Genomic DNA, 119156 nt, shown 5'->3' on the forward strand with positions numbered 1-119156 from the left:
GCCAGAGATGATGAACAGAAGCAAGAGGGGAACTGCATTCAGAATTTGCATTCAGTTGCATCTTAAAGTAAATCTCACTGAAGAGATTTTAAAAAAAATATAGCAGAAGATGAAACAAGCAGAAGAGTTTCATGATCCATTCAGTTCAGTTTTATTTGTATAGCACCTGTCACAACATTGTCTTCTCTTGGGAGTTTACATTTCATTGAAGTATAGAGGGAGAAAATTCCAACAATCCCAAAAATCCTACATGAAATCAAAATGCTTTCTTTTACAACGAAGGAAACCTCTGGCTTTTAGCAGAGGTGGAGGCCATTTGCATCAATCAGTTGTGATTTGGGACGAGCAAGAGAGAAAGAATTGGACTGAGCAATATAAAACAAGGGGACTTTAGACGCTAAGATCATCATACTTTGGCAAACTTGATTTAGGTAGAGAGTACAGAGCACAAACCTTTAACAAGAGTTTGAGATCCTGAAGGAAAGTGCAGAGAGAGACTACAGACTGTAGGAGAGACGATAACAAGCTCACTGACGTGCAGTGGCAGCATATGAATAAAAGGGAAGTGAATGTGTGATCACGTGTTTGAGTTTCATAGATTAAAGGCAGAAATCACAGGGGCAACAGGAGGATGTTGGAAAAACTGATACATTATGTGGAAGCAGCTTTCTGAGGTATTTTTTAGCCTTCATAACATGGTACTTTTGCCCTTGCTTGTGGTGGAGAACACCCAAAAAAAAAATCTTAGCTCCTTCATTCATAATTTTTCCATTAGCAAGAGATTATTCAGAAGTGAGTGCACTCAGCTGTCAGGGAGGTCTCTTCTAACTCGCATCACTTCCATGTTAAAGCGTTAATTAATATAATTAATGCATTCATTATTCAAAGTGTGTTGGTTATGTGAGGGTCATAAGCCCATGACCTTAGAGCAGCAAGAACGAAGGTAAAGGGAAAGTGAGAAAAGACAAATTCAGGCTTATTTTAAGACTTTTACTGAAGAAATAGTGTCTTTGAATGTCTGTAATTGAGAGATCAAGAAAGTGCCGTGATTCTCATTGAACTGAGGCTAACCTAAGTGGATACATCAGCGAAACATGAGGGTTTTCTCAAGCAAGGGCTTCACTTCTGAATCTCACAAAGGATTTAGGAAGCAGCTCCACAGCCAGAACCCCCCCCCCCCCCCGCCCCGAGTCTTTGACCTCCTACAATCTCTCAGCCGCTGCCCACTCACAGACACTCGGTGGCTGGTTTTGTTTGGATGCGTGGTCAAGCCCCAAGCTCCTTCTGCTGTAACTAAACAACCAAATTAACATTCAAAACACACACACACACACACACACACAAACACACGCACAGAAATGATCGCATCGCATTGATTAGTGAACATATCTGAATGTTGAAATTACAAGCTATGAATGACTCAGCAGTGACGTATTGTGATGCACTGAAAGTGCTTATATTGACTGTTGCAGTATGATATTATATCATAATAATATTATTGCATTTTGCTTCATTTTTGTTACAGTAGCCAAAATTTACAAGTCAGACCTTAAATGATTTCTTTTGCTGTCAGGAATCAGTCACATGAAATGGGTGCATATAAGTCAGGGGTCACCTGACAAAAGATTTAAACCTTTCCAATATGACAGTTTATCAAGCACACAACATAATGTTCTGTTTTGTCAATAAAATGCTTTTTGCTCTGGAGCCCTCATTTTAATGTTTTCACATCCATCGATTGGTTTGACTGAAATTGATTTTTATGCAGAACCTCCTCGATTTCATGATGGAAAGCCTTCATGCAAAATACATCTCAATTCAAATATGGGTTTTTTTTTCATAGTTTCTATTTTTTTCACCATCCTTTTGCATGGAATTTTTAAATGCATAAATTCACAATAGGTTGTACAATCTGAAATTCTTGTTTTAAGTTCTATAAAATCAGTTTATTTGGGATGATCAGGCCATTATATACAAAAATATCATAGTGTTGAAAGTCTTTCTGTCAAATTATTGAAACTTCCGATCTTAATGAAACTACATTTAGATTTTTTAAGTCAAACTGTTGTAACATTTGTATATTGTAAATGAACTCTTAATAGATATATAAAAATGTTAGTAAATAAATGCAACCAACAGAGGCTATGCCTTTTTTTAACTGTCTGTGAATCCCAGCAGGCAAAAACAATGATACATTTAATGAAACGTAAAGAGACACAGAAGCAGAAACTGTTGTGAGACAAAGCTTAAGTGAGTATGGATGGATAAACTGTGAGTTGACAGTAAACCGTTTAACTATACACATCTTTAAGTTGTTATATTTATCTGAGAAAACCCATTTTTTTTCAAGTTGAGAACAAACCAACTTGAATGAGGAGTCAGATTTAATTTGCTGAGGTTAATCTCATGGCATTCAGCATACTTATAAAGTTTGGCACTACAAGATGACTATTAATTGCATTAGTCTTAAACAAGTCATAGGTCAATTATTCCTTCTTTACACGCCGCTGAGCATCTTCAGATGTCCTGAAAGACAGTTCTTTTCACACTTGAGCAGCTGCGTGTGGTGGGGCGATCCTCTCATGCTATAAAAGCTGGCAGCTCCCATGCAGCGCAGTTATTCCCTCGCCTCAGCTTCAGGAAAAGGCTCCTCCGGAGACGCACTCCTCCTCCAGCATGTCCGCGGCTCTGCGCGCTCAGCTCTTCCTCTTCCTCATCTCCCTCTCGTCGCGGACGGGGCTCAGTCGGTACATTGAGGTACGGTCCAGTTTTCACAGTTCAAAACAAGCAGAGTGGAATTATTGCTCAGGTTATACGTGTGATTTGAGAAGTTTGTTTTTGTTTGTTTGTTTCTGCCGTGTTTTTTCTCAGGACAATGATGCTTCAGATGGATTATATTCTTTGCTCAGTTTGGCCCAGAAAAGAGAGTCAGAGGATTTCATTTTCCGTCGACCTCTCAGTAAGAGTGACTCTTTGATGATGGATTCATTCACAGTTGTTCTTGCAGTCAACCTGTCGCTGATGATTAGTTCAAAACAAGTAACTGGGCAGTGCTCCCTGTGCACCACTACCCATGCAGAGCATGACAAATCCATCCATGCACACTCACTCCCCCTGACATTTGCACACCTTGAGCTTGAAATTCAAAGAACAACTGAAATTCATGATGCTTTCAGTAGAATTAAACTATTTTGAGAATGTTTTCTATACACTTTTAATGAAACCAACTTGTGTCTCTGTGTGTGAAGGTATTTGGATGACATGTGATGTTGCTTTATATCAGTAAATTTGTAGTGTATGCCTTTATCTTCACACAATGACATTTTTAAAGTATTATTCAATCATTACTAAGACCATTTGTGAAAAAATGTGAAATATTTCTTGTACATGTTCATGTGTAGTGTAGGTCAAAGATGTTTTTTTTATTAGTTAACTGGTTCCTTCCTGCCCTTATTTGAGAGGAAAGCAGTTAGTAGAGACAAAGCCAGTGTCTTAAGCAGGACAAAACAAATTAGAAGTCGCTGTAAATCAAAGTTGTAACTAGTTGCATTATTTGCCTTGTTGGTGAACATTAAGAAACAAACATTATTACTCACAGTCTGGACCAACACTCACACTGCACCAACACAGAAAAGGACATCTCAGAAACAAATTACAATGCTGACTTCATTTCAAATTAAAATTATTTCATGTAACTAGCATGAGAAGGGTTATATTATTTATTGTTGAAGGATCCCATCCGTCGTTCGGGGGCTTTGAGGGGCTCGTCTGCTCATACTTTGGAGAACTCCAACTAAAGATTTAACAATAATTCATTATGTTTTTAAAGCAATTTTTGGAAACTTTTACATACACATTTAAGTTGTGTGACGGTGCTTGGATGTGATCATGTGCCTGTATTTACAGAGCTGATGATGTACCGTAAATAGTATGACTGGTGAAAACATAAAAGTCTTGAATAAAGTCAGGGTGGAGCAGATATTGTCAGGGTCAGATCGATACCCAGGAAACGACGACAGATCTGCATGACGTCTTCTGAATGGATGAATATGTGATTGTTAGGATGCTTGGACATGCTGGCCATGGACGGCCATTTCACCTTCGTGGCTTCTCGGCCTCAGCTGGCTTGTGCGGCTTTCGTCATCGCCGAGCCGGACGAAGTCATCCGTCTGGAGCTGTCTGACGTCAACATCGACTGCGGCGCCGGAGACTTCATCAAGGTTGGCTCTCTCGCCTCCCCAAACACACGAGAACGCCCGTTCATCTCCAGCCCCCACTGGAAGTGCAGCACAGGAAGTTCAGGGCTTTGCCGTTTCATCCTCCCCAGTTTGATTAAAACGATGCCAAACAAGGTTAAGACGGCGTTTAAGGACCAAAAACCGCTCTAGATCCTCTCTGCATTGGTCACATCACCCACAGCAAGTGTGGGAAGAGGAGGCTTTAGTTCTGAAGCCAAGCCTGCCAGGATCATGTGGGCTAAAGTGTATGAAGGCATGGCAGAGGGGGAGACTGGGGAAGTTCTTTTTTTTTTTTTTTCCCTGCTCGTGGTTACAGGTCAGGTCAAACGAGAAACAACCACAGTGTGACCTGCACACACGAAGGGATTTCAACAAGAAAGTAAGACTGAATACAACGCAACAGCAGAGCTCATTATTTTCAATACAAATTTATTTAAATGTGACTCTATGATTATTTATAGAATAAAAATCATGTTGGATTATGTTTGTAATTAAACATGATTCACCACACAGCAGTGTAGGGGCTGCTGAATAATCACACTGGAATAAAACCATTAGACAGGACAGCTGAGGTTAAACAGTGCGGTCGTTCACTAAGTGTATCTGAACAGGCAAACAGAAATTAAACTCATTAGAATTATTCACATTGTCTGTGTCCCTCCTGTAGATGTTTGACGGCTGGGTTCTGAAGGGAGAGAAGTTCCCCAGCATTCAGGATCACCCTCTCCCCGTTCACCAGCGCTACACGGACTACTGCTCGTCCGCGGCGCCGGCCGTCTCCAGCCGGTCCTCTCAGAACGTGGCCATGATCTTCTTCAGCGTTCACAGCCCCGACAGTGGCTTCAGCATCACCGTCAGAAAACTTCACAACCCTTTCCGTGAGTCAAATAACTTCTAAGGTCGAAAAGCACAATCTAAAACCGCATAGAAGATCCAGAATCTGAACAGCTAAAGGGAGAATGATAGCAAAATGCAGGTTACATCTAAGCCAGATTCCTGCTGGTTTAGATGCACTGGACTGAGATCTGCCCTCGTGCTGCTCGGTGGTGTGCATGCAAGTGTGTCCTAGACGTTTGTGCTCGGTCAAGCATTAATCAGGGCCGAGAGCGACATGGAGAGATTGAATGAGAGGGATGCACCTGTTTTCCAGCTGCTTGACAAACACGGTGTTAACACTGTGTCAAGAAACATAACAATCACGTCTGGAAACACGCCGCTGAGAGACAATGAGAGGGGGCCGCCACGGAGAACGGGAGGCTGAAGGGATTATGGGGAAGTAAACAGCATAAATCTCTGGCCAGTGTGTGAGGTTTTACTTATATATCCACCATTAACAGCTGCTGTCCTCGATACTGACATTTTATTCTCATCTGGTCATGGTCTTACTTTTCTCTGCTGTGATGGGAAAACTGGACATTTTCAAAACGGAACAAATGCTGGGTCTGCTTAACCAGAGGTTTCACCCAATCTTAATAGGTTGTGACAGTCTGTATAGAGCAGTGTGACAGACAGGCCTCTAGAAACTCCTCAACTGTGACGCTTTGTCTCACTTTCAGTCCAACTTCATGTCCGTATGTATTTCATATTATCACATAACACTGTTAACACCCAGCAGCACTGACTGTCAATAGCTAAGACAATTAGTTAGGTAAATATCTGCAATCATCATCAGAGTTACAAATATGGTTTTGAACAGAAGCTCATTTTAAGATCTAAATAAATCCCACATATAGCTATGACAGTAATAATAAATTCACCTTTATGTTTCACCCCCTGCTGAAGCCCTCTTGTGCCCACCCCAATTCTTCATCCTACCAAACTGTTTATTGTAACTCTTCCTTTCTGTGATGATCGTCCCATTTCCTGGTTCACAGAAGTGTTTATGAGCGAACACGTCTGCAGAAGTGAAGCATTCCCTCTCCTGATGGCGCCTTTCTCGCCTGTCGTGTCGACATCAATACTAATTATTTGTTGGTCTTTTTTTAACAAAGGTGAAATTGTATTTTCATGCTCGGTTCTAATTGTGTCTCCGTCAAGCCTGATTATATCAAATTTGTGTCCTGAGGCGTCAGTGATGAGTTTCTCAGGTGAACTGGGGACGGGTTTGAAACGTCTCCCCTCTTCTCTCTTCGTGTCTTCGTGTTTGTGTGAAAAGCCTGCAACATCATGTCCCAGAGTCCGGAGGGGAGCTTCACCATGGTGATACCACATCAGCACAGGAACTGCAGCTTCTCAATCATCTACCCCGTGGAGATCCGCCTGACAGAGCTCAGCCTGGGGCAGGCCAAAAGCAACACGATCAGCCCAAAGGTAAATAATATGTAGAGACAGACACAGCGAGACGGACACGTTGACACAGAAACAAGCAAACAAGTCCGAGCAGCACAGTAGGTTGGCTTCCTTCAGTGAAGTTTGTGCTGTCAGAGCTTTTTTTTCTGACGGACAAATGGAGGAAAAAGTTGTTTCTTGAGGATTACCAGCTGACCTCTGCAGCGCCACTAACTTTAATGCAACAAGACAGTGTTTTAAAAAGATGTCTCCTTTACTGCTCAGCAAAGCTTTCTGCACATTTTAAATGCTGTATTTCTTCTTTTAAGACATTTTAGTAAACATATCTCAGATTTGACTTTAAATGTATTCTGACCCTTTCTGTGGTGTGACAAAATGAGGATGCAGATTTGGTATTGATATAAACACACTTTAATGTCTCATTTTAGATATTCCCATGAAAGTCTGCAATTTTGGTGAACGTAACGTGCTAAATGTGACCTTTTGTTCTTCTTTAAGATTAGCCTTTTTTTTCTGTATTCTTGAAAATGAAGTACCAGGATATAGAGTGTTAGTTAAGTTCCATAAAAACACTGAAATGAGCAGATCAGTCCAAATATGAGAAAACTGAACTCCAATTAAATATCTGCAAGGTATCTTTCCTGTAATCCATAGAGATGATTTAATGTTAAAATGACAACCTGTGGTTTTGGCAAGCGGCAGCTGTCTCCATTTATATTCCTCCAAAGTAAGCTCACCAAGTTCTGGCTCCAGCTATAAATTTATTTTTAATGTAGTGTCATAAAGGGTCTGCCAGTAGCCTTATATAAGTCTTGGCATGACAGTAAACAAGTGTGAATTATACGACGTCAGACTGAACCTTTCACCACATAGCTTCAGTCCAGCTGTTTTAACGCACAAACCTGATCTTGTTTTTCCCAGACGGAGGGGTGGTCCGGCTGTTCGGGTTCGGGTGACTATGTGGGGCTGCTGGGAGGGAACAGTTTGGACACTTCTAAGATGTTCCCCGTGGCCGACCTCTGTTTCTCCATCAGTGGGCTCGGTGAGTTCAGCCTCCATTCGCCTCACCGCCACTGTCAATCTGTTGGAAATCTGACCCACACACTGAGCATTGTACTTTAAAATGCAATCCCTAAACACCATGATAAGCCATGTGACTCATGTTCTTTGTTTTCTGTTTATCTGATTTTCTTTATTATGATACCAAAACGTTGAAGTGATGCTCTGCATGTTCTGCAGGAAGCTGCTGCAGTGCAGAAATTAGGATTGCAGCCTTATGGCAACAGTCTGTTGCAAATTTAAGAGACTTCACCTAGTAAAATTAGAATATTTTAAATCATATAGAAGGAGAGGGTTATTTCATCCATGCCATTGTGAGACAACACAGAGCTGGATGGAAAGCAAGTATGTGCTTGAAGTGTTTTGGAATAAAGCGTCTGTTTTTCTCTCTGGCTTTCCTTGTGGCCTTTCAGCCCAGATGAAGATTGGTTGTGATAACTCGGTGGTGAGGCTGGTGTCCAGTGGGAACTATGTCAACCGCGTTTCCTTCCAGTATCGACTACTGGAGAACAACGAGCTTCCCAAAACCCAGGAGAACAGCCTGGATAACAACATCTGCACTGTAGAATGAAACATCACAGACACACCCACATACACACACATACACACACACTTTTCTCTGTAAATAATGTTTCATATAACAAATGCCATCAGTCAGTATTTTGTCTTGTGTTTGCCAAATACTTTATTCAGTGACCTAATTATTTTAGCTCTGATCAAAGTATTTTTATTACTTTCGTTTAAATGTCAGACTTACGGATGGTAGTTAATTTAAATGTTTTGTTTTTGTTGTCTGACAGGACAATCTGTGATACACTGTATTCCTTGGCAGGAACATTGGTTTCTTTAGTGTCTGTTCATTGGAGTTATTCTTTTACAGCCCATGCTGCCTCTTCTCTTTATGTTGCCTTGATTATTTGAAAATAAATATGACTTGCATGATAAAACACGTTTAATGAGCAGCTTTTGTGAGTCACTTTGCTTTCTGAGGTTTGCAATATTTTTTTTAATAGATAGATAGATAGATAGATAGATAGATAGATAGATAGATAGATAGATAGGGCAAAGCCTGTTTTTTTAGGTTAGTTGCAAGGTCACTTTGGTTCAAATTGTGAACTTTTAATAAATTGCAGTGATATATGATACTAATTTTATAAATACATTAATAAATATGTATAAATGAATAAATACAATGTATTTATTCATTATAAAAATGCAGCCCTGACATTAGATTATAATGGTTTATGAATAATTAGCATTGACAAGTTCAAAACCTTTATTTATGATAAAATATCAAAAATAAAAGTAACTGAAGCAACCGTTAAATGTACATTGAAATACATGGAGTTTGCAAATACTAACATGTCAACAAAATCTATTAATTCAGTTGATATAATAAACTAAGCATTCTCAACCTTGCTATATTAGCATGCTGATGCCCTCACTTCCATTTTTGCTACTCTTAGAGGGAATATTCTGCACTATGGTAAAATGACAAATTGAAATTCAACCGTCAAGTTGGTTTTAGTTCCAAAGATGTATTAATTCCTCCACGATGCCCTAATACTGTTAATATTCATGCACAAACACATGCACATCTTACAACAGGAATTTAATCTAAATTTAGATTAAATCCTTGCAGTGTGGTGAGAATACGTCATTGATAAATCCTGCTATCATACATGGGTGCAAAAGTACATCTGAAACATATACTGTATGTATGTATCCTCCACAGTGTGCTTGGCAATCAGAATTAAGCAGAGTGACTCATGCTGTTCTAATTTAATCCAATCAGTTCCAAGGACAAACTCTGATAAGAAAAAAAAAAAAAACACACATAGTGGTTGATCAACACTCACAAAAATGTGAGATCCCAGATTTGTTTGAGATCCACCTCCACGGCTAACTGTTTAACCCTAATCTCTCACACACTGTACAGCTGTGGGTCCTCAGTTTGAATGAATGTGCAGCTCCTAATGGGATTATCCCACAAGCCTCAGTGCTCTTATTCCCTGCGACATCCCCCTGACTGGCTCGCTTTTGATATTCTCCCTACGTGGAATTAATCCTAAACCTGCTCGCCCGTGATGATTCAATTAGGCAGCGGATGTCTTTTTTCGCTCGATGTGTTGCAATTTTCAGTCTTCATTAGAACAAACACTTCAGATGCCACGGAAAGAAAGTGACTCTGGTTCTCTGTTTCTTGCACTTGGCACCGCAGTCTTTAATACTCAGAAATGTATTTATAGTGGCCTCTGATGGTGGACTGGAAATGAGTTTGTCACTTGTTGGGGCCAATAGAGGTCATGAGTCCTTACAGATCATGCATGATCCCCTACAGAAGGAGACACAGACCTATCACAATGAGGAAAATATGCTTATTCAAGGCATTAGTCACACTAGGCTGGACTGCGATTTCATTGCAGAAGTAAATGCTTCTACTACTCCACATCCCCATTTTGCCCTTTGCTATTTATTATTTAAGAGTTGTTCTCTATCATATGGTTGGTGAGTATTTTTTAAAGCATAAATTCTCACAATAAAGAATAAGGAATTAAAGTGTGCCCTTCAATTCATAACGTTATGAAACTTATTTTCCAATCTGTATTTTACACACACACACACTCACACTTATTTATAACAAACATTAGAATTAATTTCACTTATACTACTAACACCAGGAAATATACCAAAGCAAAACTTTCCAAACAAATGTGTTTTGAATGTGTCAGTTGCTTTTGAAGCTGCTTCACTAATTAAAATTTAAAAAAAAAAATCTGTCCAGAATCAGTAAGGACTTTTTAAACCCCATCAAAATGAAAATTTTAAGACTGAAATATGTAGTTCTTGGAGAGCAGCAGCTTTTTATTGCATCAGTGTGACTTGTGGAATATAATTTCAAATGTGTGTGGTTCCATATTTCCAGACGATTCCGAGACTTGAAGTTTCAATGAGGTTAAAATTGGAGAGTAAAAATTCTCATGTTTTCATAAAGCGTTTACACACAGCCGCAGGAGGAGGTATAATCTGAAACTGTAAGGAGGAGAAGGTCAAATTCCAGTTGTGTTGTTCAGCTTGGTAATTTACAAACCACGTGAAGAGTGACTGAACAAACACAAGTGTGATTACATGCAGTGACTGTTTAATAGCCTGATCTGAATGCAGATCGTATTGGTGATGTGCTCGGTGATTACCTGACCTTTACTTACAGGAGTCCACATTTAGTGTGTTCCTGAAAATTCACTTCATTTTCTAAACTGTCCCTGAAATATATCAGCCACAGCAGATTTTGCTCTAACCGCTGGCTGTATTTGTATGTTAAAAGCTTGAAGTTGTTGCCTGCAAGTTTTAAAGTCTTATTTCATCCTGTTTTGTTGTTGCCATTTGTACTTTCTCATATATGTTACTTTACATTATAATACATCAGCAAAAAATGAATTAAGTGTTTTATTATTTTGTGGTTGGTCAAAACGTTCAGAATGGAGTCTCAAACCTGTCGCCTCCCAGCTACATGCAGCTCCCATCTCCACACTGGGCTGTCTCTGAGCCATTTCCACAACTAATGATTTGTACAAACATGAAAAATGTGTGTTTGTGTGTGGTCTTCCAAATATAACCTGCCTAATTTTGACTTTCAGTCCTGGGTATTTTCTCCCCTCTGCTGCCCTCTCCTGTGAAGTCTTTGAAAGTACATATATGATGACAATAAAATGATTTTTGGTAGTGCTAAACACGGAAAATGTAATCTGTATTACTTTGAAGGGTGAACCATTTATTTTGTTACAACAGTCAATATTTGTACACGAATCTTATATAAAATTGAACATATGTACAAGTATTAATAGATTTTATAAGGAGACAAAATGACAAACCTGCAGATTTTAAATTTTGTCCGAGCTTCATACTTTTCAAAGGCCTGTGCAACGTCACAGTTTTTTTTTCTATATTTCCCCTGATCATTTATTCACTCAAAATAACCACATCAAATGTTTTATGTTATAAAATCCATATTAAATTGATGTGAACTCTAAGGTTCAAATAAAGAAGGTAAAGATGGAATGAGGAGCCAGAGACTCCAGTGTCTGTCTGTCTGTAAACCCTCCAAATAAACAAACTGTCTACCCCTGCTCAGAAAGTCAAATTTTAATGATCATACCCAAGCCTAATTCAAACTGTAATAATTGGATCATTAATGCTCTACTAACACACACACAGTCACACACACACACAGTTTCTGAGCTCTTTAGCGTAGCTCACTAATAGCATTAATCAGTATACGTCATTAATCCGCCGCCAGAAAAGGAAGAGCGTCACAGAAATGCTCTCTCAGCAGCAGGATTTATCAGGACTATTCACCCAAATAATTAAAACTCTAATTCCTCTCAGCAGTATATCCTTTTATGTATAATGTACAATCCCTCCCCTTAAGCATGTAAATAGTATGAAAAAGGAATATGTGGTACAGCGCCGCCGTTTCATCACTCTGTGTAAAAAGAAGCATCATTCCTCTCAAATGCGTTGGTGTGAAAGGACAAAGTAAATGAAGGCATTTGGAATGGCGTGCAAGCATCCTATAATCACACACTGCTGCTCTGGAGTAAATATCATTTACAATCATATGTAACATCACAAACACTTCTGACACAAACACAACTCAGTTTGTTATATGGGTTTATTGTGTTCAGAATTCATGTTACAGGTCATGAATTTGTCGTGTATGTAAGTTAGTAAGGTGACACATGCTGTGCATACGCCATGGATATATTGTAAGACCAAAGGTTTAAGAACCAGTGGTTGGATGGCCTGCTCTACTCCACGATACGAGAGGACGTTCACTTCCTGAACTGTGGGATGGGAGAGGGGATCTTGATGTCCTGCCCTTTCTCCAGCCTTTTCTCGCACTCAATGAGATAGTTGACGCCATCGATCACGAGCTGCACCAGCTCGACCTGAAGGCGCATCATAGCAAGAACAACGTTGTCAAACCTCCCATCAAATGAAAAATATATTATGACAGTTTTGTTCTAATGGATGAAGTTCAGTTTTCTCTTCATCTGTGATAAAAGAAATGACCCAGAACATCTCTTGATTTAAATGCCTGATGGCTGCTAATGCATCATTCATTAAATCAAAACACGTGTTTGCTGACACTCGATAAGGGTTCAAACTGAAAGGACACAACATGACTGCATTCATGAAAATGTCAGTCAAATGTAGACAATACCCTTTCATGTACAATGGATTCACTGTAAATTCAGAAAACACTGAGCTCTCTGTTTCACAGGGACTTTGAGATGGTTTTAGCCCAATTGAAGTCATTGGTTCACCATTAGGTGTCACTGCTGCTCATGACTTTGTTTATTCAGTCAGGAACTGAATGTAAATACATAGAAGTCCCCCCGCTTTGCTCTGTCCTGTGAGATTATACTTCTAGACTGAACTGAAGCCATGGCCAAAACTCCTTTGGCAAGAGTAAAGAAATCCCTCAATAGTTCTGACCTTACACATTTATGACCTTTCATAGCATTTGACTGCAAGCACCTGATGGTACACAGCCTGTGAGGAAGCTGTGCATGAAAGGCTCAGCTCTGAAAACAGCAGTCTTTTAACCTCGACTGGCACATCCCTGCCTGGATTACAGATTAAAGAGCAGCAGGGGGTACAGTTATTCACAGCCCACACCTGCTGTGGTGCGGAAGTCTGCCTTCCTCTATCTGACTCTGTCTCTCTTTGCCTGCTGTTCATTTGGACTCTTTTATTTGCTTCAGCTGTTGTGTTCATTCTTTCTAAGCTTACCTCTGACTTGCCCAGACGATCGAGGTTAGAGATGTCGACGGTGTCTCCAGAGGCCGCCGTGTCGACACCACCTGTGCCTCTCTTCTGTAGTCTCAGGTTATCAAGGATTTTTTTGAAACGAGGGTCCTAGACCACACACACACACACACAAAAATCTTACTTTCACCCAAGAAGATACCAATGAATGATGTGTATGTGTGTATGTGTGCGTGCTGCGTTACCCTGCTGAGGAGGGGCAGGCGGATATGCACCCCGGCCCTGAGCCCGGTGCCCAGGTTGGAGGGGCAGGTGAGGATGTAACCCAGACGCTCGTTCCACATGAACTCCCATCCTCTCTCCTGAATGAGCTGCTCCACCTGCAAGTTACGAGAAAGACCACTTGCTGTTTTTGTTTTGACTTCTGAATTATTATCTGTTGTTTGTGAATGATATTAATTGTAGTATATATACTGTTTTTACATCCTTGATTAAAAATATTCCTTATGGTAGTTTTTTTTGTGCTAAAGGATGAAAAACAGACTTACACACCTGTTTGAGACCTTTGCAGAACCTTTCAAACACTCTCTTCATGTTCCCTCCTTTCTCCATGGAGATGATTCTTGTGTGGTCCTCCTCATTGATCCAGATCAAGAAGTTCTTCTCATTGTTGTGCCTGTCAGCAAAGCAGAATTAAACCCAAGTTTCAATTCCTGTGAGAGTCTATGTTCAGTGACGATGATCTGTCAATCTGTGTGCTCTTTAAAGATGTCTGATATTAAGTGGTGATGCCAGATAATTTCTAACTGATTCATTTTATTTCCCCAAACATCAAATGAGACTTTTATAGGTGAGCAGCTCTCTTGTTTGTAATTCCATTATTGTATCATTAAACCACAAATTCAACAGCATCACTACAAATTCAGGGAAATCGTGAATGCAAATCAACTTCTGCATTTAAAACAGATATTTCTTGACAACGTGACATAAAGACTACCCCATCCACTGCAGCCTCCCCCTGGATCTTACCAGATGCCACGAGCATCAGGCCAGTCTCTGGCCATCCCGGCTGCAGTGAGCAGAGGTGACACTGGTTTATCAAACAGGAAATGCTCCTGGTTGACCGGTGAAGGGACGCAGGCATGGCAGCACGTCAGATGTCAAAGGGAATCAGAATTAGAAACAGTGATGCCTTTTAAAGTGTGTGCAAGACTGCATGATCATTGACTAACATCAATCAGCTGCTGCTGCTCTCGGTCAGTCATCTCTCCCAGGCTGTAGTAGCGACCGCTCAGCTCTCCCTTCAGTCCAGAGAGCGCCGTCACGACCACACGCTCCACCTCACGGCGCTCCGAGCGCGTGCAGGCCGGAGGGAGGCTCAGGCCGCGGATGCTGCGTCCGGTACGGACGCGAGATGACAGGACGTAGCGCTCATCAAACATCCCAGAGGTGACCTGAGGAGAAGCAAAGATCAGGAGTGGATGCAGGAATCAGTGCCTGGTCACAGGCTGTGTGAAAACGTCTGAAGCGAGGCCTGGGAGCTGGGAGTAACCTTGGAAGAATCCAGGTCAGTTGGATGCCTCATGTTGCGAGGGTCATAGCCATTGTGTCTGTCCTTGATCACAGGATTGAAGAGCTCAGCAAACACCTGATGGGGAAAAAAGATTTTTTTTTTGGCTGAATCAAAGCACCTGTTGCAAAAAGGACGTCTTACCTCGTAGCTCTCCTCATCTCCAGCTACCATTCCGACAGTCTTAATGAAGGGGTGGCCGGGGTTGTCCACTCCCGTCTGGATGCACTGGTCAATGGTCCAGTTGTTGGGTGTTTCCTTGTCCCTCAGGCGTGCATACATGCCTGGAGTGAGCGCCGCCGACATGCAGTTGTTGTGCTTCCTCAGGTCAGGGAAATCAGCGCTGGGCAAATTTGGAAAAAGAAAAGTGATGTTTGCATCTGTAACCTTTTGGTTATTTAATTTTCATCATTTAAAAACAGAAAAACAGCACAGGGATTCAAACAAAGCAGGAACAAATGATCAATTCTGCATCTGCAGGAGTAAATTTTGCATGCATCGCATCCATTCACTAGAAAGATCATTTAATGGCTGTACATGCTCTCATACACGTGTACCTGGGTGGATACATCCTCCTTCGCTCAGCAGCAGCAGCAGAGTTGTCACTCAGGAGGTATCCAGATGCCAGAGTGCCAGCTCCCACAGCCATCATCACTGCCGTGTTACGGCCAGACATCATGCGAGTGAAGGAGTTTGCCATGGTTACGCAGTCTGTGTTTTACCTGATAAAATGAAGAAAGAACAAAGAAAGAAAAGAAACGTGATTCCGGAAACTTTTGACTTAATCAGTGATGGACTTTACATATCCATGTTTCAGTCAGTGACAGCATAAGTCCTATTTTGAAGAGTTATAGCAGATTTTACTTCAGTGTTTTCATCCATACTGATCATGACAAATGTTGATTCTAGCGTGAACGTGGTGTTGTAAATGTCAGGCCATGTTTTTATGTTTATTTGTGTCAGTTTCTTCCACAATGAGCTTCTGTTTTAACCCAGCGTGAACTTTACCCACATCCTGCCTAAAGGTCATAGGAGGAATTCAGAGGAAGCTGATAATTGGCAATCAGACTGTTAAACCAGACAGGGTACCGGCGCACAACAGAGCGGAGAGATAACAGACTGCATCCTGCAGCTGTGCCTGCAAATCATTGTGTATTTCTCTGCAGAGGTTCATCAGCATGCAAACTGATTTACATGATGCGCTTTGTTTTTATTTCAAAGGAAGAATTAAACCTGAAGATGCTTGTGATGTATTTTGACCTCTTCTGGCTGTTAACCAAATGATTGGAGGCTTGAGCCCACCCAGGAACAGGGGCGTAGGTGCACTGGTGACTTAGATGTTTGTAGCCCTGCAACGGCCGCACCATGGCAGCGACTTTCTCCCAGTGTGTGAAGTCGAGGTTCACTATGAAAAAGATGCTTGAATACAGAATTCTTTCCTTCTGCCATACAGTTTTAAACATGAGAAACAAGAGTACTCTTGGCTGATCTGTGCCGATCCCTCCTGAGAGGCATATGCTCAGAGTTACAAAAGTTTAATTCTACATTAACACACATCTTCAGTGGTACACATACGTTGCTACTAATTGCATTAAGCTATCAAATGCTTAAGTAACAGATACGCCTGCAGTCTGTGTGATGAGATTATACTTGAAGCAGAAGGCAGCCTTCTCATTGGTCAGATTGCAAACACCAGCACAGGTGATCAGATGAGGAATATCAAATAATGAAATTTAGACCTGCAAAACACTTTTTTTTAAACAGTGCTTCATACTAATTCTAGTAAGAGTGAGACTGGATGCTGCAAAATCTGTATCTGCTCCAGCCTACAGATACAAGTCTGTTTTTAACCCCCTCCCTCCTCTCTCTCACACACCCACACAAGCGCAAATGCTCACACACATGCACACAAGCGTACACTCAGTGCTGATAGTAGCAGTTGGTGAAGTTAAGCCGAAGCGCCAGCTTAGTGTTGGCATCAGTCTCGTACAACACATGATGCTTTCTGACATCCTGAGGTGGTCAGCTGAGCTTACACAAGATGGGCCGGAAGACAAACAGATACAGTGCGTGGGCGGGTGCTGAGGAGGGGTCAAAGAGTCAGATAAATAATGGAAAGCACCAGAGAGAGGAATGGGATGAGAAAATTGAGCCGTTTTGGTGGGAGACGTTAGATTCTCACCAGTAGGACAAATTGTAGTGGAAGGATCATTCTAAGGTCAGGGAACGGAGCTAAACGGTGACAGGACTCTAAACAGATTCCCATCAGACATGATAAGATTAAATAAAGAGGGGGAATGTAAAGAGAGGAGGTGCCTGTACTTTTTAATCCCTCTTTAGATGTGGAGAAGTGCTTTACATTACAGTTAACCGGAACAGTTTTTGATGGATGGATATTTCCTGTGAATGACAGCCGTTGTTTTGGCTGCTTTGCACATCAGGATTTGAATATTTATCTCAGCAAAAACAAAAACCTCAGCAAGTTCATTGAAACACTGCAGCATCTGATGCAAGACCGCTGGCTGTCGGACAAACTTTTCTTCTGATTATTTGTTAGTCTGAGCTTTCAGAATGATAACCTTCATGAGCATTATGTGGAAACTTCCCCTACAAACGTTGCCCTTTTTTTAAAAAAAAGGAAGAAGAGGCCTCACTTTGAAACACAAAGCCGAATCTGGAACAATTGAAAGAACTCATACTGACATCTCAACAGCCACTGAAACTCACCCAGAGAGGCCTGTCTCTTCAAACAGGAAGGACTCACAGCTGAAAAAGGAAGAGAGGTCAGAGGGAGAGTCCACGACTCACCGAGGATAGCCGAGGTGGAAGCAGTGAGGTTCCCGCAGTTATGTCCTGAAAGGCTCGCGCCGCAAAGTGAGAGCAGACCAAAGAGGTGGGATGGGATCAGAGACAGGGCCTGTGGCTCAGGATTAGCCTCTCAATGGGCATCAGACAGAAAATCCTCTTTCTTCTGTCACTCATCTTGTCTGCCTCCCTCTTGTTCACCTGGACAGTTCCTGAACTGTCAACCTCCTATGTATACAAACTTTTCTTTTTCTGTAGACTCACCAACAGTTCATATGATGTTCTTTACAGAAAAGGCCCGCATTAATAATCAGTGCAGCTCATATGACTCACGACAATCTGACTCTGTTTCTTTCAATCGTATTTGATCAATTTCACTATATCTATAGATTATTTGCATGAAATGAGATGATCTTCCAAACATCAATTCAAATAAATTACATCTATCTAAAATGTAGATTGTATTTTTCACTGTAAATGTAACCAAAGTAGAATTAACCAGTAAAGTGAACTTGTCTTTCTTGTCATCTTTCTGCTTTGCCCGTCCTTCTGTTGGTTTGTGGTATCCTCTGTAAATGTTTCTTTAGGAAGCTATTTGAATTTCCTAAAAAAAAAAACAAAAAAAAAAAAACAATAAAATCTGTCAACTTTTGACAAGAAAATAATGAAGATGAAGATAATTATAGTTTAAATAATTGAAGAGCTTGACTGGAGAATGCTAACTTTTTTGTAATATTTTGTCTCTCTGCTCTTTTGGCTCTCTGTGACGATCGCTGAGGTGTTCTGCTCACTTTTCTTTTCTCTTTTCTTCCTGCCTTCTGCCAGATGAAATATCCGGTTTAATACTCCGATCTGACATAAAGAGCAGGATGTATCTGTTCTGCCATCTTGCTCCCTGTTCGATATATTTCTCTCACCTATGAACACATTAAATCTGGGATCAAGTTGAGGAGATTTTTGAGTTCTTCTGTATGTATGATCATATTTGTTTGTCTTAATTATTCTAATTTGTGTGGTCTCCCCACATTTGTCAGAGCTTGGAGTCAGTCTTTAAAAAGACATTAAGCTGCAGGTGTGATCTCTTCTAAATACTGTGTTCAATCATATTGTGGCTGAAACCTGAAAAACTCTGTTAACTTGTCAGTTTCCAAGTTTGTGGCATATAATCAGCATATTATTTCAATTCAGCTTGACAGGAAATGTGGGTCAGTCTATAATAATTACAACAGTTTCCATCTTTGATATCACAGATGTGTCAGAGGGCTAATATTTCCATTTTTGTTCAGCATATTATATTCTATGTTCACTTTCTGTTTTATGGATGCGTTCTTTCCCTGCAGTGGCGCTGATTCTTTTTAAATTCACGATGTGGCTTTCTTTGACTGGAAAGTCAATATTAATCCTGTTGTCATCACGTCAAAGCTGCCAACCATCTGTCCATCGTTGACGTGCTCTGTGGCGGTTGATCTCATATAAAATTGAAGCCCGAGCTGGATTGTTTCAAGCTACAGCTGCCTCCCCTCCCTCGTTTATCTGCAGTGAAATCTGACAGCAGTTCAAGATCCTGACGTAACATTTGGCACATCTCCTTGACAACATTTCATCACTTGCCAAACACTTGCTCAGCATGTTTGAGATTCACACTGGGCCATTTTTCTTTTTCACTCTCTCACTGCGGCTCCATCTATTTCTCTGCCTTTTCACCACTGTTATGTTTTTTCCTGAAACAAATGCAAATACCTGTCAGTCCTTTTCATCACAGTTATTAAAGCAAATGCTTCCATTTAAATGTTAGGTAATCATTATTCAGCAATATATCATAAGCCAAAGTTACTAATATAACTAATAACTCTGATCATTTCTATTTTCCGAGGGTCAAAATCTGGGATTGTGGAGGGTCAAGGGTTAAGAGTCGCTTGAAGCTGATCCCAAAATTCAGTCGAGTAAATACACACACTTAAGGCATGTTGAGTTTATTTCCCCTGCACAAACAAGTGAAAAATGTAAACAAATAAATAAACACACAAACAAACAAACAAACAAACAAAATTAGGATTACAATACAAATATACAGCAACCTGTATTTCCAAAGCTGTTTGTTAATCAGACTCCTGAATTACAGATGCAGTGCAAAAGATGAGGTTTCCCAAAAAAAAAACAAAAACAAAAAAAAACAGCAAAGTCTGAAAACATTTCCTCCAATCAATGCAGTACAAGGTTATTGTTTTCTGAGGAAAGTTTCAACACTGCTACTTCATAACAACAGGCAGTTTCACAGATAACATAGCCCGGGACTATGCTCGACTTTGTGAGGTACACTAAGAGACAAACGTGCCAGATTTCATGGAAAAAAAATATAGTTTTTATACCTTTTTTTTTTTTTCCCCAACAGCTACAGAGACGATATTAATATAGAGAAGCGGAGGAAGAAGGTAGAGGGAGCGTCCAGTCAGACATGCACAACATGCAGCTGTTGTGTGCATGCAGGACAACTACAGTCATCATATCATCAATACGGAGAATTATTCAAATGCTACATTTTTTTTGTTTTTAGCCTTTACAAGGCATCGCTCTCTCTTTTTTTTTTTCTCTCTTTATAATAAAAGTAAACAGAGTTTGTTCTTTACAAGAGTCTGGGATGCAAAAATCAAAAGTTAGAGGGACCAAAAAGAAAACAACTACAACAGCAATAAATCAATATTCACAGCATAACAATTCAAACTATTTCTTCATCCAACATATGATATGTGTTAAGTCACTATGTACAAAATGAACACAAATACAGTAACTGATGAAATAAATAGCGTGGTAAATAACGATCATACTGTCAAGTCAAGCAAAGCTACATCTCAGGGAGAGCGACAGCGGATCCAGCCTCCGCTGCAGGCAGGTCCTGGTTCCGCTCAGGAACCGGACTGCACATGTTAGTTCAGCTGACAGCTTACAAAAGCCAAAGAAAGTCTAAATGCACACAAGCGCTGCAAAAGCTTTGGGTTAGAGGAGGTCGTAACAATGTTTAAACAGTAGAGGGAGATATCTGCCTACGATTCCATGCTGCAATGACTATTCTACAGATCGAATTTGTGGGGTGGAAAAAGTCATCATAATGTAATCAGTTTATAAAGGAAATCTCTTTTTTTTAAGTGATATTTTAAAAGTTTAATGCTTGCAAATTGTCAATTGTGGGGAAATTGACCTACACTAGTGGAAGGCACTGATCAATTGTTTAAAAAAATTGTATCATTCATGTGTTCTTCAAGGGAAAAAAATGGAATTCACCAAAGGACATCAAATTTTGTTTCTTTTTAGTTCCTTTCAACATTAGATCTGAAGGCTTAAAGGCTTTTTGCCATAACCAGCCCACTGAGGATGCATAGTGGCTTAGAGAGTCACCCTGACGAGAGTGAAGCATGCTAAGCAGAGGGTCAGGGGTCAGGTTGAAGGCCATTTAGACAGTTACATCCCAAGCTGAAAATCATGCAAGTTTAACGCAGCGACCATTGTAACAAGAAGCGTTTTGTGTTCTTGCTCCAAGACGTGGCACAGAAATGCACAGGCGACGGGACACAGACGGACCGCACGGAGACACAAGCTCAGACATGTCTCTCTCACACTCTCTGTATATGCTACATCTCTGTATTTCATTCACTTTGCTCCGTGCTCCCGCTCTTTGTTTTGCGCTCTCAGGCTGTCAGGGGAAGCGTGACGTCACGTGCGTCGCATTCGAGATGGAGGAATGTTGAGCACACACAGAGACATGTAGTTTCCCTAAAAACCTTCATGCAATGCAACCGACACGTCTCCTCCTCCTCCTTCAAGAAGACATTGGATCAAAACACCTTGCAAATTCTCGTCCCCGTCAGACGAACTCTCTAACTTCTTGCAAAACTCTCAAGCTTGCTCAGTCGTACTCATCCATAGATCTCTTTTTTCATCCGTCAACTTTTCTTGCTCTTGATTTGATGAGATCATGCAGGCGTCTCGCCCTCGGGCGGGGGTGGTCCGTTTTCAGCAGGCCCGAGTGGGCCGTAAACAGGTGGAACTCAGGCAGGGAGCCTGGGCTCGATCTTCAGCGACAGATCGTAGAGTGTGTCCTCATCCATGATCAGAGTCTTATCCAGGAGGTACTGGGTCACCTGGATCAAAAACACAAATGGGTGAGGGACAGTAGGGTAGGTTCCCAACCTGTAAGCTGCAATCCTTTTTTCATCAAATTATAACTGTTTGGATATAAAGTGGATGTAAAGAAATGTTCTGCTGTGAAAGAAAAACCTTCTATGAACTGCAAAAACATAGATCCAAACTAGTTTGAATATCCAAAGTCAAATACATAAAAACATACTTTCAACAATACTCTAAAACATTGCTTCATTACAGTAATGTGATAATATGTATGAAACTGAGTTCTTCCACACTGGTGGGCAGTGGCTGGTATCCTTATGGCCCATTGTGACGGGAACAACAGAGAACTTCCTGCTGCTGCCGAGTTCTTAGCTGTCAAAATACCACCACAATTATCCCACACAGACTGCTTTGTATTTAGCATTTCTGTAGGAGTGTACAATCCACAGTTTACAATTCACAATAAGTCACAACAGCGGCCCAGCATGCTATTTGTTTACAGTTTTCTAAGTGCTAAAAATGCCACTGTGAGTGCAAAGCAGCTGGACTACACTGTGATTTTTTTTTTATTTCCACCTTGGTGGACTAGAGGACTATACAGTGAGTGTCAATGCTGCCTGAGATTACACCTGAGCGAAGAGTAATTCATTATAAGATTATATATTACAAGAAAAGACTCCTGTGGGGAAAATGGATCATCCTGACCCCAGACTTAATTCCAAAAATATATTCCGCACATAAAGTAGTGTTTTTTGTCATTCTACATTACCTATGGAGTAATGTGTTTGTGAAACTTCTAATAAATAAAAAAAATCAATAAGCAGAGGTACCTTGGCTTGATGCTCTATTCTGTACGGCGTCTGCTGGAACTGTCGGATCTCTCTGATGATGTGGGATATCTAAAGAAAACAAAGAATTTCACCTTATTACGGTCTGTGTGTGTCTCGTTTGTGCTTTTATGCATGCGTTCACCCACCATCCTCATTTTGGAGAAGTTAACCAGACCATCCTCGGTGAAGTTTGGGGTTCCCTCTTCAATAAAGGCCAGATCTGTCAGGTACATTCCCAGGTATGGCACACATGGAGGGTTGCAGCTGAAGTGAAGGTATAAAGGAATATCACTCATAACAAAGTCATTTCGAAGATGATGAAAGAAGCTGTTTGATTTTCTTGTTTTGATCTGAAAAGTAGCGCAAAGCCTCACTTTTTCAGCGTCTCCCTCAGGTTTTTAAACCTCCCCTCGGAGGAGACGGTCTTCTGCAGTTTGTCCATCAGGGCTTTCGTCTGCCAGGGTCACAAATACACTTTCACAACCATCTCAGAAAGGATACGCTTCGAAACACAGAGCAATTTACATCAACTGTGATCAAGTTACTCTCAGCAGGATGATCATAATGAAATGATGAAATGTGATTTTCTCCGTCTAGAACAGAATGGCTTGTTGGTCAGACAGACTGTCTACTGATTGGACGATTATGGCTGAATCAATTTAGTGTTCATGGACATCAAGGAAAGAGTAGATAATAAACATTTAGGGCTAAATGTCTTTCTGCATTGTCTCCTCTCTAATTACTAATGGAATTAAGCCACCAAGAGCAGATTTTTCACTGAATCTTCATGTTTTTATCACTGAAAACTTGCATTGTGTGTTTTAAATGCATATTTCTGATTTTCTGAGAAAGAGGAATGCAGCGTGGGGATGACTCCACCTGTTTGCTGACTTTCGCCCAGGTCTTCTTCAAGCGGTAGATGGCACTGCGGTTGAGTGCGGACGTGATCTCCAGGACGCCGTTGTAGTTGTTCAGACAGCGACAGATATCCGCCACGGCAACCCACTTCTCGATGGAGTTGGCCCTGGAGCCCACGTCGGTGTGGGTCATAATCTGTGATGCCACCAGGTTACTCATCTTCAAAAACAAAACAGAGGATCACTGCAAAACTGCTTCCGATGGGTGTTTTGGGTTAAAAGAAAAAGAGAGGAAATAGAAGCGGTTACATCGTTAAAATGTTGGCTAGTCTTCATGATGTAGGGAGTCCTCTCCGTCTTGTCGACCTTCATCCACCCCTGACCCAGGAACTCTCTTAAAAAAGTCACAAAACATTATAAAACAAATGAGTGTACAGCACAGTACAAGTTACATTAACATCCACAGAAGTCTTGAGGATCATGACTGTAAGCACATGATAACAATTAGCTGCAGTTTAATGTGAAGCACTTTGGTCTTATCAAGCAGTGCTGACTATGACTTTTCTTTGTTTCAGCTCCAAAGTCATGCAGAACGTGTCTAAAGGTGACCGGGTCTTGTTTGGTCTGATGTGATTCACAGTGTGAGGAAATAATGAGCGGACTGACTCATAAGGGATGCTCCTGAAGACGATGTGATCCAGCAGAGTGATCTGCTCAGCCAGCTCCATCGCAGAGAGAGACTCAAAACACTCTGCCTTGGGACAGTCCGCCTGAACACACACATACACACACATACATGGAGTTATAAATATCTAATAAGCTGGCTGTGACGATGATGGTTCATGGCAGCTGATGGTTTCCTTGAAATGTCTGCAGTAACAAATAGATTATGTTCACACGTCTGCCAGGAGGCAGGACACCACTGACTTTTTCTTCTTCTTTTTTTCTACTGTTTGTCTATATCTGTGGTGATTAAGTTATGTTAATTAACCAGTTGTGCTTCTGACTCCCGATCTGAGCTTTCACCTGGTGAGCAGGGCCAACAGCTGTTTTAATGAGGCGAATGTCATAAAACCATCAAATAAATTGCAGTGTGCAAAGCTCCACCTAGTGGCTGGGGTGTCCACAAGGACAAACAATTTTGTTTCATTTGTAATGAACTGAATTTAAGAGGATTTTTCAGGTATCTCTACTTTGAGTGTTTATTTTTCTGATCAAAATTGAACATAAATATCAGTTCTTTCTAATCAAACTGTAGAGTTTGTGATAATGAGAAAAAACATCAGCTGTGGAAGAGTTCCTGCGTTGCATATTAAAAGTCCCGTTGAAAGTTCTTCCACAACTGCACTCTTTCAGATGTGGACAGAATATTTAAAATACAGATGTGAACTAATGCAAGTCCTCCAAATAGTTGACAGCAGGAAAAAAAATTGTTTGGTAAAAGATTTATCCACAGTCGTCTGTCTCTGGTTTCAGGAGTGTAGTGCTGTCACTCTCCTGTGTGTGGCAGGAGACCCGAACCAAAAACAGTTTAAGTCTGCAGTGCTTCAGTGACATTAATAATTGATCTTTACTTCCACTTAATAATGTAGTGAACTCAGTACGTTACTTTTACCACAGTAATGTTTTCACAGGTACCATAATTCAAGAAAGCCACCTCTGGTTTGGATATTTGTGTAACTTTTAATGATAAAGTATGGATAGTCTGGTCTCAATAACCAGTTTAGAAGCTCTCTGTTACACCAGTTACTGCAATGAAATATCACCATGTTTACTCTGATAAACTCACTTTAGCTGCTGCAGTTTCTTCACTCTATTGCTTTGCTTTAGCTCACGAGAAAATAATTGTCAATTAAAATCTAAGCTGCCCAGATAAACTTTTCATTGTCAGTGTCAATTGTTGCTTCTTGATAAAATTAATGATGCCTCTTAAAATTATTTACAGTAACTGGAATATGAGCTTATGTATTCCCAATCAGTGTCATTTCATTTACATTCACATTAAAGGTTGCACAACTCACCCGGATGAGGTTCAGGTCATGCAATCTTTTTTTTTTTTTATTATTTCAAACAATGATCATAGTCACATGTATCCAGTCGATTAAAATGTTTAGATGATGTAGTTTTCCTACCATCTGTAAGATGTCCTCTATCCTCAGCTGGGCGTCGTCCTGCTCATCTTGAGAAAGGCCACTAGGAGACACAATCACACAGCAGAACAGAACGTACTGCAGGTGAACCACAGGCAGCTTCAGCAGTTATTCCGAAATAAATGTAAGCTGAATGGATTGCTAAGATTCGACTTTCAAATGCTAAATCAAAAAGTTTGTTGTTTGAGCGCACATGAGTGTTTTCTGTCACGTTTGCATTGCTACCTCAGTATGTTGGCGGTGGCTTTCCTCTCCTGAGGCAGGAGGTCTGGGTCTCTCAGCACCTCCTCCAAGAGACAGATCACCGACATCTTCAGCTCCCCGTTCATCTCAAAGTCCTGAACAAGAAAAACAAGCAAATCCATCTGTGTTTGCACATGTTGGTGCTATAAGAAAATAAAAAAAACTACTCAGATTGGGGGTCATGTGTCTAAAATTTCATGAACTCATTTATGAAGTAAAAGAGAGTGAAGTAAAAACTACAGAAATAACATTAATAAAAAACAAAGATATGATTTTTGTAAATACGCACTTAAATCACCCACTACTTCAGGCAATGTCCACCACTAGTATATAATTAATGAACAAAAATGAAAAAATTGGAACAAAAAAACATCTTTTTTATTCACTCTTTACTCTCAAAGTAAATCCCAGCAGTAAGAAAACTCTGATCGTTAGTCTTAGTTTTCATCAGTTGATCAGACATGATGCTGAAAAATATTTCTGTAGTTCAGATCAATGATGAAGTGCTGATTTTCAAAGATACTTTCAGTTAAACCCTGAAACCCAGACGGGAAAACACATTTCCACTGCAGCTAGGTATTAAGTTTTCATGCAGATAATTACTTCAAAACAATCACCCTGCAGTTAATTTCATTCCTGAATAATGTAATAATGTAGCTGCCTGATGGTCCCTCTGCTGTTTGGCTGTTTCATTCTCCGTTATCCTCAGTGTAACTCCTGTTCAAAGGTCACTTTTAACAAGCTCCTTCACTTCTTCTCTGGCTTCCAAAAGATGAATGCGAGTGGGTGTCGGTGTGTTAATAAGCCGACTAAAGCTGGCCTGTCATCCCAGCATTTTGTATTATTGAAGAAAATACATGAAACAGATCGATGCAGTTAGACTGGAAGGACCTCTAAGCGAAGAGCCAGGCAATTATCTTGATGTTCAATTCATTAGACACTGGCTCTTTAGCAGAAGAGCGCCCAGGTTGCGCTGACTGCCCAGCTGAATCGCCAACAGCAGACAGTGAGTGTGTGTGTGTGTGTGTGTGTGTGTGTGTGTGTTTGTGGCTTTTTACATGATCAAGTGAGAGCAGTGGAGCACAGAGAGAACACATCAGTCACCTGCTTTAATGAGACCACAGACTGGATCGCCCCTGCACAACAGAGGACCCTACACACAAAAATATGCTCATGCAGCAGAGGAGGGTGCGCACGGACCTGGGAGTGTTTGGACACCCAGTGGCGCAGCACGTTGAGAACTCTGTTAGTCGCAGCTCGGCGGATGATGAACTCTTTGTCGCAGGTTCTTTCAGAGTTGGTAAACACTGGGGGGAAAATCGCAACACAGTAAGAACTAAATAAAAGTTGAGGAAAAAGTGAAAAAATCAAGTTGGAAGTGTTTCTAAAGGGCCAGCACACATCGTAAGGGACTGTGATAAAGTCTAATCAAAGGTTGTTTTTTTTTTTCTTAAGTTATTTACAGGCGTACACAGTGCGTACCTGGTGAGGTACCATGTCCTGCTGCTGCTGTGGCTATAGCGAAGGCTGAGGCGGGAGAGACGGAGCAACGGGAGTTCTCCCCCGACTGGCCTGCAGACGGACAAACAAAACTATCAGCTTCGACAACAACACAGTAGAGTTTGTTTGCGGCTGGTATAATGCAGGGGAGGAAACAAAGGTGAAAAGAAATCAGCCTCCCTTTCATTCTGGCACAGTCAAACACAATGGTCAACAATCAGAATAACGTGGTATGTTATTGCATTTAAAATTGTTTTTCACAACAGCCTCACTTTTGTGATTATTAATCAAGTCTGTTCTTTGATATAATGTTTCCCAAAGCAGATTTTGCTTTGTATTGTACAGAGACAGGGTATTAAGTGTCTGAGCTGTGATTGGGGGAGTATTGGAGTCACGACCATGGGATAACAATGCAGTTACCTTTCAGAATGAAAACTGAAACATTAACTTGATCAGTGACGCAGTATCAAAAAGTGAAGTGCTTAGAAACATATAAAGAAGCCACAAGCAGAGGACATGATTCTGTGTACATTTCACTGTCCTGGGGGACATGAGAATAATGTTGAAGTGGCAAATATTTTAAAACCAAAAACAAAAATCAATTTCTGTATCTATTGCAAAAAAAAAAAAAAACAGAGAGAGAGATTTTTGTATACTGTATTTTAATCTCTTTGATCTAAAACTGAATGTTTTTAATCATGGTCATATCAAGGACATTATGCTGCTGTACTGGTCCGGTCTGATTCTGCTCCCGGAAACAAAATCAGTGAAAATGACACTCCTAGAGGGTCTGCAACGAATACTGTAGATGACATTTCAAAGCACACATTGAATTTTATTTTGCCAATTTTCAAAAATGCGCATACATATGCATGAACAGTGTGTGTGTGTTTTTTTTGTTTTTTTTTTTTACATCTTATGATCTTTCTCACTGTGAGAAGTACTTGTTGCCTCTGTTGCTGTCCCACATGCAGGCATTTCTATTAAACTGGGCCGACTTCAAAGAAAGCCATCCCAAGAGACTCACAGTCATGCACACACACTTAAAAACCCGTATTTCTAATTTATGTAGTTCATGGTCTTTCTCTGTCGCACTGTTAGATAAAAGGTGTCGGTCTCCAGGGTCAAAGATCTCCGCCTGACTCTGTAAATCTGCAGAGGTTCCTGTCAGTGGAAGCAGCAGTGTGTCGTGCTCATGAATTATAAAAACCGCGGTAACACACTCGGTCTTACCTCCGGGCTGTCTGTAGCGGAGGTGCCGAGGGGTGGAAGGAGAGCGACATGGAGACATATCCCCTGCTTCGCTGCTCTGAGGAGATTCTGGGATGATTTTCTCCAGGGACACAGATTCCAGCACAGCTAAACAGCAGAAGAGGGACAAAAACGGTGGTGATGGTTATGATCACTGTGAAAACAGTAATAACTACTAGACAGGACGCCTCCGTTACAGTCAAGTTCACTATTGTACAACTTCACATAATTTTGTGCAAGAGATCAACATCAAGACATCTCTGCCCTGCACAATTTGTCCTAACAGGGTGATTGATCCACAAAATTCTAAAGAATCCAACTTATTTTACGAGAAAAGACTTAATTTGATTAGAGTTTCGTTCAGATCATATAATTATAAAGAATATCAGGCATGCATTGAAGGCATCTATCTGAATGTTTCTGTCTTTTAGGTTTGTCCTTTCATCAAATTACTTCTATTTTGTTCCCAGTAAGATAAATACGGCACCACACTGGCTCTCATTATAGATAGTCTTCAATTAATATGAAAATATATATTGATTGAAGCATTATACAGCATTTATAGCCTTCCATGACACGAAAATCAATTATTTGAAACAAAGTGGTTTTGCTTGCAACACATATAAAGATAGTAATGCTGGTAATTTAGAAGCATTCACATAAACCGTGGAGAGAGAAGTAGGAAGAAGGCGAAAGCAGCACACAGCTGTGGTCTGGACGTGTCTGTGCACCAGCTTATTAACTGCAAGAGATACTGAGCGACAGTGTGCAGAAGAGGTGAGAGTGGTTTGAAGGTGCAAGTGCTAATGGGTCTTTGTCTCCATGTGAGTGGTTCGCCGCTTTCAGACGTGAACTCGCAGGCACACACGCACTCGTGCGCTGCATATGCACGTGCACGTTCTAATGAGGGCCTCACTGCATCTCGTCCTCGCTCTGCTGTCTCAGATGCCCTCATGCCACCCCTCTCCAGGCTGAGAGGCATGTTTAACACGGCTATTAGAAGATCTGAGCGCGTTTGGTGGGAAACCGGTTTGGCCGAGTCGGGCACTCCAAGGCGATAATGACGTCCCAGCTCTGCCTGCTCCGCTCTGACAGCAGGTACTTCACACCGTGTCACTGGATTAGTGACCCCCAGCTCATCACAGGTGTTTCAATACCCCAATTAAATCCAACACGTACAAGTTCAGGTGAAGCCCATAGGCCTGAGGAATACATTGTGTGCATTGATAACGTACAGGATGTGAAAAGCTTTTCATCCTGTCAGTCTGTTTCTTAGTTTCTCTGTTTAAAATCGAATGTATTCACAGAAGTATCATCAATATCAAAGTTGCATGTTTTGAAGCTGTATTTGAGCTGAGACGATAACTTACTTCTGCGGATGCTCCGCCGCAGTTTCCCGCCGAAGGGGTCGATCCGGGGCACCTCCTCGCTCTCCGCAGCCGGACCGGGGCTCTGGTCAGGGGACGAGGGAACGGGAGGGACCTGCTCCTGCGGCGACTTGGAGTTGCTGGGCGGCGGGGAAGTGGAGGAGGGTGGCGGTGGAGGGGAGGTGGCGGTCGGAGTCGGGGTCTGGGGCGTCGGGGTCTGGGGGGTGTGGGCGGAGGTGGGGCTGCTGGCCGCCGACTGGGAGGAGTTGTGGTTGGCGGTGGGGTTGGACAGGGGGCTGGTCAGGTCCAGTCCTCCCACCCTGCCGGTGATGGGGGAGTGGAGGGAGAGCTTCCGCGTTCGGACGGGGGAGGAGGTGCGGGACGGGATGGACAGCGGCGGCGGAGAGGAGAACTTGCGGCAGAGGCGAGGAGACTTGTCGTTTATGTGCTCACCACTTCTGTTGTTTTGATTGGTGGCAAAAAATAACTCCAAGGATCTGAAAGGGAGAGACAATATGTCAGCAAAATAACAGGATATTGAAAAAGCAATAAAGGAAGAGTTTAGGGACGAGGAGGGGAAGGAGAAAAGAAACATGTAATTGCAACAGCTCAAAATAAGACCGCGGCGGTCAAAGGTTCTCTAAACGAGCGAGTTTTGTCATAGTTTTCCTGCGATGGAGATAAACGTTTGGTTTAGGGTCAGAATATGTTAAGACTGTGTGTATTCACAATTCATACAGAAGAAAAGAAAAGTGGCTGAGAAGTATAATTTTCCAGAGCAATGGGTGAGCTGGAGGCATTCTGCGATAAATCTAGGGCATTTAGCACTTGTGCTTATCCAGAGTGACTTATAATGAGTGGGCACATCCAAAGCAGTCAGAAGGCATTAGAATAGTGAAATAATTTCCTTTGTGATATGTATACTTTCCAGCACTATGAACCAGAGACAAAACAATATCTCTGAGGTTACCGTGGTAACTGTCAGGCGTAATTACAGAATGGGTACGTCCATAACAGACAAGCAGTACATGGCTTTCCTGGTTATGAACAAGAAGAAACTGTACAAGTTAACATGAACTTAAAGCTGCTTTAATCAAGACGAACCCACAGAGAGTCATTTCTAATCTGATCTTATGGAGGAAAACTAACATTTACCAGATAAAATACTTGATATTGACAGATAATATTGGACTCATATGTATCAAGTGAAGATAACACAACTTTAAATGAACTGGCCTGGCAGACAAAATAGTCATTTTCTACTATTCGCTTGTCTCATTTCTGAACTGGGAGAAAAATCTTCATTAAGGTAAATTTCCTCAAACTAGAAAGTCACAAATTGAAAATTCAGTCTCTGTCCATCTACATAAAACATAAAGAGAACAATGCTACCAATCATGGCTCAATTTCATCGATTAGAATAAAAAAAAAAAAAAGTCAAATTTCATTCCGCATTAGAAATAAAATTTCAGACGCCTTGCTCACAAAGCAGTGATATAAAATCTTTAATAATCAGGGATTGGGTTATCAATTTTGCGGTGACATTAATGACACACATGGAGCCGTATGTCGCTGCAGCGCTACACCAGGGGAGAAGTAATCATGCATAGATAAACAGCTATCATTTATTCACACTATTCAAGAGGAAATGGAAGCATAAATTACATCCCAGACTCAAAAAGGAGGAAGAGAAATGAAAAGATAGAAGAAGGAAAGATCCATAAAAAAGAATTGAAGATAAATCCTGAGGACGTTTGATGCAAAGAGCAGAACCGAATGCAAGCAGCAGAAAATGATTTGGAGAACAGTGTAAAACTGAGGAGAAGTCCAAAAAAAATCGGTATGATTGCAAAGACAACAAGACAGCATTGAGGAAGTGATGCTCCTGCGACAAAACATGCTACAGATCAGCTGCAAGACATTAAAATAATTCAGTATTTTTTTCTTTCCTTTTTGAACATCACCAGTATAAAATGATAAAGATAAAGACTGATTTGGAAAAAAAAAAAAAATCCTCCTGTCAGTCGTTAAAGAGCTACACAAGCAAAGTGAAGAGCACATTCATGCATCAGTTAAATATCAGGCAAGACCAGAGGAGGAGCAGAAGGACAGGCAGGAAGATTAGAAGCTGGAAAAAGAGAGGAGCAGAGAAAAGACGGTTACTTGGACTGATCCATGGCTATCTTCTTGATCTTCAGATTGTAGTCGGGACAGATGGATGAGATGGACAGACGGTCAAATGAGTGGTACCGCGCCCTGTAGTTGGAGGGGATATGAAGAGACAAGGGAGACAGATGATACACACAAAATGATCACATGGAGGGATGAGATGTTCGCACTGAGGCTTGAATGTTTAAATGTGAGATAACAGCGATTAAGGATGGTTTGAAGGGGCGATTAGGGAAACGATGATAAATGAGCCTCCTGAAAGAGGAAAGGTGAGTTTGATGTTATTGATTTTCAACCTCTGAGAGGCTGAACCATGAAAAACCAACAAAACAATAAAGAGTTTTCCTTTCTGTGCACAGTAAAACCTGCTAATTTACCAAAACAAATTCAGAACCAAAACAAAAACTGAAGTTGATCAAAAAAAAAAAAAAATGACTCAATTAATGCATCTAAGAGTTGTTTTACATCAGCTCGCAGCCGAACTTACCTGATTGACTAAAGGCTAAATTAAAATCTTGGTTTGATCCGGCATGTTGGGTGAAGTTTATCCATTCAGACATTTAGACAGATATTGCTAATTTAATTTATTGGAGCTTCGGCCGTCTGACTGATATCTGAAAGCTGAAGAGTCGTGTGAGAGATGACACGAGGCAAAGGACTGCTTTGCAGTTTTACACTATCGCCAGCTTATTGGCAATATAAATAACAGCTACCAAGCTATCACTACACAATAGTGTCCTATTTGTAGAAAACACTGTAGTTTAATTCTTTATTTATTTATTTAACTTTGTCTAAATAGATACGAACAAGCACTGTAAAAAATATTATGCACATGGTTTTCAGAACCACAATATCAGGTCAAGCACAAAGTACCGAAAAGTGAGAAGATTAAATTAAGCATTTTTTTCATTGGAATAATCAAAATATCTACTGTGCCTTCATTCTTTTATGTTTCTCATTTTTTTCTGTCTTGTTATTTAGTTACATGACAGTATTGCATTAATCTGTGTTGGGTTATATTATTGCAGGCATGGACTGAAGATACAGCACAATAAGGAAATGGTCCTTATTTTGGAGCTCAGGAGTTTAGAATATAAACTAAACGATGATCTTGAAAATACTTTAAAAAGTTTATCCTTTAAAGATGTGAAGGATTGCTTGAAATACTCACATGTAAATCTGGATCAAACTATCTGGCCTATCAATAACTGACATGTGCAGCATCTCAAAAAGCTGATGGAATGAAGGAGAGAAACATTTAAAAGAGTTAAAGTGTCAGAAAGGAGTCTCGCCTCAGACTCACACCTTCCACACCTCTGGTCCCTCGTGTGTCTTTTCCCTGCTTCACATACAAACCTGCCCTCAGGCACAGGAAAAGCCGGAGCTTTTCCAGTTGAAAAGGTAAGTCAAGTTATGCTGTGGAAGGAACAAAAACACACAGTTCTGCTCTGGTGCAGCAGCCAGGGACCCCATGAGTGAGTTAGAACTAGAAATACACGACCAGAGAGAGAGAGAGAGAGAGACAGACTCATCTGAACAGTATATTCCTATGACTGCGCCAAAAACTTTGAAAACATGTGTACCGGTGGCCCCAAACATGACCGGTATGTATTTCAGTGAGTACGCGCTTAACCTTGTGGATAGTGGTGGAAGCTGGCTTGTGAGTCCAAAACACAGACCAACATTTCCCAACATCAGTCACCAAACAGATTAAAAAAAAAATGATTTAAAAAGGTGGAAGCAAATAAAACCCAATGTAATACCAGTGAGCATTATCTTCCAAAGTAAAATCAGATGTCTGACTTTTTCTGTGCTGGTGATTGCAGAATGAGTGGCAGGACCTGATCGGTATGGAGGAGAAGGGCTTCTTGTAGATGTCAGCCAGTTTGTCCATGACCACCATCGCTGTGGTGAAGATCCTGTATGTGTGCAGGAAGGTGTTGAGGAAGTCAATGGACAGGAAGCGCAGGTCGGTCAGCCTCTCCAACAGCCGCTCCACGCTGGCGTAGCGGATCTGGGGGACCTTGCAGGAGTTGAGCGTCTTGCTGAAGCAAATGTCAACATCATCTTTATGGAGACGCACATCGGATCTGATGGATATACACGTACACACATACACACACACACACACACACACACACAATCAAGCATGGGTGACTTCTGGACTGCAAAAGTAAGGAAACAAAATTATGAAAGTGGCCAGGCACCAAACTCAGGAGAGAAATTAAGAGAAAATCCACATTTCAAAGAAGAACACTATAAATGCAGGGAAATAGTTCAAGCAGGTATCAGCAAAAGAATATATATATATAAAAAAAGCATAATATAACAATTCAGGATAAATCAAAACAACTATATATCCACCCAGGTGAGCTATTAACTTATGCAATACTAGCATGGCATGAAGAGATGAGGCTTCCTCTTCACACAAACAAGAATACTTACTTAATCATGTAAGGCACAGTGACTTTAGAGTTTTCCTCAAACACACTGGTCATCAGGCCATTACAGCGAATATTGTCTATGCACTACAGAGAGACACAAATTATCAGAGAACATGAGAAACAAGATATGTCTGCAGATCTTCGGAGGGCTTTTTTCTTAAATTACAGTCTAAAGCTGATAATTAACGGGGTTGGAAACATTAAAAAACATCTAGATAAAGTCCTGCTGGCATTCATTTCTTCAGCTGTTATTCTCTCTTTAGATGTAAAAGGGAGCTGCTTGAAAAAGGACTGACATTAAAAAGAAACCCCTTAAAAACTGTCAGTGTGTTATTGTGTCTGACAAAAAAAAAGTAATCCAGTGTGACTTGCTTGTATGGTGTTACTCTGTTTGTGAAGTAGTGAGGCAGTGAGTTGAACTCGGCCCCGGGGAGCCGCGCCACAGTCTGTGTTTACTTATCACTAAGCCTTCTCAATGCCCAGCGGAGACGCGCTCTCACCATTTGGAGGCTCTTGTTATTTTGTGAGCTGTCTGGGTGTGTATTTCCGCCATGTGTGTGTGTTACCTGGCTGATATCACTGGTCCACGCAGCCTTCTCCTGGCGAGATGGCGCCAATAATACCACAGTGAACGAGGGGGAGTCTGAGGGCTCGACTACGAGCTTAAAATCCAGTTGACCAAACACCTGACCACCAGATTTAGCTGCGGAAAAGAAAGGGTGTAGTTCTGTACAATACAGCAGACCACTTGATAATGATTACCACAACAATAACATGCAGTCAATAGCATACACACACACAGATGCACAGAGGGTTAATTAGGGGGTACCTGGTATCGCTTCTCTGTTCACCCTGGAGGCTTATGTGTAAAACCAAAGTGTGCATATGATTGCTGTGCTTATGAGTGTATTATTTCATTGGTTTCTCTCTCTTTTTATGCATAATGCATCTTCATTAAAAGAAAAACAATGTAATGATATGTGTGTAACATTAAAAGATCAAAAAGACCTGACATTTAAAGAGGCGAGCGTCTGCTATTTTAACCACGGTAATTTCTGGACAATTATTGCCCAACCCCCCAATTAACCTATGTGAGAAGTGAAGGACCGAAATGTGGATAAATGAGTCGATAAGAGCTATCTATATCAAATAGTAAACACAGTAAACTTACACTCCTCATCGTTGGCATCCGGTTCTTCTATAAGAGTGCAGTCAATTAGAGACAAAACACCACCTTGCTGGAAAAGACGGTAAAATCATTTGTTGGCATGATGATTTTATTTATTTATTTTTTTTTCCCCCTTGTCCTGTTCGGCAGCTGGGGCGTGCAATATTGTATGATTGTGGCCTTTTACTATCCGAACATATTTTAATGTTAGCAGCATGATGATTTATGAAATTAGTTAATTCAATCTGGCTTCAAAGACTGGGCACATAACTAATATTCTCACCTTAAGAAGGTGCAATTTCCCACCAGAGCTTCGCGTGCAGACAAGGAAGTGCTTGGTGAAGAGAAAGCACTGTCGTTCCCCTTCTTTCTTCAGAGAGAGAGAGCCAAGACGGACCTTACTCAGCTTGCCTCTCTCCACTGACGGCAGCTGGATCAGCGAGCCTGCAGTGACGGAGGGTGACAGTATTATTTTTCCTGCCTTTTCTAATCATTTGCAGTGCTGAAAACATGTATGAAATGTAAAATTACAGAAGATTTCTGTTCTTCTGCATATGTTCACAGAGCAGAGGAGATCATTTAAACAGACAGGCAACATTTTGACTCTTCATTGTGTATTGAAAAAGGTTCAACAGTCATCATTAAGAGATAATCACTCTTTAACCACTGGTTAATTTTGAAGACTGAATTGGAGGAGTTCGTCCAATGATCTGTAATCCAGCACTGTGGTAGGGTGACGGGGTTTTATCAATACCTGTTTCTTTGGGCTAAGGAGCATAAATAACAGCATTTGTGTTATCAGTTCAGACTGTGGCTGTGTGCAGCGTTCAAAGTGATCACCAGCTCACCAGAAGTTCGTTTTCAGTCTGCATGCCAGGCGACATGAACGACTGATATCCGATGAGTGGTGAGGTGGATTAGAGAGTACGTGCAGATATCTGTTAGGATTGTGGTGGTCAGAGCATAAAAGCTGATGAAGACTCACCCTGCCTGACGAAGGTCTGGCTGGTGTCCAGCAGAATGTCACAGCCTTCCACGATCATCCTCTCTATGGCCAAGTTCTTCCGGATGTTTTCTGTGTCGCTCACCTCATCGTGCATCACTCTGTCGGCAAATACACAGACACAGGAGTGAACTCATTACTCAGCATCAGGACCTGGCACAAAATGATGAAAACTGAAGAGCTCCGCACCTGGACAATTCCTCCAGTTTGGATTTGGCAAATTCAAGACTCTTCCGCTCCACGTGCTCGTGGGGCGTGTGGGCCAACAGTTCATGCAGGGTAATGATGTAACGAGGAATCTTGTTGTAGAAAAGAAATAGTCATGTCAAGAGCAAGTAATGAAGAAAGTGATAGCAGGTGATGGTGGGGTTGTGGTGGTGCAGCCCGTCTTCTACCTGGAACATGGGATATGTCAGGAAGGTCTCCAGCATCCTTCCCTCACAGGCGGCGTTGGACTCGTACTGCTTGAGCAGCTTGTCGAAGTCTCTGTTCTGCTTGCAGTTGGCCAAAACTTGCAGGCTGTACTGATGGTTTCGCACAAACTCCTGGTAGATGTTCAGCATTGGAAGCAGGATGTCAAATAGATCAGCTAGAAATGAACATGTAGGGCACGTTAGAGGCAGCAGGGTATCGGCGCAAGATGCATTTTAGTTACAGCTGAAAATTTACTGAGTTAGTAGAAATATTGACACTACAAAACTCATTGCAGGAAAATAACCTGCTGCTATTTTTCTGCTAAAATCAGTTGTCTTTTGTCCTGATACACTCTTGTCTTGGTCATGAAGTGATATCAGCAGTTCACCAACCAGAGAACAGGAGGTGCAAGAGGATTCAGCCAAAATCATGATATTACAAAATAAATGTCGATGACAGGCTCAAATGTGCAAAAACAGCTTTACCTTATTTATTCATGCGCTGCATTTATGTCATGTCTATAGATGTATTACTGTAAGTGCATTGTTATGAGCTTAGCATAAGCTTAACAGCATAACAGTGTCTGAAAGAATTTTGAATATGATCATCATGATGGCTTTCGGCTGAGAAACCTTCAGATTTCATCTAAAAAAAAAAAGGAGTCGCACAAAGACAGCAATATTTAATCACTGGATGCTTTCTCTTTTCCTTAAAAAAAAGGGGGGGGGTTGTAATAAGTAATTTGCTGCCACGTCTTTCAGCAGTCTGTTTCCTAGGTGATGCCTATCTGTTGAGGGGGCTTTTTGTTTTACGAGGTGAAATTGTGGGACGCCTTCTGGTCCGGGTGGTCATTGTCTGTCAAGACAATGAGCACGCCTGTTGCCGACCGCGATAGGGAAATGCGTTGTGTGAATAGGGCAGTAAAACGCCAAGTCTGACGTACGAAATGAGACGAGCCGGATGAGAGTCAGCGCTGCAGACCTGGCCTTGATGTAACCGAGTGGCTGCAGAGAAGCGCCAACACAGCGCACGTCTGTGTGTTTGCTGCGTCGTACGAGGGGCGGTGAAAGGCTTACCCAGCACCAGCGTTGGCCAGTTGGCTATCCTGGCCTTCAAACCCTGGTGGAAGATCTCATGTAGAAACATGATGGTCTCACTGTAGACAACACAGAAACAGCGTGAATACCAACGTTAAAAAAAAAAGTGGGTTGATTGTTCTTTTTTCTGCATGAGCCTCATGCATATTTAACACTCCAGAGATCCATTTAAATGCTCAGATGAACAGATCATGTTAGTGAATCACACGCCAGTACATTTGCATGGATATTCGCACACCTGTTGAGGAAGATGCTGCTGACGTCGTCGTGGCTGATGGGAGGTTTCTTGGAGCTGGCTGCCATCCTGAGCGGTCTGAGAAAACAGTTGACCAGGATGTAGAGCTGGTGGACGTACCTATTGTTATATATACAGGAAATAAAGGAAGAAAGAAACAAAGTTGTATGATTAGATGACAAGAAAACAATATCAGTGTAAGTGCAATTCATGAAAACGAAATTTACATTGCAAAGGAAATCCATATTTATGTAGAAAGGTTCTAAGAAAGCTTCTGGTTAAGTATTTTAAATGTTATTTTCATAGATTCAAAAAGGAAAAAAAAAGATATATCAAGTCTATCTGGTACAAGATTTGCAGGCTTTATATCAAGACATCTAATTCATTTCAAGTTCTCTAATCAGCCCTCATCATTTAATCGTTTTTAAAAGGATTTCTTGAAAGATTATTTGATCTCATCCACCGTTTATACCACTTTGACCAACTTGCAAGAAGATGGGTCTGATGCCCGGCAACATCGAGTAAAAAGTACATCAAAATGAGAATCCCAACTGCTGTTTTTTGCTTGCACACATGATATCTTGATTTAAAAATGTTGATAAAATTTGTGCTTACGGTGAAGCTATTAATGAGCAGATGGAGGAAAGCCTGTAATTAGCTTCACTGACTTCTCACAGACCAGTCAGCGACGTCTTTCTGAATTAACAGTGTTTCTGTAGTGTGTGAGGCTAACCCACCACAGCGTATTTACATACTCTGTCTCTGCTTCCACCATGTTGAAGACAATCTGGTTCCTCTTCCTCATGCTCTCAGCGTGAGGGGAGCAGATGTAGTCCTGAACGATGATCTTCCACTTCCTGCGACACAGCCAGCCTCGCATGAAACTCTGCACCTGTTGAGGGAGGACAGCAGAACGGGATGTGTTGGGAACACACACACGGCAAAGGGACACACACTATAGCACATGCTGTATGCTGTGCATGAATAACTGGTCCATGTACCTTTTTGATCTTTTTGATATCCGGGTCTTCGGTTTCATGGTAGACGTGGTACGGCCGCATTCGCTCCTTAGTTTTGTTCAGAGCTACGATCTTTATAAACAGAAATTCAGAAATAAACAATGTCAGCATAATGTGGGTGAATAAAAGCGAGCAGCACTCTAAAGATAAAGTAGGAGTTGATGGTTTTAAGGTTATCAAAGCATACAAGCCGCAAAATGGCCAATAAAACTCCCTGACTTACTTTAAAAGCACTCAGACGGATCACACACTTGTTTTAAGATTTATTTTTTCAGGCTATCACATCCCCACTGGGAGTACAACTTGTTTCTTTGGCTATTGCGTAAGAGGGTAGCTATTTCACTCTTTTTGTTTTCAGCAATGTGGTGCCTTTTTTACATGAAGAGAAGATAAGAGAGGAGGGAGATGGCGAGTCTCTGCTGATGAATGTAAGCTAATTGATATTCAGATGTGCCTGACTGTGTTTGGTATATCCATGAGCAGCATAAATCTGCCATGTGAGGAAACCATCTGTCCACCGGTGCCGATTTTAGTATCTTTCTGCAGCCATGAATTATGCACAGATCAGCTTTTCAGACATTTGACATTTACTCACATGCAGAAAACAAAAGTCTGCTATAAAGTCCCCATCACTCTCCAGATATAAACACTGAGATTAGGGTGGTCAGCCAGAACATTATTAAGCCTCAGACAGTAAACTTATAAGACTTCTCATGTGACAGTGAGGACAAACTTCAAACACAGCAGGTAAAAGGATTTTCTTGGCAGCACTGCCGTCCCTGCAGAAATAAGCTGGGAAGAGGTTAAGGTCGGTGTTGGTGACATATCACTCTCAGCTTTTTCTTTTTATCACCGTGCCTCTTGAAAACATCAGTGCACCGCGCACGGCGAAACGAACAAAGGATGAAACCAAAGGCAGAAACAACCGCGCACCTTCATCTCCATCCCCCTCTGCACGAGCGCCATCATGCAGCGGAGAACAGACAGTCTGCCAACTGTTGATGGGTGCAGAGGCTAGTTGGTTTAATTATTCATAAACACGGAGCAGCACACACTCACACACACACACACACACACACACACACACACATACACAAACAAACACCAGTATAGTTTAATTAGATGGATCACCAACTATAGGCTGGCTCTCAAAGTCTAATCCTTTTTTCATGAGCAGGCAGATGTTTCCGAACATGAAACGACTTTCCTCAGCGTTCTCATTACAAGCTGGGTTAACCATATCATACCGATGAGATATAATCCCAGAGAGGAGTGGGGGGGGAGGGAAGTACCCACTTGTTGCTGAGAGGGAAAATCACTACCAAGCGCAGTGTACCAGGCTACTCCATTAAACAGGAAATTGTTTCTTCCCAAGGACGAGAATAGCATTCGCACGCATGTTCATAAATAAGAGTGGACTTGTGATGTCTGGAGATGTTAGCAGCTGGTGAGCGTGAGTGAAAAGTGTCCTCAGGGGACAACTGTTGCACAGCATCAACATCAGTATTATAAAAAAGCACCTGCACATCAGGAGCAACTCTGATGCTCCTTCAGGTCAACACCGACACAGACCAGCATCCGCATAAGTTACATTCCAGCAGATGTAAAAATAAATCAAGGGTAACACTTTTTTCTTTGTGTTTTTTTTTTTTGTTTTGTTTTGTTTTTTTTTGTGGTTCAGTATAGCAATGCAATAATAAATAAAACAACACAGGTATAATTTCTTTATAAAGCAATGTGCTTCAGTGCATATATTTTATATATACGTATGTATATAAAGACAATACCTCTACTTAACATTATTGAATTGTCAAAAGACTATTTAATTTCCCGTGGTTGCATGTTTTCATGTGAGAGAGATTTGCGATTAGTCCTGAATCACAGTGTTGTGGAGGCCAGTTGCGTTTTATGGGTGAGGAAAGTGATTTATCGGACAATGCCCTTGTTGCTTTTAATAAGTAAAAAGGTTTAGCAGCTGTTGGTAAGGAGGACGCTGATGAACTGTGGTTATTGAACGGTGGGTTTATCCTCCCACGCTCAGAGGTGACTGAGCATCGTTCACACCCACTCTCCCACTGCCAGGAACACAGCCATGAGCACACACACGCATGCACACGCATGCACACACACACACACACACACACACACACACACACACACACACACACACACACACACACACACACACACACACACACACACACCAGCTAACCTATATATAGGTATGTACATCGTACATATGCTTCACATTGGAATATGTTACATGTGCTGAAGAGTGATCACGTCTCTGTGTGGGAGGGCCTGTGAGTGACTGACTGGTTGGTTTATGGGAAATGTTGCTCTTATTTTTAAGGACTTTCAGTTCTTTCCAAAAGCCTGTGATCTTTGTTGTAGTTTCCTTGACTCAACAACAGCAAGTTAAACATGTCCTGCGCCCTTGTCTTGAATGCTCAGCGCCAGTGTACCCCTTTGTGGTGTTTCTCTCTGTCTTTATGAACTTGAGAAACTACACACAGTCTCCCAGTGAAATATAAGGTAGCTTGAGGAAAACCCATTGAAAAAGAGCAGTACTACACAGAGCTGCTTCAGATCGGGTTTTGGACGTTGGTTGGCAAAGGCTTGTTCGCATTTTCAAAGTTGTTTTTCCTCCAGGTCCTGATCTAACGCTGTGGGTACGCGGACGGTGGGTGTAGATGAAGAGTCCTTTTTAAATGGTACAGGTGAAGGTTATAATACTCAAGACTTCTGTCTGGGCAGATATTGTTTTGTTTGTGATAATAGGAAACAAACTTCAATATTAGTGGTAACAGATTTTCATTCAAAGCAGCCTCAGTATTGACTTTTCCACCTGCCTGAAGGGCTTATGAGATCAGAAATACAATGGAAGAAGAATATTTTATCTCTTTCACAATGCAACCAAGCAAACTCTGCACAGCTGGGATTGTTTTGATGAAATTTAAAGGACTAAATCATCATAGGATTAATCCATTTGATAAAAGAATGGATGTGATCACACCACATGTACCTCTGCTTTGAGCCTCTCGATTTCAGTGTCCTGATCCTCCAGCTGAGTTCGCAGCTGATTGGCCGCCACCTTCTCCGTCTCCACGATCTGCACGAGGTGGATGTACTTCTGCATCAGCACCTCTCGCTCGATGATGATATCCGAGTAGCTGAAAAAATCACAGAAAATTACAGATGGTGAGCAGAGCTCAGCACAGCTTTGATTATAATATTTAACAAGTAAGTATGTACGTTCTATGATAAATGCAGCAGTACATTTGTCTGATTAGCTGAATCTCATGTGTGCCTCAGATGGGAAACAGCAGCAGTAAGAATCTGGGGGTTTAGTCAAAAAAGTCCTTGGTTTGATGGGGGAACTTTTTAAACTTACTGTAAAAAAAAAATTTAAAAAAAAACAACAAACAACCTCAAAGAAGACATTTTTAGTACGTCTACCAATGGGGAAAATGTGCAGATTTGTTGAATAATTAGGGGAAAAACCCAGCTTTGATTCATTTAATAAACTGTTTATTGAATGAACGGTTTATTTCTCTTACAATCAATTTTACACAGCTTAAACTCTGTGCAGTCAGCTAACAAAGAGCTGTAAAGTCATCCTGTTCCCTCAATACTGCCTAATGGTGACCAACTGGTTATTCAGTACGCTGTACAGGAGTCCAAGATTTAGCAAAGCAGTTCCTCAAAGCACTAAATCTCTCTTGTAACATATAAAAGCTTGTCAGGATGTGTCATGATATCAATAGTAACTAACAACATATACAGTACCACAGCTGTCTTCTTTCTATTGTTTATATACCAGTCGGGACCTGCAACACCTCTCAGGATCCTTATTTCCTTGTGATGAAGATCTGTTAAATGGTCACGTCACTGATCTGCCTCGTGATATCAGGTAGTTTTATTAATATGGTCAGAGAGGATTTGAATTCTTCGATTCACCGTTTATATAAGATTTTGTGTATACCTGGCCTGCTGGATGGCTTCCACCCATTCATCGCACTCAGTCTCCTCCTCAGTCCGCAGCTCCAGAGGCTTCTGCCCATCATGACCAAACACGATGAGAAAGTAATGCTGAGGGGTGAGACAAGTAGAGAGAAAAACGGTTTATTCTTGTGCTCCTGTGACCAAACAAGCCTTCAGTGCCTCTCTGCAGTGGTATAAACCGTCTCTTTTTACAGCTTCAGGTGCTTCGGTTGGTCCTTTGAGATACTTACTGGCCACAAATAATCACATACGGCACGGGAAATATTTTCACACTTTTTTTTTCACCCAGAGTTATTCAAGATAGAGTTTCAAGGCGCTCACATGAAGCAGGGAGGAGGACGGTGAATGGCTGGACGCTGTGACAAAGTGCTTTGCTCCCTGAAATAAAAGATCAAGTCTCATCTATGCCTCCATTCTTCTTCACCAACACATTATCATCACTCCAAATGATCCCGCTCTGTCTGGCCCCCTCTCCCATCCTCTGTCTGCCCCTCCTATTATTCTGATGACTTTCTGTGTGTATTTGCTTTTAAAATACTTCCCAACGCTTGTGCACGGACACATGCATGCGAGAGACACACCACCACTGTAGAGCACGCACACACACACACACACACACATATTCACTCGGCATTATGTGAAGTGATGGAGGCTTTTATTCAAATGGTCATGTCCCGGGGCACTGGGTTACCAGAAGAGCTGCTATTCTTAGGCAAAGGAAAATAGAGAAGACTGAGCTCCGCACGGGCTTTCTCTCTTCTCCTCATCCAACTGCCTCTCTCCTCGTCCCTCTCTTTGCACTCCACCTACCATCCCACTCCGCCTCTTCTGCCCTGCTCAACCGGCATCCTCACTTCTCTTGTCAAAAAAACCCACTCCTCCTACTCCTCCACCTCCTCCATCCTCACATCCCTTCATACTTTCATCCCTTTGTGTCTCTCCCAGTAAGGACTCAGTGAACCAAACACAGTCCAGAGAAGAGACGTTTGCCCCGCAGGAGAAATGGATGGGCTTCGGCCCCTGCAGTGGGGATGGGTGAGGGACAGGTTATTGGAACACACACACACACACACACACACACACACACACACACACACACGCAGGCCTTCCTTCATTTCCATCCTCATTCCCTCATTCTCTCATCCCTGCTTTTTATGTATCTGTCATTTCGATTCACTGCCTGGATTTACTTTATTACATCAACAATAATATGTGCTCTAACAGTCTTTGACAGGGATGAAGAGAGAAAGAGACAAAGAGAGAGAGAGAGAGAGTGAGCTGTTACATAATATTCCTTAACCAACTACATATTTCTAAATTGTGTCACCACCTAACAAGATAACATTTCCATGGCAACCTGATATCTGATGCTTTCGCCGTGTTTTTGCGCTTCCATTTTCTGCTTTTCACTGCCGCCTCTATTCATTTAATGCTTTTATTGATCCTTCCTGCAATTTTAGACATGGGGGGAAAAAATAGTACTGAGTAGAAAGTAAACAAAAATTTGCGAATGCAGATCGCAGAGCTTCAGATGGATAATCTCAATCTGTTTTATCTGAACATAAAGGATTTATTTATTCTTATCAAGAATATCTGACATTTACCACTTTTTCAGATAGTTTTACAGTTGTTCAAGTAGTGATTTATCTGAATTCTTTGACCATATGACCATCATTATTCTCACATGAAAAGGATAGAACAGGAGAAAAAGGAGTAAATGCCTCATTTTCTGTACTTTGTTTTCTGACCTTAATCATTTATTTATATGCATTAAGAGTCTTGGAATATGAATGCTGCTTTTGTAGGTGTACGGTCAGCAAAATATCACTTCATCTGTCCATTTTCTAAACAGCTTTGTCAGAGAGATACAACAGCACATTAACTCAAAGACAAACATTCACCCAATATATATGTTTTTGGATTGTGGGAGGAAACAGGAGGAACATATGTACAAGAAGAGCAGGAAAACCACATACACGTCAAGCCTTTCCACATATTGGCGATTTTATAGCTGTGAAGTAAAATGGATGCCTCCAGGATGCTTCACAGCTTATCAAGGTTTCAAGAAGAGTAATCTGTAAAGGCAGCATTGAACTGTAAATGTTCTTAACTGTGACCATAAGCACTGCATTATTGACTGCACAATGTAAACTATTCAACATGTTCATGTTATGAATGTTTCCATCCTTCTTACATGAGACTAACACCATGACCGACATCACATCTCAACAAGAGCTTTACATCCTGCTTAAACCGGGGCGATCCGCTGAACACGCTCTGAGTTAGTTTGCTTACTCATAATGGAATTATTAAGAAGAGCCATGATCGTCCACTGGTACAAGAATGTGTAGTTGGATAAGGAGCTATCAAATATATCAGAGAATTACTGTAAAAAAATAAGTGTTTGTACATTAATATGTTTGCATAAACCCCTCCTGTGTGTTAGTGTACACGTATGCTCAGTGCAATCCTCAGCGCAATCCTTGGTTAATAATTGTGTCCGCAGTGTGTGCACGCTATATGACACAGATTCCAGCTGACTTTGGGTGCAGGTCCATCAAAGAGCAAACAGACATTCACACAAACAGGCAGTTTATCGTCACCTATTAGCTTCTAATGCATGTTTTGGGCTGGAGGAAGACTCTTGAGTAACAACTAAGAAGAGCATGAAACTCCAAAGGCCCCCAAGTGTAAGCCAGACTCGAACCACAGACATTATAAGGTGAGAATGGCTCTCCCATCAGCACAGGTGGTGACTTTATTTTTCATGATTGTAACACAATTAACATGTTGAACTGTAGACGAAAACAATGAATGTCAGTTTCGTTGTTCAAATGGTAAACTTGTTCAAGCACCAATAAACACAATAACAAACTAAAGTATTTAATATTCAGTCCTATATTAATAATGAAATTATTTTAAGATTATACAGTTGTTGTTTTTTTTATTTTTTTTTGCATTAAATTCTTCTAGTTTTTGCCTGTAGCTTAAAATGTCTTAAGGTTGTCACTTTGAATGTTTAAGTGACTAGTTTTACATGTGTTCTTCTATTTGTATACTGCTATTGTATCATTCCTTTTGTGGCATCACTGACCCAATTGCCTTCAGGCAGTCATTAAAGTTTTATCATATTGCATGCTTTACACAAGACTGCTGCATCGCTCTTTAAAAAAGAAGCGCTGGAATGAATTACGCTGTATTACAGTAATACGAGGGGCTCATTAGTTGGAGAGGAATCTCCTGTTGGAGAACTTGGATGCTGTGTTGGAGGTTGTGATCTCATTTCAAGACGAAAACATGTAATAAACGATACTCTGGCTCTCTTTATGTTGCAAGCATGGAGCCTCCAAACTCCAGCTCCATTCAGAACTGCCAGCTAGTCTTCCTTCAAATCGACTCAAACGCAGCCTCCATCCCTCAGGGCGTTCACTGTACTGAAAGAAATTTCATTTAGACAAAATAAAGAGAGAAAGGAAACAAGGAGAGAGCGACTCTTCGCTGTTCTGTCCCGCCGCGTGTCACTAACAACCAATTTACCACTCACCTGAAACTTCAGATCTCAGAAAGGCTCATACAGAATGAGAGTGTGACAGAAGAGTGTGTTATAGCACTGCCGAGAGAGGGAGAGGAAACAATGAAGGGCAGGGGGGGAAAAAAAATCGCTGTTCAGAAGCAGTTTTACACCACTTGAATTAGATTGACTAGACTTCACTGCCCAGACACACACACACACACCCACACCCACACACACACACACACACACACACACACACACACACAAAGGTTGTGGTTCTACAATGAAACAATTTTTTTCTCTTTATTAAAGATTAAAGACCCAGCTATCGCCCAAGCCGGACTTGGTGGAAATAAATTCATTAAGCAAAAGATAGCTGGGGGATCCAGAAATACTCCACTGTTATGAATATTTAAAAGCAGAGATGACAGAACCACTGTTAAGATCCGTTGATGATTAGAGACTGAAATAGCCACTAATGATGCAACACTGCTGTGTGCTTTGGTATTTGCACTGATGAGAGTCCAATTTGTGTCGTAAGGCAGCGGTTTTCAAACAGTGTGCACCACTTGAGAAAACACCGAGCTCTGCCCCATTATGACTGACCTGAACATACAGTAGCGCAGGCTTATCCTATTAGCTGTGAACTTATTACTTTCTTACTTATTGTAAAGATAAATTCCATATGCTTGATATCTTCTCATTTTAAGTGTTGATTATTTTATGTATTTTCAAATAAATATCATTTAAAGAACACCCATGTACAAGGTACGTGGAGGAATGCTCTGCATGGTCTACAAGCATTTTTTTTCTTCGAAAAAGAAGACATCACTGTCCTTGAAATTAGCAAAATTTGGATATTTTCTTCGAGTCTCTGATTGAACAAAAGTGATTTAGTGATTTGTTAATGTTTTGTGTTTGGGTACACGGACTACAAACACCGTATGTAGCCGCAGCTGTGTTTTCAATGATTACGACTGCTTAAGCCTTGAATTTGATGAAAATTGATGGAAATTAAGATATGATGACTGATTGACTATAAAACCAGCCATGAACAATTTACTGGAGTCACAGCACCATGATCCAGAAAAGTGATGTATTTAGGCTGCAGGGAAGGTTGCATTGTGTGTGCTTGTAAGCGAGTACGTGACTGATATCAGTGTTTGTTTTGTGCATTCATTTAATGTAACTTGATGCACCAGATGATTGGTTATGGAGAATATATCTGAAAATTCTTTATTGAAAAAAGTCTTGGAAAAAAAGGCAGTTTTAAAATAAATGTAGCTGTTGATTGGATGACCCTTGCGAGCCTCTATCTCCTGCAATAAACCACCACAGAGTAAACAAAACAACAGAGCTTGTTAGTTATCATGTTTTTGGATATTATCTAAGAAAAAAGTTAATGGATTTCACTCATACAGTGCTTTTCCACCGCTTGAGCCCCAAAAGCACTTTAAAACATTAACCACAGGGGCTACTGGAAGCAGTTTGGGGTTCAGTGTCTTGCTCAAGGACACTTTTACATGTGGAGATGTGGAATTGAACCTGCAGCATTCCAACACTACGCCACTCTACCAATCAAGGCATGTTCAGAAAAGATAGACATGCAATGTCTGAAAACAGAAAATCTTTCCAAAAGGCAGCAGATTCCTCACCGAATGCTGCAGGTTGGAGTGAATCACAGTGAATTATTCAGAAACACATAACTTAAAGCCTTGTGAGAATCCAGCTGTCTTGCAGGTGACTTGAACAACAGGTTGATGTAAAAAAATCACCTCCTGACAAAAGACTGCAAAGAATTCTGCAAGCTTCAGACACTGGGTGTATTATATAGCAACAACTACATGAAAAAAGGAGAATGTATATTAAGCCTTGGAATTGGTGCACTGTGATATTCTCCATCCATCTTTATCGCGATGCCAGGCAAAATACATCCAGCTTGGTTCACATTGACAGCAATGTATCAATAACAGCACAACAAAGGTTCAAATGTTTCACAGTGGAAGTTACACCTGTCAGATGTAACAATTTGCAGCTGTGCATGCACAGAGAGAAGATGTAAACGCCACACAGAAAAGCCACCAGTCCAAAATGTTGGATTACACGTGAAGCTGCTGTCAACACAAAATCCCATTACTGCAAAAAGGCAACAATATAAATTGAATATTGTTGAAAAGGGGAACCTAATGAGTGAATCTGATGAAAGTCAAGAAGCAGCGGGCAGTCTGCTTGCAGTAGACATCAGGCAACTTTCGCATTTGAGACTCGCTTTTTTTCCTCATCTTTCTCCACAGCTTGATATGCACTGATGATCATATGCCGAAAGAGGAAATCGTTTAGTCTTAAATCTATATACCATGCGGCTCCACCTTTGCTCCGCTGCGATGAACCAGTGCTCCCGAGTCCCGCTGGGCGATGATTAGCATTTCAGAGAAGCAACACAGAGGCACGGCACACTTGTGTATGTGAGACAATACTGGAAACCGATACGATCCATAAAGGGAATTTCTTGCTGGTGTGTGGGAGGATGTACACTGTGTTTCTCTGAAAAGATCAGGGACAAAAGGAGAAAATAAATGACAAAAGAGGCCCATTTTGTAATTGTTGATGTCTATTAAAGCTGATCATGTCACACCACCTGTTGGTCACGCACAAGGGAGAACGGAGTGCCTCAAACATAAAAGCATGAGATAATTCTCTTTGTAGATGTAAAACACTCAAACCTGACAAGACTACAGATAGGAAACACCAGGGAATCTGAAGCCAGAAAATATATAAAAGGAAACTGGAAAACTTAAAAAAAAAACTGGCTGTAGTGAGTGAACGACCCAATGAGAGTGATTAAAGAATTGTAATGTAGAAAATCATCACGTTAACGGGTCCGCAGTTCATTCCGTCTTTCCATGTAAAGTCATAAACTATATAATCACCCATCATCAGGGTTGAACCAGCTACAGAGACAATGAAAGCAATTTGTGAGAAGACCCTTTGGAGAGAAGAGGAGGGAGTGGGTTCAGTTTTTCCACCCACCAATCTTCTGGATCAGACTCACAATCTGCCTCTTTCCTCTTTCTCCTCCTCTCATTTCTCAGCGCTCGTCGAGCTCCCACCGGGGCAGTGATGTCTTTTTTTTCCTGTGCTGAATGTAGCTTCTTAAATTGCTTCAAGGGCCAAAGCAAAAAGTAATAAATAAACAAACAAATAAATGACTGACTGCTATTGTCTTGAAAACCTTGCACGCTCAACTATAGCAACGCGTTTTACATTATTTACCGTACAGTAAAGCCTTTCCTTCACACTCACGTGGTGCATATAAAACCTTAAACAATGGATTAATTTTTTATGCTCAGCCAGATGTTAACCAGCGTACTTGCTGCAGTAAATAGTGTCATGATCCCTTAAAGGCGGAGTGCTTCTTTAATTCCTTGTTGATGACAGAAAACTAAAGTTTTAATGTGAAAACATCCTTATCTTCTCTGGCCGACTTGTTGGATCTTTTTTAACTAATGTGAGGTTAAAAAAAAAAAGTTAAATCCACAATAACTCGTGTGAGTCAGAGAGAGGAAAAAAGGCGTAAACAAACATAAATAGGATTATTGGGATATATTTGTGGAGCCTCTCCTGGTTGACCTGAGGTAATATTCCCACACAACAACACAAAATGTTATTTCTATGCACGTTTGAGGCCTGTTTGTCCAGACACGGAGAAACAACCATCTTCACACAACTACAGGGAACAAAACAAAACAAAAAAAAAAAAACGTGTTAAATTTTAATTTCATTTTAATGGTAGGTCTGGGTATCTCAACCTCAACAGCGACCCCCATGAGCCAAAACAAAAACGTACCGTCAATGCATGTGTGTCTCCAGAGAACCCTGAGTGTGGAGTTTGCCAGTTCTCCCTGTGCCTACATGGACTCCCTTAATTTCTAAGTACTTAAAGTACTTTTTTCCTCATAATACAAAGACATGTTTGTTGAGTTAACGTAGGACTTGAAGATGCCTGTGGGTGTAAATGTGTGGGTGATAGTCTCTCTAGACATAGATAGAGAAATATTCCAGCAAAGGATGAAGGCAGATAGGATGTCACGTAACACGATACATGTGAATCTCCTCATGCTCATTTGTCTCATCAGTCTGAATAACATTTCCCGTAAATTTCCATCCATGTAAGTACAAATCTGTAATTTCATAAAGCTTTCCATTTTTTTTATTTCATTCCCAAGCTTTGTCATCGCGAAGCGATACAAAACATTAATCCGACAGCAGCACCAGCTCTTTATGTAACCACTGAATTCAGCTAATGATGTACCAGCTAATGCGACAGTCACTGAATCAACATCCCACATCCTGCTGTTTTCTGCATTGCCCTAAATGCTGATAACTTCCTCCACAGAAGTTTGGATCATACACTATGTGGCTGTGTGACACAACTTGTACAAACACCGACTCGCTGTGTCTGAGTACTAATAACTGCTGCCTCCCTGAGCACTGCGATCAGACCTGGATCAGGGATTACATGTCTGCTTATCTGAGATAAAACCCAAATTAAAAGGATCGCTCCTCTTCTCCACTGTTTACTTTCACTGCTGTACTAATACATTACCTAAGCTGAAAACGTGCATACGGGATATTTTGTATACTTGAATTAAATTGCTACCAGTAGGCTTTTCGCTGCCATCTTCAGCTGCTCTGTCATCTCATTGCCTGGAGGGAAACTCCTGCTGCCTTAATCCAATAGACACTGATTTGGAGAATTTCTTCTCTGAGTCCCACAATGCACCAGCAGAGGAGTCTAAACACTCAATAAAGCTGCTCCAGTGTATACTTGGGAATTGCCTAACCTGATCCTGTAAAAACAAACAGTTCTCATAAGAACAAACACATGAAGCAACTTGACAACTGTATTACCTCATGCTGAGGGCAATAATGTGGCATGTGTGTCTGTTTTCTTTATTCCCTCCCCTCACTCCTCGCCGGTGCCTGCAGCTTGTGATGGGAGGAGCATGTATAATAGATGCAAGAGACAACAAACAACACAGAAGAAGACACAGGTTCGAAGCCTGTGAGAGCCGAGATCTCCCAGGGAGACTCACCGAAGGCTCAGCCTCTGCTCAAGAGAAGAAACGCCACAGAAATATTGGTTCAAACATGAAAATCTAACACCCAAGGGATGTCTGTTTTATGTATTACTCTGATGTACTCCTGTTCCAGCATAGTGAATGACATGTTTTGAAAACAGATTTACCCCTGCCAGATTAATATGATGCAACATGTTCCTGTTTACTATTTTGCAAAAAAAACAAAAAGAAAAAATCCTAGAATTTGGAGGTATATGAATGCTGTGCAGGTGATGAGAACTAATTTCTATATTAAGAGAAACATTTGCTCTCTGGTGAGTACCTTTTCCTCTCTCTCTCTCTGGACCTTCGCAGTGTGTCTAATCTGTAGATATGCACCTCACCCATTGGTGTCTATTTATTAGTTTTGCCTTGCACTGTTATTTTTTTCTCCCTTCATTTTGCCCCAGTTAAAGTGGGAGACCCCCCAAGTAGAGACTATTCCTGGCAGGATTTTAGAGGGTTTTTGAACACATACTTTGTTTTATTGTCAGGTTGACCTGACGATATAAAACAGGCTGAGATTACCTACACTTTAATTTGGCTGAGCAAAGTATAATTAATAAAAGCTGAACTGAGAGGGGAAATGGAAATGAATTGAATTTGCTGATGAGACAGATGCCATGAGGATGCATCAAGTTCCACATTTTTCCATGAGCACATTCTCGGCTCAGCAGTCAGAAATTTATTTGCCTGCTTCTCTGCATTCATTTCAGGAATTTGATTAGCTGTTACTGTATCCAGCTGTTGAGAAGCAGCACATAACTTCCTCTAACTCCGAAGCATTTCTGCAGTTTGGGGACAATAGTCTGTCGAGCACAGCGAGCATAACTAAAACTCTGTTTTGGATTTAATAAAAAACCAAAATGTTTACAAAATATAATCCTTTTTTTTTTGTCTGATCAAACTGTGATCAAGGCAGTTTACTAAACATAAGAGTCAGATTTTAAGATAGATGCCAACTTTAAATTCAGGGATGAACAAGGTCCAAGCTCGCTCCAACAATTGGGAAGAGAAAAGGAAAATGAAAAGCAGATCAGACTCCAGGAATACAGGCATAATTGGTTCCAATTAGACTGAGCACTCGTGAAATCACAAGGCCCTGTGAGGAGCGTTTACAGCCATTGGAGCTTTCTAATGAGAACTAATCACATGAAGACATGCGTACGGACACACACATCAGGAAGTCGGCACTGACACTTCACTGTAAAGTGTCGCCCCACCTCTTCGTGCATCGAGTGTAATGAGGAAGGAAACTTTTGAAAGGTATTTTACCATTCTCTCAAACCACTAATTCTTGAGACAAGATGATGTGCTTCATCCATCTGTGTATAAGGCTTCATCCAATTCAACTATGCAAGGTGCAGCAACGGATCATAGCTGTCTGTGAGTGAAGGCAGACATCAGTTCACCTCAAATTTGTTTTTGGACTGTGTGACGGAATCAGAGAAACCTCCTCGCACACACAGAGACCCGGACTCAAACCAGGGACAGTCTGAGACCATACTGCAAACCGCGGCGTGCCGTCTCGTGATATTATCACTTATTGAAGTCAATTTTTTTTTTTTTTACGTGACAAAAGACGTCTGTAACTGTGTCAATACAAGCATAAGTGATCACAAGCCATCCTTTAGTTTTCTGGGGTTTTCTATTTTAAGTAAAATCATCATCCTGTAAAATGGATATGTAATTTTTTTTTTCTCTTTTTCTCATGTTGTATTTATTATTCGGTAACACTTTACTTGAAGCACCCGGTATAACACATTATAAGTAGTTATAAACACTCATAAAAGATCACAATGCTTTATAATCCACTATACAGCATAGGATTAGGGTTAGGGTTAGGGTTAGGTACCGATGTTATAAAGCATTGTGATCATTTATGAGTGTTTATAACTATAGTTATACAATGCTATAATGTACTTATAATGTGTTATACAGGGGTGCTTCAAGTAAAGTGTGACCTATTATTCTAACATGGATTTTGTTTTGTTTTTTACCTCAGGGTTACGGTGTTGACTTTGTTATACCGAGCTTTTCTTCTTCTCAAACACATTAAAATCTAACTATGTATGTCTATTTACTGTTTGATTGTTACTGGATCTGTTTCTGTGAGAATCAGCAAATAAAAAAAAAAAAAAGGAAAGAAACAACTTTGAACACATACTTTACGTCTATTACTTCTCTGAATTATTGCCCAGTTGGATGATATTCACACTACACAGGCATTAATTGAGTTATTTTTGTCAACAGAAGTTGCCACATGTGGATGATCCTGAAACAGGCCACACAGTGAACTGTGGTCATCTGTTTGATGTGCACAGCCCCTAATGAACCCTGCTCCTGCCCGGGATCAATAACCCACCAGATGCTTGTTGGATCGTTTGACAATTATGCACAGCAACGCCGGCCGCTTATATTGGCTTTTTCCACACACGCAGGCATGTTCTCAGCATCGACGCACATCCACAGTCACTGTGGAAACCATTCAGACGAGTGTGAATGCTCTCAAATTATTTGAAGGGTTTGTGTCTAACGGAGAGTGCGACGCAGGGAGAGGGAGGGAGGCAGCGGCTGTGTGTGATTTGCGTGGCTCCATTGTGGCTCAGTGTGGGGGTGTGATACAGCAGGTTACTGGCAGACACAGCAATGAAAAAAGAGCAACTGATGTTAATATGAAGGTCCTTCTCTCATTACCATGCTTTCCAAAAAAAATAGTGATTGTTTCTGTGGATCTGGACCAAACATAACTTTGTGATGAACAACTTGTTCCTGAACACTTTGGTTATAAACAATTCCTGGGTCATTCATGTTGGGTAATATCTTTAGGTTATTTTTCAGAGCCATTCCCATTTCCTGGGCTCTCTGTGTTTTATTTTAACCCAATGTGTGGGTTTTGAAACTTGGTTAAAATGGGTTAATTTTCTGAAAGTAGGCAAACCCATTAATTGGGTTAGGTAAGCATTCATCCACCAATCAGAGAGCTGGCTCAGATCTATGCATGACTGAATACTTTATCAACTGCTTGCACGTAAAACACAGGGGTAGAGTTTCATAAAAATGGATGCAAGGGTAAAAGGATAAATCCAAGCGCTCTGGCTTGTTTCGGTTGGAGCCCTGTGTAACTTTATTTAGACAATGATGCTAATATCCAATGCACATTCCAATGACACCACTTTCAGATTTCATAACATCCCCTGAATCTCTCGCCACAAAATCACACTAGTTGATTTAATTTTATGTCCATTAATACTGTAGCAGTGGCCGCCATGATGGTTGTGCCGCAGTGCACCATGGGAGTTTAGGATGGGATATTCAAGATTTAAACATTGTTTTTGTGCTTTATGTTGCTAATGCTCTTGATGGATTTTTTTGTTGTGTTGTTGTACTTCAGTTAATCTAAACAGTTTAAACGAACTCCCAATAAATAACTTGCTTACTTAGTACTTACTACTTGACTGTTCTGTTCACTAAAATGTAACCTGCAGTTTTTCAGTCTTTCAAAAGATGATTAATCTAGTATTTAAAAATACTACAGTGCCCTTTCATGAGTGACAATAGTTGTGTAAACTCCAAGTATTATTTCAAGAAATTCAAATATATTCACCCTAATATCATCTTCTGCACTTCGTCAAACATTTTTCTGAATTGTTCCTGACGACCAGTGCGATCAGTGAAATGGAAAAAGTGACAGCAAGCTTCAAACATCCACATTCAGAGTAGCTATGATTTGCAGAAATGAACAATGCCCTTTCTAAATGCTGGAAACTTGGCCGTCGTATTTTAATGAAGCTACATTTGAAGTGAAAAACCTGTGCACCACCTCTGAGCCTGCTTCTGCAGGTTCCTTCTTGTTAAAAGGAAGTTTTTCCTTGCTTGCTCAGAGGGAATTGTTTTTCTCTGCAAAAGTGACTTGAGATGACCGTGAAGGATTTGACATGACAGAATAAAAATTGAAACAGGAAATAAAATGCGTCAACCTCTTAATCTCCACTCTTTCAACCTTAATTCTCCATCATATTGTTTTCATAATTACTCTAATTACAGAAAATATAATTTACCTTCTAAACTAAACAAATGTAAGCAATAACAGCCTTTTCATAAAGCAATAGCCTCTGGATGAATCCTGAGTGATAAAAACAAATATGAATGCCTACGAATGGTCAGAAAACCACTGATTTAAGATGACTATACGAGTATATTGCACTATTGTCCTAACAGCATTTATGGGCACAGATTAATGGCATGAAATGTTTTACCCCCTCTGAAATTCAAAAACATTGATCGGGTGAAGCTGTGATGCCTCATTGACCATCGTTTTATTAGTTCTTATGACACAGTGGTTATAAATTGGAGCAGAAGTCACACTGTGAGGCGTAACCGCTAAATATTTGTCACAATATTGTCTCATACCTCCTGTGTTTGCACAACACTGGCAACTGCAGTTCTTCAAACCCTCTGCACAATATAAGACCAGTGTTTTTAAGCTCTAACAAAAGATATCACCATTTGCTCATGCTTTCCCTGAGACGGCCCAAAGCCATGCAAGCATCTGCCTGCCTGAAAACCACAGAATCAAACTGAACTTTTATAACACCGTGATTAGGACTCGTTCGGTTTACACACGTACGCACTGACTCTCATAAGGCAGACGAAATGTCACCGTTATTTGTCTTATTTCTCCCGTGTGCAGCGTACGGATACGTAGTCGGGCATCACACAGCAACATGCAGGGTTTCAGCTGAGGGCGAATAATAATAATAACCCTAATTAAACATCACAGCTGTAGTATGAGAGTGAGACAGACGGGGAGAGAGAGTGCGACAACAAGTGTGAATGTGCGAAAGGAAAAAAAAAAAGATAAAATAAGACATTGTAATTACCATATTGTGTTACATCAGGGTTTGCGGTAACATCAATGACTATAATAGCATACAATTTTCTTCTCACAAATATAAAAATGCTCTCTACTAATTATCTGTAGTAGCAACTCCATTAGAGGCATGATAACGCCGCGTTACCTGCAGACATATACAGAGAGAATCAGTGAAATAAGGTGTGTGGCATTGAGTATTTACCAGGTACTGATGGTTCTTTTGACCTCTCCTCACCTCTCATATGATTAATAGGGCATGTCCTTAATACTTTTTCAAACTGTAGAAAATCAATGCTCTGCAGTGTATCCCTCCGGATGCTTTTTCACGGGCATGATGCCTGTGCACACATGCACAGAATCCCTGAGGCCACCTGCAAATGTGTGTGATTGCACACAGAAATGATTCTGTTTCTTCTCTGAACAATGTCCTAAAGTTAAAGGTTAAAATAATCCTCTGTCTTACTTGAAAGAATAATTCATTCACTGATTTGTAACTGATTACATATTTGTGATTTGTTCATGTGTGTTTTACTTTTTCTCAATGAAATGCTTGTGTAAACGGTGATTCGAATGTTTCCTAGCAACAAGGTCTACCTAAATGTTGGAGCAACTGAGGTAAACTCCAGATGCACAGTCACAACAGCGGTGCACATATTTCACAGCTTTAAAGTCAAACCCTTTTCAACTCAGCGGGATTCGGCAGTGGATCTGTTATCACAAATCCAAGCTGCCTAAACAGGACTTATTGAACCCAAAGATTTTTGTTGTAAAATCATAACACAGGTCTATAGAGAGCTTCATATCTGTCATGGTTTGAAGCAGGTTCCGGTAAACTTGGTAAATTTACAGTCGGTTGAAGCAAATTTAAACTAGAACTGATCACTGCGTCACAACAGAAACACGTTTGGGTGAAATGCACCTTCACATTGGCGAAACCTCAACCTCACATCCTGTGGCGAGCTGTCTGAGAGGAGGCGTGTCTCACAGTTTAACAGCATGCTATGAAGCAGCTGAATAATCATCTCACCCATGTGCTTACACTGTATAATTGTGATTTGCAAAATAATCAATTTGGCTGAACGTTTTTAAGTATTATGTGATCTGATCGACAAATAGCTTCAGGAAGAGTCAAATTGTGAACTGAAGTCTTTTGAGCATAATAAACATGTTCCGTCACAATTGTGTGAATATGGAATTGCTAATCGTTCTGCACTCAAAGAGTAGAACCTGATAAAAGAATTTTATGAGAGCAACAATATAATCACAACCATATAACTAAACCATGTCATTGCATTGAATAAATTTCATGCTGTCTGCTCCTGGTTTGACTTACATGTGTGAGTTGTTTGGGTGATTTCAACAGGAATGGATCGAGACTGAAAAGTGGGTTCAGTTCAGCCTGGGATGTCTGCTCAATAAGCGATCATGCAGCCTTGAAAACATCAACATGCAGCAGTGCTAATGACAGAGTGACAGCTCAAAGCTTTGCAATGACTCCAAATATGACGCACAGTAGCATCTGAGTCAAAATTACATAGGAACAGGCACAATGTTTTGATGTTTAGCACAGAAATGGCAAGAACCTGTTGCTGCTGTCGCCTCTTCTTGTCTAACACAATATGGTTTGATGTTATGTTATTAACACATTACTGTTATTTTCTTAATGAACAAATGTTTTTTTATATTAATAATCTTCTAATGCAGATTTTATAGCAGCTTATTAGGTCCTCGATGTCAGGTTTTGTACTGATGCTCTGTAAATTTCATATTCCAGTAGAAGCAATTTTAAATGGAGTAAAAGTTTTGTTGCTTTTAATATCAGGAAGGACGATTGCAAAGACGTGACTGATTTTTCTCTTTAACTTGGAAAACCGCTCAGTGTTAGGGAAGCTTTCTCTCCCGCATCCTTGGGGGATGGTCACCTGCTCTGGGAGGATGCACTTGGAGCTTCTGACACTGCAGGGCTGTGAAACAGCAGAGAGGCTGAGCTGCTGCAGTCCCCTCATCATGCTGCCTTTTACGCATGTTTGTTTTTTCTTTGAGCAAAGTCGTCATTTTGAGTGGCAAAAATCAATATGAACTTGAAAGTTTTGATGAAAAAAAGGTGAAGTGAAAGGAAATATGATCATTTCTGAGTATTTTCACAGGCTGTGCGTTTCTATTATGTGAAAATACAGATTTATAGATACCCCTGATGTACCCCTTAAGAATGACTTTTTGGGTGAAATTTCTGCAGCTGAACATGAACAGATCTGGTTGAGAGAGCAGATCTGGAACTTGTCCACGCACAGGAAGGTTTGGTGACTGGAGCTCACCTGTTTCTCCATCGCTTCCTTTCCAGTGGTGGACATCTTGGGCGCCGGGGCGCGCTCGCAGGTGCATCCTTCCAACAGGTAAATCCCAGCAGGTCGCGCGCTCTGCTCGTTCTCGAAGTAGAAGAGTATATTCTGGTAAAGGGCGAAGAACTTCTCGTGCCATCGGCTGTTCTCCGTCGTCTTCTTGCTCAGGTAGCCGCGCTTGGTCCCTTCTTTACGCGCGACGGCCGACAGAAATAACGCGTGCCCTTCGTTGTAACGAACGCTCTTCTGCATTTTTGCCGTGCGGTTTCTGAAGCGAGACAAAAGTGGGACAACCGGGGCTTTTCACCGGGAGCTCATGTTCAACGGGGCTTGCGTGTAAACTTTCCCACCGAGAGACGCGCTCGGCTCAGCGGCGCCAAGGCGCGCGGAAAAGTTGCCGCGCTGATGGAAGCGCATCTGCACAGGAACTCATAGCGAAGGATGTCCAAGTCCGACATGCACTAGAAAAAATCCATGCTGCGCTTCTCTAAACTACTAAAAGAAAAACAAAATAAAGAGGGAAAAGGGGAAGGTGAGAAGCGTGCCGTGCACAGAGGGGAGAACCCTCAAGTGGACAGGCGGTGATAGACGCACAGACCCGATGCGCGGTAATCGGCTTTGACAGTGGTTAACTCTCTCTCTCGCACACACTCATTCCCACTAGGTCTCTCTCTCTCTCTCTCTCTCTCTCTCTCTGCTGATCTTGAGAGTTGGCGGAATTAAAGGCGGAGCGTGAGCAACAGAGATGCAGCCTCATCCAGCTTCAAGTCAATGTTGTGATTTATTTCCGCTTTGTCAATGGGACTGGATGATGAAATTAAAAAGAATGAAAATTTAAATGAAAAAAAAAAAACTGTCATATTTGCTATTTAATTGACTAAAAGTGTGTGTGGACCTTTCTAACTGGCCTTTAACCCCCAAGTTCTCCTGTTTCCTTCCAGTCTACAGATGTGACTTTTAGTTAAATTGGTGTCTCTAAATGAATGAGCATGTATGTGTTTGTTCGTCTACTTTTATTTATTTGCTCACTGGAAGCTCAGATCAGCTGGATAGTTTGGGATCACCTGACAGTGTTTTCACTACAATCCTACATTGAACAAAATTGGTGAAGACAACATCTACGACCAGTTATGACTCAGAGCTAGAATTAGAAACTCCTACTGGAACGAGCTGAAAACATCAGCACTCAGAGGTATGGTACTGCAGGCTCGGCTGCTTCGGTTTTCCTCTTGTGTTCATAATGAGTGTCAAAGCAGATCTGTGGTCATAAAGTCAAGGAGCAACAAATGTGACTGGCTTCATTCTTTTATTTAGGAATCACCACACTTGATTAAGAGCCAACAATTAAAAGTAATACAATTAGATTACTGAACAGATGAAGGTAATAATCACAACCTGAGAATGATCAAGCTCTCTTCACACACATAATTCATGCGCACTTGCAAAACGTACACACACACCAACCAACACTCGGCGCACCGTGATGGGTGTTTGTGGGTGTGGTAATTGTTCTGAGAACATCCATCCACTGGCAGCTGAATTTACGACAGTGTGTGTGTGTGTGTGTGTGTGTGTGTGTGTGTGTGTGTGTGTGTGTGTGTGTGTGTGTGTGTGTGTGTGTGTGTGTGTGTGTTGTGACGGCGTCTCCGACGTCAACAGTTTGACTGCAGCCACGCCTCGAGGGATGATCGATCGGAGACGCTCCAAAGGTCTGAGAGAAGTTTCTTATTCTTCCTAGAAAGATCAACACAGTGAAATTTTAAACACAAGACATTACATAAAAACAGATGATCTCATAAATCTCTGCGATGAAGCTAAACGCGCGACGCCGTGATGCAGTTAAAAGCACAAATTCAAGTCAAATCCCTGTTCTTAACCTCTGAGCAGCGGCTCGGCCCCTCTGTGGGCGGGTATTGTACTGCATACGGCTCCAGCCCAACACAGAAGAAATATTTCATATGTGGAGGATTACACCAGGAAGGTAAGGCTCTGTGGGTTTGGCAGATATTTCATATGATGAGGATTACCTTCGAAAAGGCGAAGCGTTCAATTTCCAATAGGCTGTCTGTTACTGCGCGAGGAGAGGTTACAAATTAATAGAGACGGGCTTATTGGGGGATTTCAGATCACCTATAAGATTGATTGATTGTTTGATTTTCTCCATGTTCTGTTCAGGGTGTACAACATTCACACACCCCTGTAATTCTGTTGTGGACAGAACAGATATCAAGGATGTATGGATAGAAGAGTTATCATCAGGGGGACAGATTTCTAACGAATTCTCAACTTACTCAGGCGCGTTTGTTTCTCTCTGAAGTAAATGTTCAAGATTTTCTCAGGTGACTAAATATGAGCTGCTCAGTTCAACGACATCACCACGGATTCTCCTCAAACACTGGTACGTTGTCTGGTTCACTTGTGCTTGTCCAAGCGTGAGCTGAAGTTTATTTGTGTGTTAAACAAATCCATTCATGACAGTGTGAAAGCGGCGTCTTCGATTTCATCAGATTCTGAGTGAGTGTCTGAGTTTTCAGCTCTGGGGCTCCTGAAGGACCGAGTTCCAAAAACAGAAACGTTATTTTTTTTTTAAAGAGTTATCGGAAGGTTTATCGGCAACAAGTGAAATAAGACGGAACACTCCTGAAAAGTAGGAACTATGAGTGAAAGACGTCTTACATAAATGGGACCAGAAGCTGAAATCACACTGAAGTTTTGCTCTTAATACAGATCAAGCTCCAAAAACACATAATTGTAATGTAACGTAAGAGTCTGACTGAAGTGCCTTGTGAAAAAATGGGAGGATGAGACTTATTCTTTTACTCCATGACTATCACGATGAAGACACTTCCAAGTTTTGTGTTCCTCAGCCACAATATTACAAATCACTGAACCAGCTGGACCGAGATAAAGTCTTCATTATCCTGTTAATTCTGACTCAATTTTCCGTCTATCATTCTGTCACAGATCCCAAATCCAATTCTTCTTGTCAGTGTAAGAATGTATTAGCGGAGGAATCTGTCCTCTGTAGCTTAAAGAGCCTCTCATCTCGCAAATGTATTCTCAGACTGAATTATGCTTCCTATGAACTGTGCTTTGGCGAAGTAAGTGGAATCTCCCCGTTAATTAGCGACCGTGGCGAGGCTGCGCGCATTACCTCCTGGCATTGACCAAGGTCTCCAGCTCCCGTGCTTTGCGGGCGGCAGTGTGCAGGATGGGATCTGGAATATCAGCCAGCCGGGCGACGTTCAGGCCGTAGCTGCGTCCTGCAGCTCCTTCGGTTAGCTGGTAGAGGAAGGTGATGAACTCCGGCTGAACCTCGCCATCTGTTATCGCACACAAAGATATTCATTAAAACATCCACATATATTGCCTGGATTAAAATTCACCTGCCGGGCTACAGTGAACTCTTTCATTTGCTCCAATACGATTGAACGCATACCATCGGCGTCAGCGGGGACGTCAGGCTCACTGAGGAGGAAAGCCATGTGGTAATTAGACACATGTTCAGGGTAGACGCGCTCCAGCTCGCACAGAGGAGGGTAATGGGTCACAAACAGGGTCAGGGCTTTCACCTAAGAAAGGGAAGGAAAGATTTCAGCGTCACCATTCTGGAAAATATCACTTCTCTTAAGTAAGCAATGTGCAGCATGAACAGGTTTGAGTAAACTGATTTACTCGGCTCTGACATAAAGGCCAAAGCTCTTGGGGGGGGGTAAAGCCATGGAGTTTAAGTGAAGTTCTTACTGCACGCTGTTAAACTTCATTCGTGTCAATAAAAGAGCCGTCAAAGTACTGCCGAGGAACATTAGTAATCGCTGAAATATCCAATTTAAATAACTGAAAAGTGAAACCACTGCGTAATCGACGTCCTCAGAGGACTGCTGCAAGCGCTTTCATATTTGATATTGATATTTGATCGCAATCGCAGGGAAAGTTTAAAACCTTTCAAAGAAAAGATGCAACTCGCAGCACTGCGGAGGCACATGAGGCCACCGTGGGAGGTGGCGAGGAGGATCAGCCAGTGAGCAGCACTGCTCCACGCGAGCTACTGCTGGTAGGTGAGGAGGAGGAGGAGGAGGAGGAGGAGGAGGAGGAGGAGGAGGAGGAGCAGATGAAGATGTAAGCACGGGTGTCCGAGGGCTCATTGTCTCATAACCCGGCGATATACAAACTAGTATTTGCAATCCGTACATTAATCAGAATCTATTCTGTTGGGGAGCATGAAACCGAGCTGCAGGAAGAAAATGTGAGCGCTGAGCTCGTTGCCTTTCAGGGACGCCCGTCGCCTCGACAGTCATGAAGGACGCCCCCTGGTAGGCCGAAGCCAGAAAAGTAAGAAACGCACTAATGCCAGTCGAAGTGAACCTCCACCTGCTATGTTTGGTTTTCGCTGACAATAGAACTGCCACCTTCCCACCTACTCACCAGCTTTCCAAGGCGCCTGTGAAAATGATTTCTGATTACGGAGTGAGCAAAATGCAGACAAAAAAAATCCTGAAATCCTGAGTCTGTGTTCAGAGAGCTTTACATCTTAGTTTCTGTTATGACATGAGAATAAAATAACATGAAATAGACACTTTAAAACCACCAATTCTATTAATCAAAACCATGAAATAAACTGATGCACTTTGGGTTGAACACTGACAGTGACTCTGCTGACAGGATTACATTTTGCAAATGAAAAGGTTATTATGTTGATAAGCTATTATTGTCAATGACCAGAAAATTGTTTTCTGCAGGTGAAAGTTGTTTGCTTTATTCACATTCGCAGTGAAGCCGCTCAATGAATTCATACATTTTATTGACATAATTCAGCCAGTTCTTCTTATTAAAGGTGAACCTGATGAAACATATCATTGGAGGTACTTATCCAGATTGATGTGTGATCTGAAAGTCAGTCGTCCTGGAGAGGAAGTTTTGTGAACTATTGACAACAACAAGCTGCAGTCAGACAGCTGAGAGAGCATCTACCACCACGCAGGCAACTCATATCATTGATATTATTAATAACACTGTGTACAGACACACTCTCACTCGTTCACCTCTACTCCTCGTCTTTACATGCACTCTGTGAGACGCCTGTTGAAAATACCATTTAAAATTTTAATGAGTGATAGCTCAGTGCTGAGGTGAGTTTGAAATGGATTACAGTTTGTTTTTGAACAAAACAAAAAAAAAAACCACGACGTTGATTTAATACGATATGGTGATTTGTCTTTTAAGCATGTACTGTTTTAATACATACAGATAAGAAGGCAAAAGACAAATCTGAGAGGAAAAAAGTAACCAAATGGTGGTTATAATAGCAAATGTTGCATTATGTAACAGTGTGTGTTTCCACAACTCAATAAAAAGTTGCGGTTGAAAACAAAGAACAGAGCATCGACATCCACTGTGCCTTGGCCCAATGTTACTCAACCGCCTCTGCACCCTGCAGTGAGCGCAGCCAAAATACAAATCCATGTTTTGCGAGTGTGACTACGGTAGACACAAATATACACGCAACTTTTCCCTCCCTCCGTCACTCGGTTTAGCGCCCTGTTTTCTTTATCTTAAGGGTTTTCTGCAGTTATTCACTCTCATTTTTCTGTCTTTAGCTGTGGGATCAAGCTGCTCTTCAGGCTCTGGGGAGAGATTCCACAAAGTAAAGGCACCTCTCCTCCATCCTGCTACACTGAAATCTCTGTCAGATCTGAGATCCACCCAAAGGCTGCATGATTGAACCCCGGCATTAATGTCGAGACGTGAAAAATCTCAAAAAGTGAGTGGCGCTTCCACTCACTCGCACAGCCTCTCTGTCAGAGTTATGCACGAGCCTTTTACCTCTTGAGGCAGCTCCCTCGATATCGCTGCTGAGAGCTCTTCACTGGAACAAATGCACGTCTTTCTCCCGCTTACTTCCACAACTCAATCATGTAAATGGAGAAGGAAGCGCAAGAAATACTGTGAAAACACTTCCTCCCACATGCAATAAGACATCCTCTGAATGCAATTACATGTGGGAAAGCATTAAAAGTTCCATAAGTGCTCGTCCTGAAAACTATTAGGGCCAATGTCGACGGTCATGATAAGAAATCACATTTGAGCTCTCATTAGAAACGGGGCTTGAATCTTCCAACACCGCAGCAGACAGGTGGCGCAGGCTGCAGGACTCCAGGGCGCCGATCCGGGATTGGCTCGGCGAGCGCTCGCTCTGAGAAAGGTCACGCGTCACTAGTAATACTCTTGCTCTATGGTGATGTGTGGCGTCTCTCCTAAACGCTTCGCGCAAAGACACAGGCCCGAGCCTGCTGAGATCGGCGTACAACACGCTGACAGATAAATGCACAGATTAACGGATGGGACGGTCTGACGACGGCGAGAGGAAACAAGAAATCAAGAGTGGCTGGAGCCTGGGTAATGATCTGATTAGGTGCTAATGGCAGCTCATTATCAGGCCACCTCAGCGTGCACTGAGAGCTCTAATCTGCAGAACAGTGATCTGATGAAATTAGCGCTGGACCACTTAGTCGAGTCATTGATTAGCTGATAATCGAAAGATCAATGGAAGGCGCTTCAATAATTGAGGATTTTTACATATCATTGTCAAGTCCTGGTCCAAATAAAATTCTGGATGCTTATTGTGTCTGGATTTTCTTGGACTGGAAAATAGTAATCAGATCAGATCAGACAGACATGAAGTGTATTTAGACATCCAGCAGGTTCCTCCACAAGCAGCAGTCCTACAGCGAGGATAAATGTGATGCTACTTGAGAAATAAAGAATCCAAGTGGAATGGTAGTCATTTCACGATCACTGTTTGGTGAGAGAAGTCCTCAACAACACGTTTGACATTGTTGCCGAGCAAAAAACGGGGTTCCTTCTCCAAAAAGTCTTAGAACCATTAAAGTGTTGATACGGTTCAAAGGCATCTTATGTTCACCAGCTGGATCCAGATTGAGTTTGCAGTCTGGAGCTCCATATGCGGCGCAAAGCTGGTTTTCTGCCACATCTGCTTGTTAAATGTGCTAAAAACAGTTGGGCGGCATGAGAACAAGTCTAAACAAAGGCACAACAAGAGAGCTCCAGAGACAAAAAAGTGGCAAAACGTAGGGCTGGTCGAGGTTTCTCTGCTGGTCGATGTCGACTGGTGAAGTTTTAGGTTCACTGACTGAAGGAGAGCTGTCGAAAAGTAGCTTGAACTCAGAAAGGAATAACTACAATATCATCACAAACATAAGAAGACAGATTTAAGTAGAGATGCAGGGAACACATTCCAGCCCGAGCGAATATATCAAGCGACAGAGTGACGAAAATATATATAGAAATATCAATCATTGTAGTGAGCTGTATTATGATAACAGGAAAGAGGAGAGCCTGGAGCAGTCCAACACTGAGGAGGCTCTGCCAGATGTGTCCAGCTGGTAGCAAAAAGGTTCAAATACAGAGGACATTTGTGTCAGAGGGCTGAACCTCCACACACGACTCAACCCTTGCCTACGTTCCCATTCTTTAAAAAAAAAAGAAAACATTTCCAAATTGCAAATTGGTTTTTTCCCCTGTATGAACACCACCCTGTAGTCTGGTCAAATTCAGCAGTTAAACTCATCAGGCGTCAAAGATGAAAGGAAACGAATGTGTTTTCTCCGGGGTCCTGTTCCTGATTGTGGAGGAAAGGCTGGAGGTGTCAACACCGTCACGGCAGTCTTTCAGTATTATTCCCCCTTTTTGTCCAATTAAACCCAAAATCCCATTCTAACTCGACACCCTTTGTGTTCTCACTGGAATAACAAGCGGAGGCACTGCCACTGCTCATGTATGAGGGACGTATAACAAGCATGAGTATTATTGAGCTGTGGCTCTTTTTCTTCCGCTGATCAGCTGAAAGTCTCTGAGCCAGGGTCAGGGATGGATGTGGAGGTGATGAACTGCTCTTTATGGATAAAGTTTTTAAAGTGACGGGGAAGCAGGACCCCTCCTAAAACACACACACACACAGAGCTTTGACCACTGCTCTGCCTCCCTGATCTCACACATGCTTTGAAAGTATCAGCTTTTGGTTGATGAGCTGGACTCTTCAATGTTTTTGAAAATAAGCTGCTTTCAATTCAAATATGTGATAACTCTTCATAAACAGCCTGCTTTTCATTGTTGTTTAGTTTGTCATTTTAATTCAACACCGTTGTACTTACAATAAATTCAACTATAAAATGTTTAAGAGCATAGTTTTTCTCATCAATTTTTTATTTTTCCCTGCTATTATTTATTTTAATTTTTGTTTAAATTATTTTATAACACAACTGTGCTGAAAAAAGAGGTTTTAATCAGCACTCTTCCCAAATTACAAACTTTATTAAATACTTATGGAAATATTTCAGGTTACGAGATGAATTGACAAGAGTGTGATCATTAGATTGAAAAAATTTGAAAACAAAATTGTTCTCCATTACAGTTTATTTTCAGAGGAAAGGAGGTGTTGATGCTCATCATAGACAAGACTATCAGAACTTGATTTTTCTTTCATTTCTTTTAAAATGGCACAATTCTTGATGCAATCAAAATGTGGATTTTTTTAGACAACTAAGAAAGACTGTTTTCCTATTATAACTTTTTAAGTTTAATTTTTCTCCAACTTTTATTAAAATAAAATAGATGGAAAGAGAAGGAAAACAAAAATGTAATCAATTTCAGCCCAATAAATTCACTGTTGACGTATCACTGAAATTAAGTCTTCAATAACATGTCAAATATGATTTTAGTGGATTATACTGAAAATTTGGAATTATTAATCTTACAAAGAATTTACTGCTTTACTTGTTTGATGCCACTTGAATGGAATCCACTGATTTGAAAAAAGTGATTTTAAGGGGGAACAGCAGCCGCTATAATCACCATATTTTTGAACGTTGTTTGGGAAAAAAAAAAAAATCAAATCGACTGAAAACAGTAGCTGCCTTTCAACACAGCACCATAATGATGTCACTGCATTATTTTTCTACTCAGTCCAATGTTAAATATACTTTGATTCTCATTTAATTGAGTTTCTTTGAAAAGCATTTGATATCCGGCTCCTGAAGCAGTGGCTCTGGTGGTGGTGTTTGGTTTTGCGGCTTCTTTTCATGATCCATTAAAATGTGATTCATCTCCATCGCAAGATGTGTTTTTTTTTTTCTACACCTGAAAGATTTTCCAGACATGAGAAGAGGTGTACGTATTTATTATTTTGCATCCAAAAAGACAAAGTGAACAACATGTTATATAAGAGAAGCATTTTGCCCGTTTATTATTCTAACCTCCTTCAAAGGGGACCTGACCGACTATGATTAGAACTGCCATTAAGACACAAACTAACAGGAAGCTTCAGACTAAATTTGCTCAATCAAACTTGCAACAAATGGAAATTTGGATGAAGGAATGCAGCCAGAGACTGAGCTGAGACAGAAACAGCCTGGCGCTCATGTGTATTAGTGCGCTGCAGTGCAGGCGGAGAGCGGTGCAGCAGAGCTGTGAAGCACATGTGGGTCTTTGTAGGAGCTTTGTGCATCAGCATGAGCACATCAGACCATTTACGCCCACATGGAGCGATGCACTGTACTGAAAATCTACCCATTAGTGTGCAGCCAAAAGTGAGCTTTTTTTGTGAGTTCGAGTGCTCCCGATGAGTCTCGGTGCAGAACTGGGCCTGACTCCCTCTGATATTACACTATAACGTTGCGCTGCCGGTGCACTCACATGCGAGCCTGAGTCACGGGATGAGTGGAAATCGATGTGTAATGTTCGGCAACGTGTGAAGCTAATAGCAGGACCTGCTGCTGGCAGGAATAACAGTGACAGTCCAAGTGAGTCTGAGAGCTTATAATTGGTTAACAAGAGAAGAGTTCAAGGTGCGTCACACATACAAGCTACAGTTGAACTGAAATACATCAAGAAGCACTGAGCCAACCACAGGCTGTTGGGAGATTTCGCCATAAAAACTCGGCAGATTCTGCCAGAAGCAACTTGTAGTTCCCGTGATCCTCTCTCCTCCGTCTCCCTGCTTCTTTATCTCTCGCTGCATCAAGGCTGTCTCTATTATTGAGCGGAGTTATGAAACCCATCTACATTCTTAACTACCTCTCAGGTGAGCGCCGGGGACCGGGAAAGGTGTGTTACTATAACAACCCAGTCAAAGGAGGAGCGCTCTGACTTTTGACGTGAAAAGTTGAGTTTGTTGAGGACACGGAGGATGAGGACGAGGAGGAGGGACGCTGCAGAGGAAGAGGAAGAGGAGGAGGACGAGGAGTATCGACAGAGTTTGTATGGAAGCTGCGGCAAGTCTCCCTGTACTGAGGGGGCCCGAGCTGCGCAGCATAACTTCTTCACTGCCCTTTTGTTAGGCTTTCCTTTAATAGCGAGGCTTTTCTAACAAATCGATGCTGTTATACAACAGGTAGATGGAGAGCTCCCTCCTCTTGCCAAAAGCAGCTCCCTGCTGCATTAGCTGCTACTTACATATTTTCATTCGACATACGTTTTCCGGCACGATTACGTAACCCCAAGATACTGTCCAAAGATTAATTTGGACTCAGCAGAACACGAAAACAGGAAGGAGTTTTTTCAAAAGATCGATGTTTATTCATCTCCTTTTGAACGAGGTTAGCTCAAGGTAATTCAGAGCTTTTGGACAAAGGTCTTGGAGAATAAAATGAAACCAACTGCAAAATGCCGGTTGTCAAAACTTGGACGCAGCTTGTGAACTTTGATAACCCAGAAGGCAGGAATACACTTAAAACCGCCAGGAGAGGAGAGGAGAGGGAGCTGGACCCAAAGAGAGCCGGCTCAGCAGCTGCTGGTTCAACCAACAGCTCACAAAACAAAGTGCTCTAATATGAGATTCAACATGGGTCCTGATGAATCCTGTTTCTCCAGAGAAGAAGAAGCACATTAAGTATAAAAACTTATTAAAACTTCTTAAAATTGCCGGTCTAAAAGGTGATACATTTATTAGTTTGATTTAATGAGATCCAGCCGAACGTCTTCATGGATATTTGTTTTTTCCTTGTAGTTAGTCACGAGCATCTTTACTCACTTCATAACTACCTGACACCAGCCAGCAACCTTTCAGGATTTTTTAAAAAGTTTTGCTGAAATTGCATAAATGATTGCGATCACCAAATTCTATCTTCTGAATGAAATAAAGGTCAAGATGAAATGAATTTGTGGAGTTGAATAATCAGGTTATTATTAGGTGCATTGGTGTTGCAACGAGCAGTTTTTTTCTAGTTGGTAAAACCTGATTTTAACATTTCATTTTTACAAAATATTATTTTTATTTTTTAATGCGATTTTGAGCCAAATCTTAGAGACATCCATTTCATAGTTTTGCTTTTTTTGTGTGTTTTTCTTTTTGTCCAATTTGTTGCTAAAGGACCTTTATTGCTATTAAGCATACAAAAAATGTAAGTAGAGAGCATGTAGCAAGAGGGGAGCGCCCAGTAACATGTAAAACTCAGTCTGAAATTAACAATAGGGCCGAAAATGTTACAAAGCAAAAGCCTGACATGATATCATGATGCAAAATATCCATCGGCCGAGAGACCCAGCAGCTGTTTGTCCTAATTGAGAGCGCAGCCTGCAGCACGCGGCTCGTGTCAAACAGTAATGAGTTTTCTGTTTACAGTATCGATCCACTTGTTCAACCCAAATTGATGAATAGAAACCGTTTGAGTTCAATGCAAGGAGAAAAAAAACCGGCGGACGTGTAGGCACTGGTATTGAAACCACAAACAAACCGATTGTTCACTCATTCCTATCACATTTCATCCGCTTTGCAACAACGGAGAAACAGTGAGCGGCACCCTGGGGGCTCCAGACCGCACGACTCGCGTAATCCCAGCAGAACACACACCGACAAGGCAACACACACACACACGTAAAGACAGGAGAGGTGTTGAATGTGAACCCTAAGCTATGGATTCATGCTTTCCAGGGATGTTACAGTAACTCACATCCATGTCGTGCACACTTAATCTAAATCCTGACGCCTGCCCTCTGTTTAACCCCAACCACGGTTCAATCCACGGCTCTGAAAACTTCTGACTTACAGCTTCGCCTAAACCTGAATCATAACTGGAAAAAACAAATAAATCTTTTCAAAAAGAATAAAACTCTGTTATTTTTCTTCCAATGTGTTTCCATTTTGGATTAGAGTTTAACTTTCTGCAAGATTAGAAACTCCACATTTATCATTTGCATTGAAAGGTGACGCATAGTTGACAAAATACTGAATTCTCTCACTAAGAGGGAATTATTTTCACCTTAAGCTGTGAGATAAGAGTTAAATATTGTTTGATGAGCAACATAATTTTGTGAAACCTGCAGATCACTATAACAAACTGGCTCCAGAGCTGCAGGCCCAGAGCCCTGATCAAAGACCTTTTCCTTTCCACAAAAGGATAGAAGATCGAATACTCAAAAACACAGACGCACACACAAACAATCATGTTTCCATTACGATATGATACAGCATACTGATTTACATCAATCGCCTGTAAATACGCTCTACCCTCAACCACTGCTTAAACTGAACCGAACCTCAAGACACGACTTCCCTCTGAAATATAAAGCTTCGATTAATAAGAGCAACTTAGATTAGAGCCATAATGTGAGTGTGTAAACTCTCTCTCTCTCTCTCTCTCTCTCTCTCTCTCTCTCTCTCTCTCTCTCTCTCTCTCTCTCTCTCTCTCTCTCTCTCTCTCTCTCTCTCTCTCTCTCTCTCTCTCTCTCTCTCTCTCTCTCTCTCTCTCTCTCTCTCTCTCTCTCTCTCTCTCTCTCTCTCTCTCTCTCTCTCTCTCTCTCTCTCTCTCTCTGATATTTGAGCACTCCAAATGGAAAAAAAACACACATTTCTCCAGCCTGATCTCCTGATTTTGGTGAAGCTCTGGTGAAATTGTACCTTTCTCCTCTGGATAAGCACCATTTTTACTGGAGATCCGAAGGAGCAGGAAACGGGCTAATAAAGACACGGCGGCACATTCAGACACTTGATTCCTTGTGAGCAGAAAGGTGGACACTGGACAGCCTATCATTAGCCTTGATTTATGTGGGTGTTTTATGAGGATAATATGAAGCCTGCAGAAGGACAACATGTATCTTTTAAATAGCGATGTATCCAGGGGTCCCCGCTTTCTCTCTTTTCCTCTCCTCTTCTATTGCATCCTCTCTAACAGGATATTAACGTTATAGATCTGGCTTCCCCCTGATTGTGCTTAGTTTTGAAGAGCTCCTCTGCTGCCGGAGCCCCTCTGGTGGCTCATCTTACAGCCAAACAAACGATCGGCGCAATCTGCAGAGCCAACACAAACGCATACAATCAAACACTTTCACCCACACAAAGGCAGACACACACACACACACACACACACACACACACACACACCGCTTCACTGAGAGCCATTTATGAGCCAGTTTACGAGTAAGTCGCGTTAGCACACATTGGACAAAATCCATACTTGCTATGAGTGTCTTATAAATACTTCTTTCTCCTTTAAATTTCTTTTCCTCTTCATTTAAGTGAAACCTGTTTTTCCATTCATATCCTCAAACCCATACACACACACACACACTTACATCTCTGATGAAATATTCCAGGGTGGCATAGGCGATGGCGATCCCATCGTGGGTGCTTGTGCCGCGTCCCAGCTCATCGAGAATGACCAGCGAGCGTTGCGTTGCTCGAGAGATGATCTCCGAGGCCTCCGTCAGCTCCTCCATGAACGTACTGCGGCCCTTGTAGATGTTGTCTGAAGCTCCCATCCTGAGGGCCAACCAAAGGAAGCACAAAAAATCCAGTGTGAGAGTTACAAACTGAGCTCCGTCGACATCAGAGCAGACAATATTTTGATCTGAAATGTTCACATGCCCAGTCCAGGTGGCAAATTTTCTAACAAACGTTTTCTAATGTAGCCATGGCTTCAAGAAAAGAGATGACCCGGGAGTCATTTGTTGTCACTCTGTATTAAGTGTGTGAGCGGATTTGCTTCTCATTTAGTTTAAAAGCTGGCAAATGTTGTGAAATCACACCCAGAGGTGTGATTTCAACTCATCTAAGAATGACTAGCAAGCAGCCCTGAACGTTGAGATGAGGTAAGCTTTGCTTGTGTCTCACACACACACGCGTCACAGAATTCAGCATCTAAGGACAAAACAAGCAAACTTTTAGGTTTAAATATCTGATGCCAGACTTCTGTCAACCATCGACAACTGGCAGTTTACTTGTCGCAGATTATATGTCATCCTAAGTTATGTGCCAATAAAAGGAGATAATCAGTGTTATCCACTTTATGCACACACGGACACTTTTTTTTTTTTAAACAAATAGAATACTGAAAAGTGAGGAATGCAAAAGCATTCATTTCCCCAGAGTCAATACTGGGTAGAGCCACATTTGGCTGCAATCACAGCGGCAAATCTTTTGGGGTCTGTTTCTACCATCATCTTCTACATCTGGAGACTGATATTTCTTTATTTTCCACCCGTTCTTTAGAAAATAGCTCAAACTCTGTCAGATTGTTTGTGAACAACAATTTTCAAGTCATGCCAGAGATTTTCCAAATGGATGAAGGTCTGGAAGGTCTTGGTCACCCAAACACATGAATATGCTTGGATATGAACCACTCCGTCGTAGTTGTGGCCAAATGTTTTGGGTCATCGTCCTGCTGGAAGGTGAACCGCTCCAGTTTAAAGTTATTCGCAGATTTTCACAGGTTTTCCTCCATCCGACAGTGCCGTTTCTCCTCTCCTTTTCCACTCTGTATCCACGAGCATTAAACATTCCTTCTCCCTCACAGTTTGTAGCATCCCTCACAGTCCCTTTGCTGCAGGCACCTCCAACTCCGGTCCCGCCAGTTTTGAATTGTGTTTTTTGCTTCTCTCCCCGACCTGCACAGTGCTGTTTGTCTGCAGCTCTCTGTGCCGTTCTCTTCTCTCTCTTTGCTCTGCTTATACCTCACCCAGCTGAGGAAAGCGCCTGTCCACTGACCTCTGAGATGAGTTCTGCCCTCCAGTTTAAATGCATTAAAAGGAAAAAAAAAAAAAAAAAAAAAAAAAAAGCTGTTATGATTTGGTGCTGAAGGAAATTAAAGTAAATTCACGTTTGAGATTAAAAGCATTTGCTGCAAAATAAATGAAATCTTCAGTTTGATAGATCAAACATGGCCAATAAAATAAAAAAATAAAAAGTCTTTAAATCATGTTGGGCAGACAGGAATATCACATTATTTAAAAGATGAAGTCACCAAAATAATCCACAAACGGCTGTTGTTCTTCCAGAGATCCCCAAACCACCCACAGAGAAACAAAGAATCAACCAGCTCCTACACAGTTTTCTTCCGCAAGAAAGACTGAGGCACAACAAAAAGAAGAAGACAGTGAGAGAACAGGACGAGTGTGGAGAAAGAGGGAGGAAGCATAGCCAGAGGCTCACTTTGTTAGACTGAATGAAGGGAATATAAAGGATGTGAACTGGCGCTTTCAACAAAGACGGTTGAAAGGAGGGAACAAGATTCAATATTCTCATGAGTCACATCATGAGAAGTACAGTCAAGCTTGAAAAGAGTCATACTCCGTTTGAAAATACTCCTATTCTTCACTTCAGACTACGTATTTGTAATAAAATTCAAGCTATTAGTTAAACGCGATGTTGTTGTGCTGTGTCTTTAGTTGCAATAACGAAACGGAAGAAGAGAAGGAAATGATGCTCATGTCTTTATGCTTAGGGGTTCGTATTTCAAAATACTGGAGCGCTGCCTTGTTTTGGATTCGGTTTTATAGTTCCATGTGGCAATTATGAACTGTGCTGAAATAATGAACTGAAATAAAAATCCGTTGTCAGTAAAATCTAGCACAGCAGGGCTTCATCTGAATGGTCAAATATGTTGATACGCAGCGCATGAATACATGACCAAACAGAAGGCAAAAACTTGATGCGCTATTCATTCATTTTCTGTAGCTGCTTCCATCCTGTTAACAAAGAGGCTGGAACTGATTCCAGCTTATCATGGGTGAAAGGTAAGGTAGGGTGACAAGAAAAACTCTGAACTCTCACATGCATGGGAAGAACATGTTAATTATGCACAAACATGATCGTATCTGTATTGGATTTACTGTTTGCAGCTTTTTTCTCTATGTCCTGCAGTCCTAACAGCTCTCTATTCTGTGTTTGCAGAACAGAAAAACCGGGGCGTGGGACATACCTCCTTCCTCATATGGAACCTGTCTATGAACACAGCAGGAAGTAAGAAAATGTATGTTTATGTTCCACACTGTGTTTATATTTAGCACACCAGAAGAAACGTTTGTTGTCGACTGCTCACTAGGAAAAAAGTTGCATTTCTACTGTTCTGTGTTGTTCTGTTTGTTTAAAAGAAGAGTTGAGATTATGACTTTCCAAAGCCGGCTTCAGGAAACTATTTTATCCTCTCCGCATGTTCACTTCGCTGCAGCAGCTGTTGAATGTCACAGTTTTATCTTTATTTGTTTTGCTTAAGCTACGAGAAAGACGGCTGGAACCTGCCTCTGCAGTCCATTTTCATGAATTTGAGTTTAACCAAACACAGAAAGAATCCTCTTTTATTCCCTGGACATCACATGCATGAACCGCGAAATCTACGTACGCAAAATCAATGTATTGACAAGCATTTGCAGTAAAACGGCGGCTGTCAAAGGAATTCAAAACTGCTGACAGAAAATTATATACAACGGAGGGAATCAAGCTGGAGTCCATGTCAACAGACAGTCGGGGCTTAGCGACAGAGTGGCAACATGTTGAAGCCACAAAGGTCGTTTGTCAGTCTGTATGTGAGAATCGTAAGAGCTCTCAGACTGACTCATCTGGTAAAAAACTCGACTCCAGCTGGATCGCAGATGCCACTTCTCCCTGCCAGTCAATGCTTCTCACCTCTAAATCTGTCTCTCTTTCCCGGATGACCTTCAACATACTACATACAAACGGAGCGCCGTCAGGAGGCTCCAACGCATGCGTTGCCATGGTGACGCCACATGCCGCAGATGAGCGAGGTGTGGCAGGCATGCTGCTGCATTTCATTAGGCAGGTCAAAGTCTGAGTCTGCATGCGTGTGTGAAACTTGGGGGAAATTATGACAGATCTAAAAAAAAAAACACACATATGATGAAACGTGCCATACTCGACAAGATATAGACAATCAAACTGCTTACAGGCATAATCTGCAGTCCACCAGCAGCAAAATGAGGGACCGCACACATTTTCCCAACAGAGTATATAACGTGGACAGAGGTGGATGTTGATCAGAATCCTTTAAGCTTGCTAAAATAAAACTCCTAATTTTTAAGTGCTTAAAAAAGTCTTTGCATATCTCACCTTCACTTACTTATGCCCCTTTAAGCCAATGCCATTTTTTGCTAGGGTGGAATGTTCATTTCCCCAAACTCAAGAAAAGCATGACAGAGATGGTGCATCGCCCAGATACCTCTAAACCTCAAGCCAAACAATCAAGGTGTTTTTCACAAATGGATTAGCTAGACAATTTCTTGATATCTTAAATGGAGCGCGGCACAAAAGCTACCTGAGGATAATCTCTTTGAGGATAACAGTTCAATCTGCATCCAGGGCAGAAAGCGTCTTTAGAAAACCAAAATACTGAAGCACACAATTATGCTTCCCAATAATATCAGTGAAAATGTGTCAGCTGTAACCCTCCTCTGTCGTCAGGCAAGTCTAAGTCGAGGCTTCCTATTTTTTCCATATAAACTTTGAAAGCAGCTTTCTGAGTTTGGGGGGAAATGAAACAGGCGGAGACAGAATTGACTGGAAAAGTCATAAAAACTTGATATATTCACCTTAATTAGGTTTATTCTCTCAATTGAAGACAATAGCTGCAAAGTCCATCTTGATAAGTCGTCTGATATTTGTGTTAATTGAGGTTCATAGCTACATGAACTGAGGGTGTTATCATGATACCAAGACACTTCAAGTTTTTGTTGAATTATTAATATCAGCCTCTAAATTGTACAATTGTCAATTACGTTATTAATTATTGCAAGTGTTTTCTCGGATATGTCATACCAATTTGAAACAAGGATTTTGAACAGATCCAGTCTGAAACCCTCCAGGTCCTATACAACAATACCAGGCACTGTATGCCGCCTACAGGATGGCACAGGCAGCCCGACACTCCAGTGCTATAAAAACTCCTACAAACGAATGGATCGATGGAGAATGCAGCCTTTTTCCCCACATGCTCAACATGTGTGCAACACCCACCTAGGAGCTGATGTTTCACACAGACCTGTTGGCAACACAACAATCTGCCGTTGGTGAGGTCTCATGAAGATATCAGTCACATTTCCAAACAGCTGAAATAAATAAATAAATAAATAAAGATACAAACCTCCTGCATCTTCTGACGGGAGAGGAGCTTCTGAACGACTTTAGTAAAACATGATATAATTGCTGTTGGGAGTCCATGGTCGATTAAAGGTCCTTTCAAAACACAGTTTAACATTCAGCTTCCCCTGGCTGTTTCCATAACAACCATGAAGGAATAGAAGAACGTGCTCTATAACCTTCAGGACTCAATGCTGACAAAAAAAATGTGCACGCAGCAGCTGCATACAGGCACAGGCACACACACACACACACACACACACACACACACACACACACACATACACACACACACACTTCAAGCTCCTGTCAGACAACGCCACAGTCTACAGAAAAAGAAATACTCGCATTATGCTCAAACTCAAATCTGTCATATTTGCACAAAAACTGTGGCGGGCAGGAAAATCAAAGCAAGACGGCAGATTATTCTCTCTGTCCTCATTGATAATCAATCGTCTGGATCATTTCGGACAGGATATCCCGTCAGACACACACTAACGCACCATTTCATTACCCCAAACAGAAGTCTGCTGACTCCATCTCACGGCAGACGCACACTCCAGTCTCACTCCTCCGTGCACGCACGTGAGATGTGGTGATTCTCGCTGCTGCGTCGATTATGCTTGACACAGCAGTGAGAATCGATTGTTTATTATGAAGACTGATTCTCCTCAGGATCTTAAACTCTGACTGGGCGCGTCCGAAAGGTCCAGATAGAAACGAGGTGCACGGGGCAGAGGGAACGCTCGGAGGTGAAATGAGGACAGCGAATACGGCACGGGTACCTTTTGCCATTGGACATTAATTAAGCTTTAAATTTTACTCAATCTGAGAGTCACACTGAAGACTTGTCTAGTTCTTTGTTCCATTTTTTTTTTTTTTTTAGTCTCTCTCTCTGAGCCACATTCGGGACTCAAGCCCAGCGTCTCACAGTCAGGGCACAATGGAATTCCCATTAGTTTGTCCACTGTATGCCTACTGAATTAATTTAGCTCTGTGTAAACGTTATTGTTTCCAAAATGTTCACACTGTTATAAGCTCATTTATAATCTCACTCATGCAGGCCAAACTGTCACTGCACTTATGAAAAACAAATATTGGGGGCACAGCGGATGCCCGCAGATGCAGAAGATCAGCCAACATCACATCGTTACACTGACGTGAATGTAGGCCCCCCGAACTAGACAGGAGAGAATATATGTGCGCGCGCGCACACACACACACACACAGTCATATATAGACTGTAGACTATAGTGTTCTGCAGTGTTTCTGACTCCCACTGGGTTAATGCATGAGAACATGCTTAAACCCACAAAAAAGAAAATTACACACATCTGCAAGCCATTAGGTCTAATCACATGGTGCAGCTGAGGCAGAACAGCAGAGAGCATATAGCCTGCTCCACACTAATATAGAGTCAGGATGAGAAACTCCATGCAGAGCTCACTGCTGCTCTCATCATAATGAAAATCATCATCCGCAAGGAGAAAGATACTCCTCAGCAAAGTGTTATTATCCGATGGTTTCTACGATACAAAGTTGAAACTATGACGGAACAATAGAGACAGCTTTGTGCAACAACTCTCACTCATCTTCCCATTCTCTCCTGCACGCCACCTCCTCAGCGGTGAGGAACAAAATGGGATTAGGATGGGATTAGTCTGAGTCTGAGTCCTAAAAATAAACTCGACGGTGTCACAGACGGCGAAGGTGACAGCAGGTGGACGAGGTGAGTTTGAGGAGGAAACAGATGCCTTTACCCCACGGTGGATGCAAACTGCCCATGTTTAGCTTCACCAACAAGAAACAGTAATCAGAGTTGGAAGTCGGCACCACCAGTGTTGTCATGGTCACTGTTCACATCCTTCTGTCAACAGAGACAAAGCAAGAGAAACGTCCCTTTCTTCATCACTTCTTTGCTACATGTGTGTAACTGTGTGTGTTATTATTATGAAGAAAACATTACAGCAAGCAATAGGAAGAACTTGCTGCTTTTGGAAAATGGTTTGGAATGTTTGTGTATGTATCATAAACACATCTGAATTAATGCCTCAACTCTGACTTGGCCATTTGAATACATGAACATGCTTTGATCTGACCCTTTCCACTGGAGCTCTGGCTCTATGTTTCAGCTTGTTGTCCTGCTGGAAGATGAACCTCCAGCCCAGTCTCAAGTGGATTTACAGCATCTAACAGGTTTCCCTCCAGGACTGGGTTGTATTTGGCTCCATCCATCTTCACATCAGCTCTGAGCAGCCTTCCTGTCCCTCCTGAAGAAAAGCTTCACGCTGCCACTATCATATTCCACCGAGGGAATGATATGTTCAGGGGTCTACTTCGCTGTCAACTGCAGCGCTGCAAATGCACGTCACACACACTGCACCTTCTCTGTGTGGATGTACAGCCATGCCTCCACACACCCGTTGCTTTTGGCATGGTGTGCATTCTACAGGTGTGTTTGTGCTTCTTGTATATTATAGTTAGTTTATTATAGTAAAGAATGAAAAAGGATTACTATGGCAGGCAGATCTGGGTGAGACAGCAGCAGAGAACTTTGGCAGGATGCCCTTATAAAGTACAAAAATCATCAATTTGTGCAGAACATGGACTGACTCAGTTCAATCTTTGAAGACGTGGACCGAGAAAACTTTCATGGATTTTGTTCCCACTGTGGCTAGATGATTATTTTTTTAAGAGAAAAACTGTAACCCCTCCCTCAGTCTATCAGAGTTAAACAAGTCTTTTTTTATATGTATACAGTGTAAACTGATATAGCAATGAAGTCCTGCATGAAATCTAAAGCATGTTTGTGCTGCAGTGACCCATGTTACATGCTCACTGAACAAACAATCATTACCCAGTTTCTGTACACTCATTCACCTGATTTATTTAGTTCTTTCATATCTGCTCATGTTCGAATGAAATTCTAGGAAACTGAAGCGATGCAGCCATACTGAGAGGAAGAGAAAATGCATGACGTCAACAGTTGAAACGTTTCGGAAGAGCCACTTTCGGAGCGTGAAGATGAAATACACGTTAAAGAAGTTAGAAATCCTACAATAAATCTCAGTGCATGACCATTTTCAAAGACAAAATTAGGTAAAGTGTGTTTCATATTTTTATGCTCAACTTTACTGTTTCAGTACATTTCCTGATGCAGATTTCCCCCAGGTGTCCATACCTGGTGTAAACGCCGTCCAGTATGCCGAGACGGGCCTCTGAGGCGGGGACGTAGGAGCCCATCTGAGCCATGACACAGATGAGGGCCACTTGGCGGATGTAGGAGCTCTTCCCCCCCATGTTGGGCCCAGTGATGATCATCGTCCTCCTGCCGTCACCCTGAAAGGCGGGAGCGGAGAGGAGATGATCACAGCCACGGCGCAGACAGAAGGCAAAGGAGGAGAGAGACAGTAAGATATTTGCATGCTGTCCTGCACAGCTGAAGAGGTGGGTGGACGGAAAGCTTGGCTCCTCTTCCCATTGGTTTGTGCTTCTGTTGCAAAATTAACCTACACCCACTCCGCCAGCGAAGGGAGCGCGCATGTGTTGGTGCGAGGCATCGTACAGGTCCCTCTCTGCGTGCAATCGTGTGTGCGGAAAATTTTCTTTCAGCTCTGTGTCAATGACTTTGTGCGGAGGCAAACGTTAAACTCTCTCAATGAACCGACGTGAGCAGATCTGACTCTGTGTGTGTGTGTGTGTGTTTACCTGCAGTTCAGTGTGGTTGGGCACATACTGGCTTTGTTCTCCCATCAGCAGGTCAATAGCAGGATGTCTGCCGTCCCTGATCACAATCTGACTCTGGGTTTCAGACACCTCTGGCCTGCAGCACAGAAAACACACTCAGTCAGCTCAGCGTGAAAACAACCGTCAGTGTTTCATAAGCATGGACTTACAACAAATAATGTGAAAAACACACACACACACAGAGAGAAGTGGCATATACGTAACTCAACACAAGATAACAGAAATTCACTCACTCGATTCAAATAACAGCTGAAAAATCATTCATCAGGAGTGTTGGAACTATAGAATTACAAATAGAAGTATTAAATTAAATGGTATTTTTTGGGTACACCTACTTTTTAAGCATTTCATCCTGGAATGGAATTCTTGGATTCATACCATGAATTCTTTTTCACTAATTCAAAATAAATAAATAATAAATCTTTCAGAATAGATGTGTGAAGAAATAAGTAGATTTTATGAAAAAAAATTGGGTTTTTTTCCTCAACACTGAATCAAGGTTTACAGATAAAGGTGATGTTGTTTTTCACAACAACACACAAAAAAAGAGAAAGAAATAGCTGTGTACCAGATGTGTTTTGAACAATTTATTCAGCAAAAACGATCATTTCATGCACTCCAGAGGTGGTGCTGTGGTCTATTGTCTATCATCTTGATGGACAGTCATCGTAAAAGATTTGAACTCGGTGATCTAATCTGTCAAAATGATGGACAGTCATCTAAATTATGAAGCAATGAACCCCAAATAAATAAATAAATAAATAAATAAATAAATAAATAAATAAATAAATAGTACATTTTTTGGGAGGTTAATGCTTCCCCTCTCTCAGAAATCCAAGTTATTTTCAGCGTTCCTGAGCAGAATTACTGAAAATCCCATTACTCTGCTCCGGTGATGTTCATGAAGTTATGCTGACCTTGTGAGTGAATTACTGGATAATATTTTTGTTTGTACTCCAAGAGTGCCACAGCAACTGCAAACTGCTCCTCTCACCACTTTTTTTTTTTTCGTTGGAGTGACGTCCAAGACAACAAGCAAGCAAAAAAACACTTTACCCTTCAACAGCTATTTTTGGATCACCTGTTTTCTCCATCCGAGACCCGTCCAGTCAGGTTTAACAGGCTGTGCTTCCCAATTCAAATGTGGGACCATTTCTTTTGAGGCTTTTATTTGTTTTAAATCCTTCATTACTTGTAGGAGCCATTTTCTGGTAAATGAAATTGTGTGCTGAGACTTGCTTTTCTGCTGAATGTTTACTTCCTGTTTAGATTTGTTCGATTTGTTTTGGTGTGGATGTAACAATGACTGATGTGGTTGCATATAAAATAGTTAAGTCACAAAATAGAGAGGTCAGAAGTGCAAGTAGTTACATGAAAACACACAAATACTAAAAAAAACAAAAACAGAAAAAAAAGCTGGGTGGGAATAAAAGCTGAAATAGAGAAATACGTAGAAATACACAATATAAAGGCTTGTGTGTGTGTGTGTGTGTGTGTGTGTGTGTGTGTGTGTGTGCTAAGTGGGAGAAATGTTGGTGCTCTGGCAGCGCCCGGTGCACACGCCCACTCACAGCCTGTCTGAGACTATAGGACACGACACGGGACACACACACTCACGCACACACGTTGTAGCCGTGCATCAGTGTTTGTGGTCATGATGAGAGGACTGACCTGCAGTAGTCCCCCTGTTTCGCCACCTCAGCCAGTGAAAAGAGACAGTCCACGGTTGCTAGGTGACTAATAGCCTTTTTCATGGTGTGGTAGTGCTGCCCAAACTGACTACAGGGCGAGAACGAGAGAGGGAGAGAGGGAGAATAAGAGACGGGAAAAAGATTTTCCAGCGAGAATTAAGGTAAGTGGATGCTTTGTTCTGAGGTGTCAACACCGATGTTGCACTTGACTGAAACAAACCAATTCTGGCAGGCTGACAGTAGAGGCAGCACAATACCACATACTGACATGTTTTTAATGGTTTTACACTCCGTGTGTGTGTGTGTCATACTCCAGAAAATTGGTCCACTCCCTCTGGCAGTCGAGCAGCAGCTGCTCTCTGAGCTGCAGCAGCTTTTTGTGGCGGTTCGCCACAAATGGAGAATGATACCTGCTCACTGCCTTGGTGCTGCAAAAATTAAAAAAAAACAGGTTGATTCACTGATCTAGACTTCAGTATACATGCACAACACATAAAATAATTGTAGCAAGGGTTATGTGGTGTCAGCTCAGAACTCTGCAGACGTACGCAGGAACATTATCCACAGTCACCTGTTTGCATGAGTCCTTGGTGCAGCATTTCTTTTATGTCTGTTTTAAATTGCAAACTTCTTGGCTTTTCTCATTTTTAATGATTATTCGGAAACCTTACAAGAGAAGAGGTCCTATATTAGAATGATTCTGTTAACATGGGTCACAACTCCTTTCATCATTTCTTCACAAACTCCACAATATAAAATCAGGAGTTGTGTGCCGCTTCCATTGAACGGTGAATAAAACACAATGAAGTGTCCTCAAACTAAAAAAGTTACTAAAATTATACAAGGAAATTAGTAGTCATTGTGGAATGCATTCATTCATGTTATTATAATCAAATTTAACTACTATATTACACAATAATTTGCTAATAGTTTGTTTATTGTTTAAGTAAAAGTTGTCATCGTGTTAACATTGCAACTTTGTATAAATTTGAAAAATTCAGCTAGAAATGTATTACATAATAATGTATATGCATGGTTCTGCTATTTCCACTGAGAAAATATGATGCTTAACATCAAACTTTAAAAAGAGCGTCAGTGTGTGTGTTTTTCTTGAGAAAAAGTTAGATCTGATGTGTGTGTGTTTGTGCTTTAACATCTGACCTGCTGATTTTGACCCAGTCAGCTGGAACGGTGGACGACAGCGAGTTTTTCACCTCAATCAGAAACTGAGGGCAGAGGAGGAAGAGGAGGAGTGAGACTTTCAGAAATACGACAGCAGCAGACAGGACAAATAACACGTCGCCCTTGATTAAAGGTGGCACACACAGATATGAAAACACACACACACACACACACACACTCATCACTGCTGTTAAGTCGTCCGCCCAAACGGCCATCAATCTCCTCCTACCTCTTTCGCACGACGGAACACAAACACAGATGGTACCTCCTGTCCAGAGACGGTGGTGTAGTCGAGTGCGGGGGCCTTCAGCGTCAGCCGGATGTCTTTTCGGTGGTCTTGAATTTCCTTGAGGACAGTCTGGATTTGCTCCGTTCGTTCCTGCAGCACCGGGAAGCCTGAGAGATCCGTGAACAGCTCCGTCTTATTACCCACCCTGCATACATACACACACATACACACACACACACACACACACATATCGAATGTGACAGAGGCAAGGACCCCCAATCAATCACACACTTCATGTTCATATTTCATTTCTTTATTTTTTTTTTTTGTACATTTTGTTGAAAAAATGTCCAAGAAAACCCCAGAAAATCCCTCACTTCTTCCTCCCTCACCTTGAAAACCATGCTGGGTACTCACTTGGCTGCTTTCTCATTGAGCACCTTGAGGAAGCCGTGGACCGGATCCAGCAGGTCAGGAGTGTCCAGCAAGACGCTCTGAAGCAGCGCCGAGCGGATCTGAGACCGGACGGCTGGGAGCAGGGTCTGCAGCTCCAGCCCCAAGCGAGAAAGGCTGCTGCTGATGAGGAAGAACTCCTGTGTTGACGACTGGGAAGCATACACACAACCACACACACACACACACACGACGAATTTATGGATGTAACTTAACAGAAGGTGGCTCTAAAATAACATAACCTTCTTATTTCATCAAAATGTTTGTGCATGATCTCACAATGAGACTTGAAAATAAAAGAAAAACACAATAAGGCTCCTGAAAATGTTCATCAGTGTACGACTGTATTGAGAACAAGGTACTCTGGGTAACTGTGAAACTGATGTAGCAAAGCAGGAACACTTTGAAACAGAAACTTTTTTTGTTTCTTCGGTGAGCAAAATGCTAAATGAGAACACAGAAGGAAAAGCAGTTGGTGACCGCGCTCTGCCAACCAACTGACTTACACACCATCCTTTCAAACATCTCAGAGGAGAAACCACAGATCTGCCGCACAAACAGGCTGCACGAAATCTCTCTCTAACGCTAAATATACTCAGGACAAAGTTTAACCACTGCTTAAATCTGAAGGGTTTCTCAATCAGCACTGACACCGTCGCTCTGGATTAATCCAGCACACAGCAGCTACTGTGTTCTGTTTCCTCCAGATCGATGCTCCGGCTTCGAAAATAAAACTAAAAGACTATCATCTGAGATTAAATCAAGTTAACGATTAATCAATATCCAGCATGGAAAAGCCCTCTGAAGGGAGATGATATTGTAGATTGTATTTACTTCATATCTCCATCAGTCATGTTGCCGTATCGTCTTGAGTCCCGACCCTCGGGTTAATGAGGGTCATCCCTGACTATGGTTTATGGTATTAATCGCGGGCTGCCTTTTCAGCGCTCCCCCATGTCGGCGGCCCCCGTGTTGCTCTTTTATGAACCCAAACAGACGACAATAGCAGGAGACCGCGAGCATGCCCTCCCTCCCATTATGTCAATGGAGCTATAGAGACACGGGCCATTACACACAGGCCCATTTATCTGCAGATGGGCAGAACCACAATTAAGGCCTCTGCCTGCCTGCATGTGTGTGTGTGTGTGTGTGTGTGTGTGTGTGTGTGTGTGTGTGTGTATTATGGATACTATTCTTTAAACAACTGCTGGAATCTGAAAGTTGGACATGAAACAAGATATCAGGCTATGGCAGAAGAGATCACACACACACACATGCGTGCGCACACACACGCACGCCGCTTCTGACATTTCAGAGATGGGACCGATGGGAAATGACACCGTGTCAGACAATCAGGTAAGTGCCACTGAGGCGACTGCTCCCGGTCGTTAATCAAGGAGCACGCCATAAAAAGAGAGAGAGTGAAGGTGAAGGAGAAGTTTTCATGTAAACGTACAAGTAAGACGAGAAAGGCTTTCTGCCTCCATTATATTTTTTTCTTTTAATCTTTTTGTGCCACAGATACAGCCAGAGTTATGTGAGAAAATACTATGATAAAACAAAATTATAAATATCATAGGCTAAACAGGAGAAGTGTGTGTGTGTGTGTTTGACTACCTTTTTGTGGTATATGCTGCAGATGCCTCTCTCCAAGTCGGGCAAACGTGACAGCAGAGATCTGACCGAGTTTAAAGTGGAAGAGTCAGATTGGAGAATTTCCTGCACAGCATCCTGCCTCTCGGAGATAGACCTGCGGAGAAAAGGAAGCAACGTAAGCAAAAGAGCGAAGGGGGGGGGGGGGGGGGGGGGGGGGGGGGAAGAAAAAGAGTCAAAGAGACTGTAAGGTCCCTGTCGTCACCGGAGGAAATCTGTCATTCGGAGAGCTGAATCGGTCTTGATTGAAAGGTACGGTTTGCCATCAGGGTGACACGAAAGTAGAACAAGTGAGAACAAAATTGCGACTGATTACCTCCTTTATATATTCAAACACTTGCTTCGTACATCAGCGAAAGTGGAGACTGTAGTGGTATGAGAAACTATTTATTCTCTGGCTGATTTAACAAAGCCCTGCCAGGTCTTTGAGCAAAAAATAAATAAATAAAAAATAACACAAGTCAACCTGATTAAGTAAATAATAGAAGCGTCAAATGAATGAAGATTTACTGAAGCAGAAAGGCTCATCTGATGTGGAAAACGTCACTGCTCCAGTGGCCTAAATAAGAAGCTGTGTAACAAACGCAGTGGAACGCTCCTAAGATATGGAAATTGATCCCTGATGTCAACGTGGCACAAAAAGTGGGACACCGTTCTTTGTAAAAACTCTTTATTGCAACACATTCAGGTCCAGATTTCGTATGAAAATTTAATTTTAACCCTTCTGAGGGAGTTCTTTTCATGCTGGGTATCATCTTACTGTATTAATGTGCTTCAAATAGACAGATGAGGCAACTGCAGAACCACAATCTGTTTTTCTTTTTTTTTAAATTATGCTTCATCCTGTAGCAAAACATTATTTGGATGTTTCAAAATTAAAGATACTAGTGTAGGAGATCTTACAATGAGGCCAGGGGAATACTGTCAATGTGTTTCAGCAGACGATCGAAAGTCTTTAAAAAGTTTTCCGTTCAAAAGGATGTAAAAATCTTTCTGAAGAGGAGGAAAAAAAATGATCTGAAAAAGCAGATTATGAGAGACTGAGCGATGAAATAAACCCGGCCTCGCACTCGCTGATGAATGTGTTGCGTGCGCACATGTGCAAGAGTGTCCGTGTCATGTGCCGCTGTGATGACTGTCTTGGAATTAATGTGCCTGGGTGTAATCTGGGTTTTATTCATGCTTGAAATTCTGCAGAGGAGCTATCGGTGTAATCTGAACGCGGTGCCCAATCCACGGCGATAATCCCTGCACAGCGGGAGAGGAAGTGCCGCACGCCCATACACACTCGCAACACACACGGTATACACACGCAATCAATACATGGATGGTAAAACGCTGAATATTACTGAGGGGAAGAGCCTGGCGTGTGTTTATTTAGAAAGGAAGTCACCTCGAGACAAATCGCCTGTGTTGTTTCATTTAAGAGGAAGTGTTTACAGACATAATGGATGTTATTTACTAAAAGACCAATGAGGGGAACGAAAATGGGAAACGAATATTGTTTGTATGAATGTTGCATGACTGTGTTGTGCTTTACTTCAGTGACTGAACACAATAGCATTAAAAATATAATAACTTCAGCACCATAAAGTTCCATAAAGTTTAGCGTAAAACCTCCTGAAAGGAAAACTCAAAACACCTGTGGCAATAAAATATAAAGTATCTCCTGATTAGGTTCACATTCATCATTTAAGAGTTTTAACCTTTTTCAATGTTTTCATGGATGTTGGAGGTATAGAATAGTTGGAGTTCAGTGATTGTCTGATAAAGCTCAGTGTAAGCTGGTATGAGTAATTAAACCTAAATTTAATGGTGGAATATTAGATTTCTAATCTTGCTACTCTGTAAAAGCAGCGATTGCCTGAACACTTGCAAATGAGAAACATAAGAATCTTAACCAGCCGTCCCATGTGGCCTAAAAGCAGCATTAGTGCGGCCCAACAGGCATCATTAGGGGCAACCAAAAGCCCTCGCTGTGCGTGTGTGTGTGTGTGTGTGTGTGTGTGATCCAGACGGCCCCGGAAAATCAGACAAATCCTCATCAATTCAGCAGAGGCCGGAGGGTGTCCTGTACTCACTGCGGATCTGTGAGCGGCTGGCTCACCCATTTCCTCATCAGTCTCCTCCCAAACGGCGTGCGAGTGTGGTCCAACACCCACAGCAGACTTCCCTTCACGCTGCCATCTGTCTGCGGAGGAAAGAGCACGCACAGCTTACATGCACACCACCGCGTGCCAAATATTTTGGAGGGAAAAAAAAAAACGCCAGTTAAAGAGGAGTAGAGGTGAGAACCAAACAGACGACGAGAGCAACAAGCAGTCAGATGAGGAGGGGGGGGGGGCTGCAGCTGAGAATAGACTCCATGTAAAAAGAAGAGGTACAAATCGCAGCAGAAGGGCCCAGAAAACCTCAACGATCTGCCGCTTATCGCTGGTGAATAAATAAGTCAGTGCAGATCTGTACTCGGGCCATTTACAGTTCATTAACGTTTGCCTGCCTCGTCTGGTGCGTGCAGGCCCTGTCCGCGCACTCCGCACTGCTTTGTTCTCTGTTCTGTACAGATTTCAACGCATGATGGCCATTGTTGCAATTAACAAACGAAGGCGCCAATGAAATTATCTTTTTCAATGAGATAAAATCAGGAGGAGGTAAAAAACTGGAAGAAAATCTAAAAAAAATTCACAGCTTCACATGGAACTACTATACTAAACTCATACATCGACAGGTTGCTCAAAAAAGTTCAGTAGTAGTTAGTTGAACTTGTACGAACTTGTACGATAACATATCTGCTGTTATTCTCATGACATTTCATGACGAAAACTTGATAAACTCAAAATGTAAAAGAAGGTGAGATCAACGTAAATGAACAGCTAATAATAATTCATATACATCAGTCGCATGAATCAGTCTATTTTCATTCACATTCAGAAAGAAAACACAAATGATTTGGTTGTATAATAAAAATACATAAAATACATTAAATGCGCAGCTTCAAAATGGTCAAACATTTTCATCTGACAGAAATGTCATGATCCACACTGTGCAGTAAGGGATTGGTTTTAATAAAATATATTATCAAGAAAGACAATAAGAAGCTGATGTTTCTGTTTAGTAGTTAGTAAAAACTAAAGATCTGGTGTACTGTCCACCTCCACTCATCCGGACTCAGGCCACACCTAATGCTATGCTTTTACCTGGTTGTTGAGTATTTCCAGGTTCCTGAGAGTGGCGGCACTGAGGACCAAACCTCCCAACTCGCTCGACAGACGACGAAATGAACTGCAAGGTGAAGAAAACGCAGCTACAATAACACAGCAGCCTCTTTAAATCATCAACATCCCTCCTGCAACGACGTTTACAAATGTGCTCACTGAAAATACGTCTTTTATTTTTGAGAACAGTGTGCCCAAATGCACAATATGGTTAAAGACTGGAAGACAAAAAGAAAAATAGGCAGAGGATTGAGGGAACGGATGATTAATTCCAGTACTAATTAGTTTTTTGGAAGCTATAAATAAAATAGAATGTGCAAAAAATAGGGAGTAAAATAAATAAATGTCCTGTTGTGTTTAAACAAAAAGCCCAGAGGCTCAAATTATTATGAAGGTAAGTGTTTTCGTTTTGTTTTGTTTTTAAATTCAAGAACAAGGAAGAAAGAAAGAGAATTGGCATATTGTTTCATCTCCACTCAGGATTTCAACAGACTCCACGATACGAGTGTAATTACTCTCCTGAGGCCGACGGCACTGATGCAGATGTTTGGAGCATTTCTACCTTTCGCTCTGAAGAACTCTCTCTAAGTTGAACTCCTGGAGGTAATGGATTAGCGGCCCCAGACAGCAGATCACCGGGCTCTCGAAGGACGCCACGCTCGACAGGGAGCGAGAGCCTGGAGGACACGGAAACACACACCAGTGTGTCATGACTCACGGCCTCGGCGCTCACACACTCGGCGGTTTGCTGCTGGGGTCTCCATGACAGGGGCAACTATTGAGTATACGTCAAGTTACAGACTGAATTGTTAAGGGGTCTGCAGTGGCACACACACACACGCACACACTCGCACCTGTCTCCTCGGAATCGCAGTAGAACTTGGTGACTGTGTTCATTGCAGATGTGAACTCAAACTGAGCGCCGTCTCTCTGCTCCAGCCTCACCCGGTCGTCGGCCTGAGCGCTGAAAGGTGGGAGAAGGTGAGAAACTTCACTGATTATGAAAACATCACAGCATTGATCCAATACGTTGGTTGTGGCTGGACGGGCAAAATAGTCAAAAAGCATTAAATATGTGATTTTGCTGCTCTGTGACGCTGCGGCGCAACACGTTCAGACAACTACACTGTAATAACGCACAAGCACAGTCAGTCGCACACGTGAACACACATTTTCCCCTCGTCTCCCCAGCGCTCCATCGTATCTCCCTTTTGCTACATCCACTCTCTCAGCGCTGCTGCTTTCAAGGACTCGCGTGCTTTTTCTGCTCTGCTGTTGCCAGGGCGACCAAGGCAAGCACAGGCTCTGGTCGCAGTGCTGGCGCTTTCTCTTTCTTACGTACACGCGCGCGCACACATACACACAAACATAATATTTCAATTCAGCCACTGGTTAGACTGGGGAGATCATATAACAGTGATCAATCGATGGCATATTGTGCTCGCAGTGGAACTTGAACCATCAATCATTTAACCAGCCAATCCAGGCGCATTAGAGGCTTTACAAGTACGGCAACAATTGCAGCTATTGATCAAGGAATAAAATGCAGCGCAGCATTTCTGCAAACAAAAAACCTTGATGGGACCCAGAATTGTAAGACTGCGTTGAAAAGTCTCTGCTACGAAATTCACATGACGGATTTTCAGGTTCAAGCAGATTTGAATCGTGGTTATCGTCCTTCTCTCAGCTCGAGTGCTGAAAGTGCTGCGCATGGATCGGCTTGGCTTTCATTTGAGGTATACTGTTTTCTAAACAAACATTTAATGAAGACAAAGAGTCTCCGTGCCCGCCGGTGGCTCCGAGCCAGGACTGGTCTGCAGATCACCGTTTGGCTGTAAGTCACTGAGCAGCAGTAAGGTCAGTCACAAATTATGAATTAAAAGAAACAGTCTTGGTGTTTCATGGAGCCCCTCCTGAAAATAAACGTCCCAAATAAGATAATAAGGTAACAGCAGAGCTAAATCACCACTTACATTTTTCTAACTTGCGTTATCAAGCGCAGCATGAGAATTAGTGGAAGACCTTTTTCTGGACAAATGAAGCCAAAACATCCTCTACAGATATTATCCACACATCCCGTAATGTTAATGTGCCCTGAGCTACGGCGACAGTCACAATCCATCAACGGCAGACGTGCTAAAGGTTAAGTCAGATATGCCGCGGTCCAGAGATCAGAGGTTAATGTGCACGACAGATTGAAAACCTTGATTACTATCTGTTACTGCAGGGTGACAGCAAATCTCAGAGTGCTGCCACCGAATTCCACACGGCAGTGACATTAAGTCTCCGCAGTGTTTAGAAAACTAAGGAGAGCTCGCACTTGTTTGCCCTGGCTTCTCTTATCTGGACTCATGTCTCCAGACTCTGAATGAGTGAAGCCACGAACATCATGCCGAGATACATCCCAACCTCACAGGGACTCATTACCAGCTGCTCCATGGACACAAGCGCCGTTGCCAGGGGTCCCGTCGCATCAGCCCACCCCAGAGACCCACGTCAGCAAGCACAATAACCCCGTCTGATATTTCACCTGGCAAGACAACATACTCCTGAATTTGCTAAATAATGTGTGATGAATCATAATGGAGGCCAAAACAAATACACAGCTCTTCAAGGAAAAGTGTCTTGAGAAGTTTCCAACAGCAGCGATCCGTGATGGACTCAGAACACCTGAATATATGAATGTAAATGAGATAAATCTGCCTCTCCAAGAAGAACCGACAGAGATTCCTGTATTTCTCTGGTACGAGCTGCATGCCGAGAGCAGTGTCTGACGAGCGCAACGCCAGAGAGCAGTGAACTGGCTTTTACAAGTTTGTTTTCACTGTGATCACTCTACATGGGCATCTCAAAAATAATGAGAAAGCGAGAGAAATAAAACAGGAATGAATTTATGTCATTTATATTCCTTCACATTTCTGTGAAGGCGGGATTTCAAAAAGATGGACAATGATTACCGTTCGCTGTCAGAGTTAAACACAAAAGAGGCAGACATTTCTCTCATTTATCCAGCCATCCACTTCTAATCTAATCCAGTACGCCCCCTCCCACTCTCTCGTTTCATTTTCCCGGCATAATGCAATCAACAGCAGCCTCCAGAGGACCCCGCTCCCTCCGGTGTGAGCTCGCCGCTGAAGATGAGCCGAGCGGCGCAGCAGCACGACGCAACAAGTCTTCACAATGCATCAGCAGCCGCGACGTATCCCGAAAAGTCCAAAGGTATAAGAGCGAGGACGGCTAAAAACTATCATTTATTTAGCAATGCAATCTTTCAACGCTGTTTCTCTGTCTTGCCAAGTTGAGCGTCCGGCTGTGTGTGTCGGTCAAATCAAAGCACTCCAGCTTTTTAGGGGACTGTGTTGCTGTCTGGCCTTCGATTCCCCGTTGAGCAAAGAGCACAAAAAGATGAAACGATCCTGACCCGATAACAGGCGGCCAGCGGGACAGTCATTACAGCAGTGTGTGTGTGGCGTCCAAACTTTCCTTAAACCAAACTATTAAATGTTCTGCTGAATTTCAAATGTGCAGAGACAGTGAATGATGAAGAAAATATTTTTCAAATGAAGCCAAAGAAACCTGGGAGATCTTCATTTAACTGAAGTTTTTATAAGATTTTTTTATTATTATCTAAAAAGTGTACATTTAATCAAAGAAGGTCAAATTTGATCGATTATTGTATAAGTTGTAAGTGATACTCAGTAAAAGTGTATGTTTAAGTATTTCCCAACTATAAACATCCCTGAGTTAATGATGTTTTGGAACAAGATGAATGTGGTATTTGCTATTTCATTTTTCTACACATCCAACAATTACATTTTTAATTGAATTCATTTCAAATTTGACTTCAACATCTGTTTCAACGTGGTTGTAACATCTATTCTAAGCTTGATTATTTGTATTATTAAAACATATTTTACATTCAATTTGCATTTATTTAATGCATTTTCCCCACCCTTGTCCTGTTTACAGTTCCCCTGTCCTTCCTTATTGTCACTATATCGTCTGTGAAGCCCTTCAAAACTGACCACCTTTCACAATAAACGGAATGAAACTAATGTTTGATTGATTTACACTTGTCTTCCTGTTGAAGCGATTAAAGCTGCTGAAACTTAAGAGAGAGGTTTTAACATGTTTTCACACAATACAAGAACCACTGATGTCATTCTTGCTTTCATACAGTGAAAGCAAACTGAATCAATAAGTTCTGAAGGCCAGTAAACACAACTAACATGCAACTATTGTTTAAAGATCAAATAATGCCCGTCAGCTGCACATTGTTGCCAGCAGTCAAAGTTTATTACGTTCCATCTTCATTCTTAGCCTGCACTCACAGGTGAGTCTAGCACTTTAGAGAAAATATAGCTTCTGATACCAAGAGGATCTCTGTTGCCCCCTGGTGGGGGGTTTTTGTACATTACCTGGCATTTGCAATGCTGCGCAGGAGTCTGAGGGTCTGCTCAGAAAGATCCGTGGGCACCAGGATCTCCACAGGGTTGATCTTCAGGACGCGGCTTTCCAGCTCAGAGCGGGAAGGACCATCGGGAAAACAGTCCAGTAAGACGTCTCCTGTGCTGGGCTGAACCGCCTGCATACAAAGAAACATGCACAGAACTAAAGTACAAATCAAAAACAGAGGTGTGAATTCACCGCAGTGAGACCGTCGTATCTCCTAATGGTTCAGAATGAACATACGTAACACTGAAGTTTAATGAAAATCAATTCAAGCTCAAGTAATATGCAAAATAGGACAAGCATGGTGTCAACTTAAAGACAATTTTGTGATGTGTTACTGGTAGAGCCACCAAAGACTGCAAACTTTTACAACTTGCCTAAAACTCATTTAGCCTTAAAATACAAGTATGGAACACAAGGCTGTGCACTGATTGTTCAAAGAAGCAGCAGGTAGCTTAGTTAACACAGCAGTACCGGCAGATCTTGGCTACTACAATGATGTAAAATCTACTTCACCCACTGGGATGAATTTAAATTTTTTCTATGTATACATTATTACTTTTATAATGTTAATTCTACCAGTAATTGTTAATTTTCATGCAAAGAGCATTTCTACGAACACTGCATTCAAAATACCAAAGGAGATTTCCTCATCAGATCAATCTGATCTAAATAAAAGTGTTTTTTATTGACTATGGCTTTGTAGATTTGATTATTTAACTCACCAAACAGGGCAAAAACAGAACGTGACAAACTGAGAGCTTGTTTTGTTTTTAACGTGTTACCTGGATAAGCCGAAGGTGTTTTCGACATTGGTGCTAATCACACTCACCACCATCCCCACAGTGAGCTGCTTCTTCAGCTTGTCCCAGTTCTCACTAATACACAGCAGGAAGCTCTCCGGGGGGTCCGGCACTATATCACCACAGCTCCCATTCTCCACATCCCCAAGTCTGGAGACGGGGTTTACATCTTGGAGAAAAAAAAACCGTCAAGGGAACAGCTTTATTCTTAGACATACAGGAAGGACACAGACACATGGTCTTAAAAGGATACCCTCTCCGACCAGAGTGGACTTGGTGTACAGGGCACTGAGCTGACGAGTAAACAGAGTGTTCTTATTGGCTCCTGAGGCCTTGAGCGCAGATGTCTCCGTCTGCTTTACCACACCAACCTACAAATGACAGTTTGTATAAGTTAAACACACAGAGCAGACTTTAAACAACACAGATTTATAATCAGGAGCTAAAATGCACGCAGTACCTTGTGTCCATGAGACACCAGGCGTCTGACGTGAACAAACAGGCGATGCGTGGGGATGCTGCACGTCATGAAGTTATGATCCAGGTGACAGTAGATATTCAGCTCCTTCGCAGCGATCTGGTCACACACACACACACAAAGACCACATCTGTGCCTCAGAGCAGTGCGTATTGGCCTCTTCCCATGAAAGCGAAACCAAACAGAGCCTCAAGAACCCACTGTGAACTTTTAGTCACAACTACCACACATGAGATGTCAATGTGTAGTCACAGATAACTCACCTCTGCATCCTCGCCAAAGAACCTGTATTTATATCCACACTCCACAGCCAACAAGGCATCCTTATGCTGCTGCTTTAGCTGGATGACCTGTTGTTCCAGGGGTGTGTAAGCACTCTTCATCCGTTTGGAGGGGGCGCCGGAGTCTGACGTAGAACTCAGCTCTTCACCCCTTTCACTTCCTCCTCCTGATTTAGCAAATTGGGACAAGCAGAACTCCTGCAAAAGAACAGTGCAACACATAAGCATGACATTATGGGCCTTTCAATGGATTTGGTGACTATTTTGTTGTGTGACTGGTGGGAACGAGTGTGTCTCCATGTGTTCGACCCATGATGGATGGGTGACCTGTCTAAGGTCCAACATTCAGCTGGGACTGCCACTAGCCACTCGCAACTCTAAATTGGATAAAGTTAGTAAAGAAGGAGGATAATACTGCTGACATTCTGGCTACCAATAAGCAAAACACGCAAATTACAGTTTAGTGAAAAAGTGATACAACCTTTGGAAAGAGTGAAGTGAAGCCAGACTCATCTAACACAATGCTAATGATTGCAAAAGAAACATACAATCTGTTTGTAACAAGCCACAAAAGGTTCACAAATAAAATATTTGATTTGCTTTCTAAAAAACATTGAGAGCCTGCTCCAGTGGCGTCTCGCACATTAACACTTGGAAGATGCATGTCAACAGGACGGGTGACGTCTTCATGTTATGGCACGTGTGGCTGTGGAAACTCTCTAGTGATGCTGTTATGGGATGTAATCAGCTTTTATTTGTGTACCTGTTTTGGTGAAACATCCCTCTTGTTGACATCCTCTTTTCTACCGTCATGCTCCTCCTCAGCCTGCTCCAGTCGGTTTGTGAGTTTGCGTTGATCGAGAGCACCACAAGGACTCCCATCTCCGCCTGCTTGGCCACACACTTCACTGGGAGCACCATCTATTTGGTTCAGGGCATCGGTGCGCCGGACACCTGGCTCGGCAGAGCAGGTGAAGCCTTTCAGCTTCTGTAAGGTGGAGGAGGAGAGGCCGCCTGCCTTTGGGCCTGATGTCAGGCTTGACCCTGAGGAGAGAAGGTAAACAGCGTGGCACAAGAAGAAACCAAAACATTTCATGATCAGGATGAAACATGTTGCAGATGGATAAGGGTTGAGGGACATGTGTATATATCTGCAGTTCAGGTGCATGCACAAAGCTTGCCTTTAGCAGCCTGACAGGATGCAGTCTCAGGCTGCAGGTCCTCCAGCTGCTGATCTTGCACAGAGAGTTTGACTCGTTTTGCCGCCAGTCCACGTGCATCGTGATCAGAGAGCTTCTGCTGCAGGACAAAATCAATGCAGGTTCAGCAGCTGAAGTGAATACGCGTGTTCAGTGAGATGTGGGTCATGAAGCACACTTCACCTTTCCTCTTGGAAGCTTTTGGCCAGCAGGATTTGGATTAATCCCGCAGGGAGTGCTGCTGCTCGGCGCTCCGAAGTACCTGCTGATGGAGGTCTGGGTGGTGCACGACTTCTTCGCTGACTTTGGCATGTTTTCGCCTTCTTTTACAATGAGCCCATCTTTAGTGAAAAGCTAAATATTAGTGTAGAAGAGGTGCACTTCTGCCCGATTCAAAACATAGCGGCGCATGTGCAGCAATCACGCATGCGCGTCAAGGACGCACAGACGTCATGACGTCAGAGGATTTCCTTTCCGCTCTTCCAAAATTCAATGTCAGTAAAAGTGCTCAGAAAGTGTTTTTATCTAGTGAAATGACTTGCATTTTTTGTCTCTCACTGAGTTAAAATAAATGCTAAAAATGCTAAAAATAATCACTTTTAAATCTTACCCCCTAAATTAGTGAGCTAAGCAGATTTTTTTTTTTTTTTTTTTTGCAAAAGTAAAACAATGCATGACCACCAAAGTAATGGTCCTTGTATTAGTTTAACATGTTTTGTTATTAATGCATTAAAAAAAATTAACTCTTAAAATTATTTAACCTGGCAAAAGCCATATTGACATGTGCAGCAACGAATTGCTTCACATGTCATTCATGTGATTCTCGAGGTGTGTGTCAACAAATACCGCGAGAATTCAGCTTGCTGGCAAGGTTAAAAATTATTCAAAATTAGATAAAATCTGTTTCTCTTAGTTCCAGTTGTCAGTCCACCACAGCAGTACAGACAATCACAGATGAACACAGAAAACTTATGACACTTATGGCCATGAATTGTAGGAGAAAATCACACTGTCCGATGAAAAGGAGGAATATTAAAATCAATTCAAATAATTTAAGTTCAATTTGAGAGTGAAATGCTGCACAGTCATCGCAAATCACTTTTACGGAGCAAAAACGAACAATCCCACATGAGCAAGACAAAGCGATGGTGCAATGGAAAAACTCAACCTCGGCAGGAAAAAACCTGCAGAGTCAGATTCAGAGGTCGAGGCTTTCTGCTGTTCTGGCTGGGGTTAGGGAACAGAAAGAGAGAAAAAGAAAGGACAGAGAAATATAGACTGTCATGAGAACTAAAATTTAACTGGCTGCAAGTGTGAAGTGGGCAGGGGCCTCAGACGACAGACTTTCAGCTCCACTGCCAGAAATCCTCTAAACAGAAGGAGAGAAAGGTTCATGGAGAGAGAGTGTGTTGAGAGTGTGTGAGAAACGAAAGAGGTCCCATGCAAATTCACTGCAAGCCCCCCCCCCCCCCCCCCCCCCCCCCCCCCCCCCCCTCCTGTGTGAGCTCCAAGCAAGATATATACATACAGAGGCAGGAATGCAGACAGAAAAGTATAAAGGAGACAAATAAATAAATAAATAAATGCAAGTGGGAAAAAAATAGAGGAATAAAAAGCAAGACTGGAGATTATGAAGACATAACTGTGACAGTGAATTAAACAAAAGTGTTTATAAATAGACAAAACATTAAAATTTCAGATGAAAATAAAATACAGAAATATAGCCTATCATTTAGAGAAAAGAAGATGTGAACATAAAATGATACAGAAATAAAGACAAGCATTAAACATTTAATGAAGGAAGATATTAAAAAATATAACAGATAAATAAATAAATAAATTGAAGTGAGAATGAGAACACACACACACACACACACACACACACACACACACACACATATATATATATATATATATATATATATATATATATAGAGAGAGAGAGAGAGAGAGAGAGAGAGAGCGAGAGAGAGAGAGAGTCACATTTTATAGGTTTTCACATGAGAAAATGCATTTATTGACTTACAAATTTATTTATTGAGCTATTTCTAATATATCTGTATTCATTTTTAATTATGGCAATTTTGGTCCTCCATAACTATGTTTGATCTCCTCAGTAATGTGCATCCCTCAGGTGAATACGGGACACGTACTTTAGTTTCCAAATATGGGACGACTCCGTTTTTCAAGGAATGGTTAGCAACTCTGCAGCTGAATTATCTGGTTTACTCAACATCCCGGAGTTCATAACACTGGAGGCCTGCTCTTCGTGCATCTCCTTTTAAGGCCCCTGCTATTCGGGTCAGGAGGAGGAGGCTTTGTGAGCAAAATGCTAATGGTGAAAACACACTGCGAACAAAAGTGAGAAAAAGAAACCCACGCTTAGTTCCGTCTTCCTGTCTTTCAGTGCTGTCTGACAATTTGAACTCAAGATGAAGCTTTTTGGAGCTCTGTGCATGTTGATGACTCTGTCTACTGGTAAGACCATATCTATTGATTAAATTAACATATACCTTTATGATTTAGAGACAAGAGCTGTCCTGTTCAAAACAGTCCCAAGTCTGGCAAAAATCTGTAGTCAGTGTTTGGAGAGCTCTGATTCGATGAAAGATTCGTGAAGAACAAATTCCATTATCTCAAATTTATGTATTGCACATATGTAAAAACATCTTGTGGATTTAAACTAACCTAAACTCTTGTTTACAATGAAGAATCTTTTTTCTAAACAAACAAGTAAATGGGAAGTTACAGAATAATTTCCTAGAGCTCTGTCCAGTCGATATTGTAGTTTGAGGCACTGAGAAAATTACATATTTTATCATCCAGAAACAACATAATATAGAATGTAACTGTTCACTTGTAATCTCTCTCTCTCTCAATCTCCTTCTGCCCCACTCTCTGTTTTTGATATACTGTGTTGCTGTCATGTTCAGGAGGATTTTTTTTTTCAGGATGTGATATTTATTAAAACAAACTGATCTGTTTATATATAGAGTACGTAACAGAAAAACAACTTCCACTGTTTGTCATAAAAGCCTTTAAATACTGGCAGTGATGGGCTGGTGGCTCTTCCTGATTTGCTGTGTCCTGTGTGTTTTGCATAGCGTGTGGACTGCGATGCTACAGCTGTGTGACCTCTGACTCTCATTCCTGCAAAAACTATGTAACTTGTCCCCCTGTCTTCGACCGCTGCTTTACACTTGACAGTGAGTTGTTTTCTTTCTTCAGCTTTTATGCCAAATCATAAGGACACGTCAAAATCCCACTTCCTATTTAATTTGTAATAGTTTTATAGGTAATGAAAATGTTCTCTAAGAGTTTTTTTTCTCCCCCCCTGCCTCACAGAGTTGAACTTGATCACAAAAGGATGCCAATCCAGCATCGCATGCATTGGCGGCATGGAATGCTGCAGTAAGGACCTGTGCAACAGCACTGGAGCAGCTGGTCCCAGCATCGTACTGCTGCTGGCATCGTCAGCCATCATAACGCTCTTCCTCTAAACCTCTGGGGCGAACAAGGGCGGAGATCCAACATCAGTGTTGGGTGTTGATATTTTTGCAGGGTTCCTCTATTTACAGTTTGGGAGGTATAATAATGTGCTTTTGCTGTAAGAGGTGGGTGGTGTTGTGAGGCTTCCAGTTATTTCCCATTTCTTTTGAAATTATTTGATTAATCTCTAAGCTAGACTGCATAAATTAATAAACTTTTAATGTCTCAGTACCAAGTTGTGAATGTGTATTCTTCACTTAATTGCTTGGGGCTCATCTGTGCGTGTGGTTTTTCTCCAGGTATTCCAGTTTCCTCTCACAGTCCAAAAACATTCATTTGAGGGTAGTTACTGACTCTAGATTGCCACCAAGTGTAAGCAAGTGTGACTGCCTGCATGGCACAAGTGTCACTGTACACTTAAACAGCAGTCAAACAAGGTCTGACCAAAAAACAGTCTTGAAGGAAAACCTGGCATGACATGATCTGAAAACAATCACAGAACAACAAAGAACTGCAAAAGCTGAAAAGAAACAGGTGATGACACAGAGGACCCGGGGCCTCATTTATAAAATTTGCTTCCGAAATATAAATATAAATGAGGCCCCTGAGCAGCAAGAATTTTGACATCTACAGCTACTTTCCATGCATGCCTCAGTAGTGATGAGCATTCAGACTCCAGTTTGGCCTCATCAGCCATCACGTTCACCAAAAGGACAACGAACTGAAGTCATTGTTATCTTCGACTATGTAGGACTAATAACACAGAATTTAGATTGAGCATATTTCCTCTTCGAAATAGCAACCGTGCCTGTGATGCTATCAGAAAAGAGACAGGTTAGCAGAAAATGACTAATAAATATAGGGTGACCATACGTCCTCTTTTTACGTCCTGTCCGGGGCGTCCGGGCGGGTTTTTTTAAATTCAAGGGAATGTCCGGGTTTTAGTGTTTCTCATAGCACGTGAAAGTAAACTGACCAGCGCTTTGTACACAATACTATGATACTTTGTTGCGCGACGTCATTACCGAGAGGCGTCTTGTGAGCCGATCTGCGCCGCGCGCGCGCACACACACAGATGGAGCGGAGCAGACGGGGCTTCAGACAGCGGAGCGCTTCTTCTTCTGTGTTGTTTAACGGCGGATGGCACCATTTCAACAGGCTCATTACCGCCTCGTATCGCTATAGAGTGGGATCAGAGAACAATCTAAATTCTATTTATTAACCCCTATATTTATTATAATACAAGGTATGAGATCAATGCATTCCGACTGTTTACAACACTGTTTATGGAGAACTGATGAATTCCTTCTCTACTTAATTCGACAGCGGAGCAGGAAAAAGCACCTTCTCAGATGAACTGCAAAAAAAAAGTTCCAACATACCGAGATGAAAAATAGAATGTAGGAGAAAAGCAGGATGAAGAAAACAATTCAAGATTAAAAGTATGTATCTTTTTTGTTTGTTAAGTTAGTGTTTTGGTGAGACTCTTATATTCTTCTGTCTTATTATTACAGTTATTAAGAATTATATTGTTGAAGCTGGATTTTCTAACAGAAGAGTTCATATTTAGAACATTATTTAATATTTGTAAAGAGTCTAAGAGAGCTATTTTGTTACAAGTTTTTACATTTCATTTTGTTAAAGAAGTTAGTTTCGCATCATTGAATCATAATAAAGCATGTTCATCAACCTCTGAGAAGCCTATCTGAATTTGTGTCTCAAGCACGAGCACGACCCCCCCCCCCCCCCCCCCCCCTCCCCCCTCCTCTTTTTGGGAATTCTAAATATGGTCACCCTAAATAAATATAAACAACAGGGCTCCAGTTTACTGGAAGAGTCTTTTTTTTTTTTTATGCTGTTGATCATCAGAATGAAGCAAGCAAACCCACAAACCTAAACATGTCATAATGTGACTCCAACAGCAGAAGTGGAAAGCATTTATCACCAGTAAACTTTCAGGTACTTCAGAAAAGACTTGCTGTGTGAGGATGAGGATGACGCAGTCTCACATTGTGGACAACTTCAAAGGTGTGATTAAATATATACCAACTGGAAAAAGGTGAGCAGTTTTCGCATGTTCTGATCAGGAAACGAGCCAAAGTCACCCCGATGTTACGAGGAATATAGCAAAAGAAAAACAGAAAATGTTCAAATCCAGGTAGATCTATATTAAGATGGATATGGATTTCTTGATGTCACACAACAGATCAAACAATGTTGAAAGAAGACACAAACAATTATTTTGCTTTCTTTGGCACTTTTCCCTCAAAGTTTTATTATTCTGAAAGAATTTCACAAAATTTCCAACAATGGAACTTTAATTAATTCTAACATCAAAATTTCACGTCCCTCATAACGATGTTCATTTACATTATTACTGCAGTCACATTTAGAAATTTCAGCTTAGTAGTAGTCGTTTGTCATTCACAGCATGTTGCAAGGGTATTTCAAATAATTGTGCATTTATCAAGAAACATTTTCAAAAACGTTAATGTAGAGTGTATCAGGAAAAAGTTCTGCATAAAATGCGAACATATGCTGCTTCAAATGGTCGCAGGTGCAGACACGATCGGTTTCAAGCACGACTCGTTAACCCGACTCAAAAAACAGCAGAATCGCTTTAAAGCACTGCAATGAGGCATTCAAAATAATTGAACGTGCAGTGAGCTATACTTACATGCTAGCAACCGATCTAATAAAGCAGAGAAAAAGATATTTCAGTTGTTGTCTCACTGATTACAGTGAGAGAGGAAGTATTTCTGAATTCCAGTCGGGTGCATGCTATGTGACGGTTGGAAAATGGGAACAAATGTATAGTTTCAGCTGACGAATACATTCTGCCCACCCTGCAGTCACAAACTGACTCGGGTATTTTGCTTCTGAGCTACTGAGTAAGATAATCAGGGTTGATTTTGGACCAGTAGGGGAAGGTGAAGTCTCACTGTGCCTACTGATCAAGGTCTAGATTCTACGGGTGAAAATGTCATTCAGTGACATTCTCTCCTAATGAATGCAACATGCTAAAGACTGACACTTACTTTCCTCTCTAAGCTTGAGGCCATTGTTTTTCAGGTAAAATCCTTGAGCTTCATCAAGAATCAGCAATAAAAAGGCACATCAAAGATGCAGTCCAACATTTTAGGTGCTATGTATGAATGTATTTATCTGCTAGTAACTGAAACTGTACATTTACTGTTATTTTACAAAAACTGTGTACGACCACAGCAGTTCGTTCATTCTCTAATCACACAGCACAGGAGCCATATGAAGCAAGAGACATAACATTTTGCTGGTCATCAGTTGTGAGAACTCTGTTGCCTTCTGTCTTAAAAACTAAAGCTAAAAGTATGTCTGCCTCTTTATAGTTAATGCATCCTTAAGTAGCAGAAGAATACATTTAGGCTGTGGTGCGTCATCTCATTCTAAAAGGTCTTTGTAAGGCCAAAACCTAAAGAATCCAAAGTGGCAGAGGAGTAAGTTTCTTGCCGTGTGCAGATGTGTTTTATCTACCTACTGGTCCTCCATGTCCAGCTTACTTAGCTTAGCTAATGAGGGAAATAAAGTCACAAGGCAAACATGGACGGCACATTAAAATATGGCATCTTAAGTATTATTAGGCGTTTCACAAGGCAGTAGGATAATAAAACTTGGTGGATCAAAAAAGAGAAAAATCCAACACAAAATGTTTCTTCTCAAAAGGACCCTGAGCTGCAAATTTAACTCATCCAGGTGAAAAAAAAGCATGAAGGAGCCGAAGATTTTGGCACTAAAATGACAGAATGGCACTGCAGGTAAAAAAAGTCCTGAAGTCGTAGTAGTGTACTGATTAGGACGAGTACCCCAAGTTTAAACCCACAATCACGCGTATTTACACCCATTAAAATATTATCTATAAATAAAAAATAACATTTAACAAATATAAATAGCAGTTGACTAACATGAGCTTCATGTTTTTGTCAGTGCAATGTTAATGCAGGTCAGCGTTATCACAGGTAGATTAGGCAAGCTCTTCGAGCACAGGCGCGTGCGTATTGCCAGATTCAGTGTCCAACCCTGTCAGTCCAGGAGAAAGACACGCCTCATTCACTTTATGGCACCCTTGAACTATTTACACAGAAATATACACGTCAAACTATGGCCGCAAGATCAACGCTATTCTCTTCGTGGAACTAAGATTCTTAAATATCCGATGGCCAGTAGGTGGAAGACTAGTGACGATACAATCTGAAATCGGTTTACAATTAGCTGTGGAAGGCACATGAGGATGAGGATTAGCTTAAGAATGAGGAGAGAAAGAAAATACATCAGTAGCTTTTTCTGATTCAGAGTGCGGAAGGAAATAATCTGTAGGCAGAATTCCACATCGAGAGCAGCTCAGAGGAGACGTCAGGCTAATCAAACTGCTTTGGAAGCACATCCCCCACAAGTTATTTCCCTTTAAAAACCTCTGCTATCACTTGGCATCTGTGCTCATGTGCAGTGTGTGTATGTGTGTGTGTGTCTGTGTGTTCTCAGGGCTTCAGTGAACCCACGTGAAGAAAGCTACCTCATCCAAGTCCACAGAGTAGTCAGTGAGGTACATGGGGCCTTTGTCAAAATGTTCTCCCTTGTAGCTTTTCCATCGACCTGCGGGCAGGTAGATGTCCCTCTCCTGCTTTCCCGGCTCCAGCACCGGAGCCACCATCAGGTCATCCCCAATCAGGAACTGGGAGTCTATCTTATAAGCCACCTCGTCGTCATTGGCGATCCACCAGAGAGGCCTGATGATGGGGTCTCCGGTGTCCAGAACCTCGCCGGCCAGCTCGAGAACCCTCGGGGCAACTAGAGTTTCATGCAGCTCTGTGAACTTCCGCGCGATCTGGACCACCTGCAGGCCAGCACACAAAGAAACAGTGTGAGCACTACAATGAGAAGATTAGAGTCTCTATTTAATTTGGCATGAAAACATTTCACGAAATTTATAAATTTTTTATTTATTTTTTAAATTTGTGTAGTGTCTGACTGTTGGTCAGCTGAGGCCTCTTTAAATTTGTAATCAAAAACTGAACTTTACTAGCTTTAAATAAAGCTGAAAATTATACTGTGGTTTCTATATATATTTGTACATTTTCCAGACTTCTATATGTTCATGTCACATAATGTGACACAATACAAAGATGAAAGTTTGCTGCCATTCATTTTCATAAAACATCATATTGTGGATATTCAAGTGTGCATTGTCACTTCATTTATGTTTTCAGACTTCAAAACAAAATTCCATAGCTGCTTTATGTTAATACCAATTCAAGGAACTAATTTTAGAGGTTTTGATATATTAATATATCAACTTCATTCATTCTTCATATTATTAATTTGTGTTTCTCAGAAGAACTTCTGACGAAATAAAGAAATTAAATTTATAAAAAAAATAAGCTAAAACTGGTATAATTTTGACATTAGCTTCATTAATATACATAGTTTAATAGCTAAAGGCTTCAGTGAAAAAAAAAAATCAATGATCAAATGCTGAGGATAAATTAGCTTTAATGATCTCCTCCCTCCATCTCATCCTGGTAATACCAACAAGAAAGTAAAACCTTTTAAATTTATGCTTTTACTGATCACTGAATTAAAGCAAAGAGAGAGAAAGAGAACATGTCTGACACTGTAAATGAACAGTACTTATGGTCTTAACGCTCACCTCGGCGTCGTAGGCCCACGGTGGGATAGAGAACTGCATGGCGGGCATGAAAGCAGACAACTCCAACCATCTGATGTACAGCTCTCTGTCTGGCAGCCCACTCTTGTCATCTACCTCACCTGAAAGAAAGAACAAACATCAGCCTGAACTTCATAAACTGGATTAAAGATCAATGCATTCGCGATAGAGGTCACTTCAACTGGATGCACACACGTTGGTACACGCTGTGAACAAACCTGTAGTGCGGTTGGGGTAAGCATTCCCCCCGATCATATCCGGCAGGACGAACTGGTAGCCGAGAATACTGATGGTCAGCACCGTGGGGATGATGGACTTGAGGCCAAGATCGTAGCCCCACACCGAGTCTCTGTCTATGATCCTGAAGAAGCAGGAGATGTTCTGACTCTGGTAGCCCACTCGCAGCTCGGCTCGCTCGCTGAATGGAATGGCCATCTCGGTGTAGCGGCGGGTGAAGGTGGACGGGTCGGACAGCGGCACCAGAGTGCTGAACTGACGGGGGAGGTAGCTCGTCTCTCCAGCGTCGAACTTGAAGGAGGTAACGTCATAGCGATTTTTCAGCAAGCGCAGATTTGAGGAATACCACTCACGGGCGTCCGGGTTGGTGAAGTCCAAGATCCCGCCAATGCCGTTCCACCAGCGGACCAGAGCAGGCAGCTCGCCGCTCGGTTCCCGGACAAACAGTCCTTTCTCCACAGCTACGCCGAAGTTGATGGAGTCATAGTTGATGAAAGGATGCGTCCACAGCGTCACATGGAAGCCGTCCTCTCTGAGCTTGTCAAACATCCCGCTGGCGTTGGGAAACTTCTGCGGGTCGAAGTCAAATTCTCCGTAGTCGGCTGTGTAGCGGTCGTCCAGCTCCAGATGGGAGCACGTGAAGCCATGTTTGGTGATGTCGGAGGCGTAGCGCAGCAGCTTCTCCTGAGTGACAGCGGTCTTGTGGAGAGCCCATGTGGACCACACTGGATACTTGAACACTTCAGGAGACGGGACTTTAATAGGCTTTGGAAAATAGCGACGGACCTGAGGACGACATGCACACAGAGAAATGACAATCTGGATAACAAGTGGATTTTTATTATTGGAATGAAGATGCACAGCAGAGATTTATGTAGGTAAAGGCAGTATGGTGACATTTTGGGAAATAGGCTTGTTCATGATTTTGAAACAAAAGCTTGTGTATTCATGTTGGATCAAATTCCTGATGGATCATCAATGTTCAATACTCATTTAGCCACAACGAGGCCTGGTAACTGAGGTTGGAACATATTCAAACTGAAATCAGGAGTATTGTGAGGTACACGGAGGATAGGTCACCATCACCCAAGAGCCCTAACACAAAGAACATTATTTAAATTACTGAAAACTCACGAACAATCTAGAGTCACTAATTAACATAGCATGCAACTCTTTGGATATTAAAAGAAAAAAACACAGCAAGAAACTGACACAGAAAAGGTCTGACCCAGAATTTTAACCATCAACCTACCACACAGAGTTTGTGTAATACTTCCACTCACCATGTACTTGTGAATAGAGGTAACATCGGAGCCCACGCAGACCCTGTAGCTGAGCTCAGGAAAGGCCGGCTCCCCCTCTGGTGGTCTAAAGGGGGAGTCCTGGTAGCGGGCCTGGAACCTCAGTGTCCTGCTGCTCTCTGACCAGCCCAGATGAAAAGGCACCGAGTCGTTAATCTTTATTGCAGTGGCATTTGACGAGAGCCAGTATCGCTCCAGGATTCCCCCAAAGGCATTTCGATTGGAGTAGACGTCACTGGTGATGAAAGGCCGTGGTTCTTCTTCCCCTTGAATCATGACGGGCCAACGCGGCGTCGCCATCTCAGCCCCTCCGTACCAGTGAGAGTCATTATAGGCCATGGCGTGTTCGACTGTGTGCTTGTTTTGCAGCTCTTCCCAGCGAACGCGGTAGCACATCACTGTGTCCTTTGGTCGAACAGTCTGGATGAAGAAGTTGAGCTTGCCAGAATCTGACTGTGTACAACTCAGAATGCTTCCCTCCTTTGTGCAAGAGTCCAGATCCAGAGTGCCAGACCTAAAGCGAAGTTTGGACAGAGGGAAGACAAATACAGAGACCCGTTGAGCTCAAGTCATAATTTAATCACGCTAATAGATTATTTTGCAGCTCTCCAAATGGAGAAAACTGGAATACAGCAACAGAAAGAACAAAAAAACAACCACAACTAATGTGACTTTAGATTCTCCTTTTATCTACTCCTCAAGTGTTTTCTCTGTAAATATGAGCTTTTCTGATAAAGTACACGTAATGCACTTCGGGGAGCGCTCAAGCGGTGGAAAAGCGCGAAATAAGTGAAAAAACCATTTACATGACTACATTAGTCTTCCTTCAGGGTGTAATAATGTGTCTGTCGCACCTGGTTATTCATGCACACAGTGCAGAAATGAAATCTTTTAGCAGAGCACAGTGGAAAATAAAGACATCAGAGGAACAAAAAAATCATTTATGCTAAAGGGTTTTCTTTATGTCAAGATCTGTTGATTGCTCATTTTAAATCGTGTTTTTTCAAGAGCATCTTGATTCAGATAGCAGTGTACAGATCTTTGTATTCATCTGTGTTTTTATTGTGTGTGTGAAATAACCAAGACCTCATTCTCATTTAAATAATAGAAATTCAGTCAAATAATTGTAAAAGTGTTTTGATTTCAAATTTCATTTGGTTCAAGCACCCTAAAATGAGCATCTATTGCACATGACCTGCTGGTTATGGAGCTAGACTAGTGTTTGTGTGTGTGCATGTGTTTTCAAAAACCTGAAAGTCATGGAGAAGACGACAGCCCCTCCCTGGTTACGAATGATGAATCCATCCTTGTTGAGGTCAAGCAGCTCGGTCTTCAGTAGCTGTGCTTTCCGTAGAGACACTGAGTAGTAGCACCAGGCGACCACGGCAGCCAGGACCAGCACACAGCCCACCATGCCCGCCATGACCAGGGGCCGACCTTCATGAGCCAGTTTCTTCTTTAGTGGGGACCCACCCGCTGCCCCTGAGATGTGCTGCTCCCCAGGAGCCACTGGAACAATCTGATACATACTGAAGTCTGGCACTGTGACGACTCAGGGAGGATTGCTGGGAATGGACAGCAGGAGTAAACTTGCTGAAGTGAATGATTTGGGGGGAAAAAAAATAAAGCAGAGAGAGCTTGATATCTAATTGTGAATGTTGAGCAAGGCCTCCATTTTCTGAGCAGGGTTCATTTTTCCAAACCTGTGAGACAGAAAAAAAGGAGTAGAATAAGAACCAAAGATTAATCCAGGCGACACAAAGCCTCTGAATGCATCTCACTCATACTGTGACAATGAACGAGTCAATCCTCCAAGAATATTCTCTCACAAATAAAAGGATCGTTTTTTTTTGTTTTTTTTTAAAGGAATCAGCCTTCAAACATTGAGACCAAAATAATTCAAATACAAATATATTTCATCTGAACGTTCATCCATCAATCCTCCATGCTGCTGCCTGGTAACACTCTGGAGCTAATCCCAGTCGAGGATGGGAGAAGGCAGGTCGTATTAGATGATTCATTATGGTGCAAGTTATTTTGGGTTTTGGGGGGGGGGGGGATGGTTTGTCAACAAATTAAAATGCTTATTCACATTCTTAACCTCACATTTCATGCTTATGTGGATTAAGTCTGATTTGGGTTTGTTGGCTGTAGATGGTATCGTTTGTGTTTTCGGCTAATTGAGTTTGACTGGCTTGAATGCAGACACTGTTGTTCAGTTGGAGATACACTTATAGAATTCCTTTTTGTCATCATACAGTGATGCATAATGAAATTCTAAGTAGAAGCAGCTCTTGTAACAGTGAAACACGAAAAGCACAAAGACATAAGGGTTGGTTGTATTTAGCAGTGGTCATGAAAAACGACATCTCTGGGGAAAAAAACTGTTTTTTAGTCTGTTTTTGACTTAATTACCCTGAAACACCTTCCTGGGGTTTAAAGTTCTATAAGTCGTCAAACATTTGCATTGGCATGAAATGAGTTTGTTTGCAAGACAGAACTAGACTGGAATTGGTGATTTGAAAATTGGGCTGATTTTTGTTTTAAAAAAGGTGTAAGTAATAAGACATTTTTCATATTCAATAGTTGTGACTAAACAATAAAGACTGAAAGTAATGACAAAAACTATGAAAAACTTTCAGTTAATTAAACTGCATGACTAATTTAAGTAACATAATTTTTCTTCTTCTTTTTTCTTGGGGGTAATCAACCTCAACGTCATCTAACTTTCACTGTCTCTTCATGGAAAAAAGCTAAAATTGGAAGTTGTTGTTCAGCATCCTCTATGTTGGGTTGAGATTTTCAAGCTGAAAAACAAAATAATAGCACATCAGGAAACTATTATTGCACACAAGGTTGAGTGAGGCATACCACACTGTATGCCATTATGATTTAAAAACACATGTACACAAATAGTGCATGCCAATGTACTTACTCAACATCAGCACCTTTTTGTTCCTCATTATTTATTTTGATTTTTTTTCAGTCGGGGTACTTATCAAAACCTTGACTGTGTCCTGTAGCACAGTTCAGCAGAGTCAAGCAGAGAAAGCAGAAGAGCTTTAATCTGCTAAATGGCACGTAGCCAAACACTGTAGCCACACAGGCACTGATGGCAACAGAACTGATGAAACCATAAAAACAAGCTATGATCAGAGAACTTGCAGACATCGAGTCAGCATGATTCAATTACATTTATCTCTTGGGGTTAGAGAAAAGTAAATACTATTTAAAAACAGTAGCCCTAAAATCACTGCATGGCTGCAAACCTGCCTTTTAACAATAATTACAATCCAGCCATCCACAGCAAAACCATTCTTACTATACCCATAGATATCATTATGTTAAAGCTTTATATTTAAACTTATTGTGATAAAAGTGCAATGACAAAATCCAATCTCTGGTGTTCATTGTGCAAATCTGACCTTCAGGAGCAAGTAAAATAGACCTCCTCTTTTCTGACAACATTGCATCAACATAAGGAATAGTTGTAGATACAGTCAGGTCTTCTTTTCACATCAGATTTGCTTTGTAACACATTATCTGAGAGCATTTCAGATCTTTGCTCCCACATTTTAATCCTCAATTGCTGACTCAATATCAACACAGTAAAAGAAACTAGTAATATTAATCAATAGCCTCAAGGGATCAACAAATCTTGCCAATCTTGTGTTATGAGGATTTTTGATTCAATGATATTGGAACGTGAATGAAAACTTTCTGCATGCACAAATTACCAACTCTTTACCAAAGTTCCTGAACAGGAAGTCATTGGATTAATATGATCTTAAAGATAAACAGAATGCTGTGTTTTGACACACATTAACAAATAATCATACAGTACAACACAGTACACTGTTTTCGGTAATCATCCATGTTTGCAGCAAACTGTTAAGCGCACTCTTCCCATAAAGGGGGTCCGCACCAGTGAATGTTTATTTATTCTTGTTGAGCAAAGCAAAGCTGACACATAAAAACAAGCTTCCCCTGTGTGATCGATCACTGAGCTGACCGTCGACACTGCACTGGGACATTACTGTCCATAACAGGCTGTACCAGTTTCGGCTGACTCGCTTTCAGGCCGGCCATTTTTTTTTTCACTGTTTAGAGCAACACTGTTGCACTTAAACGCAAACGTATAATTTATCGGTTGTTGGCATTGCAAACAAGTTACACTACACGGAGTTGCGTACATGAAAAACAGAGTTATCTTACCTCTGCATCTGCCTCCTGGGGTCACTGTGAGCGCAGTCCGTCACTGCGCAGCTGCGGACAGGTTTAAAGTTCTGACGGTCCCGCCCCAGAGCGAGCGATGTCGAAGCTGATTGGTCAAAACGTCTGTCACTCACGTGACACCGCGCTGTGGAATTCTGGGAAATGTTGTGAGACGATGAAGAATGGAAAAGTCAAGATACCTGAAATATTTCTAAACCTCTGAAAGCTTTCAAGACTATCTCCTCCCGGTAAACACTAAAAGCTCACAGGACAGACTGAAGCTACATACAACAATGTTAACTAACATTTATGCGATAACTTTTATTAATCAGTTTTTTTTAATATGGTTGCTATGCAAATACAGTTTGCAATTTGTTTTAATAACAAAAAAAACCCTCCGTGAATATCTGTTTTTATTTTCATTTATTTTCTGGCAATTTAAAGGATGTAATTTTGTGACATATGATCCACCTGCTGGATGTGTCAACATAAGGTGGCACAGGAACAGCACAGATTACACAACCCTTTCAAACAAAGGTCAAGACACAGTAAGGGTAAACAAAGTTATATTATGATTCTAACATGTCCTCTATCTGCCACCAGATGACAGCAACGAGCTACGCACAGTGAAGCCAGTGTTCTGTAGGAACTTCTCAACCTTTTGATCACGTGGATCAACTCAACTATTGTTCCATTTGTTTAAAAATTGCAAAATAGTTCGTGTTATTGTTTATTAGCTTTATTTCTATTGTTTTTTTAATTAACATTAAAGTTAATTGTATGATGAATAATAAAGAGATTAAGGATAACAAATATCTATTGCAGTTGCTCAGTTGCCCTTTCAAGCTATAATACATATTCTCCTCCTTGTCCTGTTCTGCAGCTAAAGGTGCACAATATTATAGATTGATAGCCTTTTAGTGTCAGAACAGTTTTTGCGCTTGCAACAGGAAAAGGGAATCTCCTGCTGTTGCTGCCTTTATTCACTCAACTCAACTTTATTTATATAAAAAAAAACCAAAGCTGAAGAAAAATGTTGTACATGGCACCCGGGGCCAGTATTCACAAAATGCAAAAGGAAACATAGATAAGCAGAGATAGACTCTATTCAGTGTTTTGTAAAATACACAGCTGACGTTCAGCACCAAAATATTACAGACGAATATTGCTGAAGCAATATAGGTGTCTTCGGAGCTTTATAAACTGTTCAAAGGGTATTATTTTTAAATAGCCTGTTGTGTGAAAAACATTTTTTTAAAAGCAGTGTTACAAGGTGTAAGAAAACAAAGTCAGATGCTCCCCAAGGTACTGTAATAGTGAAAGTAGCAGATCCATCCAGATCATCTGTACCGAGAGGTTAGATAAACAGGCTGGGAATTAGAAGATCTTTGGTCCGAATCCCTCTGCTGACAAGGTTACCACTGTGGGTCCCCGAGTAAGACCTTTGACCCTGCTGCTCCCTAGGTGTCAGAGTGTTGTAGCCCACTGCTCTTAGCAATGCATAGTTAAGATTAACTATGAATAAGGTGGTTTAAATGGAGAAAAGGAGTAAAGGGATTTCCCCAAGGGGACCATTAATCTTCGATAAAATCTTATAGCAATAATATGTATTTGATTGCTCTGTTTCAGGACCAGCACTTGGAAGAACATATCAGATCACAGAAGGAAGTTCACAGTGGAGATGCAGATGACACTGCTCTTCCTGCTCTGCTGCATCCCAGCAGCAATGGCCTGTTTGCAGTGTGATCGCACCGTCAAGGTCCTGCATGAGGACTTCATCTTGTCCGCTCCCACGGTGAATGATCAGATCGAACTGCAAAAGATTAGCGACCATGCCTATGTGACCTACAGAGAGACCAGTCAAGCACGAAAGGGGGTCATTGGTGAGGCCAAGAAACTTGCATACATCTTGCGGTTTATATTTGTTTATTTTTTACAGTTGTGATAGATTGTCGTGTTGTTAATCACTAAAAACTCACTACTATGGGTTCTATTTGTGTTCACTGAAAATGTCAGATCCCACTACATTGTACCGAGTCAGAACTGAGTACCAGAGTGAATTTGATCGTTTCTTAAAAACCCAGCGCACTGGTGAGGAAAAGAACATCTTTTGTGACTATTTACTCCAAATGTCAAAACTAAATATTGTGAAACATTTGAAGCAAATATTATCTCTATGTTTACAAACACTCAGAAGCAATTCTTGTAACATTTCTTTCCCTTTCTTTCTGTCTTTCCTTTTTCTTTTTTTTTTTTCTTTTTTTAAAAAGGACCTATAACATTTGACACCATTCAAATCATGGAGAAAGGCAGGGGTATCTTGGAGAAACACTTGGACGCCTTCATCCAAGATGGTAATTGACCTGAAAACCAGTGAGTGTTCTCCACAGTGTGAGGCTGGACACTTTGCTGGAGTCATTTTAATTTCAGTGCTTGAATTGCATTAGTTCCAGATCATTTTTTGGTCTCTCCCTCAGGACTGTGCCCCAACAAGTGTGGTAAGTTTGCATTGTCTCATCCGTCCATCTGTGTCATTGTAAATCCATGGTGAGTACAAACAGTTTCATATGTATGGTTCATGTTTACAACACACGTGTAAATTCATGTGTGTGTTTGTTTGTGTGTGTGTGTGTGTGTGTGTGTGTGTGTGTGTCATTTTTGTCAGGGCTTCTAAACAGGAGAGTAATGGATTGTGTTTCTTGCCGCAAGAAGATCTACATCTGTCCTTCCCCAACAGGCCAGCAGGACTGCGGTGGTATGGTAGCCTCTGTGTGTGGGTGTGTGCGTGTGTCTGGGTGTATCAAAGTGAATGAGATTTAGTTGGTATGTGTGCAGTGGGAGTTCACCATTCTTTAAAGTGCAGATTCACGTTGTCACGAGCGTTTAAATGTGCCCTAACGCAAGGCCCCACTGCTGCCATGTGCAAGGCTAATAGAAAAGATTATTCAAGTAATCCTGAGGCACACGGATGGAGGATCTGTCTCGCTCTCTCTCTATCCTCTTCTTTTCCCTCCCTTTGTGCAGAGTACCCAGTACAGGCTGAGGAGGGAGGCCAGGCAGTGTTGGACTGTTTTCGTCCCTGGCATCGTCTTCTGCTGGGAAGACCAGAGTACCACTACTCCTGGTCACCTGGAGTACCAGGAACTCAACAGGTCTCTATCTCGCTCTCTAATTCTAAACACTAAAAAATGCAGCTTAAAATTGTATCCTCCTTCCATCCTGTGTTATATTTGGCTGCATATTTACTGTCTGTCAGCCCCCCCTTCTAATATGAAGCCATCACTTGTGACTTTATATTACAGCTGAATGAAAGCGAGTTTGCGACTTTAGTAGTGACCGATGAGTCGTCTTTGATCTTGAATCAGCTTCATGTGACTGAACAAGGAACGTATCGCTGCTCGCTGCAAGACCGAAATGGAACCATCTTCTACGGAGTGGCTTTCTTACTCAGCGGTAGACTCCAATATTCAGACATGTCTCCACAATAATAGTCTGTCTCATGTTTCTCATAGTTTCTCATGTTTTAGATTGTCTGTTCTGTCACCACACTCTGACAGAATTTGGCAAAGAGGTTTTAAGAGTAGCACTCAAATTTTAAAGCTCAACTCATGACATTGAAACTCAAAATGCAACACTCTTTGAAGACATTCCAGACATCAAAGGCCACATATTAGGGGCAGTTTTAATCTAAAACAGGCTGAGGTGTCCAAAATGTCAGTCTACAAAGGAAGTGTAGTCACTGCAGCTATGTCTATAAATAACTGGACTTCTTTCACTTAGTGAGGTTGGAATAAACAGACACACACACACACACACACACACACACACACACACACACACACACACACGCACACACACACTTACACATACAACTATGGGAAGAAAAGATCATTGATATTTCCGCCTTCCAGAGACGCTCACATAAGCCAATTGTCCCAGAACAACTGCAAGAAACTTGAAAGAGAACTTAAAGCTACACTGGAATTACTTTATGTACTTACACCAAACAAAGTGTTTTATTTCAGAGCAAGAAAAACAAATAATACTTAAGAAACTTGTAAAATGGGGCAACTTTACCTCGAGGAGTACAGCAAATAAAATCTTTACTTCATGTTGAAGAGTAACCACAAAACATTTCAGAATTGTGACTCTTTTCTAATATGTTTATATGTGCATGTTTTTAGTTTGTGCTGTAGGGGAGATTCAAGGTGGGCCTTTTGAGTTTGCCCTCAATAAAAAAGTTTAAAATGAACAATTCACCAAATGCCCTTAAATACTTTGAAAAAATTATTTCATTCTTAGTTACTATATAATCAAACAATTTTGTGTGTGAGTGTGTGTGTCCTGTAAAACTTTGAAAATCTGATTAAAACCCATGTTGTATTCCACATTAAGTGTATCTTTCCTATTGTTTTTCTTTACAGTTGCACTATCGCCTCCTCAAACTCACCGACCCCTTGTCACTCTGCCCCCCGTGCCTCATGGAGACAAATACTCACCTTCACAGCCCACAGAGGAGCAGCTGCTGTCACTCATCACCATGGCTGCCGCTCTGGGTGTGACAGCCAGCGTGGGCCTCATAGTTCTTCTGAGGTGAGACAGGAAGTGGGAGGAGGAGAGAGAGAGAGAGAGAGAGAGAGAGAGAGAGAGAGAGAGAGAGAGAGAGGATGGGAGGTTTATCGAAGTGGGTGGAGGTGCTTGAGGTGTAGTCAGAAAGGGCGACATACAGGATGATGCTCGCCCCCTTAGATCTCACAAATTGGCAATTTAACCTTTCAACATCTCCACGTTTTCATTCTGTTTGTTTTTTGTTTCGTATCTCTTTGTTTTACTTTTTTTGACAAATCAAACTCTATTGAAGTGGAGTCCAAACACCCCCTGTTCCTGTTACCTCCATCTCTGTCTGTATTATATTATTAGACTGACTGTAACAGCAGTCACTCTTATTGTAACTTTTGAAGTAATGTCTATTTTGCCATCATGAGCATTGTATTGTTATTTTAGGAGAAGGATTTAAAAATCAGGCACTGGCTACAGTTTGAATGAACATTCTATTTATGTTTGAAGTTCAGAAATTTTAATTCCTTTGTTTGGTCTTTTTTACAGGAAAAAATGTCATCTCATCAGTCCGAGGAAAAAAGGGATAGAAACATAAAATGCATGGTGTCATATTCTTCATGTGAAGACACACTTTTAATGACACTGATATTCCACTCACTTCAAGTTTTCACAGACCTGCCTGTGGTCAAGAAAAATCCCCAGGGATCAACCTCAATAAAGTAAAACAGCACTTTTATAGTATTGTTGGTCCATCGCAATAAAAATTTTATGATGTATATGTATTAAAACCAGATCGAAGGTAAATAGCCTCGCATAAAATCGTCAAAGGTTCTGCTCAGCTTTCTTTCACGTTGGCACATCAGCGACCAGCCCCAGAGGCAAATCATTCTCTGAATGAAGTGATGCCACGGTCACATGGGCTTTGATGAGCGAAATCAGGGATGAGGTAAATCTCTGGGATTACAGTGTTTTTCAGAGATTAATAGCTCCAGCCATCCAATTAATCCGGGATAATCCTGCTGTGGAGAGGGAGGGGAGTAAAAGCTACTGCAGATGTTTTCAAAAGAGGTTCCCTCAGTGTTTAGTTACTCGTATTTTCATTCACAAAGCCAGAGTACGAGCACATTTTTGCATCATCGGTAATGTTGTCATTGTGAACTCAGTGATCTTGCGACATGATGGCCAGACAGGCTGTCTCTATACACTGTGATGACATTTTTGGTGCTTGTGATTCAAAAAATAGTCACCTCTGCTGACACAGGTTCTATCATGTTTTTTATTGCCTTTCATCATCAACTTAACAAGAATGTCAAGGATCATGTATCTGCTTGCAGCTACTGGTTTTATCTAACAGTGGTAATTTAAACAGTTTAAACCTTAAAAATGAAAGGAAAACTATTATTTAGGTACATGTTCGGCACATTGATTTAGTCAAAAGGGACGGTTATGTAAGATTTTTTTTTTTCAAATTGAAGTAGGGGATTTTTAATATCATGTGAGTAACCATAACCAGGAAACCACTTGCGAAACTGTTGCTTAGTTTTTTCAGGGTTACTTCTGACATACTTGTTTGAATCACGAGGTAGATCATTTGGTCTGCGAGCTATGACAAAGTTGTCAAATTCTACAATGATAGTGTGAGGGGGCGCGTGCGGGGGCTGAGGTCTGCATGGATGGTGACAGGATGTGTGTGTGATGCTGTTTCCTGCCTTGGCTTACTGACATGGGGGTGAGAGCTAAAAAAGAAAGAAAGCATGATTTAAGGCAGCCTCCCACAGAGACGTCACGTCACAGCCTCCAAAGTCAAGAGACCTCAACTATTCACCAGGAGTTTATGCCACATGTAATTCAACCAGGCTGACAATACTGTAAATGCACGCTTGGCCACAATGAAGTCTGTAGTAAAGTCGGTGTGTGTTAGTGTTTGCGTCTGTGCATACAATTGCGGATTGAAACTGCAGCCTCAGCAGGGAACGGGAGTGACAAAGTGAATGCGCTGCTGGAAAAGCGGTAGGCAGCTGGGAGGGAAGGGACAGAGGGAAGTGGGAGCAAGAAGAAACAGGAGTCAGAGGTTTGAGGGGGAGATGCTTGTGGGCAGCCAGAGTGAGCTAATGTGGGTTACAGGAAAATGAGGGCAAGTACAGCAGATTACATCTTAAAATATACTGTACCACACTTGTTACGCAAAATGAAAAAAAAAAAGGTCCTTGAGGTCTCAAAAATTAGTTATCACTACAATCTGTCTGCGTCCAATGAATACAAATTCTTTCTAGATCATTATTCTCTCACAAGGTATTACATTTTGTGATCTTTTTATATTTTAATATAAATAATTCCTTTCACTGTGATGGTTTGACAACATGTCCAAGGTGTAGCCTGTTTTCTTCTAGAGTGTATTATTTCTCGTTTATTAAAAGGCCGAATTGATGAAAAGT

General features: G+C 41.5%; 7 protein-coding genes across 10 annotated transcripts; 3 read left to right on the plus strand and 4 right to left on the minus strand.

The window, feature by feature from the left end:
* Positions 1-2676: 2676 nt before the first annotated feature.
* Positions 2677-8170, plus strand: LOC115398189 (corticotropin-releasing factor-binding protein-like). Its single transcript, XM_030104856.1, has 7 exons — positions 2677-2757; positions 2872-2959; positions 4063-4220; positions 4906-5116; positions 6394-6548; positions 7449-7569; positions 8000-8170. The coding sequence occupies exons 1-7, from the start codon at positions 2677-2679 to the stop codon at positions 8155-8157; spliced, it is 972 nt and encodes a 323-aa protein (XP_029960716.1). The 3' UTR covers positions 8158-8170.
* A 4092-nt stretch (positions 8171-12262) lies between these two features.
* On the minus strand, positions 12263-15681 carry LOC115397662 (creatine kinase U-type, mitochondrial-like). The gene is made up of 9 exons (XM_030104093.1): positions 15486-15681; positions 15073-15271; positions 14911-15006; positions 14591-14812; positions 14388-14473; positions 13911-14034; positions 13604-13738; positions 13383-13508; positions 12263-12535 (listed from the first exon to the last, which is right to left on the minus strand). Exons 1-9 carry the CDS (start codon positions 15626-15628, stop codon positions 12419-12421), a joined length of 1248 nt encoding a protein of 415 aa, XP_029959953.1. The 5' UTR covers positions 15629-15681; the 3' UTR covers positions 12263-12418.
* A 5942-nt stretch (positions 15682-21623) lies between these two features.
* rasgrf2b (Ras protein-specific guanine nucleotide-releasing factor 2b) lies at positions 21624-60076 on the minus strand. Of its 2 annotated transcripts, XM_030104091.1 has the most exons (29): positions 59433-60076; positions 43588-43694; positions 42628-42775; positions 39585-39674; positions 39339-39475; positions 38587-38703; positions 38328-38407; positions 37233-37426; positions 37027-37136; positions 36820-36938; positions 36118-36278; positions 35838-35904; positions 35233-35369; positions 34668-34750; positions 34064-34312; positions 32217-32309; positions 30057-30550; positions 28669-28794; positions 27418-27507; positions 27136-27242; positions 25918-26030; positions 25675-25735; positions 24209-24312; positions 23852-23936; positions 23565-23762; positions 23060-23139; positions 22832-22949; positions 22686-22754; positions 21624-21869 (listed from the first exon to the last, which is right to left on the minus strand). In XM_030104091.1, the coding sequence occupies exons 1-29, from the start codon at positions 59706-59708 to the stop codon at positions 21777-21779; spliced, it is 3906 nt and encodes a 1301-aa protein (XP_029959951.1). In that variant the 5' UTR covers positions 59709-60076; the 3' UTR covers positions 21624-21776. The 2 variants fall into 2 exon arrangements, with proteins under 2 accessions (XP_029959951.1, XP_029959952.1); XM_030104092.1 differs by lacking the exon at positions 32217-32309.
* A 655-nt stretch (positions 60077-60731) lies between these two features.
* Positions 60732-97612, minus strand: msh3 (mutS homolog 3 (E. coli)). 2 transcript variants are annotated; one of them, XM_030105409.1, is made up of 25 exons: positions 97405-97612; positions 97204-97321; positions 96786-97066; positions 96005-96220; positions 95724-95840; positions 95517-95634; positions 95293-95432; positions 94427-94593; positions 90863-90972; positions 90571-90685; positions 89991-90075; positions 88875-88984; positions 86758-86890; positions 85105-85292; positions 84724-84892; positions 84438-84502; positions 83588-83704; positions 83257-83364; positions 81547-81661; positions 81020-81177; positions 73044-73230; positions 62896-63028; positions 62611-62779; positions 61090-61190; positions 60732-61031 (listed from the first exon to the last, which is right to left on the minus strand). In XM_030105409.1, the coding sequence occupies exons 1-24, from the start codon at positions 97531-97533 to the stop codon at positions 61109-61111; spliced, it is 3330 nt and encodes a 1109-aa protein (XP_029961269.1). In that variant the 5' UTR covers positions 97534-97612; the 3' UTR covers positions 60732-61031; positions 61090-61108. The 2 variants fall into 2 exon arrangements, with proteins under 2 accessions (XP_029961269.1, XP_029961268.1); XM_030105408.1 differs by having other exon boundaries at positions 60732-61190.
* Positions 97613-99577: 1965 nt separating this feature from the next.
* LOC115398334 (prostate stem cell antigen-like) lies at positions 99578-100931 on the plus strand. The gene is made up of 3 exons (XM_030105041.1): positions 99578-99699; positions 100326-100427; positions 100567-100931. Exons 1-3 carry the CDS (start codon positions 99654-99656, stop codon positions 100719-100721), a joined length of 303 nt encoding a protein of 100 aa, XP_029960901.1. The 5' UTR covers positions 99578-99653; the 3' UTR covers positions 100722-100931.
* Positions 100932-102960: 2029 nt separating this feature from the next.
* LOC115398333 (myogenesis-regulating glycosidase-like) lies at positions 102961-112191 on the minus strand. Of its 2 annotated transcripts, XM_030105038.1 has the most exons (6): positions 112162-112191; positions 109197-109649; positions 107929-108460; positions 106627-107431; positions 106391-106509; positions 105230-105577 (listed from the first exon to the last, which is right to left on the minus strand). In XM_030105038.1, the coding sequence occupies exons 2-6, from the start codon at positions 109472-109474 to the stop codon at positions 105230-105232; spliced, it is 2082 nt and encodes a 693-aa protein (XP_029960898.1). In that variant the 5' UTR covers positions 109475-109649; positions 112162-112191. The 2 variants fall into 2 exon arrangements, with proteins under 2 accessions (XP_029960900.1, XP_029960898.1); XM_030105040.1 differs by lacking the exon at positions 112162-112191 and having other exon boundaries at positions 102961-105577; positions 109197-109474.
* A 151-nt stretch (positions 112192-112342) lies between these two features.
* Positions 112343-117316, plus strand: izumo1 (izumo sperm-oocyte fusion 1). The gene is made up of 9 exons (XM_030104230.1): positions 112343-112409; positions 113791-114044; positions 114432-114515; positions 114639-114659; positions 114827-114916; positions 115186-115313; positions 115464-115614; positions 116586-116754; positions 117268-117316. Exons 2-9 carry the CDS (start codon positions 113843-113845, stop codon positions 117314-117316), a joined length of 894 nt encoding a protein of 297 aa, XP_029960090.1. The 5' UTR covers positions 112343-112409; positions 113791-113842.
* Positions 117317-119156: the final 1840 nt, after the last annotated feature.

Source organism: Salarias fasciatus, chromosome 12, assembly GCF_902148845.1.
Source record: "Salarias fasciatus chromosome 12, fSalaFa1.1, whole genome shotgun sequence".
Lineage (NCBI taxonomy): Eukaryota > Metazoa > Chordata > Actinopteri > Blenniiformes > Blenniidae > Salarias > Salarias fasciatus.

Coding starts and splice junctions, on each gene's coding strand:
- LOC115398334 (XM_030105041.1), top strand. CDS start 99,654: ATGAAGCTTTTTGGAGCTCTGTGCATGTTGATGACTCTGTCTACTG. Junction 99,700..100,325: donor GTTGATGACTCTGTCTACTG/GTAAGACCATAT, acceptor TGTTTTGCATAG/CGTGTGGACTGCGATGCTAC. Junction 100,428..100,566: donor CCGCTGCTTTACACTTGACA/GTGAGTTGTTTT, acceptor CCTGCCTCACAG/AGTTGAACTTGATCACAAAA.
- LOC115398189 (XM_030104856.1), top strand. CDS start 2,677: ATGTCCGCGGCTCTGCGCGCTCAGCTCTTCCTCTTCCTCATCTCCCTC. Junction 2,758..2,871: donor GGCTCAGTCGGTACATTGAG/GTACGGTCCAGT, acceptor GTTTTTTCTCAG/GACAATGATGCTTCAGATGG. Junction 4,221..4,905: donor GCGCCGGAGACTTCATCAAG/GTTGGCTCTCTC, acceptor TCCCTCCTGTAG/ATGTTTGACGGCTGGGTTCT.
- rasgrf2b (XM_030104091.1), bottom strand. CDS start 59,708: ATGCAGAAGAGCGTTCGTTACAACGAAGGGCACGCGTTATTTCTGTCG. Junction 37,137..37,232: donor TGACATATCCCATGTTCCAG/GTAGAAGACGGG, acceptor TTCTACAACAAG/ATTCCTCGTTACATCATTAC. Junction 27,508..28,668: donor CCGCTACAGACAGCCCGGAG/GTAAGACCGAGT, acceptor GTCCGTCTGCAG/GCCAGTCGGGGGAGAACTCC.
- LOC115397662 (XM_030104093.1), bottom strand. CDS start 15,628: ATGGCAAACTCCTTCACTCGCATGATGTCTGGCCGTAACACGGCAGTG. Junction 15,272..15,485: donor AGGAGGATGTATCCACCCAG/GTACACGTGTAT, acceptor AAATTTGCCCAG/CGCTGATTTCCCTGACCTGA. Junction 14,035..14,387: donor CCTGATGCTCGTGGCATCTG/GTAAGATCCAGG, acceptor CTTTGCTGACAG/GCACAACAATGAGAAGAACT.
- LOC115398333 (XM_030105040.1), bottom strand. CDS start 109,474: ATGTATCAGATTGTTCCAGTGGCTCCTGGGGAGCAGCACATCTCAGGG. Junction 106,510..106,626: donor TTACCCCAACCGCACTACAG/GTTTGTTCACAG, acceptor TCTTTCTTTCAG/GTGAGGTAGATGACAAGAGT. Junction 105,578..106,390: donor CGTGGGCCTACGACGCCGAG/GTGAGCGTTAAG, acceptor GCTGGCCTGCAG/GTGGTCCAGATCGCGCGGAA.
- izumo1 (XM_030104230.1), top strand. CDS start 113,843: ATGCAGATGACACTGCTCTTCCTGCTCTGCTGCATCCCAGCAGCAATG. Junction 114,917..115,185: donor AGGCCAGCAGGACTGCGGTG/GTATGGTAGCCT, acceptor CCCTTTGTGCAG/AGTACCCAGTACAGGCTGAG. Junction 116,755..117,267: donor GGCCTCATAGTTCTTCTGAG/GTGAGACAGGAA, acceptor TCTTTTTTACAG/GAAAAAATGTCATCTCATCA.
- msh3 (XM_030105409.1), bottom strand. CDS start 97,533: ATGCCAAAGTCAGCGAAGAAGTCGTGCACCACCCAGACCTCCATCAGC. Junction 88,985..89,990: donor TGGAAATACTCAACAACCAG/GTAAAAGCATAG, acceptor TTTCCTCCGCAG/ACAGATGGCAGCGTGAAGGG. Junction 86,891..88,874: donor CAGCCGCTCACAGATCCGCA/GTGAGTACAGGA, acceptor TTTTCTCCGCAG/GTCTATCTCCGAGAGGCAGG.